General features: G+C 39.6%; 2 long non-coding RNA genes across 6 annotated transcripts; one reads left to right on the forward strand and one right to left on the reverse strand.

Annotated features, from left to right (window-relative positions):
• Positions 1-9,550: 9,550 nt before the first annotated feature.
• On the reverse strand, positions 9,551-73,282 carry LOC112669535 (uncharacterized). 5 transcript variants are annotated; one of them, XR_004818320.2, is made up of 11 exons: positions 70,817-71,150; positions 68,410-70,306; positions 66,315-66,363; positions 65,240-65,438; positions 59,300-59,576; positions 58,384-58,551; positions 55,277-55,360; positions 41,168-41,219; positions 21,347-21,433; positions 10,836-10,940; positions 9,551-9,926 (listed from the first exon to the last, which is right to left on the reverse strand). It is a non-coding gene; the product is annotated as an uncharacterized LOC112669535 (long non-coding RNA). The 5 variants fall into 5 exon arrangements; XR_004818325.2 differs by lacking the exon at positions 41,168-41,219; XR_007405897.1 differs by lacking the exons at positions 9,551-9,926; positions 10,836-10,940; positions 21,347-21,433; positions 41,168-41,219 and adding an exon at positions 72,230-73,282 and having other exon boundaries at positions 55,039-55,360; positions 70,817-70,942.
• On the forward strand, positions 71,163-87,536 carry LOC112669534 (uncharacterized). The gene is made up of 2 exons (XR_003142332.3): positions 71,163-71,300; positions 87,074-87,536. It is a non-coding gene; the product is annotated as an uncharacterized LOC112669534 (long non-coding RNA).
• Positions 87,537-144,179: the final 56,643 nt, after the last annotated feature.

The raw sequence follows: 144,179 nt of genomic DNA on the forward strand, positions 1-144,179 counted from the left end.
GGAGAAGAAATGTGTGGGAAATATCAGAAAGGGAGACAGAACGTAAAGACTGCTAACTCTGGGAAACGAACTAGGGGTGGTAGAAGGGGAGGAGGGCGGGGGGTGGGAGTGAATGGGTGACGGGCACTGGGTATTATTCTGTATGTTAGTAAATTGAACACCAATAAAAAAAAAAAAAAAAAAGTCACACTTGACTGTCCCAATGTGCCCTGTTGTGACAATTAAAGAATGGAAGAAATAAATATTATAAATGCCTTAAAAAAAAAAACAAAAAAAAAAAACAAAATACAGAAACGAATTTTGGGAAAATGTCTGAATTATTAAGAATCCTTTGTAAATTCCATTATTTAATACCTCAAGTATTTTCTTTTGTTAATATTTGTTTGAACAAGCATCAAAGTGATCAATGCAATTCAGTAGTTAAATTTCTGTAGTTGATTTTTGTCCTTTGCAATCTGGCACTTATTGAAAATCTGATTCATTAAGAGGTCTTCTACACAGAACCATGATTTGATGTCTACAAGGCCAGCTCCTCACTGGACTGCAGGAATCAGTAAATCCAATATCATTTACTGAAAAGAAGCTAAAGTCAATGTTACAAAATAGTACTTAAACAGAATTCCTCATAGACCCGGTAGGTGTTGCAAATGTCTAAAACTTTTCTCTATTTGTATGGGTATATGACATACTTTCCCCAAGCAAGGATTTACTTCATGCCAATTTTATAAGGCCGTGTAATATATCATTTCTAACATATTTAATGAAAACAATTACATCTGCATAGAAGGCATTCAAAAAACAATAGAGTGAAGTATCCTAGCAATAAAAAGCCTGCACCAATATCTAAAATCAATCGGAAATTTAAAAAATATATATGTATTAGCATCCTAGATTTTAAGACTTGTTATACTGGCAGAAAATTCTCAAATCTAATTTAACACGGATGCATGGCCACATTGTAAATATCCCAGAGAAAGGTGAATGTGATCATACTCATGGCCTTAGGAACACTCAGTGAAATGCACATTTGTGGAAGTAGTCCTGTTTCTCTGCATATGGAAACCCTGTCTATCCACATAAAGTGACTAAACATACAAGCCACAAAGCAATACTGATCTCATGGTCCGGGTAAGAAATGTGTTTTTTATGCACCTTGGTTATGTCTCCATGAGATGGAATTGGGAACTTTTATTTGATTTCTATTGTGTAAAAAGCTAAAGTCACTGAAGGTTTGAACCTACAAAAGGCTTTACATCAAGGCAATGCAAACCACTTACGTATTTGCATATTAGACCTACTTATTTCTAAAAATGCACTTAGGTTCTTTCAACTTTTATTTCATCTTTCTACAAGGCTTTCATGTCCCCTCTTTCTGTAGACTGCTCAAGAGCATGACTAGTCTCTCTAAATGACTAAATTAGATATTTTTCTTAAAAGGCCACCTCTTTCAGACACATGGATATATGAATATATAAATGTTTTAGCATTATACATATGATTTCAGCTATGTATATGTAAAATGTTTAGATTTATATAATTCTTAAATATCTGTATAGCATACAGTTTTTAAATAAGCCATTAACAGCCTAATTCTCCTCACTAAATATAGTCAGAAAAATGCTTGTGCTCCCAGGAACTTATCCAAAACATAATTCAGACCTGGGAATTATTGGGTTTTCTTCCCAAAGATATGAATTTTTATGAGAGTTCTCAGCAAAGAAAAATTAGAAATAGAGACTCAGCCAACCCTACCATATTGTGGCTCCTGTAATGTACAGGATCTAACTTAAACCAACAAAGATTTTACTCTGATAATGGAAGTGCCTGTGGAACCTTGATCCACGGGTTCATTAATGCTCCCTGGTGGACATCAGCTTCAATTAGGTATTTAGCTGAAACGGGTTAGAGAGAAATTGTGCAGGTACAGAAGACCGTAGCGAGTCAGAAAAAGCTTAAAAAAAGAAAACTTACATTAAAACACCTTTATGGAAACTTATTTTAACCTCAGGCAATGAACAACATATTTACCTTTTATAAAAATATGTGAATAACTAACCCACTTGGTAGAGATTAGGTGAGTTCCTGGTAAAATCTATTCCTTTTGGTACCACTTACAGATCAAAGGTGATCCAAAATGGGCTCTATTTTATATGTATCATTATGTAAAGTAAATGTTTAAACTGTATCTCTCAAACCAACAGGCAGTAACCCAATATCCACTGCTCTTGTAAGAACAGAGATATTTTGATGCTTACAGCAGCTTTTACCCATGTTTTAAGAGACTACACTGTGTCCAATAAATGTGTGCTGTATGTAATACATTCCTTGACACATACTACATCCTATGAGGGTTAACAATGCAGCCTGTCAGGCAGCATAAAATAATTCTACATGATCTTATCCAGAGAGAAATACAAATGTATCAGGTTGCTTTTTAGAAAAATGAAAGAATAAAATCAAAGAAACATGGCGGTATGTTATCAATATTCCAAATGCCTAAGAAGAACCTTCTTGGAAAATGCATCTCAAGCTCACAGGATGAGGATTCAAGATTTGCTGGACCTCTTAACTCCCTTCAGATAAGTAACTAGTCTGTTTGAAAAAGGAAAACTGCAGAAAGAAGGGTCCACTCAGCCTCGCGCTTGCTAGTGAACTGCTGAAATTTCCCCATCTCAGCAGACTTCTTTCTATAAAGGTCAGTAATCAGACTGCTGGCTGTGAATGCAGACTGAGGAAGTGTCGACACTGAGGAACAAGCTAGAATTTGCAGACACATACTCACACCCAGATCACTTTACCAAATATAGCTTACCATCATCTCAGCCTCTACTTTTTCTACTCCTTTGCTTTTTGTTTGGCCTTTCAAGACAAAAAGCAACCAGCTATGTTCCTGGATTTTCTGGCACTCTTTTGGACTGAACACCTGTAAAGAAGCGAATAAGCATTTTATTCTTGTCTGAAAGGTTTTCGTTAGCACTCCCCTACCCTCCCCCAAAACCCGCACACGCGCGCACACACATACACACACACACACACACACACACACAGACTTGCTTTTCTTCGCCTCACCATGTAAGTAGCTATAATCAATATGCAGCGCTGTTCCATCTCCTGTTTTCCTGTTCAGGCTCCGTGTTCTGGTGCGCCACCGCTCCTAGCCACTTTCCTGTCTCTTCCATTCTCTCCGACAGCTGGGCAGACATCCAAGATCTTTGCCATTTTAGTGGCTCAAGGAGTCTACCAGATAGTGTTCAGACGAGAGGGATGACCTCACAAGGAATTTATTTTTCCTTTTGGGTCTAAGTTTTGTGAGTTGGACACAGGACTGATGTATTTTCTAACTCAAGCCAATGGAAATGGAGTGACTGAACTGGAGTTGAAGTCTCTGACAGCTTTCTGTAGCTCCAGAGAACCTGTTAGGGGGAAAAAAAGTTTAAAGTGGAATCGGTCTTCGTCTGAAAATGCGACATGAATTCTACTCTGCATACCTGCACTGAACATGCTAGCACAACAAGTAAAACTTAAAGACACCAAAGTCAATAAATTCAAAGTTATGGCTTTCACAGCAACCATAACTCATGTGTCAGTAGCATTTTCCATTCCTGCAATAGGCGTTAAGTTTACCAGTCCAATGCAAATGCACAGTGTAGCCAAGTTAGCTACTGAGTTCCCTGACTTTTCTTGACATTGAACCAGTCAGACCCATCATTATATTCCGTTTAAATGGCACTTGTCAAGTTCCTGGCCGAAAAACCTCCTCCATTCGTATTACCTTGACTGCAAAGAAGTCCGAACTTACAAGGCTAACCTCTCCCTGGGTAAACCAGGGACCCAAAGATTCTACATCCCCGTGAGAAGCTCAGAATTCCCCAACTCACATACCCACACGGCTTCAAACCCCCGAGTGTGGTTTGAGTTTTATTTCTCAGTAAACATGTGGAAAAGCTGAAGTACAAGCGGCATGTCGGGATATTTGAGGTAGTTAAATTGACTTGTTTATAGATCTTTGAAGTTTTATGGACTTTCCAGGTATCATCTCAAGCACTGAATTGAGTTTCACCAGAAACATCAAATATCAGTATTAGGAAAGTTCACAGTTTGTAGCCTGATACTTTAACTGCTTAGTAAATATTATAGTCTTTTTTTATCAGTAGCAAGTTGGTAACTGATAATATTTTCAATGAGCTCTGAAGTTTCTTTATAAAAGTGCACAATCTCAGACCTACATATTGCACTCTACCTGGCTGCAGTGAAGAGATAACACTATCTCCAGTGAATATAGCTTTTGTCTCCCCCTCCCACCCCATGAAGTAGCTGCAGAGTTATAAACTGACTTTGGAATGCCTCCCTCCTAAGCTCTGGCTATAACCCAGGCCCATTCTACAGGTGGGTTGGCTAAGACAGCAAAAGTAATGATCCCAAGGTACTAATGTATGTGAGTGATCCTGGCAGGCTTGCAGCAGGGACATATGGCACCTTTGAATGGAGCCGAAAAGGCACCCCTCCAACAAACCGAGAAGAAAAAACGTGTCCCCCGTTGGACATTACAATTTAAGATATTCCTCCCTGATGATGCTGCCTCTTGCCATGGTGCAAGCCTGCATCAGTGCAGCCAGTAAGCCTGGAGCTGATCCCAAAAGTCAGGCACTTTTGCGCAGGGCATTGCCTGAACAGCCCAATACAGTGACACCACCTGCTCTGGCCAAGCTGCATAGGTGTTACAACATAGCTCAAAGTTTGGAATCAATCATGTCCAGGTATAAACTTGTTCTACAGTACCTGGAGAATATCGCCTTATCTCTTTAAGCCTTGATCCCCTCAATATGTAAAACTGATGTCATGGTAACACCTCACAATTATACATTAATATATGAAAAGTCCTTAGCACACGTTGTGTCCAATCGTCTGCAATCCTGGAGCAATTCTGGTTTAGGGTCAGGGAGCTGAGGTTCCACCTTTCACTGTAGCCCTAACAAATGTGTGACCTTAAAAATGGGTCTTATTAGAGGGGCACCTGGATGGCTCAGTCAGTTAAGCATCTGCCTTCAGCACAGGTCAGGATCTCTTGGGGTCCTAGGATCAAGCCTTACATCGGCTCCCTGCTTCTCCCTTTCCCTCTGCCCCTCCCCACTACTCATGCTCTCACTCTCTCTCAAATAAATAAATAAATAAATAAATAAATAAATAAACAAATAAAATCTTTAAAAATTTTGTCTTATTATACTTTAATTATCTACCTCATGGGAATATTGAAATAATTATAAGTGAGAATACTTGCAAAATAATTTTTTATAACACTGTGTTATCTTCAAAAGTAATTACATATATCTGAAGTTTTAAGGCAAGGAAAACAATAAGTAGGATTGGAAAATGGGTTTACTAAATGATAATTATAATTTTTCAAGAAGGAATAGTCTAGTTCACTCAGACCAGGGTAGTGGTTTCTTAAAACAAAAATAACACTGCTCAGGCAATTCATTGCAATTAGCTGATGGGTTTTCATGTCTGGTCCACTACACTAGAGAGAAAGTTCTCACTAAAGTAGCTGATAAGTATTACTGATACCCCGGGTGTGTTTTGTGCTTTGTAAGGGTTTTCGTAGGATTCCTTCAGGCTGCTGTAAAGCATTCCCAATGAAAACAACAAGATCTCAAAGGATCTTTTTTTTTAAAAAAAAAAAAGATTTTATTTATTTATTCACGAGACACACACACACACACAGAAAGAGAGGGGCAGAGACACAGGTAGAGGGAGAAGCAGACTCCAGGCAGGGAGCCTGATGTGGGACTCCATCCCGGGTCTCCAGGATCAGGCCCTGGGCTGACGGCAGCGCTAAATCGCTGAGCCACCCGGGCTGCCCCAAAAGATCTTATATACAGTGAAGAATGTTCTAGAAACATGGCCATGATCCTTGGTTGGGATATAAATTTTACAATGGGCATCTTTATTTGAGAGTTGAAATGGTTAAGGGTCTCTAAAATTTCTGACTCACAATAAAGGAGACTAAAAGAGTCCTCAAATCTCCCTTTCAGTTATGATTTCATAGAAACTTCAAAAAAGAGATTCCTTTTGTCCGTTCCCCCTACCCTGATTCATTCCACAGGCTTGAGATGGTGCAACTTATTTTAGGCCTTTCCAATCAATAACAATTATACAAAATGCCTTCTTCTGTTTTCTCCTCCACCCTGAGATAGAAGAAGACAGATTAAAAATGGGATGAGTGAGGCTGGCCGCAGAGCCAAGTCAGGGTCACTGAAGCAACCTGAATGTCTGGTGTAATGTCAGCACGTTTACAGAGCAATATACACACCTAGCTCATATCTCGGGTGGCCCAGACGAGTGATAAAGTCTCAGTGCCACCTTCTCTGCTCTTCCCAGCCCTGGGGGGTTCAAAGGTCAGAAATCTGTAGCTGCCTTACTGATAAAGTCTGCCAGGTTATTCATTTAAAATGTCACTGAAAATAAATGGGATTCTTTTCTATATGTCACCATCAGCATTAGGTTTATACCATTAAAATATTTCAGCATTTTACTGACTGGCTTTGGAGCATGTTTTACGTCTGGAACTTAATTTTTTTTTTCTTTCAATGAACTTTTGAGTATTCACATGTGTCTGGCAGAGCATAAGTATTAGAAAAGGGAAGAATAATAAGGATAATTACTGTTAAATAGCAACGCTCTGGGGCTACAGGTACAAAGGGAAAGAGTTTTCAGTAAAAGCAGTTCTGTTCTCAGATGCTCACAGTATTGTTACAGAACTTAAAATGTATAAAAACAATGTAGTATGTTAAGTACTGTAATAAAGGTAGAAGCCAGGTTCTGTGTGAGTCCCAAAGTAGAAAGCAATCAACTCCCTAGGGGTTCAGGCAGGACTTTACATCAGAAGTGGCATGTGACTGTATTCATTTGTACAGACAGAAAAAGAATTATTGCAATATTATGATTTATTACAGAAGTACATATATTTGGTCTTTTAGATGATTAAAATGTATTTCTCACATGTATTCGGTCTTCATCCATGGTTCCTCAAGAACAGCTCCCCAAACACTTGGAGTTTCCTAAGTGCTGACAGTGACAAAAGTGTCTCTTGTTCTGAGGTGACTTTTGTCCCCCACCTAAGAATGGAGGTGGGTTGCCAGGAAAATGAACCATATGATTAGTGAGTGAGAACTTTCAGGCCCATCCCCCAACCTCCAGGAAGGGGCTGAATACATCACCAATGGTCAATGATTTAATCCATCAAGACTATGTAATAAAGCTTCCATTAAAACCCAAGAGGTCAGGCTTTGGAAAACTTCCAGGTTGGTGATCATGTGGGTGTTCCAGGAGAGTGGTGTGCCCATAGAAGGCATGGAAGCTCCACACCTTTTCCCTACACCTTGCCCTATGCAGCTCTCCCATCTGGCTGTTTCTGAGTTATATATTTTTATAAAAACAGGTGGTCTAGTAAGTAAAATGTTTCTCCAAGTCCTGTCAGCTGCTTTTGCAAATTAACCAAATTTAAGGAGAAGGTCATGGGAGCTTCTGATTTACGGACAATGGGTCACAAGTGCAGGCAACAACTAGGTTTTGCGACTGGTGTCTAGAAGTCCAAGGAAGAGGATCGTGGGAACCTCCAACGTATAGCCGATTGGTCAGAAGCACAGACTGTCAACCTAAAAAAAAGGAGGTAAACTGAGGCAAAATCAAATTACCAAAAACTGACTTTATTTGAGAATAGCAATGGAATTGCAATTTTAGAAATACATGCTGCCACATGCTGCAGGCAAATCCTTTCAGCATTTGGGGTGGGCTGTATTTATGGGCAAAGAGAGCAAAGAGGGGGAAATCCAGCCTGATCCCAAGCAGTAAGCTCATCAGCTGAAGGAGATGGAGAAATTCTTGGCAGATGTTCATTGGTCAGAAGATAAGCCTTGGTCTATAATTCTGGCATTTATGGAAAATCGGTCTCTCACTTCTTAAGTTCTATTCTTCTGAGGGTACATGCCTGACATTCTCCATTTCATATCTTCTGGTTCCCTTTTAAATTTTTTTTTAAATTTATTTATGATAGTCACAAAGAGAGAGAGAGAGAGAGAGGCAGAGACACAGGCAGAGGGAGAAGCAGGCTCCATGCACCGGGAGCCCGATGTGGGATTCGATCCCGGGTCTCCAGGATCGCGCCCTGGGCCAAAGGCAGGCACCAAACCGCTGCGCCACCCAGGGATCCCTGGTTCCCTTTTAGATTGAAATCTTTTCATAAGGTAATACCTGGGCTTGCAACTGGCATCTGAAGGAGGCATGAGGCAGTTTTATGTATGGGACCCTGTCCTCAGCCTGGGGGATCTCACACTGTCTCTAGACAGATAGCTTCAGAATTGAGTTGAATGGTAGGACACCTAGCTGGTGTCACAAAGAATTGCTTGTTGTGGGGGAAGACCTCCACATGTTTGGTGACCAGGGCATCAGAAGTGAAATGTCCTATATGAACAGCACAGGAGACTCACTAGTGAGAAACACAGTAGGGAAGAGCAGGGTTTCTCCCTACTTAGAAAAGAAAATGCCCAGGTATAATTGTTCCAGTTTTGCTCATTAGAACCTCTTACTGTTGGCTCTCCTGTGCCTCTTTGACATACCTCCAACACTGTGGGGGTTTTTTTATTTTTCTGTTTCTGATCACTTACTTTCCCACACAATAAGATATATCAGGCTCTTTGTGATTTCATGCCCCAGTTCCAGAATCAGCCATTTTTCTAAGGAGCCCCGTTTTCTTTTAAGTAAAAAATGATAGTAGAAACCAAGATTTGGGTAGTAGGTATGCTTGTTGCTATTGGGGTGGCATTTCTTTTAGGCCATCTCATCTGATGGAGCAAAGACATAGATGTATTTATGATAATACACACAGCTTCTTTGCCCCAGTCTTATGGGTTCCATTCATTTTCAGAGTCACTTAGATCAGCACCATTTCCCATTTGCTTCCCTGAGATTATTTCCTACATCTGTAATATAGTCAGATTCTCTTGTCAATTTCAGTCTTTCCTTGAATCCCCTGACCTCCTAAATGACTTTTAGGTCTGCAGACATTCAGGTTCACTCTTTGTGTTGTAAAGTTCTACAGATTTTTATAAATGCCTAATGTCATATGTCCACCATAACAGTATCATAAAGAACGGTTTCACTGTCCTAAAATATCCTGCACTTCACTTATTCCTCCCTCTGCAGTCTCCTAAGCAGTCCCTGACCTCCTTAACTGTCTACAATCTTGCCTCTTCTCAGAATGTTATAGAACTGGAATCACACAATCTTGCATGCCTACCAATTCAACCAACAAAATAAATAAATTAGTATCAGATCATAACCCAAAGAATAGAATAAATATCCCTCAGTCCATGCTCATATAAGTAAATTAAAGAATAAATTAATAAATGAAGAAGAGACAGATCTCCTTTGTAGAAGAATTCCAAATCAATCATGCATCTACTCCACTGTAAAAGGGGGAGGAGTATAACTTCCTGCTCTTACAGGGTATGCTGTGCATAATGACTTCTTTCCAATGAATATAGTACAGACGGGAAATAAAAGAGTAACTTTTATTTGATTATATATATATATATCAGTGGAGAAAACTGACAGACACTACTTCAACCAGATGATCGAGGTCAACATTAACTTTCATAAATCATGTTGACAGTATGTACTCTTGATATGATGTGATGGCAATGGCTCTTTATCCCTGTGATCTTCCTCCTAAAAACACAGAGCCCTAGTCTAAACATGAGAAAAATATCAAACAAGTTCCAGTAGATGGATATCCTATAATATGTCTAACATTACTTCTCAAAACTGTCAAGGTCCTCAAAAACAAAGAAAGTCTGAGGAATGTGACACCCAAGCAGAGCTTAAGGAGACAACATAACTAAATGCTTTGTAGTTTTCTGGATGAGATCCTGAAACAGAAAGAGGGTATCAGTTAAAATCTAAATAAACTACGGACTTCAGTTAATAAGAACATACATCATTATTATATTATTATACAAATATTGCTTCTTTAATCATAATAATTGCACCATACTAGCGTAAGATGTTAGTAATGGGATAAACTGCATATATATGGTGAGTATATGGGAACTCTGTCAATCTAAAACTGTTTAATTTTCTGTCAATCTAAAACTGTTATAAGAATAAAGCCTAAGATAAAAAGCAATATTATTAAGAGTCAAATTTTTAATAATCTTATATTTGTAGAAAAATATTTATATAGAAAAATATGAAATGTGTAGGAGTAAATCAAACAATGTGCAAGACTTGCTCACTGAAAACTATACAACATTGATAAGAGAAATTAAAGAACTAAATAAAGAAAAAAAATACCATTTTCAAAGTTCATAAGACCCAATTATTAAAACTCAATCTCCCATAAATTAACCCATAGGGGAAAGGCTTTTCCAATCAAAATTTCAGCAGGATTTTGTAGAAATTGGCAAGCTGATTCAAAAACTTATGTGAAAATGTAAATAACTTATAGTAGTCAAATTGATTTTGAAAAAGAATACTGTTGGAACACTTATAGTACATGATAAGAAGATTTATTTTATATCTACTTATTATCAAGACAACATGGTCTTGCCACATGGGTGGGCAGATATGTAAATGACAATATACACAGAGTCCAGAAGTAGACTCCCATATTTATGACCAATTAATTTTCAAAAAAGTTCTCAAAGGAAGGAAATATATTCAATAAGGAAGGAAATTCAATAAGGAAGGAAAAATATTTTCAACAAATTCTGTTAGAAAGTGGACAGCCATATGTAAAAAACAAAACAAAACAAAACAAAACCCAACTTACCACTTACCTCATAACATATACAAATGAATCCTAGACCATGTGGAAGGCTAAAACAGCAAACCTTCTAGAACATATCAGAGAAAAATCATAGTATCTTTGGGTTTAAGATTTCCTAAATAGGACAAAAAAAATCACAACAATAAAATAAAAATCCATAAATTAGAAAATTAGACTTCCTCCAAATTGTACACTTTTATTCTTCCAAAGACATTGTGAAGAATATGAAGAACAAAATCACAGACTGGGTGATATGTTTGCAAACATATATCTGACAAAGGACTTGTATAAAGAATAATTCTAAAACTCTTATACTTAATAAGACAAACAACTCAACAAAAAAAATGACAAAAAATATTTGGCCACCTATCCAAAAAGATATATGAATAGCAAAAAAAAAAAAATATGAAAAGATGCTCAATATTATCTGGGACCAAGGGAATGCTAATTTAAACCAAGAGATGCCATTGTACAGCAATTAGAACTGATGAAATTAAAGATTATCCATACCAAGTGTCAGTGAAGATGTACAGCAACTGGAACTCACATACACTGCTGGTGAGAAAGTGAAATGGTCCAACCCACTCTGACTTTGAAAGTCAATTCAGTAGTCTCTTAATTAGTGAAGTGTGCGCCTACCATATGACTCAGCAATTCAACTCCTTGGTATTTATCCAAGAGAAAGGAAAACATATGTCCACACAAAGACTTATATATAGATATTTATAGCAACTCTATAATAATCAAAATGATCAGTTGTTTGGAATACTACCCAACAACAAAAAAGAATTAAAACCATTGACACTTTCAACAATACAAGTAACCTTTACAATAATTATACTGTGGGATCCCTGGGTGGTTCAATGGTTGAGCGTCTGCCTTTGGCTCAAGGCATGATCCTGGAGTCCTAGGATCAAGTCCCACATGGGCTCCCTGCATGGAGCCTGCTTCTCCCCTCTGCCTGTGACTCTGCCTTTCTCTCTGTCTCTCATGAATAAATAAATAAAATCTTTAAGAACATAATCATAATTATGCTGAGTCAAAGAAACCAAACAGCAATAACAAAAGAATATTTGTGGGTACCTGAGTGGCTCGGTCGATTGAGTGACCGACTCCTGATTTTGGCTCAGATCATGATCTCAGGGTTGTGAGATCAAGCTCCTAGTGAGTGGTGCACTCAGTGGAAAGCCTCCTTGAGAATTCTCTCTCTCCCACTCCCTCTTCTCCTCACCCAACTCTCTCTGTTTCTCTAAAATAAATATTTTTTTTAAAAAGAATACACATTGTATGATTCCATTTATGCAAAATTCTAGAACATATAAACTAACCTGTAGTGCCAGAAGCAGGCCAAGGGTTGTTTAGGAATGGGGTGGGCAGAGTGGAGTAGGAAAGAGTAAGGGATTGCAAAAAGGCATCCAGAAACTTTTGAGGATAATATGTTCATTATCTTGATTGTGGTGATCGTTACAAGGTCAAAAGTCATCCAATTTCACATTTTAATATTTGCATTTTATAGTATATCAGTTATATCTCAATAAAGTTAAAAACTGAGTGATCAATCCATCCAACATATTCATTCGAGTGTAGTTTCATCTGCCTGCCTCCACTTCACTTCAGCAGCTGCATCAATGGCTATACCTTAAAGCTGGCCATTACCCAGAACCCATCCTGTTCTGAAATTTCAAACTTAATACCTTGCTTTACTCACACAACCTGTCATTCCAATTCATTCACTTCCTTATTCTCAAGATTTCTAATCTTCAACCAGTTCAAAGCCTATATTCCTTGACCCAGGCATTTTGCAATTTTTCTTCACCACACTTAAAACTCCGCCCCCCCCCACAACCTCATGTGGGGACACAGATACTCTATGAAAATGCCCATCATAGACCCTTGTGTATCTGGTGACACTACTATCATCTTTGAGGTTTAATTTACTTTTCTTTGAAAATTAGAATCCACAGTCTATTGCTTCCATCACTTGTATTACTTCCATATTTCTTGAGTCTTATTTTACTCTAGAATCTCTTAGCCTTGGTCTTTCCTTCGAGCTTACTTTGTAAATCCCTAATATTTGATCTGTCAAACTCTCCCATTCTACTCTTCTATCTATAAGGCATGCTGAATGCTGAGGAAGAAAACTTACACAATTGGGAATATTGTCACAACTGATCCTCCCCTAAACCTACAGCTGCTCTTCCACATTTCAGTTACATCAACTCCGTTTATAATTATGCAAGCCAAAAACTCTCAAGATTTATCTTTGTGTATCTCTCCTTTACTACACTCTACCTACAGTACATCAGGAAATTCTGTTGGATTTTCTCTTAAATTTATCCATAGTCCAACCACTTCTCGCTATTTCTAATACCACTAATTCGTTCCCAGCTACTATCTCCAATCACCTTCATGACAGCCACGGTCTCCTTTCTGGTCTCCCTGCTTCTTCATTCACCCTGCTTCTATCTATTCACAACACATCAACAGAGTTATTTTTTAATGCCTAAGAATGTTCATATGTCACTTCTCTGCTCAAAACCTACAATGCTCCAATTTTATTCAGAGTAAAAGCCAAAGCTCCTGCATGATCTGCCTCCCCCGTAGCATCTTCTTTGACCTCTCCTCCTACTCCTCCCCATCTCCACCTTGCTAAGAAACACTTGCCATACTATCCTCCTTGTTTCTCGAGTATGTCAACTGCAGTCATGCCTTGGGGATTGAAATGTTCTCTCCACTAGCTACATGGCTAACCCCTTCCCCACTCCAAGTCTTTGCTCAAATGTTATCATCTCAAGTGGGTTCTTCCCCTACCTGTATTCACAACATACCTCTCCAGCCCCTCGCCCTGTTATATGCTTTCCTTTTTTTCTACTCATCATCTACTATAAGCTATAGTTTTTCTGTTTTATTTCTTGCCAGTCTCTCATCATTAAATACGAACGTAAGCATCTTGACTACTTTGTTTATCAATGTATCTTATATGACTCAAACAAATCTGGGCACATAGAAATTATTTGGTTAATATTTGCTGAGTGAATAAATGAAATATTAGTATTCTCTATATACATTAGTTTGTAAAACAATGGTCTGCAGAGTTAAAATGTTGAGTTAAAGCTCTTCTCTATCAAGATAATTGTCAAAGCATTTAAAAAAATATGTGTCTCAGTTTCTCCATCTCTAAAATAAAGATAATTATTGTATCTGCCATAGAGGTGATAATAAAAAAACTGAATATATTTACAACAATTAAAGTTATAACTAGAATACAGTAAACATCCAACAAAATTAGGCATTTCCCAATTCCATCCCTCCCAAAAGCTACTTACAGTGCTATATCTAACTTTAAGCCTACCTCCTCTGTATTCTCAATGGATGAACTCACCCCTGATTAACAGAAACAAATATAGTGTATCAAGCAAGGACTCTTTCCTTCCACTGTTAAAATGAATTTATATGTGCACTGGTCTTTCCTCGTTTTCTCTTGTTCTAAGTGGAGAAATTAACCCTTCTTTCCAGAACCTGTGCCATCCATCACTCATGCTCTGCAACCCATCCTTTCCCATTGCTTCAAGGGTAGTGCTCTATTACTCATCCATTCTCTGTCTTCTATCTTTCTGTTTCTATTGGCTTTCTTCTCAACACACACACACACACACACACACACACACACACACACACGTACACAGTGTTCTACATTTGCTCCAAAAATAAATAGAACCCTGCTTTCTTCAGACTCAAATCCCTTTCTAAACTCCATTATCTCCTCTTTTCCTTTTTTCATGATAAATCTTCTTAACTCAGTAGAATATATTGGAGATCTACCCTTTCTCACTTCCTTCCTTCAACTCACCGTTCTTTTCAACTGAATTGTATTAAGACATTCCTTTCACAACTCCCATGAAATTGCTCTCCCCAAGTTCATTAATGACCTCCACATTTCCCAATCAAGAGTTTAGTTTCCTCTTGCCTAACTTGATGTGTTTGTGTCTGTGACCATATGAATCACTCCCTCATCCACCCTACTGATGCTAACGTTTCCTGATTCTCTCTTCTGAGCTCCATGACTTGTCCATCTAACTACATCACTGATTTGTCATCTTCCTTCCTAAATGTCCTTTTTTCTGCTTGGTCTTTGCCTTTGGCTCTTTTCACTTGACATCTGATTCTTCACCTGAACACACTGAACAACTTACCATCCCCTGGAATTTGGCTCCTTACGTCTGGAAGAAAATCCCAGACTTCCATTAGCATCAATTCTTAAATTAATCTAATCAAAAAAATCATTAGGTCTCAAACTGGATCCAATATCAAAATGTTTTCCTCTTTCAAGCTTCCATCATCTTATTGAATGATGCTACCATCCATCCACTTGCCCACAGCAGAAGTTTGGCAGGCATCCCAGATCTTTTTTTTCTAATTTAGACTTCACATTGAGCTACCAAGTCCTACAGATTCTACCTCCTTAATATCGACTCATCTCCATGCCATTCTCTCTATCCCCAAAGCCATTACCTTAATCCAGGCCCTCATCACTTCTTGCCTGGATTACCACAACTGCCTCCTAACTAGTCTCCTTGCCTCAAGCCTGGCACGGTTCCAATCCCTACTTCACACAGTTGCCAATGTGTTCTCTCTGAAATACAAATCCAATCATGTCATTTTCCTGTTGAAATTCTTTCAATTCCTCCATAGCTTTCAGGATAAAGTTGAGATTCTTTAGCTTAACACACAAGACACTTCATAATATGATGCCTGCACACATTCTACCTTCATCTCTCTTCATTAATCCCCACAAATTCCTTGCTCTTGGTACACACTGCTTAAGATTCAACAAATGTCACATGCTATTTCACTCTCCATGCCTTCACAAATGGGGGAATGGAAAACCACTCCCCTCTCCCACCCTGCTTGTCAGCTTTGAGGGATGATCTCAACCCCTCTACCACTATGAAGTCATCCCTGATCCACTAAGGAATTGTTAGCTGTCCCTATACTTTTTTTTTTTAACATCTCTTTCCTAACCACTAATATTTACTGATCTCAGCTACATACCATGCATTGCTTATGTACCTTTCAAACATTATCACATTTAATTCTTGCAATGGCCCTTCAAGATGGTAACATTATTATCCCCTTTTTACAATGAATAAATTGAGATTGAGATCCTGAGAAGTTCTATAACTCACCTAAGTTCATACAGTTTTAAAAGTGAAAAAAAAAAAAAAAACATTTAAAAAGTGACAAAACCCAGCCTTTCCCTCTCCAAAGCCCATACCTCTAAAAATGATCCTAAAGCTGCTTTATCATTGAGTATGTTATTGGTTGGCTTGGCTATTGATTTCTAGCACAGGATCTGGCATGTGGCAGCTTGTTAATAAGCACATCAGTGAATATGTTTGATTTGGGAAATATTGGTTCAGGGGTACATACAAGGCTTCCAGGTTGGCATATTTTTCATCAAGCCTTGGAGTTCTAGCAGAAAATCTAAGCTAAAGGTGGGGAACTGAGACCCTTTGGCAGCAGCTGAGGCTATAGAAGCAAGGACATCATCACCATGGAGCACAGGACTGATGGGGGAGCAGCAAGAGCCAGGAAGTGAGGGAACGAGGTCAGCGAAGAATGACACCAAGGGAATTCTACTGAAGTCAAGCTGAAACAGAGACAGATGTGAGGATGGAGTGGGAAACTCCAAAGACATAACCCTAAAAATGTCTCTATGGTCAAGAGTGTGAAATCATTACAGGAAGGCTGAAGGGGGAACAGGCTTGTTTCCACTCTGCCCTTGGCTCTTGACCACTGACCCTGGTTATCTCACGGAGACTGAATGGCCTCAGTCCACATCAGACTAATCCAGTTTCCTCCCCACAGAGAACCCCTCACCACTCCTCCGTGAGAGGGTGCCTTCGAAACCCTCTGTGGTAGATGGAGGACAGAACTGTAGCCTTAGCTTCTTAATTGTCACAGAGCCCCCTGAGGTGGAGAGATAAGTCATAAAATTGTTTACACATAAATATGGAGAAAATAAAATGTAAAACATTCAGGTAATAGAACTACATGAAAAATCAGGATTCCAGTTTTTTGTCCACATATATTTTTAAGCCTTATTTCTTGAAAGGGGAAGGGCCCATTTGGCTTAACATAATAAAAATCCACATAAATACTTTTGCTTCAGGTAGGATGACCACGGAAGACTTTTGCCACATTCTGAAAAATCTGTGGGTTTCTTCAGTCCTCTCAATAGTCTTCTCTGTATCGTTCTCACCCTTTCCGACATGTGAGTTGTTTATGCCCAAATGTCCAGGCCTCACGTGTGCTCTCTGGCAGGAAGCTGTACTTTTGTGGAAAATTCTCCCCCTTCTTGCACGTCCTTTCTTTGACACACTAAATGTTGTTCCCTCTGAAGTGCTTGGGAGTGGTATTTCTGAGGGTGTGAGTCACCCTCCAGGGGAACATCTTACAAGGTTTGGAAGTCCAACTTGCCCAAGAGGAGAGTGACTTTCTTCTTATATGTTAACAGTTTTCTCACACGCTGTTCTTATTTTAATTAGGTAATGGAAGGCCAATAGCAAAGGAATCTTTCCAGCCTTTAAAAAAAACTTAAAAAGTGCATGAGTTTTAGAAAAGAAGAATAGGAGATTAGAAAGCCTTTTCCAGGACCATGTGGCTCTCTGCCAGTGCTCCATCAGTTGTCCTTGAGGGCTGCATAAGGCTCTGTGTGGACAGATCCTACCCAGCAACGGACTCAGCCAGCCGCAGGATTACAAGATTTCTTGCTAAATTTAGTGCCAGGTTTCCCCGCACTGCTTCAATTTGTCCTGAATCACCTCCTTCTGTCTTTGCCAGACCCAGCAATGCAGCAGAGCCACGGACACCCAAGGCTTTCAGAGAGGCAGGCATTGCGGAGGATGCAGGCTTGTTCCAAATTTGAATTCATGTGACTTTTGCTTTTTTTGCAGAGGGAAAGAGAGAGAGAGAGAGGTCCAGCAGTGTGGCCTATTTTCTTTCTCAGCTCTGGCTACCGCATATTGGTTTGATGTGAGTGTTTTGTTTCTTTTTTCCTTTTCAAATCTAAGACTCATCAAATGTGACAGCCTGACAGTCCCGGAGACAAGGATTCTGTATTCACGTGCGGCTGCAGGCTTCTGCAGGAATGCACACACGGACACGCAGCAGTTTGGAAAGAGCCACCCTAGGGATTAGAGCGACCATGCGCAGTGCCCCCGGCAAGCTGAGGTCACACCAGGGAAGGGCCTGCCAGCCAAGACTGATTCAGGGTTATTTCTTATTCTTTCAAGGACAATTATTTTAACCATCTTCTCACTGGTCAGTTTTTATCTATTCTTCTTGTCTGACTCTACCACACTGTTCTTCCAACCATAAGATCCAGAGTTGTTTAGCAAAGCTCCTGCTTAGACTGTGATGGTCCATCTGAGCTTCTATGCAACATCTACCTTGGTCACATTCTGGTCAATTCCCGGCCAACCAGGACTTCATTGGGAAGCTCCCCTCCAATATTCCAGTTGCTACTTTATGATAAAAAAAAATAACCACAGGACTTCGTTGTTCTATTATGTGACCTAGAACCACACACTTGTTGGTTCCAGTGACCTGAGCATCTTGCTAATGGGAATAAGGTCACACATCCAATCGCTGTGTCCCCAGAAAATGCACAGGCCCAGAAGAGCTTTGGTGTAAGATTCTTACTCATTGTAGTATTCCTCTAAATTTCTCAGGAAATGCTTGTTGACTTGAACAAAACCAGCTGAGAGCAAGGATGACTCATCATAGACACATCTTCAGTTCTGGAAAAAATAACTCAAACCCCACTCCCTACTGAAAATGGATCAAGTCACCATTTAGGCATCAGACACAGTGGCTCAGATGCTTTTCTCTTCTTTCCATTGTCACTACTAAAGCAACAATTTAGGGCTGATATTCCTAGGACCATGGCAATTGCTGCAAAAGGGCTCATAACCATTATTACCATCTCTTCTCTGAATAAAACAACTTCTAAGGGCCTCTGTAGGCAGTTAACTCTAACAGTGTCATACATGAATCTGTTAAATTGCCTACCAAAGAAGGGCTTATGTTTCTGTCAGGATAGTTCATAACACAAGATTGGGTTATTTTCTGGTAGCAAAAGCAAATGGGATGGATGGGCAGGAGGAGACAAATGGCTTCATGTAATCCCATCAGTTTGAATGAATAGCATCTCTTTTCAATATGATCTCAAAACCACCAAACAAGTTCAGGGAAACAGCTCATAATGAACTATAGACGGTAACCATGAATCCAGGCTCCACCATGAAAACCGACCAGTGCTCTTCCCTGCCAACTGATGTGAAAAACTGTCAACAGACTAAATGCCTGTGAGACAGAAAACTAACTTTCCTTAGGCAAAAGCAGCAGGGATAGTGAAGAACAGGTTTATAGAAAACAAAAACGGTAAATAGTACTGTTTTACAATAAAGTACTCTCAATTTCTCTCCTGGATGTCACAGCTCAGCATTGTCCTGTGTGTTCGGCTCTGAGGTCTTTAGAGCTTGTGGTGAGGTGGGAGAGGAGAAGGCATTTTAATTGTAAATTCTTGGGTGCCTGGGTGGTTCAGTGGTTTGGCTTAGGTAGTGATTCCAGGGTCCTGGGATGGAGTCCCAAATCAGGCTCCCTGCAGGGAGCCTGCTTCTCCCTCTGCCTCTCTCAGTGTGTCTCATGAATAAGTAAATACAAACTTTAAAAAAAAATCATAAATTCTCACATCACTGACGAGCAAACCAGGTATAATTATAGGCAAAGCTACGTCTGGCCTTTCCTCTTTATCATCTTTCCTCACTATTAACACTTCTTCCCCTTTTAGGCTCACTCTGTCCCCAAATCAGGCAAATCTGACCATGGTTTTTTGTTCCCTTTAGGTGGACCATTGGAGTGATATGGGGGGAGAGCTTCTCCAAGAACTCTAAAAGTATTGCCACAGGAAAGAAGTTTTGCAACACTGTGAAGATATACAGCTCTTAAAAATATTCAAAAGCTTTCCAATTCCTAAATTGTCACAGCTCCCTCATAGATACACACAGTGATGATTTCTGGAAACTTTAAAAGTAAATCTGATATCAATATACCCGAGCACTTTTAAATCCACAAGTATAACAATCATCTAGTGAATATTTTTGGAAAATGTGCTCAGAACTGTGCCAAGATACTGATGATAAAGCCATGAACCAGGGACATGTCCCCACCCCAAGTCCTGTAGGAAAGGCAGACAGTAAACAAATAGTTCTTAAATAGAGGGAGGACCATTGCAAAAGGGGAGTGCATAGTGCCATGCAGGCTTTTAACAGAGGAAATGAACCTGGTGGGCAAAGGCTTCCCTGGAAGAAGGAAACATTTAGATGGAGATGTACAGAATTAACTGAGAAAGAGTGAAGGGAGGGGATTCTAGGCTGAAAGACAAGCATGTGTGATGACTGTGAGCTAAAAAGAAAAGTCTAGAAGCAGCAGAAAGGCAGCCCATCGGAGAATGAGGAGGAGAGTTTGACTGGAGAAGGGTAGAGATTGTTAGAGGTTGCTTCTCCGGTGTCCTTGTAGGCCATGTTCAAGTCTGGACATCAGGACATCTTTAAGTGTGCTATTGTGACTATGGTAAACAGAGCTGACTCTATGTCAATGGAATTTTCATATCCAAGAATCAAAGAATCTTAGAGTTGGAAGGTACCTTTAAAGCTATCTAATCCACGTGTCCATGAATTAATTGGGGCAGAAATTCTTTCTGTGAACACACTCTGCGGTGTTTTAGAACTCATCCCTTGTTTGTATAACTCAAACTGTTCAAAATTTCTTTTCAATCCCAACCTGCTTCCTTGAAACATCCACCATATTTATGCCCTCTGGAGTTTCACAGAACCAGTCTAATCCTTTCCCATCTGACAGCTTCTCAAATGTTTAAAGACAACTATCTTGTCCTCATTATGTCTTCTCTTCCCCAGGCTAAAAATGCCTAATTCTTCCAACTGCTCTTCATATTATGTGATCCTAGACCAGCTCATCATGCTACTGATACTTCTCAGGACAGGCCTCAGTCTGTCAAGAGAAAATAAATCTGAATGCAGAAACAAAGTTATTAACCTATTTTGCTTATATCTAGTTTCTTTGCCCTAGAACACTAAATCTGGCGTGCTGGCTCTCAGAAACCACAAATTCTCTTTGTCGTTATACAAGGAATCTTGTATTTGGCAGTGCCCTGCCAAATAAGCATTTGATAAGTATCATTAGTTAACTGAATGGTCTTTCTATATTTATTCCTGAGCAAATGATATGGTTTATCAGAGTTTATAAAATCTGGAAAAATGTGTGCAATGACACACAAATTTCAAGAAAACGAGTGTGAATATACCTACTAATTTCTGAGATCAGCAGAAGTCAGCCGAGTCTTCCACAATAGGGTAAACCACAACATTAGGCAGAATATATTCTTGCAGAAATAATCAGTGTGGTCCATTCACCTCCATTACAAAATTTTATTCTTACTATTAAATCCTGCCAGCTTCATGTTCCAGGAACCACGAAGTGCTGAGATTTTTCCGGCCATCTGTGTAACCCCGCGATCATAGTGCTCTGTTAAGAGGTGGGAATGGGAGAGGCTTTTGAGATTGTTTTGTTTTGTCTTATCGTTATATTACACACTAACCTTAAAATTTGACTTAAAATTGCTGCCAGGCAACATATTTATCATGATAAAGAGATAATGTGCGATTAATTTTTCAGTCTTAAGGAAAAGGCATGTACTGTAAGTATGATAACTGTGATATACCACATTGATGCGCACCCATGCAAGGTGACACAGGCTGAAAAGTAAGTCCAAAATCCTTTCATGTCCCTGTGATGAACAATACTGACCACAAGCAAAAATGGCAAAGTTACTTGGTCCAGGAAAATAAGACAGGAACCAAGTAAAATGGCTCATCCATCATGACGACTAGCTTGCTCGTGAAGATTTGCTTCAAGCCTCTCACCTCACTTGTGCATCCTTCCCAAGGCTCATAGATCAACAGTTCCCAATTCCTCACCTGTGTGACCCCCTGCAAAATTGCCCATCCAGACCCACACCCCCCTCTTGTGAAACACTCTCAGAGCTGTAGGTCAGTGACTATTCTGACTCCAGGGCAGAGGAGATGAGGTCATGAAAGTTCCCCAACACCTATTCCTCCTTAGCTCTGGATCCTGGCTCTGGGCTTGCTTTGCCTTTGTGAAACCACTTCATAAATCCTATTGTTCCACAATTCATAACAATTGCCAGATTCTCTGATGAAATAGAAAACATTGTTCTTTTTTAAAGCACAATTTCAGCATCTTTCTCTTGTTCACATTCAACTTATATTAGAATTTAGGGTTGATCTCTAAAAGTAATGAATTCATACATGTAACACAAATGCTTTGGGAAAGGGGTCAGTGGACCTGTAGATGGGAGAAACAGGCTACACTCCAAAATGTGAGAGGAGAAAAGATAGCGAAAGAAAAGAAAGGAAAAGAAAAGAAAATGTAAAAAAGAAACAAAAGAGAGCTAAGACAAAGGAGAAAGGGAAACAGCTAGAGAGAAGAAGATTTTCCTCTAGTACCCATTCCTCCACCACTTGTCACGAGTCCCCATTCCATTTTGACTCTTTATTGAAACTCACTTATCACTTCATAAAAGTTCTAAGAAGAGACCTCAAGAGCTCCTTTAGGATCTTCAATTTTCCAGCAAAATTGCTCCAAAGTGAACCTACGAAGCTTGGAGAAACATGCATTCCACAAACTACCTCAGTAATCTCTGGCACCTCATGGTGCACACAAATCGAAAATGCATCCTTATGCCACGTTAGAGCAAAGGAAAAAGTCACACTATGGTGTGCTTAGAAACAACTATTTGAAGATAAGGAACAAAGTTCCCCTGGTTTTAATTGGATTAAATAATCTACTCTCACTTGTTTTCCTTCCCCCTATAAATTTTCATTAAAGCGATCTTAGTTTCTGACTGGAATATTTCGTGTGTTCATTGTATCACAAACTGAGCAACTGCAAAATCCTCTCCATGTAGCTGCCCAGGTGCCCACAGCTGTGCACATTCCTGAGCACAGATCCCACTGAGGCTTCTGGGGCCAGCCTCTGGCTTCCATCTTGAACATCAACATGCAAAAAAAGAGGAAATTCACAAAGAAATTACAAAACAAAGAGAGAGAAAAAGGTTTCCAAGATGATGCAAACCCAAATAAAATGTTGACACCTCCTAGAGTAAGGTTAGGACTCCTATTCTTCTCTCAAAAGAAAAAGATAGAAGCTCTCAGAGAATGAACTGCAGTACACTCTACAAATCTGTTATTGCTGAGCCTGCCTATTACCCAGAATATTTAAAGTGACAACGAAATACATTTGCAATAGCTAGAAAGTTAGTATTGAAGCTGAGAATTATAGTTTCCAGTGAAATGATTCCCCCTTCTCAGTTAACACCATCAGAACTATTCAGCATGTAGCAGATGTTCATGGCACTCTGGCCAGCAAAATCTTTAAAGAGATATCAAAAGCCATGGTTTGCTTTAAGTAAAGTTTCTATTTCCCTCATACTGTGAAAAGGAAATGTAAAATATAAACATATGTGTTTGTATACACAGACATACACATCCTGTACATTTATACGTGTATGTTTGCATCTGTATAATTATCTCTTCACAAATTTTCTTAAAGATTTTATTTATTTATTCATGAGAGACACACACAGAGAGAGAGAGAGGCAGAGACATAGGCAGAGGGAGAAACAGGCTCCTCCCAGGAGCCCAATGCGGAACTTGATCCCAGGACCCCAGGATCACACCCTGAGCCGAAGGCTGGTGCTCAACCACTGAGCCACCAAAGTTCTCCAATTCATAAAATTTTGTGAACATTCCAAATGGCACAGAACTGAGTAGACAACTATCTATACATACCTGAAATGAGTTTTTATATTTTAATATTTTTGACTATAGTGAATATAATTTTTGTCAAGTTGCATAAAATGTTTCACACCACAGGATTCATTGAGACATACATGTGAAATGCATAACTGCCTCAGAAACATTCCTCCTTACATGAAACATTTGCTTCTCAAAAGAGTTAATGAATACAGAAGCTAAAGGCTATACAATGTGGCTTTTATCAAAATGTCTTTCCTCTAAAATGCTGACTAGGTTATGAAATTTTAACAAAATTATCAGGTTGTTTGTACACAGTGAGACTCTATATTATGTCAAATATTCAAAAATCACCTCTCATCTGCCAGCAAAACCTGTCTGACATTATTCTTTTACTTTTTCTATGCTTATTACTGTTACTATTTTCAGATTATAATCACCACATTTATTGTGGATCTAAGCAAGTTTTTAAGATCTAAATATATATCCAAATTGGTCGGGAAGAAAAAAAAACTAAATTTAGGAGTAAATTACAATTTATAGAAATTTTATAGAAAACACTCATGATTTTGATATATTAAAATATACAATAAACTTTATAATTAAAATCAGAATGGCCTTGGAAGCAAATTGTTCTTACTAAACAAAACACAAAATTGGATTCTTGCTCAATTAGCATTTTTAGGTCTCATTATAAAACCAAAGAGTTTGGGATCCCTGGGTGGTGCAGCGGTTTAGCGCCTGCCTTTGGCCCAGGGCACGATCCTGGAGACCCGGGATCGAATCCCATGGCGGGCTCCCGGTGCATGGAGCCTGCTTCTCCCTCTGCCTGTGTCTCTGCCACTCTCTCTCTCTCTCTCTCTCTCTCTCTCTCTGTGACTATCATAAATAAAAATAAAAAAAAGATTTAAAAAAAAAAAACAAAGAGTTTGACTCAGTGATCTATAAATTCCCCTCTCTGATGAGACTTTTAAAATTCATTTTCTATTAGGCCTAGATCAGGAACTGCTAATAAAATTTAAAAATAAAGCAGTTTACCTTGTGGAGAGCTATTAGCATTACATAGTAGAAATATATGTTTTGTTAATATTTCCCTTACTAAAAATTTAGGAAAAACTGAATATCCATTTTTGGTAGTCATTTCCAAAGAATTGGAAGTTCCAAGAAGTAGGTGTGTTTTACTAAAGACAATTATAATTTCATTTGTATGATATTACCTCCTCCTCTCAAGAAGCTTGCTGAGTTGGACATGTGCCCCAGGAAAGAAAAGCATTGCTTTGGAAAAGAAAAGCCTCATACTAAGTCATTACTTGTACTTTCCCAAGCTTCTAAGATACCTTGGTTGAGCTGTTCTAAAAGATATTTCATAATGGCATACAGCTCATACTATAAATTTATCCCAAACTGATTACTCATGGATATGAGGTTGTTTCCCACAATAATAATAATTTTAAATTTTCCTTTCTTTTTACAATGTGTAATGTCTTAAATAATGATCTTTTCTTCTGGAATTAATATAACTAATTATAAAAACAAACACACCGCTCACAATAGCCCTCAAAAACACCATATTTCTCTACTGTCCCCAGGAGGTTCCAGAATGCAGAGGAATGGCTTATCCACATTGGCTGTTTTAAAATTCTGATATATTTTCCAGATGCCCACTTATTATTCTATGGTTCATAGCGACAAAGTAGGAAAATTAGCGAATGAGTCATTTCTACCAAGACTTTACACAGTGATTTTGGCTAAGTTGTCTAAATATTGCTTTGAATTCTTCTTTATCAAGAGAAGAACAGAAGCAGCAAAGGAGGAGTTACATCACAAAAAAAAAAGAAAAAAAAGAAAAAAGAAAAAGCTTCCTGAATAAGAAGCTTCAGGAATTGGTCTTTCCATCAAAAAACTTTTGAGCTAGCAAGAACAATCTGGAACAACTGTGGAATGCTGTAGTCTAGACAAACACTTGTAATATCCAGGGGAGTGTTTGAGGTAGAAAGAAGCTGAAAATTTTCATTGTTGTGTGTGTGTGTGTGTGTGTGTGTGTGTGTCTGGGGGTGTATGTTTGTGTTTCACTTGGTGACAACATCCCCCATCCTCAAGCCCTATGGGAGGCAGGAATGCTACCCATGATCCTTGTGTGGTTAGCCAGTGCCAGTTTGGGCAATAAGCACTTTGTATTCCAAAAATAGAGATTAGCCATTCTGACCATTGCTTTTGATGGCTTGATATATCAAGCCATGCAGACTGAAGTGTATTCTCCAATCATACTGGTCAGAGAAAATTTAAAAACAGCATTTTTAAGATTTTCATTCTTATTGGACCTAGACACTTAGGGAAATCTCTGTGAGGTCATTGACTAACTGCGGTGATAACACAACAGACACTCAAGTGACCACATATGACAAAGAATATAGTTTTTGTAATAACAGATTGGAAAAGTCACTAAAAAAAGAGACATCTCCAGCTTTCATCAAATAACGACAGCAACGTCTACAGAGGAGATAAATCTGATTTCTAGAGTAACCACATCATAATATTCAGACTTCTGCATCTTAACAAAACAATTACAAAGCATACAGAGAAGCAGAAAAGTATGGCCCATTCATAGGAAAAAAGAGAAATTTACAAAATCATCACAAACATTAGACTTACTAGACAATGGCATGAAATCAACTGTCTTAGATATGCTCAAAGAACTGAAAGAAACTACGAACAAAGAATAAATTAAGTCAGGATAACAATATATAAATGAGTCAGTAAAAGACAAGAGATTTGTACAATCTGAAGACAAACATGAATGAATGAATCAGTAATATCAATACAAAGATAGGAATTATAAAAAAGAACAAAGTAAAAATTCTGTAGCTGAAAATAACAGCTAAAATATTTTTTAAATTACTAGAAGTGTTCAACAGCAGATTCAGACAGGCAGAAGAAAGAATGGGTGAACTTAAAGACAATTTGATTGAAAATGAAATTTCCCAATCTAAAGAGCAGAAATAAAAAAAAAAAAAAGACAACACTAGAAGGTTCCATGGCCTACTCTCAAACACATGCATGATGGAGGTCCCAGAAGGAAAAGAGAGACAGAAAGGCAAAATATTTGAAGAAATAATTTTAGAATATATAATATAGAAAAATACTTTCTAAATTCATTCTAGGAATGCAAAAGTGGATCATCTCAGCAGATACAAAAAAAAGCATTTGACAATATTCAATACATTCTCATGACAGAAACACTCACCACACTAGAAATAGAAAAGAACTCCTTCACATGATATTAGGACATTGAGGAAAAAGAATCAGCTAGCATCATACTGAATGGCAATAGACCTAAAATTTCTGCCCTAAGACAAGGATATCTGCTTTCGCCATTGGTATTCATGATGGTACCAGAAGCTCTGGCCAGAGAAATGAGGCAAGAAAAAAATGAAAGACATCTAAATTGGAAAATATAAAGTAAAACTAATCCTATTCACAGATGACACAATCTTGTATACAGAAAATTCCAGAGTCCACACACACACACAAAAAAAAAAGGCTAAAGAAAAGAAACGAAGTTAGCAAAATTGCAGAATATAAGATAAACACACAAACAGATTTATGGCTGTATACACCAGAAATAAACAATCCAGAAAGCAAATTAATAAAACAATTCCATTAACAATAGCATCCTAAGAATAAATTTAACCAAGCAGATGAAAGACTTGTTTACTGAAAATCAGAACATAGTGCTGACAGAAGCTAAAGAAAACCTAAACACACTGAAAGACTTATGTTTATGGACTAGAAGATCTAATATTGTTAATATGGCAATAGTTATTGCTAAAATAGTTATAGTGTCCAAGGCAATCTATAGATTCAATGCAATCCCTATTAAAATTCCAATGGCCTTCTTTGCAGGAATGGAAAACCTGATTCTCAAATCCATATAGAATCACAAATGGCCACAAATAGCCAAAACAATTTTGAAAAGGAAAATAAAGTAATATAACTCATACTTTCCAATTTCAAAACTTACTATAAAGCTATAGTAATCAGAATAATGTGGTACTGTTATTAGAACAGACATATGGAGAATAAATAGACCTAAGAGTTCAGAAAAACGTGCAAATACCCATAGCCACTGATTTTCAACAATGGTGCCAAGATCACTTAATGGGTAAAGCACCCTTCAACAGATGGTGCTAGGACAATTGAATAACTACATTCAGACTGTGAAGTGAGACCTCTGTCATATAGAAAATACCAGATACAAAAATTAACTCAAACATTTTGACTTAAATATAAGAGCTAAAACTATAAAACTCTTAGAAGAAAATGTAGGAGAATATCTTCATGACTTCACATTTGGCAACGAATTCTTAGTATGACTCCACAAGCATGAACAACAGAAAATAGAGAAACTGGACTTCATTAAATTAAGAATTCTGTGCTACAAATTATGTTATTAATAAAAATAAAAAGGAAATCTACAGAAAGGGGAAATATTGACAAACAAGATATCTGATGCAGGACTAGTATACAGAATACATAAAGAACACATACAGCACAGCAACAAATAACATAATTTAAAATGGAGCAAAAGGAAGTTGTCTGGATTTCTTGGTTGGTTACGTGTCTGCCTTGGGATCAAGCCCTGCATCAGGCTCTTTGCTCAATGGGGAGCCGGATTTTCCCTCTCCTTCTTCCTGTGCTGCTCCCCCTGTTGTGCTCTTTTCTATGTCAAATACATAAATAAAATATTTTTAATGGAGCAAAGGAATTGAATAAACATATCTAAAACTGAATCTTTACAAATAACCAAAAATCACACAAAAAGATATTCAGCATCATTTATTGTTAAGGAAACACAAATCAAAACCGCAATGAGATACCACTTTACATCCACTTGGTTGGTTTTATTTTTATTTTTAAAGATTTTATTTATGCATGTGAGAGAGAAAGAGTGCTAGAGAAAGCATGAGCAGGGGAGAAAGGCAGAGGGAAAGGGAGAAGCAGCCTCTTCGCTGAGCAGGGAGCTTGATGCAGGGCTCAATCCCAGGACCTCAGGATCATGACCTGAGCTGAAGGCAGATCTATATCTGCCCTAAGACAAGGATATCTGGCAGATGCTTAACCAACTGGGCCACAGGTGCCCCCCCACTAGGTTGACTTTAATGAAGAAAATGGAAAATCACAATTTTGGCAAAGATGTGGAGAAATAGGAACCCTCACACATTGCAGCTCACAATGTAAAATTGTGCAGCCACTGTGGAAAACATGTTAGTGATTATTCAAACATTTAAACATAAAATTAACATATGACCCAACAATTCCACTTTTAGGTATATACCCAAGGGAAATTAAACCTATGCCCATACTTAAAATTGTACACAAAAATAGCAGCATTATTCATAGTAGCCAAAAGTTTGAAACAACCCCAATATTCTTCAATGGATGAATGGATAAATAAATTGTGGTGAATACATACAATGGGATAATATTCAGCTATGAAAAGGAACAGACTACTGATACATATTACCCTTAGATGAACCTCAAACACATTATGCTAAGTAAAAAAAGTCAGACATTGGGATGCCTGCGTGGCTCAGCGGTGGAGTGTCTGCCTTTGGCTCAGGGTGTGATCCCGGAATACTGGGATCAAGTCCCACTTCCGGCTTCCTGCATGTTACCTGCTTCTCCTCTCTCTGCCTATGTCTCTGCCTCTCTCCCTCTCTCTCTCTCTGTCTCTCATGAATAAAAAAATCTTTAAAAAAATAAAAATTAAAAGCCAGATACAAAAGGCCTCACATTATATGATTCCCATTATATGTTATATTAATCAGGGTTCCCGAGAGAAATAGTTTCAATAGGAGATATACACAGAAAACAAGATTTATTATGAAAAAAAATGGCTCATGAGATTTTGGAGGCTGGCAAGATTTGCAGATGAATCAGGAAGCTGGACACTCAGGAGAGCCAAGTTTAATTTCAATCCAAAGTCTGTTAGGCTCCAGACCAAGAAGAGCTAATGTTTCAGTTCAAGTCCAAAAGGAGGAAAAATGTCAAGGTCCCAGTTCGAAGACCATCAGACAGGAAGAAGTCAGTTTTTGGTCTCTTTAGGCCTTCAACGAATCAGATGAGGCCAACCCACATTAGGAAGAGCAATCTGCTTTATACATTCTACTAATTTAAATGTTAACCTCATCCACTACCCTCACAGAAACACCTAAGATAATGCTTAAGTAAATAACTGGGTTCCTTGTGGCCCAGTGAAATTGACATATAAAATTATCTATCACACATGATATATCCAGACTAGGCAAATCCATAAGGACATAAACCAAAGGGTTGGGGGAAAGGAAGAGTTAAGTTATTGTTTAGTGTGCCCAGGGTGTATTAGAGAGAGCTGGTGGCTGCACATTGTAAATACACTAAGTGCCATTGAATTGTGCATTCAAATAATAATGAACCATACATTTTAAAATGATAAATTGAATTTTAACACAAAAGTAAGAAATAATTTTAAATAATAGAGTTGTGAATCTGACAGCAAGAACTTAGTGACCATCCTTAAGAGCTGCTAGAAATCCAACTAGGAATTGGAAATATCTAATATAAAATCTAATTAATTAATCTAATTATAAATATCTAATATAATATCTAATATAAAAATTTCTCAAAAAAAATCTCTCTTGAAGTAAACTTGCCCCTTCTTGAAATACTTGGGAGAAAAGCTGTATCCTTATCCTCAAAACACATATGCAGAAAGCATAAGTTAGAGAAGCTTTAAAGATCAGAAACTTAGCAACACGTAATTTATCTAATTGAACTACCTCATTAATGAAGGCCAGATGAAAGTAGTGAACAGTGACTCCTTAGCCACGTGGAAAAATAATGTAACAATTGTGTGTGTATGTGTGTGTGTGTGTTTAAAATAAAGATTGTATATTCACTGTAATGTCAAAATAAGAATTGGAGAAATAGGTTAGTCCTACCTCTTGCCAATGCAAGCTTATTGCCTAGGCTGGGACTCTGAGTGTTTTGTCTAGGGCAGTTTCGAATGACTCAAATGAGAAGGGCCCCACGTCATTCTGTGGAAATTGAGGCTACTGCCCAGAACAGTAAGGAAACATGTCCTTACACCTTCAACTTTCACTTTATTTGGCTTGGATTTCTCCCAGCTATGCTATGCTATATAAAAAGGCTCTTTAACGCACACACACACACACACACACACACACACACACATATACACACTCCTCAATCATCATTCTGGAGACTATTTCACCTGCCCTTAAGATGACCAAGATCTATTTATACATAAAATGCTAAAAGCTAACAGATTAGAGATCAATAGATGGAATGAGATTAAATAAAATCAGCCTTTATTCCCCGCCTTCTCCTGCAGAGCACTGTATCAGGAGGGGACTGCTGGTCTAGAATCTTCAGGTGCCATCCATTTGCCAAAGTATCTTTATCAACTCATTTTACAGACAGTCCTTCATTTATAATGGTTCAACTTACATTTTTTTTTTTACTGTACAATGATGTGAAAGCAATATGCATTCAGTAGAAACCATACCTGGAATTTCAAATTTGTATCTTTTTCAAGGCTAGCAATAGCCAGTACGATGCTCTCTCATAAAACTGGGTGGTGGCAGCAGCTCCTAATCAGCCATGCGACCATAAGGGTCAACAGCTGACACACTGACAACCATTCTGTCCCCAGATAGCCATTCTGTTTGTTGCTTCAGTACAGTATCCATACATTACATGAATTGTTCAACATTTTCTTATACAACAGGCTTTGTATTCCAATGATTTTTCCTAACAGTAGACAAATGTAACCTGAGCAAGCTTAAGGTAGACTCGGCTAATCCATGATGTTTGGTAGGTTAGGTGTATTATATGCACTTTTTGACTTACAATATCTTATGATGAGTTTATTGGGACAACACCCCATTGTAAGTGGACGAAGATCTGTATTTGAATCTTAGATCTCATGTATACAATAAGGAAAAGTACACCCTCTATGCTTCCAGTATTTTTAAAAAGATCAAATAAGATGGTGAATGTCATAATACTATGGATAAAAAAATTGATTACTGTATATATATCTATGTTTTTTAAAAAACTTTTTAATATTTTTTTGTTTCATTTTCTCATGTAATGACAACTTTGTGGAGTATTTCATAAAAGAGGTGTAAAAGCATGGAAAATACTGGAATCAAGACTTTTCAACTCTTTTCCTAAATTCTATTTCCAATTACGCAAAGTCATTCTTGTTTCTCATAGAAACATCTTCAAAGTGCTTCTTTGAACTCTGCTAAGATGCACCTTTATCTAGTTTCAAGTTATGTTGTTACCATTGTTTAAAATCGGAGAAATCCATGTATGTAATTCTTCATCATACTGCTAAACATTTTACAGCTGTCTATTTTGATTGATACTAGTCTTCTCTCCCAATACAGCAATATTTCCAAATGTAAACACACAATAAAAGGAAATTATTAAAATGTGGGTTATGAATGACATTAATCACATTCCATCATGGATTGCCCAGGTTATATTCAACACCTTGAATGTGAAACACACCAATAACTATTATACCAAATGTCATAACTATAAACAAATAAATTGGCTCCCCCATTTTTCAAGTTTAAAGATACTTTAAAATTTAGCATTTGTCAATAAATTATCATATATAAGATTTAAAAAAAGTCTTTAAGAAGGATGCTTATCAGTAGCAGAATTCCTCTATCTCCTATTTTAAATGCCCTCCCTCAGTCTAGCATCTACTAACTCTTAGGCCAGGAAATGCACTTCATTTTGGTTCCCTCTTTTTAGTTCATCTATTCAAACTGAGAATGTATAACAAATGGTCTGTCAAAGTGTGTCCAGTTTTTGCTTTTGACCTTTCATTTTTCATGAATCAAGATCCTTTGGAAGTTGCATTTTATTGATCTTTCAGGAAAAAAAATTCTGAGTTAAATTATCCTATCTGGAACTTTTTGTTGTGCATTTTTTTAAAGATTTTATTTACTTATTTGAGAGAGAGAGAACGAGCATGAGTGGGAAGCAGGGGCAGAGTGAGAAGGAGAAGCAGACCCCCTAGCTGACTGTAGAGCCCAGTTCGGGGCTCGATCCCAGGACCCAGGCTTCACGACCTGAGCCAAAGGCAGACATTTAACCAACTGAGCTGCTCAGGTGCCCCTTGTTGTGCATTTTTTATTCCATTAAATTCAGCTTTGATTTTTGATCATTCTCTCTTTCTAGTCTCTTTGGTTTTTTTTTCCCTTACTTCCTTTATTGTTAGTATTTATTCATTCCTTAATAACAAAATAATCTAAGCTATAAGATGTTTTGAGGTCAGCTGTGTCTGCCCTATCACATTTGGTATAAAGTTTTATTCTTATTGCTACCTAGATTTCCCTTTTTATTCTATTGAGCCAAAGATTTTATGGGAATGTTTTCTGAAATTCAAGGAGTGAGGTGTTTTTGGTAATTTCTCAAAAGACTTGTGGTCTGAAAATATCTATTTATTAAGTTTTTCTTCGTGGCTAAATAATGAACTCTTTTCTGTGTGAAAGTCATACCAAGAAACTGCAGCTTCTATTTGGAAGATGTAAGATTGTGTTCACATCTATTTTTTGTTTATTGATTATATTATTCAATGACTCCAAGCCTTGCTTATTGTTTGTCTGCTGGATCTGCCCATCTTTGAAAAACATATATCAAAATTTCCTTTCATAAATAAATAAATATATATATATATATATATATATATATATATATATTTAAAATCCTGCATGGTTTTGGTTTTGTGTACTTAGATGCTATGTTTTTGACCATAGAGGTATGAAATTATTATGCTTTCCTTTTATGATTACTAAATATTCCTCTGTTCTCATCAATACTTAATCTGATGCAAAATCATTATTTGAATATACAATACTATTAATTATATATTCATATATTGCCTTTCCCATTTTCTACTTTTCAGGGTGTTTTGGTAGGTGTTTTGTTAGTTTTATTTTGATTTCTTTTTTAAAGATCTATTTATCTATTCATGAGAGACACAGAGATAGAGAGGCAGAGACACAGGCAGAGGGAGAAGCAGGCTCCATGCAGGGAGCCTGATGTGGGACTTGATCCTGGGACTCTGGGATCATGCCCTGAGCCAAAGGCAAACGCTCAACCACTGAGCCACCCAGGCATCCCTTTATTTTGTTTTCTATTGCCTTTTTAAATTATTCTATTCTCACCCTTATTTTCAAGTTTTCTGTATTCATTTAAGTGTGATTATTATAAAGAGTGGTAAGTGTGTATATATTATAACTCAACAAACATCATCTTTAATGAGAGGATCCCGTTTATTTGCATATACAATACTGGCTAATATACTTGTATATGTATATATGTACATATATATACATATATACACACACATATAAATGTAAATGTTTCAAATTATGGTTACAGTTTTTAGAAGAAAATTTCCTTGGTTTTGTTAGTTTGATCATTGCTAATTCTTCTTTTTCCTTTAATTAATTTGTAAATCTTACCATAACTTTTTTATTCTGTTAATAGTTACCTGTCATAATTTTCTGTTTTTTTGAAAACAAGCTACCCAATATTTACCACACAAAGATGTAGTGTTTCATTCTTAAAGGCGGACAGTTTTCCCCACAAAAATTCTTTTTTTCCTCATTATTTCTGTCTCTTTATAATTATGTTCTGTTTTGAGATATTTTGTCCACTTGACCAGATTCTAGCTCTTAGAGTCTCAAGTGTAACCACCTCATCTGTAATTCCTCAGTTGTTTAGTTAGGAAATCATGTCTTCAGGTATAGTTAGTTAAGTAGTCTTTTTAATTTAATATTTTATCTTAAATATCTCTTCCATCACTTTTTTTCCCCTCTAGGCTTGGAATGTACTACTTCTGCCCAATCTTGCCCTCCCTGATATTCAGAGGGACTTCTGTGTGGACAGAAATGTGCTTCAGTGGAGGACAGAGGGTGGAGCAAAGGCCGTATCCTCACAGGGAATGAAAGGTAAAGGCCCCCTTTAAGTCACATATGTAAAAACAAAAAATCTGCCTGTCTTTGCTGAGGTCCCTCATCTGACTCAGGACAGTGAGGACCCATTCCCACCTGTGCAGCTCTCTCTTGGTCTCATGGAGAACAAGGGGACTCCATACAATCCAAGGAGCTGTGGTTGACACAAAGATCCTTGCAGTTCTCTGAGCCAAGGTCTTTCCAGGATCTGCTGCTTTCTGGCCCTCACCCCAGGCTCCTTGTTAGTTTTCTAGACATTTTCCCAGTGCAGAGAAAGGAAGACTTGCATTCATTTTCTCTACTGAAGCCAGGGTTTCCACTGTGTTCAGGTACTCATGGGCCTTGATACCCATTAGGAGAGGCACTAAATTAGGTTGTTAGTGCAGGTGATAGCTCTGCACTCAAAACAACAATCATTTTCTTGCTCTATTCGTTACCTTTATACTAAGTCAGGCTTTTGAATATCAATTTTAAATAATCTAGTGCCTTTAAACTAATTTCCCCAATTATAACCTCTGTCCTCTAATCCCACAATAGCCAACCTGGCTGCACATTGTAATCCTCTGGCAATTCCTCACACATATGGATTTCTGGGACCCACTCTGAGCTAGCAAATAAAAGCCTCCAGGAACTAGACAGTACTCTTGTTCAAGGGTGCTTCATACAGAGCTGGCTTAGCTCCTGAATTAAAATGTGAAGCTCCCTGGGCTGTAGAACAATACTCTAGAACATTTCAGAGAGTCCGTATAACACCTTAGAGAGCCTAGCACAATGACGAAAACAAAACATGAACTTTGGTAGGTAGCAGAGGTAGGAATATAAATAAATACTTTACTTCTGGGTAGCATGAGTAGTAGAAGTAGTAGAAGTATTACAATAAAGAATTGTAATAATACAGTTCAAAAACTAAGTCATTAGAGGCAGGGTGAAGTTGGACCTGTGGGAGGAAGTGGTTGGCTCTACCTGGTACAGGTATATCAGGAAAGGCTTCCAAAGAAGATGACACGGCAGGGCTAGGAGAAGGAAGGCAGCATTTTCTAAACAGACAGGACTTATATATCTGCACCAGCACAAAGCATCACCATGAGTGTTTAGATGTTAGAGGGGGGCTTTTTGTTTACAGAGACCATGATTTATAGTCACTATATTTTTTAAAACTAATATGCAAATTTGTAAATTTATAAATGCAAAGCCCCAATATTCCATAAGCTTTAAGTTCCATTTACAAACCTTTTTTTTTAGGTTTATTTATTTTTTTTAATTTCTTTAACAATTTCTACACCCAATGTGGGGCTCAAACTCAAAAGCAAGAGTCGCATACTTTTCCAACTGAGCCAGCCCAGTGTCCTTCAACTTAGAAATCTTATAAGCAATTTATAACCAGTGCTTTAGAACTTAGTTCTATTCTTTCATGCATTTCAATATCAAGTCTAGAATCCATTGTTAAACCACACTCTTAAAATTTTCAACATAAGATACATTGGTCAAATGCTCTGAATATCAAATTCTCTGAAGTATTACATACACTTTGGATACCAGAAACATAGATTCTCTCAATGGTGGCAAATCGTCCTTACACTCAAGATAAATATATGAATTTCTAAAGGTAGTTTTACTTATTCAATTCTTAATTTACTTATTCAATTCCTTCTAGGAATTGGAAATCTACTCACCTATGAAGAGAAAAGTTTTGCATCTCTAACAGATGAGGAGTAAAATGGAGAACCTGGAGCCCCATATGCACCCAAAATGATTTTCCCAGGACCATAGAACTGCATGTTGAGCCCTCTTATAATGAAAACAGTAGATTGTTTCTAGACCTTTGCAAACAAATTTTTTGATTTCAGTCTCCAGCTCTATCCTGGTCACCACCAACTTCCTTCAACTAATCTCTTTTACTGCCTGAAGGAAGTTATATTCTTTTTATATGTTTACTGTCTGGCAAGACCACACCTTGACTGAGGTCGCAGTACTAAATCATGCTGATGACAAAAAAGACAAACACAGCTTCTGTTTCAGAGAGCTGGGCCAGGTAGGGGAATCGTATGCTAGACTTCAGGACCCTAAACCCCAGTCTCCCTGGGAGGAAAGATGCTTAAAACAACTAACTTAGAATAATGAGGCATATCTCAGGGTAATCGGTCTTATTATTCCATACCTACCAAAGTGGTAAAGTTAATGCCATACCCACTAATCCAACGTACATGAAAAATTGTATTATTGCAATATTTTGAATAATACTAGATTTAGAACTCATATAAGAGAATATGTAGTCCCAAAGGATGCCTAAAATAGGAAAATTATTTTTAAAAACTCTATAAGATTAGTTCTCAGGGTGCCTGGGTGGCTCAGTCAGTTAAGCTCAGGTCATGATTCCCAGGGTCCTGCGATTGAGCCCTACATTGGGATTTCTGCTTGGCGGGGAGCCTGCTTGTCCCTCTCCCTCTGCCTGCTTGTGCCCTCTGTCTGTCTCTCTGTCTCCCTCTTTCTCTCTCTCTCATTCTCCGTAAAATAAATAAATAAATCTTAATTTAAAAAAGATTAGTTTTCCCACTTATATATGCAATAAAAAGAATATACTTCCTTCCTTGAAATCTGAAATTTAATGGGTTTTCGCAATGTCAATGATGGGATGTTAGCTTTGCCCATGAAAGATCTATTTTTCCAGGAGATCTAAATGAACTCAGCATTCACTTCTCAAAAAAGGAATTGATGCAGCTGCAGGGCTGTAGATAAAGAAAGTAGTCAAATTTCTCTTTTTTAAAAGGTTCATGGAAAATACTAATTAGAAATATCTTCAGATCCTAGATTAGTCATTACATAAGACTGCAAAGATTTTCAAATTATTATTGTCATGCCACAAGTTAATAAGTACTAGAGAAATGAGGATGATGATGATATGTGTGTGCTTACAAAATAATTACTCAAGGGCTGAATGGTGGAGTAGCTAAATATGATTACGAACTTTTCCACTGAGGGAAACTTCTCCAACCTCATAGATAGGTAGGGTATTAACCACACCTGGCAATGCAATTGGATTTTAACAACTATAACTTAACTTTATGCTACATTGAAATACCAACACAAGACATTGGAGGGTTCTTCTATGGTTATGGACTTGTTGAGTTTTTTTTTTTTTTTTCTTTTGTTCTATCTTATTTCCCCTACAGTCACTAAAGACTCCAGGAGGAGTTCTCCTTCTGAGTCAACTGACCTAATATCTTATTTGGGATTGAAACCCAAAGTCACGAGTTTTAACAATGAGGGGCCCTGTTGTAATAGTCAAAGTATCTGGAAAGGAATATCTTTAAAGTTGTAATAACAATTATGATATTGATAATTCAAAAAATAATTCCACTTGCCAGAGTTAAGGAATTCCTTGGTTACTGACCACCACCTAGGGAGGAAAAACTTGGAAACTAGAAATAAGTAGCAAGTGGAAAAATCCAGAAAATAAATAGAACCTCCAATGATCTGAGGGAAGTAATGAGAATGTACCTTTCCAATCCACCTGAAAAAGATTTTAATTCACCCAGTTTCCTGCTATCATACACTAGATAAAAGTGGTGCCAACCAGAACCTGGGCTCTCTAACTATTTTCATTGTGCACATTCTTATCCTTTCAAATAGGATAGCCTCCCCCGATTTCCTCACCTCACATAACCTGAAGCCAATATATTTCCTTTCTTATCTACTGGAAAAGAAACTGTATTTATTTAAAAAGAAAGAAGAGTTTTGTGACCTAGTGAAATCACCTCTTGGGGCCATTTTAAATTTAGCAAAGAGAAAAGTTACAGTGACATGTACCTTGCTGTATAAAACTGTGTCATAGCATGCATTCCAACTCATCCCTTTTTCTGAGTGCTTCATTGCAAATGCAGTACAATTATTTCAGTTGACTCTATGTTGAGTGCCACAAAACAGAGATTGGAAAGTCATAATGTTCTGGGAGCATTTATTGAGGTACTGTTAGCTCCATCACACTATATAATAAGTGCTAAGATGTTGTTTATAGTTTGAGATAGGGATTGTCTCTACATACAGAGTCCCAGTAATCCAGAGTGAGGCAAGATGGATGGATAAATATTAGCACTAACAAAGGCAGTCTATCTATATAAGTCCATTTCCATTTCTTGCCAAATCCTCATTTTTATACATATGTACATATAAACACACATTAGTAGGGAAACACATTTGCCACATGAGAGATAAGAATATTGGGACCAAAAGTGCTTAGTCAGGGAACGTTTCCAGGATATAAAGTGAGTTCTGGATGGTGTGCCACAGGACAAAAATGTTTGGCAGGATGGAAGATGTTCATGGCACCAGAGATGGTTTCTATCCAGCCAGCTGCCGCTATCTAGCAGATTATTTACTGTTGAAAGTTCAAATTCTTTTTACATCATTAGCCCCAAAGAGTTCATAGTATATAGCAAGTGCCCTGGACAAATGATGTGAGGGCTGACAGGTGGACAATTGGAAAGTAGTGTAATGAAATTATTTCAATCCTCTGAGTCTGTCAACATCTTTTAGAAACTGGTTGCTTATCAAAAATGTGCAAACATTAAAAATACGGGTTAAGACTAATAAGACTATCCTGTTCTAAGACTAATGGTAGTGGCCAAAGCTACATGAAAAGGTATAATGGCCACTGTTCATGACATGGACACAAAAAAATTGTACGGTCTCTGTAAATGTCCCTGACCTCACAGAGTCATTTGTCACCAACCCAGCCTCCATGGCTTTCATCCCTTCTTGGGCTTATTCACATTTTCATCTTGTTCACATTATTTCAGTTGACTCTGTTGAGTGCCACAAAACAGAGATTGGTTTGGTTTTGGTATAATGCCTTTTAGAAGATGACTAGTCATCCTGTAAAATATAAAATATCAGTTTCCCTAAATGTCCTGAAGCTTCTTCTTTCAAGCTTCTAGAGAATCTCTCACTTAGGGGACTTACGGCACACACTTACAGCCACGATGAGAGGCACACTGATTACCAGCACTGGCTTTGGATTTCAATGGGTTCAAATCTCACTCCTGTGCTAACAACTTGGGAACCTCTAAAAGCTTCAATAATCCATCTCACAGGACTGTAAAAGAAATGATGTGCCCAGTGCTTGTTAGGGTGCTTAGCACATGTAGGTTCCAAGAAATGGTACCATCTGTTGTCATGGCTTATTATACAAACCTATTCTATCCTCTCTAAGTTGGGAGACCACACATCCTGGTTTACCCTCAACAGTCCTATTGTCCCAACATACTATTAGTAGTGCCCCCAAACTTACTCTCAAAAATATCCAGGTTTGTTTGGGTTTTTTTTTAAGATTTTATTTATTTATGAGAGACACACACAGAGAGAGGCAGAGACACAGGCAGAGGAAGAAGCAGGCCACATGCAGGGAGCCTGATGTGGGACTTGATCCTGGGACTCCAGGATCACACCTTGGGCCAAAGGCAGACACTCAGCCTCTAAGCCACCCAGGCTTCCCCTCTGAGTTTGAACAATATATTCACTCTAAACTTCCTAGGCTTAGGAGACTTTCTTCCACCGTGTTGTCCCTGTCTGTGTACAAGGTAAGTGTCCTAAGAGCAGAGTTTTTTGTTTTTTGTTTTTTTGTTTTGTTTTGTTTTGTTTTTGTTCTCTACTGGATGGATGCCCAATGCCTTGTATATGCTGTTACACTACCATTGTCATTTCATATCTTTAAAAAGTTTAAACTTCAGCAATCTTATATGGGCTCATGCAATAAATGAAAGAAAATATCCCTTGGTTGGGAACACACAGGACAATGAGCGATGGGAATAGATGATCACATGTGCAGAGTAAGAACAATGTTTTATTAAACATAAAAAGTAAAAAAACAAAACAAAACAAAAAAAACATAAAAAGTTATTTTCTACTTGAACAGGTTAAATTTCCAAAATACATCTTGATCTTGTCCATTGGCTTTCTTGATCACTGAGCTTTCAGGATCAAGAAAGAAAAAAAATAGTTCCCAGATTTTCTTCCTATCATGATCATAACTAATTATCCAAAGGCATCATCATCTTAGGAGTCTAGTGTGATTAATTTTCAGTGACTCTCACCCGTGCTCCTAGCTTGCACCTTACTACCTGCCACAGAGATTTTCAATTGTGAAATTTAGAAGAATTGTAGAAAACATAAGGAAAGCCAGACTGGGGATGGGTAACAGTTGCAATGTTCAAAAAGAGAGATAGTCGGTACTACGAACTATAGAAGCTGATAAATTTGATGTTCAGCTTAGGAAATATTTTGAACAAATTAGTAAATAAATAATGCTCAATAATTTTAAAATAAAGAGATATTCATTGGGAGTCAGGAAGCATTCAAAATAACCATTTCCTAGAAATTCTCCTCACCTTTCTTCCTCTCCTTTTCTTGCTCCTCCTTCTCCTTTATTTTGAAAATTGCCTGGAACATAAAAGAGAATGCTATAGATAGCACAAATCTGTATTTAAGGGTCACTTGACAGAATGATACCAATGATGCCTTACTATGTCATAAGAAGAATTATTGCTTGAGTTGTTTTTTTTTAAGATTTTATTTATTTGTTCATAAGAGAGAGAGACAGAGACATAGGCGGAGGGAGAGGCAGGCTCCCTATAGGGAGCCCGATGTGAGACTCCATCCCAGAAGCCCAGGATCACAACGTGGGCCAAAGGCAGATGCTCAACTCCTGAGCCACCTAGGTACCCCTATTGCCTGAGTTTTAATGTTTTTGTGTCATGATGGAATACCTGCTCCAGGATTATCAATTAATAAATTGATTTAACAGAGGGAGGTCTTTGAAGTCTTATGACCCTTGGTCTTGGTTCAGTCCCCTTCAACATTGTCACCCATGACTTGAATGAAAACATGAGTATAGGCTGATTGAATGTGTTTTTATTATTCCTTATTTTCTGAGGAAAATGTATTTAAAGCTATAAATCTCCTTCTAAGAACTGCACTACCTGTGTCACAGCTGTGCTATTTGTTCTATCCTGAAATTTCCCTTATAATTTCTTCCTCAAGTATTCAGATTTTCTCAAGTTGCCAACATATGAGACTTCTCAGCTATTTTTGTTATTGATTCCTTATTCTCCTACTTGTGTAATCAGAGTTTATATTATGTGTGATCATGTTTCTCTAAAAATTGTTGAGGTTTGAGAAGGTATGTTCTCTATTTGACGAAAGTAATTTATACCGATTATGCATTCAACTCCACCACCTGTTAATTTTTTCCAATTGATATATCCATTCCTAATTGTTGATTCATCTATTTCTCCCCATAGTTCCTTCAGTTGTTTATTTCCCCAAGGTAATTTTTTAATGCACACATATACATATTTATTATCCTTTTTTTTTTTTTTTATGATAGGCACACAGTGAGAGAGAGAGAGGCAGAGACACAGGCAGAGGGAGAAGCAGGCTCCATGCACCGGGAGCCTGAAGTGGGATTCGATCCCGGATCTCCAGGATCGCGCCCTGGGCCAAAGGCAGGCGCTAAACCACTGCGCCACCCAGGGATCCCTTATTATCCTTTCTTAAAAATGATTGCTTTTTATTAATATATATTTCCTTTACTTTGTACTGATCTCATCATCTTTTTCTATCCCTCTAACTTTACTGTTTTTTGTATAAGTATTAAATTTTGTTTATCCAATCTGTACATTTTTACCTTTTGATTCCTAGCCATCTTCGTTCTTATTTCATTATTTGTCATATTTTGCTCATTTTCTCCTATCAGTTTCTTAGGCTTCTCCATAACTAAAGCTCCACCTTCCACCTCATTCCTTGATGAAGTGGTAACATAATAGCTCCAGTCCCCACTTGACTCTTCCACTCCTTCTACTCACCCAGCCATGTTGATATTGTTTCAAAAATCATTATAACTTTGGATTTTTAAAAAGATTTTATTTATTTATTCATGAGAGACACAGGCAGAGGGAGAAACAGGCTCCCTGTAGTGAGCCCGTTGTGGGAGTCGATCCCGGAACTCCAGGATCACCACCTGAGCCCAAGACAGATGCTCAACCATGAGTCACCCAGGTACCCGCCCCCTCCCTTTTTAAGATTGCGTTGGTTTTGGTTTTGGTTTTGGTTTTTGTTTTTGTTTTAATTTTAACAGTAATCTTAACTTTACTTCCCATCTAATAGTGCCTTCAGGGACCTACTTTTTTTTTTTTTTTAAGTGTTTCCTCAAGGAAGATTCTTAAAAAGGGTAGTTGGTAAAATTTCTGAAGCCTTGCTTATCTAAGACTGTGCATTTAAATTGATAGTTTATTTAATATAGAACTCTAATTAGATGTTAAAGTTTTTTAACATTTTAAACACTTTAACGTTGCCTTTCTCACAGAACTTTGATATGAATCTGATCCTTGTTTCCTTTCTACTACAAGTGTTGCTTTTTATCTCTGGAAGTTTTTAAAAACTACTTATTGTCTTTGATAGTCTCACACTTCATTACAATGTATCTAAGTGTGCGTTTTTTCTTAGTTTACGGCGTTCTAACAGTATTTACAACTTGAGGTCTTCCAGACTTCTGTTACAGTAGGAAATAATCTGTTTCTATAATTTCATTTTTTTCTCACTTTCATGACCTCTATTATATTATGGCATTTTTATGTCTATTCTTCATTTTTTTTAGCAATCCTTTTATGTTTTGCCTTTCTCTGTCCTGTCGTGATGCCTACTGAAAGGATTCCTTGACAAAATATCCCAGCCAATTAATTCATTTTTATGCCTTATTCACATTCTTCCATTTGATTCATCTACCATGTGCTTTATTTCAACCATTATATGTTTATACTCAGTGACTCTAAATGACTCATTTTCTAATTCTTTTTTTATTCTTGCTTCATGTTCCTCATATAATCTCTTATCTCTTTTAAGGTACTCATTATCCTTAGTTTCTGTTCTTGTTCTTTCTGATTTCTTAATTCTGCTTAATAACTAAGTTTGTTCTATTTGTTGTCTTTTTTTACAGAGATTTTAATCCTAAACTATTTCATTATTATCTCCTGTGAGCATGTATTTCCTGAGGGTGTTAGGCATCTCTTAAGGTAATGTGTACCTGGAGGAAGGAGATAAATTCCAGGCTCCAGCCGATGCACTTCTGATGACTTTGAGAAGGAAGGAATTCTCCAGGAAGGAGAGCCTCCTGTGTTTCAATCTAAATGTTCATGCTGACTCCACTCTATTTCAGCATCATCTCTTTAGCGTCCATAGTTGCCCAGCCCACAGGGAGTAGAGAGGTGAGGGTGGAGGAAATTGCATAGAATTATGAATTAGCCCGAGCCTGATAGCACTCCTGTACACTCTGACACCGGTCTTCTCCCCAGCTGTCCTTTCCATTTTACAGTGCTGATGGGTAGGCAGCTGTCTACCCAGAGAAATTTAAAATGTACCTGCTGAAACTATTTTGCCTCAGTGAAAACTACTTTGGGCTGATTTTTATCTCTCTCATACCAGGGCTTCGTTTTTGTCAAGTTTCTATTGTTACTTGGCAGAACCATTGGGCTCCCTCTCACCTGTACCTACTGCATGCTGGACTAGACTCAAAGAAGTGAGTCAGCAGCCTGTGATAGTTTGCTCTTCTGTAGGAAACACATAATCAAACTTGCAAATTATGGATAAGAATAACAAACAGAAAGGATATCAGAAACAGAATCCCAAATTATCTTAGCAGTATGGAGAAAGGAGTTAAATTGTACCAGATGGAATATAATAGAGATAAATCCTGACCAGCACTTAGCTTCAGCAAAAAAGAAATAGAAAAAAGGAAGGAAGGAAGGAAGGAAGGAAGGAAGGAAGGAAGGAAGGAAGGAAGGGAGGGAGGGAGGGAGGGAGGGAGGAAGGAAGGAAGGAAGGAAGGAAGGAAGGAAGGAAGGAAGGAAGGAAAGAAGGGAAGAGGGAGGGAGGAAAGAAAGAAAGAAGAAAGGAAGGATGTAGATGGGAATAAAACAAATTTTACAAATACAGGAGCATGGAGACAAGATTAATCATAAAAAAACTTAAGAGATTGAAATTACCAATAACTTTGACAAGGGTCAATATTTTCTAGTGGTCAAACAATCCTCAAAGTCTTAAGCAACATATTTTACAGTGACATCCATAGGTTGCTCTGACCTTATCAGTAGAGGTCATTCTGGAGAGTTGTATTCAGCTCTGAAAAAATAGGCTTTAAAAGGTATGCCAACAAGATGGAAAGTGAATAGTGGCCATTTTTTTTAAGGTTTCAAAACCAGATGACCTGTGAAGAAAGTTTTGAAAGAATAAGAATGATCAGTCTGAAGAAAAATTTTAGGGAACATATCATGGCCAAATCTGAAAGAGTCATTAGAAATTGAATGTGCCTTCGGTGGATTGAAAAAAGAAGGATAAATGAAGCTATTGAATATAGATTTTACTCAATCTAAGAAAGTATTTTTCTAGCCTTTAAGTCACCTGGAAGCTATAACTTTTCTGTGTGTAATGGTAAGTTTTCTACTGCTATAGAGCAAAGAGGTTTTTTGTTTGTTTGTGTGTGTGTGTTTGTGTTTTAAAGAAACCTCAAAATGAGGTCAGAAAAAAAAAAAACTAGGTAAAAGCACAGGTAGAGAGCTAAGCAAAAGATATTTAAGATTGCTTCTAACTCAAGAGTCTATTATGCTTGTGCCCCACAATTAATCGTCAATAATAGCTAATTTTGTTGAGTACTCACTCTGTGTTGGGAGCTGCTTTCAAGACCTTACACTTATTAACTCATTTGATCTTTGTGATAGCCTGATTAGGCATGGTCTATTATTATTCCCTTTTACAGATGAGGAAACTATGATGAAGAAGGGTTCAGAGACTCACTCATGTTTGTGTGGCTGCTATAGGTTGCAGCCACATGTCTACCCAGGCAACCCACACCCTCCAGCTTCATAAGCACCTCATACTTTGTCTTGGTAATGTGCATTATGTATTGACTGCTCATGGTAGGCCCTCAATTAACTAATTCTTTTTATAACCCTCAACTCCATCCCTTCCTTGGGATAATTGTCAATTAATTCTTTTAAAGATTTTATTTATTTATGAGAGAGAGAGAGAGAGAGAGCACAAACAGGGAGAGTGGGAGAGGGGAAAGCAGGCTCCGCTAAGCGGGGAGCCCAATGCTGGACTGATTCCAGGACCCTTGGATCATGACCTGAGCCAAAGGCAAACACTTAACTGACTGAGCCACTCAGGCGCCCAGTCAATTAATTTTTAAAAGTATATTTCAATGTAAACAAAATGGAGCTGTAATGCTTTCTTAATGTCATATTACCACACATTTCCCTGGAGCTCCCTCAAAGTGCTTTGTGCTTTGCAGTATCCACTTGACTAGCTTAGGACTTTGTCAGAATCCTTCTCAGCGCTTTGCCTTTTCTGAGCCTCTGCTTGCCAAGCATCTCAGAATGAAAATTTCCAGGTGTTTGGGTAATTTAATAGTCAAATTTCTTAATATTCTTAATCCAATTCTGGAGAGATGAAATGTTTCTATTCCATTTCCCTAGCATCAGCTCCCATGGCCTACTTGAAAATATGGCATTCCCTTAACTTTCTCCTTTCTCAATTAATGAGATGCAGTACATAATGGGACTGACATTGTGTCTAGGCACAAAGACACACATCTCAACCAAACTGGTCGTCCTGTTTATTACAATTCAGTGGCTTCCTCTGCAGTAAGAAAGCCATGCAATTCACAACTCAAGCCTGGTTCTCTTATAATTTTTGAATAGACTTTTCTAAGCATTAATAAAATTCTATTTAAATAATATTTAATATTATTAGATTCTTCTAGAGCATGCAAAAGAGATGCTGACAGGAAATCACTGATGAGATGACGATGCGTTAGTTTAAGATTTCAATTAACAAAAAGGCTGATGATTTTAGAAGAAAAAAAATTACCCAAGTGTAAACAGTGAAACCCACACAGGCTAAAATGCCGAATTCAAACTAGAAATTAGGTATGCCAAAGATTAATTCAAGGAGCACCTTACAAGGGACTCTGAAGCCAATAATAAAAGGTTCTTAAAGTAACGAAGGCAGAAGTCCAACAAGAGAATCATTGCAACTACTTTTGATCCTAAGTGCAAAGGATTTGCTCAAGGATTAAAAGGAAAGGACAGAGGTAATTAATTCTCAATTTTGGTTTATTTTGAGGAAGGTATTAACACATCTCCATATCTAAAAGGAGGAAGTATTGTTTTGAGGGAAGAGCAAGGATTTGGGATTCAGACCACCTGAGTTCCGATCTTTGCTCACTCGCTGTGATTTTAGGCATTTTATTTAACCTCTATACACCTCACTGTTTTCATTTGTACAGTGGATAGAATAATGCCTTTGTCATTGCTAAAGTTTGTTATATAAGTTGTTATAATTTGTAGAGTACACATAGGAAATATCTGGGATGCTGTAGGTGCTAAATGTCTGGTATGCTGTAGGAATGAGTAAATATTTCTGGAACTAAGATTTAAAAAAAATTGTTGAGTTCTGGAACATTTTTTATTTTGAATAATGTTAATTTTTCTATTCATGGTAGGGAGTGTGGGGGGGGGGATGTGCGGGGAAAATTTACATGATGGTATAAAAAGATCAAAGACCCGAAAGCAAGAATGAGAGAGCATATTTAGACAGAAGAAGGTAATCAGCCTGCTCCATGTATATTGGAGAAAAATGAACCTACTTTTGATATTTAAGATTGGCCTACACCATAGAGAACTTTGAAAGAAATTGAGATACATAGTATTCTGAGGCTGAAGCAGCATCTGTAACATGAGGAGTACATGTTGTACACCTTAAAGTAATGTAACATTCTGTTTCACTACACTCAAATAAAAATAACTAACTAATTTTAAAAAGAACTGCAGTCACTGGGATGTTAGAAAACTAAACCGTGCTAAAAAAGAAAGGTATCACATATCATTACAAAAATCTCACAACCAGAAGATGGTCAGAGTAACTTCTGCCTGTGAAAGGTGTCCTGAAGACTCAGAGACTTACACATACAGAAATCAAAATCTGAACATGGATGGTTGGCCTGAGAAGTAGACAACATGCCTATGAAACATTTAAAGAAGCATTTCTACTAGGTGATAGCAGCATAATCTGCATAAAAATTTATATGATGCCATATTAATCAAGAACCCTTGAAGAGATAACTATCTTTGAAGGCAGGGAGGGTTTGTGTACTTAATTTACTTCAGCTTTCAAGATACCCTCAATATGCTTCTCATCAAGAAGTTTGGGAGTTTTTTCCTTGTTGTTGTTAATATTATCACACATAGGTGTCACTGACGTGGCTAATTGATTGAACCAAGGTATTCATTATCTAGTGCAAAGTAGCACTTCAGCTTAGGAGGTAGCCACTTAAAATGGTAAACAGCTTTTGTATGCAGGCATCAAATGTGGCTGACCTGAGTGTCTGGATCACATCTTTTCAGGAGGAGGCAGTCAAGCTGTCGGCCAGCACTGCAGTCATCCTGGGGCTCCACTGGGGTTGGAAGGTCCTGTCCTGGCCCCTCACATGTTCTAGCTCCATGCCCGTGCTCACTCCTGTGGGCCTTGTCCAAGCTTCCCTCACCATGTGGCAACTGGTCACTCCAAGTCAAGCAATCCAAATGGAGAGCAAGAGAACGCAAGAGAAGCAAGACAGAAGTCAGCTCCATGAAACCTAATCTTGGAAGTGACATGTCATTCCTCGTGCTATAGTCTTCCCATTAGAGGTGAGGCTCTAGGTATAACACACCCTAAAAGAAAAGACCTGCACATAGGTATGAGCAGGAGGAGGTGGGATCATGGGGGCCTAGGGAGACGCCCGTCACACCCAACTTCCATTCACAGCTCCCTTCCTTCAAAGCTACATCCTAACTGCGATGGGTTCTGGGTTAAAATTCCGGCTGTTGAGGGATCCCTGGGTGGCGCAGCGGTTTGGCGCCTGCCTTTGGCCCGGGGCGTGATCCTGGAGACCCGGGATCGAATCCCACGTCGGGCTCCCGGTGCATGGAGCCTGCTTCTCCCTCTGCCTATGTCTCTGCTTCTCTCTCTCTCTGTGTGACTATCATAAATAAATAGAAATTTAAAAAAAAAAATTAAAAAAAAAAATTCCGGCTGTTGAGACATTAGCAGTAGCCTCCCTGTGTCCCTGAGAAGCTTTTGCTTTGCTGATTAAATCCCTTGCTCTTTCCCTTACTCTAGCTCCTCTTTCTGCTGACATGGTGGCTGAATATGCAGCAGCGACCTGGCAACCGTGAGAAAAAAAGACCAGAAAAATGAAATCATCATTGGCCTTGATGTCACTAAGCTGCTGAACAAACGCCAGCAGCCACTTACCTCTGGTCTGCTTGTTTGGTGAGAAAAGCTTCTATTTATTGAAGTCACTCTAATTCGATTTTCTGTTATTGAAGCAGAAAAGCCCTGCTGATTTATATGCTAGGAAACTGTCTTATGTTAGAAAACAACACTTAGGTATACAAGGGACTTTGCAGAGAAGTGAAGCACATGGGTTATAACTTTTATACAACCAGGAAATTTAAGTTCTAATTATTTATTGCAATAAATGTTTATATGGGCATTCTCTGCCCTTTTCTTCCTTGCTGGGCTCATAGGGTTATAATGCTCCCTTCACCTCTGAATGAATCTTCAGTCCACCCCTCTGTCTGACAAATGGATCCCACCCAACCTCCCAGAGCTGATGAACAGAAAAGAAAAGAAATATGGAATAAAACTGACTTAGCTGTCATGCTGGACAGATGTTTCCAATTCTTTGCTGCTTCCCATCCACAGGTGGAATCTTTGACCCAGCCCCTTGAATCCGGGCTAGTCTCGTGCCTTCTCCTGACCAAAGGGATGGGTGGAGGGCACAGTGTACCAACCTAAGGCAAACAGCAATCGTACAGGCCTGGTTGGATGCTGCACAAACCACATGCTTAAGGTAGTTCACAGTTTCGGCATTAAACAATACCACATGTCTTTCAATAATGTCACAGCTCTGTAGAGCTGGATTTCTACTGTTGGTGTGATGAAAAAACAAGCACAGTATGAAAATCAGTGTATAGAATGGCAGAGTCCAATATGAGTCTGAGGTCTGAATGGTTGTGGCAGTGCCCAGCAGGCAAGCCCATCCCATTAGCAACTGGCCATGGCTATTTAAGAGTGAAGTAAAAATGTTATTATTTCTTTTGATTTATGGGCAGCATTTGGCAAATGGCTACTTTCAGGACATAAATATTTATTACATTATTTGGACTGAACTACTTAACAAACAGAACTGTTGGGTATTTCTTTTGGTTCAGGAATGTGTTCTGAAAAAAAAAAACAAAACTACTAAGACACTAAGGTGCTGCAAATCAAGAAAGTTTATAAACCTCTACATTAATGAATGAGGATATAAGGATGGCAGCCTTTTATTCGTGAGATCAAGTCATTACATATGGCAAAAAGGAATCTCAAAGAAATGTTTTTAAAATCATCTAATCAACTTCCTCTTCTATCAATACCCAAACAGAATCTTGTACAGCCCAGGTGCTTGATAAGTGTTTCTTAAAGAAATGCTTTAGTTGAACAGATCATTAGAAATCTATAATTATCAAAGACAGCCAAATACTCATTTTTCTGACAACACAGTGCTTGAGTATTTAAGTGCTTAGGGCTATGTTCTCCCTTACTCCTTCTCTGTAAAACCCACATCGACTCAACTTGCTTGAATTCAATTCCTAGTGTCAAATCTCAGCCAAAGATGTTGAAAGCTGTGAATCGTGCCGTAAAGCTCTTGGGAAGACATCTTCGCATATTGTTTCTGAAATGCCCAAGGTTTACGAGTCGTATGTAAAATGCCCTGACCCTCAAGCCCTTCTGTCTTCTGGTTCTGTTGTTCAATATTACCCATCAGGGACACCTGGGTGGCTCAGTCAGCATTTGCCTTCTGGCCGGGTCATGATCTCAGGGTCCTGGGATCAAGCCACACATCCACACATTGGGCTCTCTGCTCATCAGGGAGCCTGCTTCTTCCTCTCCCTCTGCCTACCACTCTGTCTACTTGTGTTATCTCTCTCTCTCTCTCTCTCTCTGTCTCTCTCTCTCTGTCAAATAAATAAATAAAATCTTTAAAATAAAAAGATATCCATCAAAGCTTATCAGAATTTCAAACCCAAATGATTTTGTTCCATAGGTAAAAGGAAACACATACTTGGGTGAAACTGATTCCACTCTATATCTAAAAATTTTACCTAAATTGATTACCCAGGAGTTCATTCTATCACACGTGTCTCTATTTACTATCATTATGATATTGCACGTATTACACAACTGCTGTCCATTTTCCATCTTGATTGTTCCTTGTGACATGGAGAAAGTGAAAGAACTCTGACCTAACAATCAGTAAGGGCAGCATGGCACATATTTTTTGGATGAGTCAAAAAAGTACATACAGTTTCTGAATCTGACACTTAATCCTGTTCACAGGCTTTCCTCACTCATCCATCGAAACCTGTCCCAAGGAATCGAAAACACCCTCGAGGAAACAGGTAAGTCCAATGCTATTTACTCCCACAGTTAAGCTCCTATAGAGGACTTGAGATGTCTAATTTTTCAGGGATGCTCCTAACCCATCACCCATCACCTAGGCACACCTTCTCTGTGACATTTTGTGGGACTTTCTATGGCATCTATCTGGTGGCTTTGACATCGAATTCAGAACCCAACACTAGGTTATCCCAACAAACTTCAGTTCTCCCATTCCATTCATCCAGCCAGTCCAGTTCTATCTGGTCATCACTCATGGAGAAGCTAAATGCTACATCTTTACTTCCTTACTTCTATCATGCAAGCTCCTAAAAGCCCATTTCCTTTGGCTTTCTCCCCAGACTGTTTGAAAGATGTCAATTATTTTAACTCTACCACATTTACTCGTGAAGCATTTAACCCACTCTGAAAGCGTTCTGAATTTGGCCTCGGCCTGCGCACACATTAAATATGTAATTCATGTAGTCTTAGTAATCTGGTGTTTATTATCCAATTGTAGGTGCATCTTCTACCACTTAACCTATCAATTTTTGATTCCCTTTTCCACAGAAAAGGGAGGTGAAAAACTGATTTTTTTATTGGCTTAATGAATACTTTTCAGAAAATAAATAAATAAATAAATAAATAAATAAATAAATAAATACTTTTCAGTACTGTTAACCACAATGACAAGACAGTATAAATTCTGGTTGAGCTCTCTACATTAAAAAAGGGGGAGAGGGATGGCAATTGGGGAAACTATCCAGATAACTGAGGATGAAAATTCTGCACCATGGAGTGCACAAATTTGCCATCCAAACACATTTTAACAAAACACTTTGATCCAACTATCTGACTATTCACAGGTGGTGCTGGCATCCATAAACTACCAGTAAAATAATTTAAATATTTTACTTTTGACCCTTTCTCTTGGCATTCTGACTTTTCTTCCCATTTGAAACGAGTGGATTTTTGTGGCCCCTTCTGCTTTCCGTTCCTCATTCCGCCTCCCTCTCTTTCCCATAATGAGATGGAGAGTGAGCTGGGAGTTCTACACACTTCTCCAAATGGCTCAGTCTTAACTCCAGCAGGTCCTGGACTTCACCTGTGTGGCTTTGATCTTGACCTGATTTCTCTGAAGTAGAGGAAAAAATTTTTGTTTCTGACAATGGAGATTTGAACTGCATGAAAATAATATGTCTCAGAAGTTCTTGCTCAAAAAAGTGCTATAAAGATGCTTTTTTTACATAAGTGGAGGTCTTACCCTATGTATTTTGTATGTACTCTTCACATACCTCCTATGCTGCCCTAATCTGTGTTCATACTCATCAAATTCTCTACCTCCTTGCTTTTGAAATCTAGCGGCCCTTGACAAAATTCTTTCTACTCAGATTATAAGGTTCCTTGAAAAAATATCAGCATCTATCCGAACCTTCTTGGCACCTGGGTGCCGGCTTAGGGAGGGTGGGGGCAGGTGGACATTTCCTTTGCTTCTCTCTCCTCTCCAGGCCCAGCCCCCAGGCCAGTTGTCCCTCTGAGAGTTGTACTTCCCAGTGGCCATGCATGCTGGGACAGCCATCCCGAAATACAAAGAGAAAAACCCATGTCTCTGGGCAGGGGAAACAGGAAAAGAGATCCCTATGGTTTGAAGAACTTGGGGAAAATGCTCATTACTTTTTTTTTCCTTTTTCCTTTCTTTCTTCACTGTGCTGAGGGCAGCCTGAGACAACTCAATCTGAGGAAGGACAAGGCAAAAGATTTGAAGGGAACTGGAATTTCTGGACATAAACTGACAAAACACCCTGAAAGTCCAAGAGTGTGGAGAAACCCCTGGGAGGGAAGGGCTATTAAAAGTGTCCCCAAAGAGAACCTGGGTGGCTCACTCTTGAGCATCTGCCTTTGGCTCAGGTCATGATGCCAGGGTCCTGGGATCGAGTCCCCCATCAAGCTCCCCAGGGGGAGCCTGCTTCTCCCTATGCTGTGTCTCTGCCTTTCTCTTTCTGTATCTCTCATGAATAAATAAATAAAATCTTTTAAAAATAATAAAAATAATAAAATAAATAAAAGCATCTCCAAATCCTGTGCATGATCCAACAGCTACCCCAGGCTCCTCCAAGCTTCATGCACACAGAGCAGACTCCTCAATGCATAGCAAATGCTTTAAAAGCCAAGTACAATACAAGCCACCACCCAGATCCCAGACTAACCCCTGAGGGGAGCCGGCATGGGGTAAACCCAAATACCACAGAAAAGGTTTTGCAAACTGAACCAGTGTTTGAACCAAAGCCCAAGGAAGGTGAGACAAAACTTGTGGTCTCAACTGAAAGGGGCTGATTGCCTGCTAAAATAAATAATCAACAATCTCCAAAAGATATAAGTAACCAGAGTCTCACAGCACAATATTCAAATGCCCAGGAAGTGCTCCAAAATCATTCAGCATCCAAAAAAACAGAAAAAGCTGACAAATTCCTAGCAGGGAAAAAAAAATCAGTGAAAACAAAAAACAATCAACAGATGCCCAGATGTTGGAATTATCAGACAAAGGTGTTAAAGCAGCTGTTATAATCATCTCCATGAGGTAAAAATGCATAGTCTTGAAATGAGGAAAAAAATAGAAAACCTCAGAAGGAAGTAGAAATTATATTTTTTTTTAAAAAAGGAAAATTCCAAACTAAAAAATAAAATATTTGAATAAACAACTCATAGGCTGGGTTTAATGGCAGAATGGAAATGACAGAGAAAAGGGTGAACTTGAGGATAGATTAATAGAAATAAAACAGAAAAAAGCTGGAAAAAAATAGACAGAGTATCAGGGTTCTGGGAGGGGCCTCCCAGATATTTTTTCCAAGTACATGAAAATCCCTGTTCACACAAAAACCTGTATGCCAATGTTTACAGCAGCTATATTCATAATCACCCCAAACCAGAAACAAACCATCTGTGCCTCCGCTGGGGAGTAGATAGGTGTGCCGTGGATCCTGCCTGCAACAGAATACTCAGCAATGAAAAGGAACAAATAGTGAAGTCACAACCACTTTGATGAATTTCAAATGCCTTTAGTCTAGGAGAAAAAAGCCAGACTGAAAGGCTAGATGCTCTATGACTCCATCTATATGACATTTGAGAAAATATAAAATTATAGGAATAAAGAATAAGTCAGAGATCGCTAGGGGTTTGGGATGGGAGAAATGGCTTCCTAAAAGCATATATAAAGGAATTTAAGGGGTGAGAGAATTGTCCTCTCTTTTGACTCATGGTGGTTACACACCTCTGTAAATTTGTCAAAACTAATAGAGTTGTTACATATATATTGCATGTATATGAAAATTTTCTTATAGGAATTGGTTCATGCAATTATGAAGGCTGAGAAGGCCCATGATCTACCACCCACAAGCTGGAGATCCAAAATGGCAGGGATTAATTCAGCCTGAGTCCAAAGATTTGAGAACCAGGAATGCTGAGAACAGGAAAAGATGGATATCTTAGCCCAAGTATTCAAGCATGAAGGACAGAATTCTTCCTTCCTCAATTTTTTTGTTCTACTTGTACCCTCAAGGGACTGGATGATGCCCACTCACATTGAGGAAGGTAATCTGCTTTACCAAATTCACCAATTTAAAGGTTAATTTCATTTGGAAATACCTTCACAGAACACCCAGAAATTAATGGTTAGCCAAATTCTGGGCACCCTATGATCCAGTTAGGTTGACACATAAAATTAATCATCACAACTATACACCAAAAAAAAATGAACTTTACTATATATCAATTTTAAAAATAAATTGGAAGTCAATGGCCATGAGCTCATCACCCTGGAGTGGTTTCTTCTCTTGGCTGATGAAATCATTTAATGTCTTTTGTTCAAGATACGCTGATGAGCTGGCCATCATCTTCAGCATCTGCAATGCTAACACTGCACAAAGATCTGTAACAGATGAATTTCATCGTCATAGGAAAAATAGCTTGTGAAGTCGAGTACTTACCACAAGCCTCAAAGAGGCAAACCTCACGTGTCTGAATGAGGTTTGAAGAGCAAGTGGTTTATCTTCCCTGATTCCATTTTCTTGCTACAAAACAAGGATCAAAACCACAAGGTCATTGTGAAAATGAAATGCATGCAGAAAACCTAGCATAATATTTGACATGATTCGACTTAACTGAGTTTCATTGTTATTTTTGGTGAGATACCTTTCAACTCACTTCTCCCTATAGGCCCACTGAGGCCTTGCTCATTCCTAAAGGCCAAAGCATGAACTCATGGGTGTCTATTGATTATTTTGTATCGCTGAATGGTCCCAGAAACAGTATAGTCATCTCAGGACATCCTAGAGATCCCACAAGAGGCTAAAATAATTCTAAAGACCTTACTTCCTAGATCAGGTCAACAAAAATAATCAGATCCATCAGAACAGAAAACTTTTTTCTTTTTAGTTTATTTATGTGTTTATTTATTTATTTGAGAGAGAGAGAGAGAGAGAGAGAAAGCGCAGGAGAGCCTGAGAGGGGGGAGGAGCAGAGGAAGACGAAAAGGTACAAGCAGACTATGCTGAGCACAGAGCCTAAGAGGTGGGGCTGGATCTCAGGAGCCTGAGATCACAACCTGAGCTAAAACCAAGAGTCAGCCACTTAACTGACTGAGCCACCCAGGTGCCCTAGAACAGAAAACTCTTGAAGTCAAGGAGAGCTTCCATACTTTCTAGCATTCTTCATTTAGGTAGAATTAATGTATGAGAAGTTGCACATATTTAAGTGTCTGACTAGATGAATTTTGCATGTATAACATCGTCATCACACTCAAGATAACATCCCTTATGCCTTTACAAGTTCCCTCATGCCCTCTGTTATCCACCCCCACTCCTGTCCCCAGGAAATTACTGATCTCCTTTCTATTCTCTAGATCCATATTTGTTTGCATTTTCTAGAGTTTTATATATGGAATCATACATGATGCACATTTCTTTTCGGTCTGGCATTTTAGGATGTAATCCTTATGGTGGCACATGTCAGTTGACTTGGATGGCTACATGGTAGCTGTCTGCAGATTTAGCTGCTACAAATAAGGCTGCTGTGAACACTCCCATACAAATCTTAGTGTGGACATTTCCTTTCATTTCTCTTGGAGAACTCCCTGGAGTGCATAACTGGGTCATATGGTGGGTATATGTTTAACTTTTCACAGAACTGTCAAATCATTTTCCAAAATTGGACATACAGTTTTACACTCCTACCAGCTGTTTATGAGAGTTCTGGTTGCTCCACATCCCCAGCCATCGATATGGTCAATGTCTTTCCTTTTTAGCCATTCTAGTTCGTATAAGTTGGTATCTCATTGTGATTTTCATGTATATTCCCTTAATGGCTAATGATATAAAGCATCACTTCTTTGGCAAAGAATTTGCTCCAACCTTTTGTTCATTTCCCCCCTAGATTCTTCATATTCTTTTTATTTTTATGTTTTTCAAAACAAGTCCTTTGTCAGAAAAGCTTTATGATATTTTCTCCCAGTCTCTAGCCTCATTTGTTATGTTCTTAATAGGGTTTTTGAAGAGCAAAAGCTTTTGTTTTGTCTTTTAATTTTTATGAAGTTCAATTTATAGATATTTTTTCTTTTGTTTTTGGCTTTTTGAACTTCTTCAAGAAATCTTTGTATAACCCACCATCACAACCATTTTCTCCTTCATTCTCTCCTGGAAATTATATACTTCTACCTCTTAGACTTAGGTTCATAATATTTTGGGGGCCCCCACATTTATACACAGTCAAACATACTCAACAAAAGGTTGTTCAACTAAAAAGCTTGTAAGAGTTTTGGGGATAATGACCTAAAAAGAGATGAAAGACAGGATGGAAAAGTTAAGGGAAATGAAGGAAGGGGGAGAAGACAAATGTCTGCTGTTACTAATACATTTCCAGCCAGAACAAGAATGATCCCCTGGGAGACTCCTAGACCAGGACCCCAGGAGGGCTGTGACCAAGAGGAGGAACAAGACACAGGCAGCCATGAGCCCAGGGAACGACCCTGTGGCATAAGCCTGCTCATTTACATACCCATACTGAAAGGACCAGAACTGCGCTTTTGAAGAGGTGGATGAGAAGTCTGAGTGCGTGGAATGATTGAAGGCTTCAGGACACCAAAGCTCCCTTCAGCTCCACCCTTCCTCTGCTGGGCAAACTTCCAGAAGGACACACTTGCCCTGCATTACAGCTCTGCCACTGGCAGGATGTTTTCCAGGAAGGACATGTTGTCTGGTATTCTTTTTTTTTTTTTTTTTTTTAATTTTTTTTATTTATTTATGATAGTCACAGAGAGAGAGAGGCACAGAGACACAGGCAGAGGGAAAAGCAGGCTCCATGCACCGGGAGCCCGATGTGGGATTCGATCCCGGGTCTCCAGGATCGCGCCCTGGGCCAAAGGCAGGCGCCAAACCGCTGCGCCACCCAGGGATCCCGTTGTCTGGTATTCTTTTATTGAGCACCTGAGGCCCCAACATGAAGGTCTCAGGAGACCAGGGGAAGGCTTCTTTTTGCCTTCAGGATGAAGTTTAAAATCCTTCCAGAGGTCATCAGGGTTCTAAACAATCTGGTTTACTGTGGCTGCTCCTTTCTTTCCTCAGCCCTCCACCCACCAGCCTGTCCTCTAGGTCCCAAGTTGGCCATACTTTCCTTCACCCCCAGTCCTTTCTCCTGTTCTTCCCTGAACCTGAAATGTCCTCCCCCACCCAAGAACTCTCAGGTTCCCTTCAGATCTCAGCTTGGTGTCATTTCTTCAGGATGATCTCTCTAGACATGTCCTCTTAGATTCTATCCACCCCAGCAACATGCCCTTGTAGCACCTTTTGTGTCTCCTTCATAGCACTTGTGACCATGCTTCATGCGAGGAGCTATTTGGTCACCATTAGACTGTAAGCTCCATGTGGGAAGAAAAACAATCCCCACTATCCTGCCTCCAACACACTTCTGGAGCCAATTTGTGCTCAATTATTTGTTGAATGAATATGTTGAATACAGAACCTAAAATAGTCAGACATAGTTAACAGGAAATAGTCAAAGTATTGCCACAATAATCTGTATTATTTTTTAAGATACTTACTATATTGTTATAAGTCTGAAACTCAAAGTACTTGAAAATCACTGGCTGCAAATATGGATGTCATAGAATCCTTGGATCAGCCAACTGTGCTGCAAAGCTTAGTCGTTACAAATTAGCATCGTGGGCACTGGTTCAAGGTCAACCATACATGACAGCTCGAGAGGTCCCCTAGGAACATAAAAGAGTGGATAAAAAAGGCTAAAAACCACAGAGAAATGTTGGCACAGACAGTGGGTCCAGAAGTAACATCACGGTGATGCCAGGATTCAGAAACGCAGTAAATTTAACTATTCAATTCTTAAATGAAATCAGTTTGGGGGAGGGGGGTGTACTTCACAGAAAGATTGTGTTCTCTGAATCACCCCCCCCCTTTTAAAATTATGAAGCCGCTTTTCTTTACTATAGAACATTCTGAAAATAGTCATGTTTGCACAGGCTTTCAGTAGGTAATTTCTTCACCATTGAGTCCAAGGGAAAAGAATTTTACCTGCATAAATCTCTACCAAAATCTAAGCCTTGAGTTGCAAACATGAGAGAGAGAAAGAAGAGTAAATGCTTTCTTTGTCGTTCTCCAGTTATTTAGGGAGAGGAAGGCAGCTCTTCTTGGCCTTTTATGTGAGAGAGGTAAATGTATGATGCCTCGTATAATGCTTAGCATTTTCTCTTGGGCAAGTGTTGAGTTTTGCTGCCTCTGAACTGAAAGTAAAGCCAACTGTCACAATATGGAGCTGAGAGGTGCAATCTGAAAGAGAAACGGGCTTATCATGAGCAACGGGAGTGGGCAGTGGCCACAGTCCACATCACAAAGGGAAGATAGCCTCTGGAGGATGAAAGAGAAACAGCGGAGCTTTTAAACAGAAGGAAGGAGGAAGGAATTTAACTGGAGTGTAATAACCTCACATGTGTGGTCTGATACCTCTTGGGGAGATTATCCTCAAAGCAGTGTCAGGGCACATTACTGCTCTTCCAGGGTAACTTCCAGCTGCCATCCGATGTCACAGGAAAATCATAAGCCTTTTTTATTCTTTCACAAATTGTACAGCAATGTGTTGAAAATGACATTCTCTCCTCCAGAGAAAGGAGAGTGTTCTCTCACGGCTGTCCAACTTCACAGCTTTCGAGACACGGATCCAACGTTTGGTGCCCGAGGGAGGCCACTTAGAAACATGACTCTCTACAGCCGATGGCAGATCCTGGGCAGAATAACAGAGGGCAATCATGTGGTTTAAATCAATCCAAGAGCAGTAATGTTTTCATTGTACACAGAATGGGTGAGTAAGGTGGCTGATAGGTGGGTTTTCCAGATAAATGAAGATCCCTCCTCTCTCCAACACCAACGCAGTTTTGTTCCATGCATCTTTGAGAGAAAACTCTCCAACATGCATCAGATACTTCTGGAAGTCTTAAAGAAAGGCAGGCAGAGACACATAAGAGAAAATTACGGGATTGGGGGTTTGGAGAATTTGCATTTCAGTATGAGCTCCACCACTCCCTGGCTGGAGGTACATGGGTATAGCGTTGCCACTATAAGAGGATGATAACATCTAATGTGTTTAATAATTAGCGATAGTGCACTTTTATTGAGCACCTCACTCCATGTTAAACATTCTTCTGTGTGCTATGCATGTGTATGACCCCATTACTGCTGAGAAGGTGCAGTTAGCAACTGAGGCTGAGAGGAGGGGCATAAGACCCAAAGAACACCAAGAGGTTTGCAGCTTAACCAGGCAGTAGGATCCCAGAGCCTGTGACTTTAGCCAGAACACCATCTTCAGCTACCTTAAGTGACCACAGTTTACATAATATATGGAAGGTCAGAATCTTTTCATCTGTAAAATGGGGATGGCAGTAGAATCTAAGCTACTTAGGGAATTAAGTAAGTGGGTCATGCTTAATATCAATCACACCCTAGAGGGCACCCAGCACATACTAGCTAGTTCTGTTCCCTTTCCTTGGGAGTTAGACAAAGCTGCTCTTGAGCCCCAAACCTTACATGTCACTTAACCCAAGCACCTGTTACACCCCGTGTGCTATGAGTTGTCACAAGATAAATAAAATAATGCATGTGAAACACATGCCATGAGCATTCGATGACCGTAAGTCTTTCCCACTGCTGACTGATATCCCTGAATGACACATGTGTAAATTTCAGATTTCAAGAAGTCTCAAAAGTTTTCAAGAACTTTTCAAAATTTTTCAAAAAAATTTAAAAAATAAAAAGTCAGAGAAGTGAAACTCTCTTTTCTCCAAAGTTTCATCATTTCTCTGTATTTCTTGTCTTAATTAATAGCACCACCCTTCTCCATTATCAAAACTAGGAGGACTGTTCCATGAATTTCTAGTGGTGTCCATGCCTCATATTCAGCTCATCACCAGGTCCGGTCCTACCCACCACAGCTTCTTCAGGTCCTTCATCCTCCCTAACCTGCATCATTGCACATTCTAAAGTGCCTGCCTACCTAAAATGTTTTCCAGCTCCATTCATCCTTCAGATGGCTTCTTTTGCTCTTTCTAGAACCCAGATTATTTTTGAGACTTCTGTGGCTCCCCACTGCCCATGAGATAAAATCCAAGAGATTTAGCATCTCAATCCAGAATTTCAGAACCTCTAATCATCTGTCCCAAACCCAGTCCTTGCATCTAAATTTCCACCAATCTCTTACCAACAGCTGCAGATGTCCTGCTCTTTCCCACCTTCTTGCCCTGGTTCACACAGCCTCTTAATCTGGACGCTCCTCTTTCCCTGCTAACCTCCTAAGAAGGTGTTACTTATCCTCAACAGTCAGCTAGACTTGAGACTTTTCTCTCATACCCTTTTTTATACAGGCCAATACATAGGCAATTTTAATTTATAATACAGGTCCTTTGTTTCAAATAAGATGAGAAAATGGCATAAAACATGCTCTGCCCTCCATCCACTTTTAACAGTTAACACTTATAAAAGTTAATGCTTTTTAACACAATTTATCATGTTGGTATTAGATCTCTTTAAAGAAAAATATTACAGATTCAGCACAAAGATCCCCCCTCTACCTTTTCCTTCCCTCCTTACAGATACAAACTGTTCTGAAGTGTGTATGTATCATCCCTATGCATGCTTCTGTACATTTTTTATTTGAATATACCCATTTACATGAATTAAATAATTATTTACCACTTTGGGGAACAGATCATGCCTCAGAAAATTAGAGATGCTCATTTTGGAGACTTAATTCTATTGGCTGATTTTATCCAGAATAACTCTCCTTGTGAACACAAAAAAAATCTGTAAAAGCATTTATTGAATTATTGCTTGTAACAGTGAAAAAAACTTTAAAGCATAACTGCCTCTAAGTGAGGGCAATGAATGGATAAAATGTTATTTTCTCATACAATGTATTCCTTAGAGCAATTAATTTCAGTAACCCAATTTTTATTATTATCAATCAACAAAGACATAAGCTGAAAACGTAATATCAAATGAAGTAAAACAAGTCATAAAAGATATATGATACAGGATGCCTTGTTCTTTTTAATGGACTTGCTCAAATTTAGATGATTAACTATATGCTAGCACCTTTCTGCCACAGTCTTGGGAGGTTAAGGATATTATTTTCTATCTACCATGTTTCCTTGTTATTTTTTTCCTTGACTTTTTATTTTTTTAATTATTTTTTAAAGATTTTCTTTTAATTTATTCGTGAAAAACACAGAGAGAATGGCAGAGACATAGAAGGAGAAGCAGGCTCGCCACAGCGAGTCCAATGCAGGACTCCATCCCATGACCCCAGAATCACAAAATGAGCCAAAGGCAGATGCTCAACCATTGACCCACCCAGGTGCTCCTCCTTGTCTTGTTAAATGTTGTTGAACTGATCAATTTTACCCTCAATTTACCAACAAATATTTAAGTTCAACTGGAACTTAGACTGATTTCTTGGTGTGCCACCTTTTTTTTTTTTACAGCCTACATCATATTTTTCATATCACATTTGCAAATCTCCTGAAATAATTATTTTATAAAATATCTGTAGTTGGTAAGTTTTGTAAGGCTTTTTATTACCTAAAATTGTTTTTATTTAGCCTTCACACTCAGATGACAAAGTAGGTATGTGATAGATATGTGATAATTCTGTATTTTGAATTGTTTTACCAAATTACTTTGAAGATATTGCTTCATTGTTAGCATCACTATTCTCTGGTATCAGTGATGAGAAGTCTGATGTTCATCTGATTCTCTTTAGTTTTCAGTTATCTAACTTTTCTTGGTGGAAAAATCTTAAAATTACTTCTTTGTAATTTCACTAGACTGTCTAGCTGTGCATCTTGCTTTGTTGATCTTGTTGGTTTCAAGTCCCCTTGCATCTCAAGAACCATGACCTTCTTCAGCTTCTAGAAATTTTCCAGTTCATTCTGTTTGTTCTCTTCTGGAACCCACAGCTGGATGTTTCACTTCTAGATCATCTACCATATCTTTTAACTGCCCCCCCATTTGTGACAACTCTCCAACTTCTTGTGAGAGTGAATGTGTCTTCAGAGGATTTCAGTCCATTCTTTGAACTACCCACATTGATACCAGGTGGAACAGAGATGACCATTGCTACTCTGCCCTGTCCAAACTGTAGATCCATGAGCAAAATAAATGTTGTGATTGTTTTAAGCCACTTACTTGTGGAATAATTTCTTAGGCAGACATAGTAAAAGAAGCAGTCTTCCTGGGTCTCCTCTCCTTAATTTCCAGATACTCAATGCACTCATGCTTTTCAAATATTTTCCAAATACCTGTCACACCAGTTGTTTCTTCATACGCCCCATGAGTAAACAATGCCCTTGCTTTTAAAATCAAAATGTGCATTACAAAAATCTTTGGCAAAATTTGAAGTCAAGATATCCTCAGGCAGAGTTTTGTCAGCTCCAAGTCACCACCTACCCCTTCCTTCCATCCTTCCTTATCTCATCCACAAACCAGGAAGCAGAAATCAAAAGCTTCACTCTCAGCATCTGAAAAGTCGATGACCTTTGACTTCAGCAGCCCATAGCCACTAGAAAGCCACAACTACAAAACCCTTCCAGAGCAAGGGCAAGTTACCGTTTTTTTCTTTTCAAATTGTAAAGTAAACTGTTTATGATACCTAATGAAATACCCACTGCAGTGTTAAGGAAACAGAATGTTTTTTGTGAGAGATAAATCCTGATGAAAATGTTTCTTTTAAGCATTTGGTAATTCAATCATGCTAAAAATTAAGTTCCTTTCATGACAAACACATTTTGTAGGGAAAAGGAGATGGGAACACAAGGGTCCACTTTCATAATTAAATCACCATTCTTTATGATATTGAGATGCCTATCTGAAAGAGCCAAACAATCAAACTAGCCCTCTGTGATCATGTAAATAAAAATAAGCACTTGATGGAATTCAACTGTCCTGTTCATCTTTAGGAGTTATTTTCCTTTATTTTTACTGAATTCAGTCAAATAGTTTGTGTATGTCATCACAACCAGAGAATGTGTCTTCACAAGACCAAAGTAAATCATGAATCACTAATTCAGAGGGAGAAAGAAAAAACCAGCTGTTCATCAGCATGATCATTGATCCACTGAATCAATTATACACTGAGGTAAAATCTCATAGGGCAGAGAGCATAAAAATTTTCTGCTATAGACATCCACAAGTCACTAGTAAGTCTTTCCCCTTACAAATACTTCCTATCGATGGGAGAATGATCTCAATGATAAAACTCTGAAGAATTGCTATCTCTGAAGCCTTAGATTGAGCATGCTCCAACTTTGAAACAGCTAGATTTTACGGCAGAATCAAAAGCAAGAAGCTTAGAATTCAATAGGTCATTATCATGTAATTATTTTATAAAACAATAAATGACCTGGTAAGATATTTGTTCTAATTTTCTAAAATTATGTAGAATTTGGGAACTTGAGAGTCTCCCCCAAAAAAGTATAACTTAACTCTAAGAGAAGCAGCAAATTCTCCTGGAAACCACCACTAGATTAGAAATAGAGGTCTTGGCACAGTAGTCAACCACAGGACAAGAGGAAGCCATCATTATCTGGGCAAGTTTCCCCAACTGTGAAATAAAAATGATAGTATTTGTTCTACTAACCTTACAGTGATATGAGAAATAATGAAATTATTTTGAATTTGTTGGGAAAAAAAGATATTTTAAGATTTAAAAATAAAACCTTTTGCCCATTGTATGCAATATACTACAAATTATAGTCATTCACATTTTAAAATCAGCCCATGACCTGAGATCTCTCCTTGCCTGGGAAAAACCTTGGGATTTTCAGTATATCAGCTTATTTGTGTATGTGTGTGTGTGTGTGTGTGTGTGTGTGTGTGTGTGTGTGTGTTTGGCAGAGGTGGGAGGGTGCCCTATAAGAGTTTCAGTTTTCTTGGCTTGTAGAAGCTGCAGCAGCTGAAAACTGTCAAAATTGTTTAGATATGTGGATCATCACCAGAATTCAAAGAAAACATAGCTTTTCCTAATGAGCAGAGGTAACAAGAGCCTGAGATATGGAAAATGCTCTTTGATTTGGCCTACAGAGGAAGAAGAAAATTTTAAAAGCCTTTAATGCACTGGAAAAACTATTACTCACATGAAGTGCTCACTCTCAAAAACTGAAGGGATTCCCTATGCCTGGGTGGCTCAGTTGGTTGAGCATCCAACCGTTGGTTTCAGCTCAGGTTATGATCTCTGGATCATGAGATTAAGCCCCATGTTGTGCTCTGTGCTCAGCGGGGAGTCTACTTAAGCTTCTCTCTGTCTGCCCCTCCCTCTGCTCTCTCTTTCTCTTGTTCTCTCAAATAAATAAATAAGATTTTTAAAAAGCAAAAAACAAAAAAACTGAAGGAACTCACAAATACTCATCACTTTGCAGAAGGTTCCTCAAGGGCTCTCCAGAGTTTAGAAAGAAATGTGTCATCTTTCCTAAGACCCATCCTGAGGAGTTGAGCTAAGGAGTTGACTTGAAGAATGAAGCTTCTTCATTTCTCCCATCTGGGAAGACCCATAGTTTTCCAGCAATTGAGCACGCTTAGTTTTCCAAAGTTTAGGGTTCTGTAATCAATAAAAACGCAAAATATTTCTGCAGCGGAACAAAGGTAATTAAGCTGAGTGGGGGAGTGCCTGCCAGAATCAGGGATAAAGGAGAGTTGAAAGAGAGAGAAATAGAGAGAGAAAGAGAGAGCATAGTTTATCAAGCTAGCTCTACCATAGAAATGATGTTAACCTTGAACATCTTTGACCTAGAATCATTCCTCTCCTTCCTATTAATTAAAAAGATACCTCACTGAGGTGCTCAAAGTGCGTTGAAAGTGAAAATTGCTTTGTGAGATGTTAATAATGGTCACCACCAGCAGCAATTTTATAAATGAAGGGGTGCTTTGCTGTGTATCTGAAACTGACGGTTTCTGTTTGTATGACATTTTGACCTCATCAAATATCCAAATTTTACTTACTTTTCATTGAGTAAAGTGTTAGGTTCTGCTTCAAAGGGAAAATTCTGGGAACATATCAAATGTTGAGATGGATCCAAAACCCTTCAGAAATATTTTAAATCATGGAAATCCCATTAGAAAGCCTTCACTAAATACCATATTTTAATAGATTTCCCTTTCATTCTCTCAAATGTAGAACACTTTTGTTTTTCTTTACTGTTCTACTTTTTAAAAACTTGAATTATCTTCTTCATTGTTGTTTACCAATAATTATCAGTCTTTCCTGACAAATAACAGACTCCTGAGAGGCTGGTTGAATGCCTGCTTTGTTCATCATTTAACAGTGCCTCTCACAGGCATTGTGCATAGTAGATGCTTGATTAATTCCCATGGAATAAATATATGAAAGAATTCCTGATCAAGTCTTTGAATAGCAAAACTGGTCACTGGGGTCCAAAGCAAGTACTGAGGGGTTTCTTTCTTTTCTTTCCTTTACCTTGAAGAACCACTCTGGCTTGGGCAGTTACTGGAACCAGTGCTGGCTTCTGTGAATGAAACAGAATCCCCAGTTGGTCACATTTTCCCAGACATGACTGTTGAAAACCCACTACGCACAGAAGAGCAGCAAAAGAAAATGTGAAGTCCTTTGGCCTCAGATATCTAACCCCATCAAATCAAGAGTTTCTAGACATATGGAGAAAGGCGATATGCTAGACTTCTAGATGTAGAAGTTTGTGTGTTATGTTTTGAAACTTTACAGATTGGTGATTCTTTTCCCAGAAACTGTAACATGGGAACACCAATTACATTTGTGATATGATACTGAATATTAAAAGCTTGAAGCTAAAAATCATTATTTGTTCTAAGTCAGCCTCCTTCTCTCAATTTTATTTTTTTAAAGATTTATTTATTTATTTATTTATTTATTTATTCATTCATTCATTCATTCATGATAGACATAGGGAGAGAGAGAGGCAGAGATATAGGCATAGAGAGAAGCAGGCATGCCGGGAGCCCCATGCGGGACTCGATTCCAGGACTCCAGGATCAAGCCCTGGGCCAAAGGCAGGTGCTAAACCACTGAGCCACCCAGGGATCCCCATCTTTCTTTCAATTTTAATAAAATGTTCTTTATTCTAGGTTTTTCCCTCAACCTGTCAGTAGGATCTTTTGTAGGACCCTAATGATGGTGGTATTCCAGATTCCTATTCCATAGGCCTTCAAGAGGGCCTGCCTATGTTCAAATGCTCTATTGTCCACTGGCCATAAAATGTTTAACCACTATCGCCCTGCCAGACTACAGAGCTACCCAAGCAAGCACATTAAAGAATATTTTTCTTTCAGAGACCCAATTATTTGCTATTTTTACTGATGTGTTAAATCTTCTGTGAGTAGTAATGACATTTGTACCGAACACATCAAGAGAAATGCCTAATTGAATAATCATGCCCTTGGGGCAAATATTGTTGCAAATATCTTCTAACAAAAATTTTTAGTAAACATGTCTTGGACCTTTTCCATCTTGCAGTATTTCCTGGGCCAACCAGTTGTTACTTGAAATTATAAAAGAGATATGAAAAATTAAAAATGATAATTATAAAGCCACATAATCATATCCATCACAAAAGCTGTAAATCCTCCATTTTTCAAAGAGCATGGTGTGAACTAGACTCATTTTCTACCTCTTATGTGGTCATTTTGTCTCAGGTTTCTAAGATGTCTATCCCTGGATATCTGGAGCAAGGATTCTGAAATAAAAATAGCCTGAATTTTAACCCCAACTCTGCAACATGAACTACTCTCATCAATGAGACTGTGAGGTTTGAGTATTTCATTCAAACCTTGTGGAAGCCAGTCATTTATGGCCTCCACAACTCCTGCCTGGTTCTAAACTGTTTAGTTACAAATAAGATAAAATCACTTAAAGGAAAATAATGCAGACTCCCTAGAGTATAGTGGAATATAAAATACCATGGTTCAGCTTGCAGGTCGATACTGATGCACACCCCATTCACTGCCTGACCCCAGGTTTCCATGCTACAACGTTCTATATGTTGAGTGGCATGCCTTCCTAAAATATGTCAATGACTCCAAAACTAACCATTGCTTCTTCTAATCTGGCTGGAATTTCCATATTTAGCAAATAAAAATCCAATTGGATTTGAATTTCAGATAAACAACAGATAGGTTTTTAGTAATATCTTGTGCAATCTTTGTGACATATATTAGACAACTTTCTGTTATCTATCCAAAAGTCAAAATAAGTACATATCCTGTATTTTACCAGCAACCCTCAACTTGACACTTATACTTGGTTATTATACATTCAATGCTCAAAATAAGCTCGGTACATCTCAAACACGGAGGTTTTATCAACATAGAAATAGAAAAATTAATTGGAAAGTGAAACATTTAGTTACTATGTTCTAGTCTAAAGGATGCAGAATAGTATCAGAGTATCAGCTGCTATTTACTAAGCACTCAGGGTTGGACATTATTCTATTATTTTATTTTACTAACAGTGACTAATTTTATCAATAGTGACTCCTTGATCAATCCTGACTCTAAAGAGACTATCTAAAATACTGCACCTTTAAATCGAGTACTCAGGCAGTAGTACAACTCTGTGGACTGATTTAGCAGCAACACAGATGCCCCACTGATACCTGCTGGTGTCATCATACTAGACTCTATCATAGTTGGTTATGCCATCATGCCATTAAAATGTTTAATGTCACTCCTTGGGAAGTATCTATATGCGTAACACCCCACACATTCTTAAAACCATATTTAGAACCTCAAGCAACTGAATGAATTTTTACTTTTTTTATTATCTGACTCTAAATAATTATCACCTTTTGTGCTCAAAATCATTAGTTTCAAGGAAATATGAGATATCACTCTACACTCACGAGGGCCAATATAATTAAAAAAAAAAAAAAAAACACAGATGAAACTGACCATGATGTGAAGAGATTGGGACTGATAAACATTGCTAGTGGGAATGTAAAATGGTGCCAATTTGAAAAACATTTTACCAGTTCCAAGAAATGTTAGTTATAAAGTTACTTTCTAAGCCAGTAATTCCATTCCTAGGTATACACAGAAGTAGAACAAAAATGTATGTCCCTAGAAAAATGTGTACACAAAGTTTCACAGAAATATTATCCAAAAGGTAGAAACTCGAATGTCCACCAAAAGGCGAATGGATAAATAATATGTGGTATTTTCATACAATGGAATATTATTTAGCCCATAAATTGGAATGAAGAACTAACATATCTTACAACACAGATGAACTTTGAAGCTATAATGTTAAGTGAAAATATATGATCACAGAGGAGCATGTATCATTTCATTTATATGAAATCATGAGAATAGGCAAACCCATACAGAGGAAAGGTAGACTTGTATTTCCACAGAATATGGGGCAAAAGGATAAAGACAGTAATTTCTAGTGAGTTTGAGGGGGGAGTTGTGCAAATGATAGAAATGTTTTTAAATTGGTTATGCATACAGTTGTGTTATGGATACCTAAAATTGGTGAAATTTCTGTTATGTGAATTATATCTCAGCAAAAATGGAGTTTATTTATTTATTTTTTTAAATGGAGTTTAAAAAAAAAGGAAGAAGAAGGCCTTGGATATTTGTAAATATTCTCAAATACAGATTCAAGTGGTATGCATATTTTTTAAAGCCATAATGTAAAAGGGACATGACAAAGCAATATATATGATTATTCAATCTCAAAAAAAATATATATCATCTTTCCCCTAGGGAAGTCTAGTGTTGAATTCCACACAGGTTGTGTTGGGACCACCCGCAGAGGAGACACAACATAACGTCATCTGTTAGAGGCTATGATTCCCACCACTCCACACATTCTCTCTCCTAGTATGACATCAAAAGGCAAACCACCAAGGTAAGGAACTGCCTCCTTCACCAGAGGAAAAGCTTCCCTTGGGTTACTCAGGTGCCTTACAAAAGACTGGGATGAATTTATTTGTGTATTTATTTGTTAAAGATTTTACTTATTTATTTACTTATTTATTTTTGAGAGAGAGAGAAAGCATGAGCAAGGGGAGAGGGTGGGGCAGAGGGAGAAGCTGACTGAGTGGGGAGCCAGCTGGGGACTTGAACCCAGGCCCCTGAGATCATGACTGAGCCATAGGCAGACACTTAACTGACTGAGCCACCCAGGTGCCCGGACTTGGATGAATTTAGAACTGAGCTGTGTCCTGTCTTGCAGAGTTCTCTACCATCAGAAGAAACAGCAGGTGGTGGATCCATCCAGCCCGTTAACAGCACACCGTATGCCAGTTCCGTCTTGCCCCAACTACGGCTGTGTCAGACAGCTTGGCCTCTTTCACACAGGGGACGTTTGTGGGATGAGTTGACATCGTTTCAAAACACTAGGAGGCTTCTGACAGGCCAGCGTGCAGGTCAGCCTTGCCTGGCCAGCAGGGCTTCCGTTGGGTGCACCGCTGTCTAAATGGAGAAGGGGAAAATTATAGGGGAGAGGTAAACAACCGGCTAAAAAAGAAAAAGAGGCCAATCCTTTCTCCCTGTTTATAGCACAGCCACCCTCCTTCAGTCCCAGGTAAGAGAAAGTACAGCTTAAAATTTTGTCATTTGCCAATGAGCAGGCAGTGTGGAAGGAAGTGCTTCTTTACCCCCTGCCACAGAATTGTTGACAGCTAAGTGCACTGTGAATTCATAATGGGGGAGGGCAGCATGCAGCCTGTCAGCTTAACTCTTTCTTGGAACATGCTTAATGGGGTTTTATGTTCAGCAACGTGAACTTCGGAATATTCGAGTTCAAGTTTAACCTGCAGAGTTCCCATCTGTTCTTACTTGACTCTCAGAATTTCCATCTGCTCTCCTTCAGACCTGTCTAATGGGATGCCCAGTTGGCCTCTATGGCTTTCCCAGGTGCTGAAGTCATGGAAATTTTATGACATTAAAAAAAAAAAAAAAAACTTTGGTTCTACAAGTTACCTGTGTAAAATAATTCCATAGTGCAGCGGTGTTTCTGGAACAGTATTTCCCAGACTGTCTGTTAAGAGCTACTAAGGGCATGCACAGCGACTGTTGATTGCTGTCTCCACATTGTGATGTCAGGGACTGTAAGTAGCAGGATAGAATGAGACAGGGGGTCATGCCCCAGGCCTTCCTTCCCAGCTGACCAGCTCAGACCTTTACTAGTTCTGAGCCCAGATCTGTGGATCTCATCCCGATCTCGATTCTGGGCCCAATAAGAGCAGAGTGAACTTCTCTCTAATTCCAGTTGTTTGACAAGGCCTGACTCCAGAGCTCAGAGGAGCTGAACTTTGTGTTGGGGTCAGACAGTGACAGCACAGCCACTGAAGGCATGGGGTCCGAAGGTGGCCCGAGCCATAACACCAGTGTTTGAGACATGTTCATGTCAGTGAGTCATTCTCATTTCAGAGCCTCCAAAAAGAAGTCCACACTGGAAAAGCAGGTATGTTCCATATAAAGTCTGAGATGATTACTGGTGGGGACCAAGGGACAGAGGAACAAAGGAAGGAGCTAAATAAGGCCATAGGAGAGGATGTGAGGATTTGCAGAAAACATTTAGTGTACCAAACGGGATTTACTGACGACTCAGAAAGGTCTCTGGGTTAGACCTCTGGTTTATCCAACATATTTCTGAGATGCCGATTCATCTAACATATGATGTTTTACTATCAAGGGAGGCTTTGTACAGACCACAGGGTCTGGGTCACTTAGGTAGAGATAGCAAAGAAGGCTGTGCTATGGTGTGATTTGGATGGACCCAAAAGGGACTCAGCCTCCTCTGATGATATGCCATCTGCAGACTCACTATCTGGGAGCAACAGGTGTGATGAAACTGCAAATTTCACTCATTATGCATTTAAACTCAACTGTGCCTGAAAATGTGAAGCCCGGCCTTTAAATCAGATCATTGAAACATTCCTTTTAAAGCAATACCCAGCTTTTCTCAGATTAAAATGCCCCATTCCTATCAGCTGCTCCCTCTTACTCAACCCCCTAATTTGGTACCCAAGTGTGAGGGATGGGAGATGACTGGCATATCTTCATTTTGGAAGGCCAGTTGCACTCGGACCGTGTGTTGGTCCTCAGATGTGTGTTGGTGACATCTACTGGTCTTCAGGGTCTCTTGTCCTGGCTTGGACTCTCCATGCCTAATGAACTCATGGTGAGTCTTAAGTTCCAGTCCTGTTCCTGGAAGCTTGGGCCCCCATTCTCCTCAGTAACTGGCTTCTTCTGCCCTCATTCTTGGGGAGCCCTGATCACACCTCAAGAGGACCCCCATCACCACTCAATTTTAAGTGCCTGAGGAGATGTGCTATTCTTTGGTTTCCTTTCATCACACCTTCCTCCTACCATTTGAAGGTACCTTTGTACCTTTCTCTACCGTTTTGTGTACCATTGAAGATCCTGCCTCCTGCTCTCCCTTCCATCAGCAGAAGAAACACAGTAGAAAGAAACACAGTAGAAAGCTCTCTGATATGAAATGTCTGTGCTGGGCCTTGAAATGCTAAAGAAAGGGAGAAAAGAAGTTAGACAAATCCTTTGGGTCACAACAGAAATTGAAGTTTGGGAAGCTATATAAGCAGCCAGTGTGTGCAACAAAGGAAAAAACACTTTTTATGACTACGAACATAAAGTGTATCACTTTATTGAGTTTTTGTACCTTAGTCACTTATTAAATAACTTTATCCTATGTTACTGTCACCCTAAAACTTTAGCCATCTCAGATTATGTCTTTTCTCTCTATCTCTGATAAGAGATATTCTGGAGAATATGTTCTTTTTGTGGAACAAGAGATAGAATGAGATCATGGCAAAGCTATGCGCTGTTTCGAGAGGTCCATTCATTTTTGGACTTGTGGGTTCTCTTCTGCCAGAACAGTCCAAATGCTTTAGTGAAGCGTACTCTTGAAGGTTTATCTCTCTTAACCTCAGTGTTTGGAGGGAAAGTAACAGCACAGCAGCAACAGCAAGAAAATCAAAACAGAACATCTGATGGAATTGCAGCTGAGCGAACAGGGTTTTTCCAAAGTCTGAAACATGCCTTCACTTAAGAGAGTACAGCACCACGGCAAGTGTACACGTGGACTCTAAGAATTTCATCAGTTTGTCCCTTTGATGATAGGGTTAAAATGAAAAAAAAAATTTCTGGAGCCAGTCACAGTGACCCACAGGGCCTTAGGGAGCAGGGCTGTAAACAGCTGAGGCAGTGAGGGAAGAAGCAAGGTGTCGCCTCCTGATAAGATGCAAATATGATCTCTAGAACATTCTAGGTTTATATTAGGCTTCTGTGGTACACATAAAAAGAGAATTGTGAAATATTTATAAAAGTATCAAACCTGAAGAATGATTAGAAATGTTAATATCTTCATTACTCACTGTGCCTTTACTTCATCATTCCAAGAAAGAAAATATGTCCTCCAAGAGAGTTCCAAGAAGCTAAATATAGATCTGGTAAAAGATGACAAAGTATAGCTCAGGATTGACCATCACCTCCTAGCTTTGTGACCTAAGGTTTATCATCTCAATCAGTACCCACTTCATAGTGTTACTCTAAGGGTTAAGTAGGATGATAGTTGGAAGGTGCTTGATGTACATCATATAGGTTAAGTGCCTGGCATATAGAAAGCACTCAAAACAGAGCATCACTTATTTTATTATCTTATAAAAATATATCTTACATCTTAACTTATTCTTCATAAGTCTAGTTTATGCAGAAGGAAGCAAGAAGTTGGTGGCGTTAGCACTAAATGACATAATGTTTGTAAAAGTGCCAGCACCGTGCCGGGTACCACCCAGGACGCACCCAGGGTCCAGCAGATTAAGCAATCTTCTGTGGGCCGCAGAATCACTTGGTATTGCCTCCCAAAACTGAGACTCGGGTCTAGTGCTTCTGATTATAGGCCTAGGACCATTTCCAATTCACTATTCTGTAATTTAGGGGTAGGAAACAGAATTGAAACTTTTTTTCTTGTTCCTTTACTGAGAAAATGAATCCTTTAAGAAGGCCTCTGTTTATGATACATCAGGCCCACATGGGTTTTTTGTACTTGTCCATTCAATTTAATACACTTAAGTGAGAAATGAGCCTGAGCTACAGGAACCATCTAGAATACTGGAGACTGGAGTCAATTCAGTCACTATGTGTACATGGTCTTGGGATTGATGCTGTCAATTAGGATGGAATCATGTTACCAATTACTTCCAAATACAGGGAAAATTTTGGTGAGATGTCCATCTTACATGTTCATTAAGAGCTCAAATCAGTGACATGTACCCACATGCTCAAATTTCAAATTTGTCACAGAAAAACCATCCCAGCTGACACTGTTGAGCTCCTATAGTCCAAGAGGGATGAAATTTTCAGATCTCCATCCACAGCTTTCATCTCCAACAATTCACTGGCCACATACCTTTATACTTAGGACCACATGCCCTTGAAAAGCTGTTAAGAGAGAAGCTAGTTTGTTCAACAACCTGTTCTTAAACCACTGTTTACCCTGAATCACCACTTCTAGATACTGTTTTGTAGTTTATTCTGCACAGATGAGGGACATTGCAATCTTCATGGTGAAAGCAAATAGATGATAGATAGATGATGATGATGATGATAGATAGATAGATAGATAGATAGATAGATAGATAGATGATAGATAGATAGAAAGATTGCCTTCCAATATTTAAAAGTATATTATTAGAACTTTGATATTAAATAATATATTGAAACTAGAAAAATAGAGAGATTCTTAATATATTAACTCTAAGAAGTATTTGAGCCCCAGGAATTAGATTTCAAAGGATTTAGAAAGAATTCTTCATAAAAGGCTTTAATACTGCATTTTTTGTTAAACTGAATTTGGGCCACTTTTGGTTTCATTTTGTTCCTGAATTATTCCCATAATAAAAGTGCACTCCAAAGCTTTCCCCAACTCACTGGAGGGGGTGATGTAGGAAATGGTAAGGGAGGGATGAGTTCCTGCACTATCACCCCCACTCCTGCCAGCAGCCTTATTCTATCACTAAAGAGCCAAACTGTGCCCAATTTCTAACATAAGTGCACTGCCTTAAAATCAGTTGGTGATTCTCTTTGTAACTGCACACTGGAGTCTTTGCAGGCACTCCCTGTCCCTTTTCAGAATTAGCTTATTTATAGTCCTTGTTCTCACTTCCACCCATAACTTTCTGGAGCCTTCCAAGCCTGGTGGGCAACTGCTTCTGCTCCCCATTATGTCTTCTTCCCACTCAAATCCTCGTCCATTTCCCAGGATTAGATAGAGGCCAAATGTCTCCTATTCTGAACAAATGCCTCCCATCTGAGAAGACCCAATCAAAGAGAAGACCCAATTCTCAAGTGTGCACTAATGTAATTGCTCACCCTCGCCCATAACCCATGATGTAAGCCATTTTTACTATTATACCTTCAAAATGAGAATAAGGGAACTGGTGTTCTGATTTCTTTTATGTGATCAATACGTACAGGGCTTGAGATGTAAGACCTGGTTGGGAAAACTTACTCTACTAGGTACAGAAGTTAAATGTCACTGATACAGAGATTGCCAGTGAAGTCACCAGAAAGAAAATGCCAGACACTAAAATGATGTGGGTGTTGAAAGCTCGTCATTGTTAACATTTTCTGGTGACCTTCATTGTTTACCAACTTACTGAGAAATGTAGCCTGATTATTTTCAGCAACAATGCAGTCATTTCTTTGGAAGCAATAATAATTGCCATTGCAAATGATTCACCTCTGTCAGAGAGGGAATAGCTTTTAAATCTATTTGAATAAGAATATTATAGCACAGTGTCTTGTAGGCAGCCACGAATTATTGAATTTCCATGACCCAAATCATAAGGAATCTTTATTTTAAGTATTCCATTTACAAAACACCTCAACTATGTTAAAAATCATAGGACTCTCGGTTTACACTTTAAAAGCAGGGAGAGCTCAGTGTCTCCCTTTTGTTCCTGGATAAAAATAGTCAAATGAGTTATGGTGAAGGGCAAAGAAAAAGGTATGCGTAACACCAGTAGCATTACTACTGTGGTAACAAAGTCAATGCAGTAGTGTCTACTGTTGCCAGTGCTCTGGCTGCGAGCATTAGAGCATCAGCATCACCGCTCCACTCACTGACTGCCCACAACCCATCAGGTGCTGTTTCAGGGGCTACACACACACTCTTTAAACCCGTAATGATTTTGCTCAATCGAAATTATTCTTCCCACTTCATCGATGAAGGAAAGAGCATCAGGAAGGCTAGCCAACCTGCCCTGCTAATAACGAGAGAAACAGATTTGATTCCAAAGTCCCTGTACTTTACACTAACATTTTCCAAATGAATAAATGCCTCAGTACAAAAACCTCAGGGAAAAAGTTTAACATCGATGAGAAACATCATAGCTCTCCATGATGTAGAACCAGAAAAAAAAGAAAATTAGTCATAATAACACTTTCTTATACATCTCTCCAATGAAACTTTTTTTTTTCACTGAAAAAATGAGAAAGAGGAAAGAAATACCACAAAGAAAATGAGTGTAAAGTGGAAATAGATTGGTGACCATGGCTCATCTTTCATAATGGACATACAACAGTAGCTCTATCCAGATAAAGAAGGGGTGTCCTGAGTTTATTTCCATCACCCCAAAGAATCAGCCAAAGATACTAATTCATTCATTTGAGGAAAATAAATCCCCTTCACACCCTCTCTCACCTATTAGAAAACACAGCTCCAGTTGTTGAACTGTTTTTCACTTTCTTTATTTTTTTTTTTAAGGTTTTATTTATTTCTTCATGAGAGACAGGGAGAGAGAGAAAGGCAGAGACATAGAAGCAAGACTGCTTCTCCCTCTGGGGGCCCCGATGTGGAACTCAGTCCCAGGACCCCGGGATCATGACCTGAGCCAAAGGCAGACGCTCAACCACTGAGCCACCCAGGCATCTCAGTTTTTCACTTTCCATCCACTGTCACCATCTCATGAAAGTCAGATGACGCTTAACCTAACAAACAAACAAATCAGAGTCAGCATCCTTCTTCTAAAACCAAAGCTGTTCACAGTGTCCTGATGCAGAGGTACTTTGGTGATGACACTGGGGAAGGTCAGCACTCACTCGCACAGAATGATGACCTACTAAAATAATAGGAAGTGAAAACACACCCCCAGCTTCTGTGGAGAGAGTACATTCACAAAGGGGAACCAGAGGCCCCACCCAGGCTCAGATTTTCTATTCGCCCCCACTTCGACTGTGATTTCACCACCTTACCATCTGATCCTCTTGGTTGATTTTGATTGATTCCCAGTGATGGGAAAGCTCACACTTAATTCTGATGGCTGAGGACACTCCAGTGGTACGACTGATTTATGGGGGTTGTTGTTAGAAAGACAAACAACTCCTTGAAAACCTCCAGAGAGCTAGTGATTTGCACAATAGCTCTTGGTGACCTTACAAAGTGGAAGAGGGTTTCAGTTCTTACACTTAGGTTTGAATTACCACCCCAAAAATAGGCAGGGAGATTTCCTCCCATGATGTCAGTTGGATGGATGAGCAGTGTTTCTAAAGGAAGCAAGCCATTTTGGTCTTTGCTGCCTCTCCCTTCACTTCACCAAGAACAGAAAAAAAAAAAAAAAAAAAGAAGAAGAAGAAGAAGAAGAAGAAGAAGAAGAAGAAGAGGAAGAGGGAGGAGGAAAGAAATATTAGAACTGGGGGGTATTCTCCCCATCTTTCCAGAACTTACCACCTGGTTTCTCTGTCTTCTACAGGCTTTTTTGTTGTTGTTGTTAGAACAAGTCTGGTTTTGTTAAACCTGGCTCACTCAGCCCCTTCTCAAATTTAAGAAAATGTTCATCACTTGCAACTTCTACTTAAGAAAATGTTCATCACTTGCAACTTCTACTTAAGAAAATGTTCATCACTTGCAACTTCTACTTTTGAATTCACCACCTTTATACCCAAATACTCACCTACCCACCCATAAAATGAAGAAAAGTAACAAGACGCTCTATGACATTTAGACTGATGACCTGAAAGTTAAGAATATGTATAACACCTATCAAAGCGATTTACAAATTACATAAAGAATCTATATCTATAAAAACACATTGAGGGAATTTAAAATTATGTTTTCTTTCATTGGAGATCTTCAGTTTTAAGCTCCAAAAAAAGAGAATTCCAAGAACCCACATTTAGACTGTGATCTCAGGGAGGCGATTGGAGTCTGGCTCTCACGTCATCAGAACCTCAAAGAATCTGGGGATTTACAGTGAGTGAAGACACACACACACACCAATTCAAACCTCACAGAAACGCAATGAAGAAAAATATTTCTAAAGCCTGGGCAATCTTCAAAAAATAAAAACTTCTTAAAAAAACAAACCAGGAATCACCAAAATACATTTCGTCTAAGGAATGACTAGCTTCGTCAGTCATCTTTAGACCTGACTATTCTGAAACAACAGAAATGATTCTGAGCGCGGAGGAGTGAGAATGAACTTCTTATTTGAGCAGCTCATTATTCTGTGTGAATTCCTGCTGACTGAGCCTTTTCCGCGACTACCATGACTGCAGGGCCCAGTGAGAGCCAAGGCTTATACTATAGGCCAAGTCTCATGCTAAATACTTTGCTTGAATTCACTGTGATAACCAGGAGAGTCCATGAGGTGGTAGAAGGATTCCAAAGGATAAGGAAGGAAGTGAAAGAGCATTGTGAGCCTGGGGAGTGAAGTGGCCAAAGGTTCAGAGCTGGAAGGGAAAGGGGAGCGGATGAAGGAGGCTCTTATAGAAAGTTAATGGAAGCTGAGTCCCGAAAAGTGGTTGGAAGTCTAATTCTAGGGATCCTTTAGTGCTCATCCAGGAGCAGCTGTGTCCGAGGAGAGGCAGGACCTACAAACCAGAGCTTTCATAAAATCCCTGGGATAAACGAGGGTACTTGGTTCTTTCTCTTTCCTTACTATGGCTCCTGAAGAACTCCTGTTATCATTATGGTCATGCCTACCATTATAAGAACAGCAATTTTTAGCACACACACCCCCACATGCCTCTCCTGCAAGAGGGATGCAGAAAGAGAAAGTTTTTCATCTTTTTATTGAGTCAGTCAGTCAACCCATTACTGAGCCTGGTTTGTGGTCAGGGGTGGTCCTGTGAGAGGTGCTGAGTCATGGCTGAGAGCCCAGCCCAGCTCAGCTCCTGCCCCAGGCCACAGCTCACAGCAGGAAACCAGGCCCAGAGCTTGGGGACAGGCCTGCCTGGGTGCCAGCACACACAGGTCTTCAGCTTAGCCCAGGTCAAGAGAGATTGCCTCCCTGCCACAGATCCATCATCATCCATGCCAGCCATGCCAGCAGCTCCCTCAGCCTCCCTTCCCAGCCAGTCCAACCCAGAAAAATGATATATACTCATACAACAAAGCTGAAGAAGGGAAATCCTATAAAACTCACACAAAAAGAGATCAAGTGTTCCTATCCAAGAAACGAAACAAATTCTTTTATTTCTTTTCTTTTTTCTTTTTCCAGGGGGTTGGGGGTGGGGAATTGTGGTACTTGTTGTTTAGTAATTAGTAAGTATAAAGAGTCCTGAATATTAAAAAAAAAAAAATACTGCATAAGTGCTTACTGTACTTGTGCTGACTGTGGAAAAAAAATATTTCTGGAAGAGACCATTGAGGTGGGTTGGTTGAACAGAAGATACTACTATTGCAACCTTTTTTTTTTCCTGCCTTGACTAAGGTTGGTGTATTAAAAATGACTCAAAGAGAGAAGGTCTTAAAAGACACTATCACTAACCATTAATACCTAGGATATAAAGAAATGTCTTGCCTCAATTTTAAGTAATTATCCTGCTTTTACTTCATATGTCTACTATCTTATTAAGCCTGCGTGAAATGCATAATTACCATTCAAGGGAGCTTGCTTTGCCCACATTGGCAGGAATGTCTCCCAGCAAGCCCCTGTGAGCCCCTTGAGGGCAGAACCAGGGCCTGAGCAGCACCAGTTCTCACCAGCACAGCACAGCACCTGCAATGTGGGCATTTCACAAACAATCACCAAATGGCAGAGGAAGATCCCAATCACAACAACTTCAGTCACTTTGCACAGGAAGCATAGGCAGTTGCCAGGTACCCCTGCTTCCAGCCTGCGCTTTAGGTCAGGCCCTGGGCATCCCTCCCAGGGATTACTGTATCACACTTCCTAATTGATCCCCCCACCCAAGTTCCAGTCTCATCCCCCTCTAATCACACCCCACTAGCATACCAGAGCAATAATCCTGTTATGCCATCTGCTGAGGTCTTCACATCACCTTCAGAATAAAATCCAGATTTCTTTACACACTGTTGAGAATCGTCTCTTTCCATGGAGGACAGGCTTACAGTATTAATGCTCCCAGGTGAGAAAACATGTTGAGTAAGGTGTTAGAGAAGGTGTGTAAAAATTCCCTCCTGTACTCACATCTTCATAGATCAGGAAAGGCGTGAACCCCGGGAACATACTGGGCAGGCACCCAGTAACTGCCAGACCTGAGGACCCCGGTAATGGTGGCAGGAAAGGGGCAACAGGGGGAGAAGACAGATGATGCAGTGCACCGAGGACCATGTTCCCATGTGGGCTTGCAGGTCACAGACAAGAGGCTATAAACTCCGGGGCTTCGCTGCCTTCCTCAGTTGTTCTTCCTGAGATGGCTTCACAGACTGACACAGGGCAGTAGTCAGATGGCTGGGTGGAAAACCCAAGCCTTGGCTCCCATCAGACCTCTCAGTGCCCTGGCCTCTTGGGCTACCACACAAACCACACAAACATGAACACATTCTATTGTTTGTGAGGACTTTCAAAATAGCCGCCCTTGTCTCAAAATACCCATCTTCTCTCCACTCTGCTGTCCTTTCTGACAGAGAGAAGCAGAAAAGCCATTCAGACACTACAGATGCATTTCGCTCAGCAAAGCCCGCAGTTGCTTCTGCTTCCTCCACCTCGTGACTCATGCAGGTCCTATCTCTTTTCATTTGCATCTGTCCATTCCCCAAATTTGATGAGAGCACAGCACCTCTAAATACCCATCGGTTGAACGCAGGTACACATTGGTTGAAGGTCAACACAAAGCTCATGTTGTCAAGTGTGGCGAGGGCTGTTCTGTCATAGCAGTTGTGCTCACAGGTTGGCCTACTCTGAGCAACAAGGGAGTGGTTGCTTGTATCCTTCTTCTCATGTATAACAATAGCAGGCCGAGAGGGGAATCCATTGCCCTGTGACAAATTTCCCCCAAGTAGCAGCTTAAAACAATGACATTCATTTATCCCAGTGCTGTGGGCCAGGAATCCAGAAACAACTTAGCCAGGTGGCTCTGGCTCAGTGTCCCTCATGAAACCGCAGCTAAGATACCAGTCAGAGCTGGGATCACATGAAGACACAAAAGGAAAAGGTAGCAAGTTCAGGAAATCACGAGTCTTGCATGGCTTGGTCACATGGTGTTGAGGAGGGAGTTGAAGATCAGGACAGGAGTCTAGAAAAGTAGGTCCTCCCTAGACTGCAGTGCTTCTCGAATGGCAGGGGCTGACTTCTGGTGTCCACTCTGTGGTCAGTGGGGAGCCCTTCTGGAACTGGACTACCTTGCCACCTGTGTAGAAATAAGTCTCTGGCACTGGATCAGGTGGGATTAAATAAAAAAAGAAATCAGGAGTCTCTACTAATGGCCCAGGGAGAAGTGCTGTTCTTCCCAATCAGGGCTGGGGAAGACAAGACAAAGCATCAGAACTCAGAGAAGGATCCGATGTTGCAAGGAAGGAAAGAGGATCACCTTAACAAAGCAGACACAATTTGACACACCCATAACAGTCCAGCACTTTCTTCAGTGTTGATCAAGGATAGTGTTTCCAGGGCCCAGGACTTTGTCCATCCACCAGGGAGGGATGCTACAGGCATGTCTTTTGCTCATGTCCATGAAATCTCACATAGTAAGAGTAGCATCCTCATGATTGAGCAAAAACATTTCTTCAAAATGACCTTAGGAAAGCACATTTGTCTATGGGCAAAATGACTTAAAATTAGTAAAGTCAATATTTAATTTGGACCTATTTAGGAAAGTGGAATTCTCCATGGAGAATCAGAACTGTCACCAGGATATGGTGAATTAGAACAACAGCCCTGACGCCTGCTTTTGAGAAGACAAGACTGCTGGTCCCAGGGAGTGATTCAGGGCAAGGAAAGGAATGGATTCACCAGCAAGAGCTGTGAGCCAAGAGTTTGGTTAGACAATCATTCTCTAAAGGTCATCCCACCACCATCGGTTCCTCCTGATTTTACTAAACCCTCCACCCTCCAGCCCAGCTCCAGATTTCTCTCTTCCACTGTAAGATTGCCTTCGATGTTTATGATTCCCTTTTTGTTCATAGAAGAATAACTGAGGTGTGATACATACTGTCTTATCTGACCTGTATTATGCAGCCTTGCGGGAATGACGTTGGACCCTCCACCACCCCCCATCTTCTAAGAGAATCCTACAAAGGCTCTCAGTTCCAGATGAATCAAGAGACCAGCCTGGTACCATCCAGTGCCTAAGAATGAAACAAGTCCCTGCCACTCTTATTTGCTCTCTCTCTCTCTCTCTCTTTATTGCTCTCTCTTTTTACTCACCTAGCTAAAGTTTCTCAACTTTATTGATCTTTCCAAAGAATCACCTAATAACCTAAAAACTAGGTTATTCATTTGAGATCTTTCTTCTTTTTTCATGAATGTGTGTACAGCTGTAATTTCCTGTGAGACTGCCCTCACTGCCTCTCTTTTGCTATGGGTTTTACTATGTAGTGTTCATCCCTCTCTTTTAGCCATAAAAATAATCACACTAAACTGGGAAAACAAAGGCATGAGGGAATACAAGTGGTCAGGAGTGTGGCTTCTCCCTAAATTAAACCTATCTGGAAAAGATTAATCCACTTGTAAATTGAGTTCTTGTTCTGCCTAAAGGAGAAGCTATTTTTGCTAATGAAATTGTGATCCAAAAAGAGGCTCTTCTAGATCTTCTTTGACATACTACGGCACATTGGTACACTGAAGCACAGAGTAGACTCAATGTTGATGAGTTTGTGGTAAATATCTCTGAAGTCAGAGAACATATTTTATAGTGACCAGGAAGAACTGGTCACAGCTTTCTCTTCTATCACCCTGGGCCATTAACAGTTCCAAATATTGTTGCAGGGGTCAGGTCACCATGATCCTCATCCAAGGCCACCTCTCCACACTGCCCAGCCTCTTCCATCAGCCAGTGTGGAAAACTGGCCACACTTCAGAGGAATGTCCATCATTTTGCGGTCTGGGATCTGGATGATTTAGCAGGTGACCATGAGCCAGCACTAAACAGAATGGAGCTGAATTTCCTAGGGAGACATAAAACTAATGTCCTGGCCTCTTGTGGTTACAAAAGATCCTTCCCAACACAGCACAACTCAGCCCAGGAAATTTCCCAGGTGATTTTAGTTGGATGCAAGTTTGCCCCTCATTTCCAAGCCTCGACTGTTTTGGAATGTTGCTATGCATTATTAAACAGCTGCCACATTTTGTCCAAGAGGTGGCCACATTTCAGTGGCTGGTGAAGTAATTCCTGTTTATATGCACAGTTGCAAAACATTTCGGAACCCTCTGGCATGAAAAGCATCTTATAATACATCATTACTTATTTTTAACAATAGTCGGAGAGGGATGAGGACTTTTTCCCACATACACATACTTTGAAAGGTGATAGTCAACCAGGAACAACTTCTGATGGCTTCTCTGCTTTTATCCAGTTGATTGGAGCACAGCTGGGAATGTCGCTTTAATGGTGAAACAAATCTTAAGGTAATTTCTTGGAATGCGTATCTGATGAGACAAGACCGAAAACAAAAGAAAAAAAAATAGTGAAGCTGAACACAGTCATCTACATATTTAGTTGCTTCGAACAATAAGAACCATCACACTGGAGAAGAATTTGTGTTCTGTTGAGTCACATAGCCATTGTGCTCATTCATCATGGGCTGGGCAGCCGATGTAATTGTGAAAATCAAATTATTTCTTTCAGAAAGCTGGCCAAAAAAATATTGCAAGAAACTTGGCATATTAGTATAAATCAAAAGCTATGTATTACTTAATCATGTCATAGTTTGATAGCTCTTTTTTTTTTCCTGAGGGGATAAAATTATTTCACAGCCCACAGTCCCAGGTATTATTAAAATTGTTTCACAAATGGGAAAACTATGGCAAAGAGAAAGTGAGTAACTCACTCATTCTCTTGGCTGAGTCATGGCCCAAGAAGCCTAAGGAAAGAAGCCCTCTCTCCTCACTTCTTTCCTCCTTGCCCCCTAGAAGGATTAGAGTGCCAGGCAACATTTCTCCTTAGCTTCATGTTTAGTAATTTCTTAGGTTTAGATCAACTCAAAATTCCATCCTGAAGTAGAAAAGAACGGAAAGGATACAAGCCAACAAAACAAGGAGCAGGCTAAGCCTTTGATACACTGCTGCAAGTCAAATTATCTGCTAGAAATAAATAGAAAGCAGTGTTCCAAAAAGAGGCATTTCTTTCCATGTTAATGTAAGTCACTTAACCTCCCAATCAGTCTTAACTCTGTGCCAATGCCTGGCTTCTGATTGTCATGAGTTCCATAAATCTGCAGTCATTTTCTTCAAAGCAGAAAAGCACGCAGTCTTTCTTTAATAAGGAAGCACACTTCTGAAGTTCTTCCAACCAAGAATAGACACCTATTTTAAAGACTGCTCCATTATGGGGTTTCTGTTTACAGCCTCTTTACAAATGCCGTGGAAGGCATTAACCAAAACACATCAGGGCAAAAGCATTTTTCGATGCAATTAAAACACAGTTCGTTGTGCATACGTCTGATATACCCTTTCTTATCGCAGCTGTCTATCTCTTAACCTCATCCACGACTCCAAAAACTGCAACTGGAAAGTTCTCAAACTGAAAACTGGGTGCAGGCCAACATGCAAACTTTATATTTGCTTAGCAAACATCAAAGAGTGAATAATGTCTTGTCATTCCCTGACCTTACAAGAAGGTTGGATATAAAGTAACAGCCTGAGTCACTATGCACAATGACAGCCCCGAAGCAATTTATCCCTCGGCCTGGATTCTTTCCTTCTTTGTCCAGAAGGGAACAGCCAGCTACTTTGCAGGGGCTAGGTGCTTCGTGTGTGCCTATTATTTCATTACCTACACAAAGCCACCAACTGAGGAAGAAGGTTGGGAGCTAGGAGGCAGAAAACCAGGTTCAAGTGCTGGCCTCCCTCCTAACCAGCTGTGTGGCCTTGGGTTTGGCACTCCACCTCTCCAACCTTTTCCATCTGTGAGAGGAAGAACAGATGACTTGCAAGGTCCACAAGTCTGGGATTCAAATGCAGCAAGCCAAGGTTTCTTTGGTCCCTGACAGGGAGATGCCAGGTCCCTTCAGGACAGCACTGCTTCCTGCCTGCTTCCTTTACTCCTTCAGGACCACGTACTCCACTCCATGAACCCACCAGTCTTCACTTGCTGCCGGGTTCATGGGAGCCAGCATCCTCCCTCTCTGAACCGTGTTTCCCATGCTCTCGAGGACTTAGCTCAGCCATCGCCCCCCCTGCTTCCTGGTAGCCTGTGTTCCCCTGCCATGACTCGGGGCACCTACAGGCTGGTCCTGAGTCCCCCTGGTCACAAGGCTACTGGTCCCACTGGGCCAAAACAGAGTGATGACACCAGTGATCACTTCCTTGGGCCTCATCACACTCTCACTCACGACCACTCCCAGAGGCAGGCGCATCTGGGAGCATCCTAGATAAGGAAAGGAAAGTAAAGAGAAGATAACATGTCCAAGATTCATATGATCAGTAAATACAGAGCTGGAATTTGGATTCAGGAGTCCTCCTCCATAGGTGGGCTCATACTGTCTGCTGCCCCTCTGCCAGATGCCCAGTATATGTGCCTCAGTGCCCCGACACCACCGACCACAGCCAAGTGGACCATCCCATCCTGAGCACCAACACCGTAGGGATGGGCACCACTGATCCCATACTGCCTAGACCGGCAGCTGCCTGCCCCCAGAGCTGTCTGCAACCCCCTCGGGTGACAAAGAGGCTCATACACCTCACTGCCTCCACTGGCATCTTACACGTGATAGACAATAAATGACTATTTATTGAATGAATAAAGGTATTAGTGAGACTTTAGTGTTCATCGAATTATGGATATGTTTCAAGACATATCCTGAAGACAGAGTAAAAATGCCCAAGAGAATGCAATTTCTTCTACGTTAAGAAAAGGTTTTTTTTTTTTTTCTGAAAATATCAACATCACACCAACTAAAATAAAAACCAATTCCACAACAACAAAATCAGAAATATTCGAACCAAATACCCAATGGGATGTCACATAGAAAAGAGACCAATTGGCTTGGGGACACATTTCTCCCTGGAGATTATGGTCATGGCCAGCCTCCAGGAGAAAAAAAACAGTCAGTGTTTACAGATTTCAGCCCATGGGACTAAAATTTATTGTTCCCTGAGAATTTATCTTTACCTGCTGGCTTCTAGCTGGATGTTATGCGTTACACTCAAACATATCCACGTCCATATCCATCAGCGGCTATGTATGTCTTTTTAATTCCACCCTCTTTTTGTTTGTACCATTGTGGATGTTTTGTCTGTTTTGTTTTGTTTTTTTTAATAACATTTTATTTTTCCAGAGTCAGCTGTGTTCTTCCTTCTTATTTTCCCCTCATGCTCTTACTCAACCCAATGACATTGTTTGAAAGTTCTTGTTATTTGAATATTAAAATCTTCATTAACCCACAATTTGTTCTTTTTGTGGTCCTCAAATGCACATGTTCTTGGCCTCCTTCACATGACAGCCTCACTCAACGACACACCTTTATGGATTCTCACTATGATAGATTCACTCCACCAAATCATCCCTAGATCAAATCAGTTCTTTTGAAAATATCCTCATTTTGAGTATTTGCCTAGGTGAGGAATATTATGCAAAACAAGACTGGCCCTAGTTCATTGACAACAAGAGCTAGGTGATGGGCACACAGGGGTCCATTAGTCTATTCTCTCTAGCTTTGTTATGTTTGACGTTTAAAGTTCCCCAAAGTGGGAAGTTTAAATGATATTATTAAGCAACACTAAGAAAAATCTGTGCTAGGAAGCAAAAGGCATAGATATTCTCTAAACACATCTCACATGAGACTCAAATGTTTCCTCTCTTCCCCTGAAGGTCTGATCTAGGTGCTGCCCTGAATGCCCTGTCTGGCTGTGCCTGAGGATCTCCTTCCCCTGCCCTGCTGCACAAGCTTGGGATGGATGTTATAGGTAAACGAAGTGACAGTGGCCACTTTCCAAGCCAAGCAGCCAGGAGACAGAGCGCAGGCCAGAAAGTCTCAGCTGCTGCTGTGGGAGAGCCCTGCTCAGCTTGTAACTACAACAAGGCTGATGAGAGAGGGTTAGCAGAGCCAGCAGGGCTGTCCTCACCCGCGCTGGGGCTGTACTGGTGGCCCGACTCCGGGAAGGATGAGTGATCCTATGGCCAGACCGGTCCCTTCAGGCACCGGGTCTAAGTACTGATTCATACATAGGACCTCTTCAGAAGAATTGCTTCCATTTTTGCAAGTCTCCTTTCAGTAAAAGAAGTCCGCAATTCACCAGAAAAAAAAAAATATTCTGATAAGATCCACCATGACTTCATTTCAATAATGAGATAACTGAGACTCAAAAAAGTAGAAGAAAGTGGATTTTTCTTGTTAACCCAGAATCAATATCACATCAGTGAGACCTTTGTTAAAGGGCAGGTCAAAGATTTCAATGTTTTCTTTGGTTGTCCATCCCTCCCACTTAAGCCTGGACGCTGCTGAGAAAAATAACAATCATATCAGTCTATGTCATTTGGGAGGAAACCTAAAAACTAATCCCGGAATCAGAATTGGCTTAACATATCTCCCAGCAGTGGTGTTTAGCATTTAGCATACTTAGGCATGAAAAATGTCCTTGCCTGTATTGATGCCAGAAACAAAGCAGTGATTGCAACGGGCTTGATCCAAGTGGATCCATGCAGCTGGTAGGTGGTAGGAAGGCCGTACCAGGAGTGCACACCAGAGTACTGAAATGCTCCCATACTGACTAGTAACCAGCCACCGAGTCTGGATCAGAGTTTCCCAGTCCCTCTTCTCCTCTTGGAAATCCACATCCCCATTAGGGGCCTCCAGAGATGTGCCCCAACACTCAGGTCTGCATTTATAGCAAACAGTTGGTGCCATGCCGATCAACAAGTATTTTTGTCTTTTGGCCCTGGGCTCGACCTGAATGACTCTCTTCATAGTCACACGGCTTCACAAACACAGGCAACCACAGCAGCCACATCTCTGGGCAAAGGTGACTTCAGGGTAAAATTTTCAGAAGAAAATGCTGCCCAAGGGAGCATGAGCCTAATGAAGCAGGGCCCCCAGGGACTCGGCTGATAACCCCACAGACTGTAAGAGGATCCCCATGTGCTGTGAAGTGGACAGCAGAGATGAAGATGCCACAGATGTGACATCAAGCCAAAGTGTAAAATATAAAAAATCAAACCATAAAAAGAGTTTTGTCTGTTTGTGCTGGCATTAATCAAAATAAAAACTGGTGGTAGTGTTGGGTGGCTTGAAAATGTAAGATGAACCAAAATGGACTTGGGAATTTTATTCATTATAAACTTTTGGGCTACAGAGGCATTCAAAGTCATTTATTTCATCTTTGATTAGACTGAATTTCTATAATAGAGAGACAATCAATGTAAGTTATTGAAGATGATGATGGTGGTGATGATGGTGGTGATGACAATAATGATGGTCCTTGTTCTAACAAGCATGAAAGTTAACCCAATGTTTTCCCCCTTTATCATTCCATTACCTCTTACCTGCCTCCTACAATCAAAAACTATACACATTCTTGCAGATGATCATATACAACAACCAAAAAATGGTCCCTGAGAGCAAGAATGCTGCTTTGACATTGCTGATGGCTATCAATCTCATACTTCATCAGTAATATAGGAAAACATACTCAGTTGAGCTCTTACAGGAGCCCTAAGTAAAGCTTACAACAGTATTACTTATTGCTCATGCTTATTTTCTTGGCAGAAATGATAGGACAAATACCTATTAACTGTACAACTTCCCAGTATTGGCAGCTGGGTCACTGCTTGTCCTTTGGGAGCAGAGATGACCAGCAATGCTAGCCGGTGGGTGCTGGGGACCATGTGGGGCCCAAGCAGCAGCTGGAGTTGGAGCAACAACAGGTGAAGTGAACCATGGCTAGTAGCGAGGGCCTCTTTATCATCATCAAACCTGATGAAAGTCAGTGCGGACTCATGGTAAACATCATCTAGGATTTTCAGCATAAGGGATCCCACCACGTGGGTTTGAAATTCATGCAGACTTCTGAAGACTTTCTCAAAGAACACTGCATTGACCCGAAGGACCATCCTTTCCTTGCCATCTAGTAAAACACATGCACACGGGGCCAGTGGTTGTCATGGTGTAAGAGAGACTCCACATCGTGAAAACAAGTCTCTGTATGGGAGACTCACCTGCAGTTGCCAAAGCATCCATGGGCATGTTTGCATCCATGTTGGCAGGAAGACTATTAATGATAGCAATTCTTGGAGAAAGCATAGAACACTGGCTTGTGGCCCCTGTGCAGTGCTATGTGTTATCATCAGAGTAAAATGTTTTATCCCAATGCTAAATAAAAATTAAACAATGGCCTAAGAAATTAATGTTGGCATAATTCCAAAAATTCAGTGATGGAGCAGACAGGGTCACATAAAGCAACATAAAATTCTCTGAGGCCAAGTGTGGGTAATCAGAGAAAATGTCGGAGGTCCACTCATTCCAGAGGTCAATTCCAGCTAGCTAAAGTGCAGGGCAAAGGGCAGGTAGCAAGGAAACTGCAAACAATTAGACCAAAATTAAAAAAAAAAAAGACCAAAATTCAAGTTTTCAGTGGAGATGGCAGCAGAGTATGGAGTTGAGACTTTCTACTGCTCCATATTAGTGTATGGACAGACTCGGGGCAAGAACATGACCATGCAAAGGTTGTAACTCACTTCTGCAGGCAGAGAACATTTCTCATTTGGAGAAGTAGCATGGCCAAGGTAACTGTCTCATAAATGCACATGGCACTCGTGGGCTCCCCTGGAGAGCAGCTATCTCCTGCTGCTCATCATCAAAGGTTGCGCAGAGACACTTTCTTGAGTATAAAGGGGGCAGCAGGGCTTTAATGTCTCTTACTACGAGTCCAAGTGCATAACTGTGGTTGAACTCACAGAGAAGCAGCCCATGTTGACCAGTCTCTGCTACTCATGCCCCTACACAGTCTCTAGGGCTACTTGGTTAAACCAAGAGTTTCAACCCAAGCCATCAATACAGAGTGTAGAGTCAGGAAAAGAACATCTTTTGGAGGGTTCAAATTATGTATCATGGACTATTAGTAGGCTATGAAATCAAGTTAGTGCCTCATGGCAACGTCTCTTCAGTGCATTTGAAGAGAGTAAAATAGAAAATAGAATAATACTTAGTTAAGTGTATTAAGTGTAAGTTTTTTGTAGGTAAAACTTGGTGTTTGGTTATGATGTTAGATGTACTTCTTTGAGCTTTCCTTTGAGAACTGCTGCTTTGGAGCTTCCTTCACACAGGTGTATTAGGGGATCTGTCCAAAATTAGGGGTAAAGTTGTTTCATCAAAATTGAACAGATGTAATTTGCACTAATAATCCAAATATGGAAAAGAGAGGCACTTAATTTTACTACCTCCGAAGTGTAATCATTTTATAACCAAGGAAATAGAGCTGGTCTCCTCTGTGATAATGCAAATGACCATAAAAAGCACATGAGCATAAATCACATCTGCCCCACTCATGTTGAACTCCAGTGTCTGCAATCTTCGCACAGCCCCACATCATCTCCAAATTTATAGGTTCCAATCCCTCATTCCCTAATTCTATGCAGAAAAAAATGGTTGTAGTCTTTTAAACTCATATCCTAAAATAATTTTTTGCCATGTTTCTGAATAGAAAAAAGGCAATGATTTCCTGCATTGGGAAATGCATCTTAAATGTGCCCAGTAGCTAAATTCAAGTTGCTCTCTTCCTAGTTTCTAAAAGTCCCTTCTAAGTTACCTGTGCTCTGAGCAGCAGTTAATGTTAATTTTGAGCACAAAGGGAAGCCAAGCCAGAGTCCAGAGACCACTGATGTGGAAGAGGAAGCTGCTGTGGCTGCCACTCAGACCTCTCTTCAACCTTCCACCCTACCCCTGGATATTAAACTCTCACTTACTCTTCCTACGAAGTCCCTGTAGGGTCTAAGTGCTCTGGGTCTATGGCTAATGCTGCCCCATACTTTGATGTGGAAAGATGTCTCTAGAATTCAAAACTAAGGATTTGATGTAAGAAACTATTTATGGATGTCTGGAGTTTCTACTGCTCAGAGGAAAGACACACTACAATTAAGGACACTGTTTTGAAAAAACAAAGTTCAGCTGACCCATCAGACCCCATGGATCTGAGTTTAGCACAGGAACTCAGATTAAATGTGTTTCAACGGCTAACACCTTCCACCGGTGTCCTGATGTGGGTCACTGCAAAGCCAGAGGCCACCACACACGACTCACAGGTGCTGACAACTCAAGCGACATGTGCCCTGAAAATTGAGATCCACTGGCCATTGTACCACCTGGACTTGGAAGAGGTGAAATTAACTTCTGTCGATTTGCATTCATTTAAAATTATCTTCACTGAAGGTTAGATTGTAGATTATAGAATGCAGGTCTAAGTTTAATTTATTTAATTTTAATTTAAAAAATAATTTTTATTTTTATTTTTAATAAATTTTATTAATTTATTTTATTTTTATTTTATTTTATTAAATTTTTATTTAATGATCATGATTTCACTCTCCCACATTAGATGTGAGAATATAATACAATTCAACATCAAATCTAAAAGAGTCAATGACAGGTCAAGTCTTGGAAACCAGGAGGACAGTACTGTGCACAATATTGTATAGAGTACTGTTTTATAGAACAATTTTTATAAAATAGCAATGTTACTGGGTGGAATTGTCATCCTGGGTAGAGTGACAGTAAAATTTACGCAAGAACAAAACAGTTTATCATGAGCAGTAGTCGGTGGCTCCAAAAGCATTGGAGAATGCACTAACTTGGCTATGAAATCTAATATACTACATCCAAAATATTACGTTTTGTGTCAGGGTTTATATCAGTAGTTCTTCTGTTCCCTGACCACATTAAAACTTAGCTCATGAGGGCCACATTGGGTGCCTCAGTGGTTGAGCGTCGGCTTCAGCTCAGGATGTGCTCCTGGGGTCCTGGGATCACATCCTACATCAGGGTCCCGGCATGGAGCCTGCTTCTCCCTCTGCCTATGTCTCTGCCTCTCTCTGTGTCTCTCATGAATAAATAAATAAAATATTTAAAAATAAAAAACAAGGGCAGCCCCAGAGGCTCAGCAGTTTCAGCCTGGGGCGTGATCCTGGGGACCTGGGATCAAGTCCCAGGTCAGGCTCCCTGCATGGGGCCTGCTTCTCCCTCTGCCTGTGTCTCTGCCTCTGTGTGTGTGTGTGTGTCTCTCATGAACGGATGAATAAAATCTTAAAAAAAAAAAAAAAACTTAGCTCATGAAAGAAGCCATAACATGTGAGAGTCCTGGATATGGATAGGTAGACCCTGTACATATGCAGAGTAAGGAATAAATTGTTCAGTGGATTTCAGGAAATGCACTGGAAGGGCCAGAAATATTCTTTACTCCACCCCACCTCCACTATGTTTCAAAACACCTCCATCATACCAATGTAATAGACAAAGACACAATCTTAGACATTTTTTTCTCCCTATTAGTTGGATGTTTTTTAATGTTTTGGCAAATATGTAATTTCATATAACTTCATGTAAATAACATGTAATCCAAGTACATGATAGCGATATTTCCGAAAGCAGAAATTGACAGGAGGCAGGGAAGCACAGACAAGCATGACTACATCAGGCTCTTCCAGAAGGTGAGCGTGAGCCACTGGCAGGGAAGGAAAAGCACATGGTCTATGCTTCAAAATTTTGTATAAACTTGACTGTAATCTCAGATGTCATTGGTAGGAAGCACTGCCACTGGCCATACCGCAGGAGCTTACCAAAGACTTGCTGGCAGCGTGCTAAATGAATTGAGTAAATTTATTGAAAGGATAAGTCTTAGGGGCACCTGGGTGGCTCAGTCTGTTAAGCATCTGCCTTTGGCTCAGGTCATGATCTCAGGGTTCTAATCTGGAGCCTCAAGTCTGGGAGTCTGCTCAGTGGGGAGTCTGCTTCTTCCTCTCCCTCTGCTCCTCCCCCCAACTCATGCTCTCCCTCTCAAGTATATATATATATACTTGGCGGTGTGTGTTTGGCTCTCGGTGGTATCCAAAGAATGGTCTTCAGAGCCCCATGGTGTTGTTGGAAGAGCAGTGGCACCAAGACGGAGAAACAGTAAAGAGCATTATTTAAAAGCAAATGGTGATTAAAAAAAAAAAAAAAAGTTGCATTGTGCCTGCACCTAGCAGTTAAGCTAGAACCCGCACTCTCACAGAACACGTGGAGGGGATGTCCCCTTCTTTATTCCAAACAAACCCTGGGGAGCATATGTTATCCTTTTGTTATGACTTTTCACTTCCAAAGTTGCCTTTAGTGTTCATTTTCTTTTCTTTTCTTTTCCTTTTTTTTTTTTTAAAGATTTTATTTATTTATTCATGAGAGACACAGAGAGAGGCAGAGACACAGGCAGAGGGGGAAGCAGGCTCCATGCAGGGAGCCTGACGTAGGACTCAATCCTGGGACTCCAGGATGACGTCCTGGGCCGACAGCAGGTGCTAAACTATTGAGCCACCCAGGGATTCCCTTCTTTTCTTTTTTTTTTTTTAAGATTTTATTTATCCATCAGAGACGGAGAGAGAGGTAAGGGGAGGCAGAGAAAGAGGGAGAAGCAGACTCCTCATTGAACTGAGCAGGGAGCCTGAGGCCAAGCTTGAGGCCAGGCTTGATCCCAGAGTCCTGGGATCATGACCTGAGCTGAAGACAGCCGCTTAATCGACTGAGCCACTCAGGTGCCCAAATGTTCATTTTCAGTGCATTTTTATTTGATGAAAATCTTATGGAAGAGGGAGGTAGCATGATTTCTCCTGGTCCTTTAATCCCTCTGTCTGGCCTAGATCCTGAACACCCAGGGACCGGCAGTGGCTCAACTCGACAAGCATTTGTGGGTCACTTCTTATAAGTACTGTGTGTACCTTGGGACCATAGGAGACCTACGGAGGAGGCTGACCCACTGCCTTCCTGCAATCTGTCCATCCCTGTACCATTAGGTAGAGAAAGGTAGGTCCAGTAAGTAAAAAAGTGTCAAAGATGAAAAAATATCCTGTGACTGGGATCAAGGAAGGCTCTATGAAGGAGAAGTTTAGAAGCTCTCTAATTGAAAGCAGAATCATTGGGCAAATCAAAATAATACTTGCCAGAGACAGGGCACCTTTCCTCCAGGGCTCCATGTTGTGGGGCACGTCGCTGTCCTGATGTCCTGATGCACCTCTCATCATGCCACGGGTCACATGCCCGCCAGCACCACCCTCTCTGCACCACCGCTGCCAGAAGGTCACATCTCACTCCTGCGGCCCATCTTCCAAGGAAGAGAGGCAAGAGGCAAACCTACTATTCTTTTGCACAGCCCACATCCCAAGTTAATATCCCTGCCACATCATTTCTTTTGAAGTGTCTCCCTGACCTAGGAACTCACTTGTACTCAGATATGAAGTTCTCAATGGCCTGAGTAATGGTTGGGGGGCAGGGGGACAGTCTCAGGAGGACTACCTTCCCTGAATTAGCAGCACTCTCTTTGTCTAAGCAAGCTACGCGGAGGAAGTTTTACTCATAAGTTCCCGGTCACCACTCTTCTTTCTCATCCATCGTAACAAGAGACCCTGTCACAGCTAAAGAATCCAAAATATCAACTGGTGAAGAGTAGTAAGTCCTAGAAAGGCTAAGGAATAAGCCGTTTAAGTTGTTGCACATTTTCTAGGTCTACTGAGAACGTTCCCGAAATAATCTGACCTTCAAGAATCTCGAAGGTGCAGAAAATGGGCATTTTAAGTCACAGGCAACCAAAAGTAAGCTTCAGCAAAATTTGCTTCCAGGAACTCTTTCAAATCAGAGGAATCTTACATTTTGGATTGAACGACCAATTTTGGAAGTCTTCCACTTTCAGGGAACAAGAGGAACAAAGCAGTTGTGAATTCTGCAACAGAAAAAGATCTTGTCCATTACAAGTGTGAGCAGAATGAGGCAGGAGGTGCCCATGTTGTGAGGACCCAGGGTAGAGTCATCCAGGCTGCTCCACCTGCCCCCATATTATTGAGTTCCCGCAAGGCCATGCACAGAAGTGGGATCAACACGTGTGGGTTGACCATGGGAATGGTGTAATGCAGGAAAATATATCACCCCAAATGCCATAATGACTTAGAGCACCTTGTGCATAGCCTGGCTTAATGTTTGCCATCATATACTGAAAACATCATAATCCAAAGTCTGCCCTCCACTGGACCGTGAGCCCTCAAGGATGTGGCTTGCCTTTTATCCCTCAGCATGTCCTAGGTCTAGCTCAAAAAGGAACTTTGTTTTTTTTTTTTTAATTTTTATTTATTTATGATAGTCACACACAGATAGAGAGAGAGAGGCAGAGACACAGGCAGAGGGAGAAGCAGGCTCCATGCACCGGGAGCCCGACGTGGGACTCGATCCCAGGGTCTCCAGGATCGCGCCCTGGGCCAAAGGCAGGCGCCAAACCGCTGCGCCACCCAGGGATCCCTCAAAAAGGAACTTTGAAATGACCCAATAGATACAGCTTTTCCAACAAAACAGGCCTAAGTCCCACACCTTGCGAAGTGTCTGCTATGTTTCTAACTCTGTGTTACAAAAAAAGAAACTGAGGCATAGAAAGAGATCACGCACGTCCGTGAGGAACAGAGCTAAATCCAGGCTCCAGTTCCAGATCAGCCTAATCAAACAGCTACCAAAATAACATGATAGAATCCAGTCTTGGGAGAACTTTTTTAAGTTGGAAGAGTTGGTTGGTATCCAAAAGCAAGATAATTGGTTAATTCACATCTATTTCGTTATAATACATTGCCTCTGGAGATGCATCCCAATTATGGACGGCCTTCTCTTCCTGGAAGAGCTGAAAGTAAACAACAACAATAACAATAATGGAATGTGAAGAGTTTCTCTAGCTGTGCTGGAGAAATTCAGGGCCAGATTAGACGCTTATTAGTCAAAGAGGCATTTGAACTCTGGGAAATCAGGAGCGGAGTCCTCTGAAGAAAAATCGCCTTTCCTCTCAGCCTCCTCTCACTGATTCTACAAGTCTTTCCCAGTTGACAATGGCTCTGCCCCGAGGACATCTCTGGGAGGCGTGACTCTCCAAGGTCTTTATTGAAAGCCCCACCTGGAAGGAATGATTACCTAACAATTTGCCAAAGGGAGGGCTGCAGAACCTTTGGCATTTTTGAATTGCAACTGTTTTCTGTCATCGTAAAGAAAAAGCTAATCATTTTTTCCAACAAACCACCCCCTCTGTCTCCTGCACAGACTATTACGAAACTGCCAAAGACCACACACTTGGCTTTCTCTGTTTTCACAGTTTTTAAAGCCATCATCAAAAGGCAAGAGGAGCCCGAGACGAGGATTTCTTTCCAGCACAGCATCTGAAGTGGAATTCCATTGGTAGAATGCTATTCTCTTCTGGCTACCTTCCATAAGTTCCATCTTCTTATTAAGTGTTTATCATCTCGCTTAAAGAAAAAGGAGAAGAAAAAATCTCAAACTGTGTCCAATTGGGAAAATGCCATACAGCCCTTACAGTCATGCTATCGAATATTCTGGAAATGAACTTTAAAGACCAAAAAATTTAGCTCATAATATAAAAGTTCAATTTATGATAACATTTATCTCCACGTTAATAAGGAATTTGCAAACAAAGATGATTATCCAGGTCTTTGAAGATGTATGCCATGAATCAATCCAGCTACATATTAGTGATACAAGGCAGTTGGTTTTAACAGAGTTGGCCCGATGTAAGATGTTTCTTTTTTATGTGAAATTATGTTGAGAGAATTTTGAAATGCACACCATCTGAGTCATAGGCACTGGCTTAGAAGCAGGAATTTAGCACAAACATTTTTTAGCGGCAGATCAATGATGTAAAGTTTGTTTTCAAGGGAGAATAAAATAAATGTTTCACTTCCAAAACCAACCTGACCTACAGGGCAGAGAAGAACATGTCATCGGGCCCAAAGTTTAGGAAAATCATCAGAACCATCGATTCATCAGGAACAGGCTTCCTGGGGCATGTCCTCTGTGAACCCTGATGCCCTAACAGGGAGCTTTCCTCTACCTGCCCCTCTCACCCTATCTCTGCAGACACGTATTCCAGAAACTGACATCCAGTTCCTCTGGGGTCTTAAAGTGTGATCCCCCTTCCCTGGTAACCCTGTGACAATGCTTCTTACCACCTCCCAAGATGAACCTGGCCTTAGCCTCACATACACACTTTTAGATTGATAAACGTGAGATATTCTCGAAGTTTCTGTTTATATTCCAATTTATATTTTTAATGGTCCAGGGAATTAGTATTATCTATTATAAATAACAGCATCTTTAACACCACAGGTTGCTTTATGACAGGGTGTACTTTTGCTTATTCTACTCCTGCTATGTGGATTTTCCATCCTACCTCTGACTTTCCAAACCTAACTCAATCTTGCAGACTTAATTCAAGCATTATCCCTATTATGAAACCTCTCCTACTTCTCCTACTGCCTGGAATTTTTCACTTCTTACTGTTTCTATTCTACCTCTTTAGAGTGTCAGCCATTTCAGTCCTGACCCTCCTAGAAAAAGAAGAGCTGAGACCAGAAGTGAAATCTTCATCTTTATCTTAGACAGGAAGATAATTTCAAACTCTCTCTTGGGCTTCATAGTCTAGATGTGTTCTGAGGTGCTCCTGGGTGGGAGGGCAGGAGAGGTGAGTGGGTGTCTGCCACAAAAGATAGGCTTAGAACTCTACCATAAGACTGCCTGCAAGGGACCCTATAAGATGGGTTGATACCTGAGGGTTTGAGAAGAACCACATTTGGCAGTAAGTTGCACATAATTTATCATGTAAGTTACTCCTTTCTATTGTTCTGGGAGTTTAGCAAAATCTTATGGATCTGATTTCATAGTAGGAAATGAAGGGGAAGGTCTGTATATATGCCTGGACCAACATGATAAAAGATAGACCAGAATGATGTTACTAACCTCCCACAGAAAAGGTAAGTCATGGGAAGAAAAAGAAAGAGTTGAAATCATTGGTTTTAGATTATCTAAAGAGTCTTTTTCCTCGTTCCACTAAAGTAAGTTGACAATTTTCCATATAAAAACATATTAGTTGAAAATGCCTACTGATGGAGCTTAATAATGCACGAGCCCACTGGTAGCAATTAAATATGTTAGTGAGGCTGCTATAACAAAGTCACTCAAAATTCAATGGCTTCAACAAGATGGTAAAAACCCACAAGTGAGTTGTCCATGGCTGACAGCCCCAAGTTATTAGTAAAAAGACAGAATCTGGATCCCTAGCATCATCATTCCTATCTCAGTTCAAGTCTTTATCAGCCATCTCTTCACTGGATTATTGCCATAGGTAGTATAGAAACATAGACTATTTCTTAGTGCTCTATGTATTCTCAATGTTAGGCTTCAGCATCCTGATCAAAGATGGTACTCCACTTCCCACCATGACAGTCCATGAAAAGATGAAACTAGGGAAGAGAAGACATGCTCCTCTTATTTAGAATTTGCCCACATTATGTCTGTTCCCATTGCCTATAATCTAGAGCCAATGGGCAGACTAACATGTAAGAGGGACTGGAAAATGCAGTATTTAGCTGGGAAGCCACATACCCAGCTGGTACTCCTAATGCAATAGCCTGGAGGAGGCCAGATATTGGGGGTCAGGTGGTTGTTTTTCCAGACCATCAAAGAGAAGTTGATCAGTAAAATGTCTTTCACCCTCCTCTAGAGAGCCTCTATGTAATCTACTGTGGAACAATGTATGCAAGGGGTATCCAACACATGAGCAATTGAGATCTTGGAGTAAATTAAAGAACAAATCCTAAGGGTTCTACCTGGATGATGGTTCCTTCATATACCAATATACCTTGGTGCATATACCTTGGTCAATGAAGGACATGCTTTTTTCCCCCCCAAGCATCTATGTGTTTTTCGCCAAAAGCAGCTATATACAAGATATCAGGCTTGGAAAGAAACAGACGAATAACATTCACTCCCTATCCCTTGGAGGGTTTACGTCAGTGAAAGGAATAGTCATGGGAACAAGGAGGTAAGAGCTAAAGCCACAGCATGAATGCAACAATGAGACATTACTATGGTAGAGATGACTCATCTGGACTAAGGCGATAGGGCGGTTGGAAAAGTCTTCGCCAAAAAGGAGAGACTCTGCTTTCCTCTTAATGGATGAAAAGGGCAAGACTCATTCAGGAGGGCAAAAGATGGAGGACATTCAGTGTGACTATAGTGGAGGTTTATGAGGGAGTGGCGACAGAGTCATGTGAGGTACCAGAGAAGTAGGCCTGGGCCAGATGGCAAAGGTCTTATGCACTCCACTAAGAAGTTGACCCCTTTTTTTCTGATCAGTAGAGAGCTGATGTGGGGTACCAGCAAAGCAAAGCACATTTTAGGAGGATCAGGGTGATGACAATCTGAAGTTGGTGGAATTGTGGAAAAACAATAGTAAGGAGATGGGTTTGGAGGCTCTTGCAGCCATTGCAGTAATCCACTGAAGAGATGATGGACCAAGGCAGCAGTGCTAATGCCAGAGAAGAAAAGGACTGGATGTCCTTTCAATGTGGATCCCCAAAAATGAATAAGGGGCAAAGGCAGGGAGGTACACAGAAGGATGAATCAGAGCTCTCTAGCTTAAAATATTGAGCACAGAGTGATAAACTAGTTAAGTATGAAAAATGGATCAGAGTATATTCTTGGTTCATGACAGGGGCTCCTATTTACAGGATTCACAGGAAGACGAAGGACAACTTCTAGTCACTATTACCAGATTCAGAAAGTTATTCCTCTACCCTCACATAAAAACCCTTTACTTGACACCCATTTCATTCAGCTCTACCACCTTTTTAGCCTTCCATATCACTATAGCTGATCAATCCTCCCAATTTTCCCATTAGAATTTTCACCTGCTTCCCAGTCTCCCTCTCTGCAATCATATTAATATAATTTAAGTCCACTGGACCATCCATATTAGCCTCTAGCCTCATGTTTTCATGACCTTTTCAAATTCACTGACCACCTCAGTTTCACTTGAACTCACACCTTTCTAGCAGAAAGAAGATGTCTATAAACTTCAGTCAGCCAGGAAACAATCAGTTATATAGTTATGCAAGACCATAAGATTAAAACAATTTCTAAGGAAAATCCTTCCATAAACCTTCCCATGTCTTCATATAAAAAAAGACACAAGGTAAAAAAAAAAAAAAAAGGTTTTTAACTACATTTTTAATGTTTGTACAACAAACATCTATGAGGTTCATGAGTCTCTTTTATAAGCTTCTGTTAGCATGTGTCAAGAGCAAGCAAGCTCCTTCCTTCCTATCTTCTTTCCTACCTTCCTTCCTACCTTCCTTCCCCTTCTGTCATTCCTTTCTTCCTCCTCCTCTTCTTTCCTTCCTTCCCTCTTCCTCCCTTCCTCCCTTCCTTTCCTCCATAACGTTTGGAGAGCATCTATAATGTGTTAGCCACCATGCTCAGCACTGAGAACAGAAATAAGAAAAGGTATTATCTCTACCCTCAAAGAGGTTACAGTCTAATAGTGAGCTCAAGATAATCAATAGCTCTGGTTATTAGTTGTATGTGTCTTTGCTAAAAGCAGAAATTAGGGAGGTGAATTAATTATTACTTAATGCATTCTATTCAGGAAGCAAACATCTTTCTAATTTGATATTAATAGGACAAACTCTAATAAAGTGGATTTTACTGGCAAAAATATCAGAAAATAGTGTGATTCCTAGGAAATCAAATACATACATAGTCATTAAATATCCATTTAGCAATTATTTGTTTAAATTTTTGTAGAAATCACTTCCTATTCTATTCATAAGAAAATTCGGATTCAAGTTATTTGTACTCTTAAAATATGTACACATAAATGCACATTTTTCTAAATAGGCTACATTAGTGTAATATACTTTAATATATAAATAATAAAATACATCCTTACATATTAAAAAAAAAAAGAAATGTTTGCTAGTAGCTCTTGGTGAACATCCAAAGCTGCTTCTCCATGATCTTTAGTTCAGTTGATCTTTCCAAGAGAGATTGTGTGAAATCTGTCTGACAAGCCAGGGAAGAAGATATCAAAAAGTTTCCTCAGAACTTCTTCACTCCTCATTCAGAGACAGGACCCAGAGAGAGTCCTCTAACTGGATATCCTCTGTAGGGTGAGCTCATGCAAGGACAAGCCATCCAAGCAAATTACAGGGAGAAAGGTCAACACCTGCATTTTTATATATTTGAGGTCTTTGTCAAGAAAGGGACCACATGGAGATTCACGACAGATTCACAACAAGCACACCATTGCAGCTCAGAAGTTTTTAGAAGTGCTTTGAAATTATCCTCAACTCCTGTGTGAAAGAAGATGGCACATCTCTCTAACAAGCAAGCCACTTAGTGAAACCACATGGGACAGAAAGCAAGGAGAACATTGGCCAATATTACAAGAGTAATTTAAGAAGTCAGCAAGTCGTTACCCTAGTTGGAATCTGACCAGGAAACCAGGATTAACACCCCAAAGCCTTTAGGTAAAGTGCCAGGAACTCTTTAATGACCTAATCACTTAGGGTGTTAGAGAACTGATTACTAGGGGAGACTGAACAGCACTAGAACATCCTTTGGGATAAAAGCCACAACAAATTACTGTCACTACTTGTGAAAAATGTTGATATTTAATTCCTTAACTGTTTGTATGGAGTCCACATCAAGGAAAACATATTTTATCATCATTTATTTAATAATGAAGAAAAATTTAAAGTCAAGAGAGAAACACTTAAGTACAGGAAAAATAATTTTCTTCAGTCCAGCTTAGCTCTGAGTTGAACTCCAACTCATAGTTGAAAGCCAAGCTATGAGTGACAAAGGACACACTGGAAAATATTGATTAGCACACAACGTGCCGACTGGAAATAGTTATGGGTAAAAATTCCAAGAACTCTAAGAGGCTATTTGGCCTTATGTACACCAACACTTCTGAATCTCTAAAGCTGAATTTACTTGAGATTTCCACAAAATTGATTAAGAAGCCACATGACAACAGACAGGCAACATTGTATTATTTTTCAAATTATCTGTTCCCTTCCTTGTAAGATGATTTATCTCCTGCCTATTGTTCTGTGGTTCACGTGCCTCCGTGGAAACAGAATACATCTCCCCATGCCACTGTATGGCATGGCCATATGGCTTTTTTGAAGAAATGAAGTGGGAGCAAATGTGATTATGTGCAGAAGTATGGAAGATCTCCCCTAGCTTTCTTGTCTTTTTCTTCATCTATGAGGATGGCTGATCCCAAATGGATACTGTTCCTTCAGCTTAAATGCAAGAATAAAAAGATATTTGATGCAAACCCAAGCAGATCCAAGTAGTGCTATGGCAACCACAGCCAACTGTAATCACCCACATGAAATGACAAGAAGAAATAAACTTTATTGGAGACCATGGCAACTCGTGGACTACTAGTTACCACAGCAAGACTGCCTAATACATATTCTTCCCCAATATAGGATTGATAAAAATAATTTCATAGAAAATCATTGTTCAAGTAAAAATTGACCATAAAGACCTGATGAGAAAAATGAGTCTTGTTCTGTGTACAAGGTAATAGATATTCCTCACTTACAGGTGGGAAGATCTTCTCTACCTTCATTTCTTTCTGATTCATACATAGCTGTATGATAAACACTTTCCCCAGCAGCTTGTGCTCATGGAACACAGAACAGTTACATAAGTCAGTTTTCTCTGGTGATCCTTTACTTCCCCTTAGTTGTTCTCAAACATCTTTCTAGCACATTCTTTTCCCCAAGAATCCCAGATGCTTCAGGTATCTTGGGATCCTCACTGCAGTATATAGACTCCAAACAACATCCTCACTTCCCATGTCCTACAACCTTAGGATTCATGTGACAATGCATAGTAAACTTTAAGACTCTAAAAAGAATCCCTAAAGTATCAAGATAAAATTTAAAAATTAAGACAGGGTTAAGAAGGAGTTATCCTGAGAAGAAGGGGTGGGGGAGATAGATGATAAAGATTGTTCCACTATCCCTACAATCATACTGAGATCACAGATTATTGGCTACTAGTTTTAAACAGAATATAAACCTGTCTAAAAGACTCAAAATGCTGGGGCAGTTCCATAGAAAATAAGAAAACCGTAGAATGAATCCAAAAGTCATAGAAACCCAATAGCCAGGTGGAAAGCGCCTCCAATCCTTTGAAGAAGTTAGTGGGGAAAGAAAGGGAATGAAGACATTCTTCCCTTCCTCAAGTCATATAAACATTTGCGATGGCTTTCTGAACAAAGAGGAGCAGCTGCTTTCCAGCCAGTGGATCAAAGTGTGAGCAGGTGACGATGACTGCTTTTTAAGAGAACCCCATCAGGCACCAAAGTGCAAAGGTGAAAATTTGAATGTATGGAGTGAGTAGGTGTTGAAATAGCCACACAATATTTCCAAAAGTTCAGAGGAGATTACCTTAGGTTATGTCCCAGAGCCGGGAAAATGTTTGAATTGGGAGGGTTTTTTCATTTTTGCCTGAAGTGATTCTTCAACTTTAAATTTATACCTTTATAGCTATGACATTTTCATAAAACAAAAGATCTCATTGTTCCTCCCATCCTCTGTGAACTTTTATTTAATTCACATAGCACACTGGAGTCCTTTCATTTGTCTCTGGTTTCCAGCACAAAACGCTGTGGTATCTTCTTAATTGACAGCCAAATGTTTATAAGCCCACCTTTCCAGGACAGGTACTTTTTATTTGAAATGCCATTGATAGATTTAATTATGTTCAACTTTCTCAAAAAAACAATCCCACTGGCGCAGTAAAATATATTGAGTTTGATGTGTTTGGCTGCAAGAACTTTCATTTGGCCAAGGCCACGTAGTCTGAAGTCTCCAAGTGTAAATTATAATGTTATTTGAGATGAAGTATAGAGTCATTTGTGGTGCTCAGGACGACACATGATGTAATCTTACACTCTATCTGCAGGTGTGATATTGGATTCTGCTAGGACAGGCACCTGGTATCAATGTTCAGTCTGGCCTTGTTTCAACACAGTCAACCATAGCTGAAGATGACTCGAATAAAATAGCACCCACCTATGGTAGATTTTTTTTTTTAAGAAGAGGAATGATGAGCAACAATTACAATGAGCTAAATGGTGTCTGATTACTCTCTTTCCCTGAACAACACAAAATTCTTGCTCTTTACAGTAATACTCTCAGTGCTATGTGAAGAAAAGCAAAACCATAACTTATGAATAGTAAAAACAACAATAATACTATAGGGACTTTAACATATGAAAATGATACAGGTACTGATGTCTTATTTTTTCAAAAACAGTTGATGGATATATCCTGGGCCATTCATTTTCCCTTTATAATTTCATCACACTGGTGTCTACTTCAGGAATGTCAGTCGCTACCTCTTCTCTGTAAGTCAAAGGAGGGAAGGGACCTAGCAGAGTGCACAGCACTCTCTTGTGCTTAATGCATATTTGCTGAAGGAATGAACAAATTCACATGTTCCTCTTTCTCATGGACTGATCTTTGCAGAGGCATTTCACCTACACACTAGACAGGTAGCATAATTGGTCTTTGGGGTATAGACCCTAATCATAAGATAGAGGAAATCAACTCTCATATTTAAAAACTGCGGTCTTAATCCCTCTGAGATCTCTGCTCTGATGCACAAACACCCTCAAAATGTACTGTGATGACCAGATGTATCAGCAGACAGAGATGATCATTGGAGTATTTGCAGGGAAAAGGGAAATGAGACATGCCAAAATTATATCTAATATCCTAACCACTTTGAGATTTTTACAGATTAGGAAAGTTTATTAAGTTGACCCTTTTTAACGCTAATGGGAACTTGAATTACAGAGCTTGACTGACATTAATCTAGGTATATGATTAATTGGCCTGGCAAATGTCATGGTCAGTTATATAACAGATCAGTTGGAATGTGAGACTGGATGGAAGAAAGAGATGAAATCTCAAGCCATATTTTGAATAGTTCTAGGAAAATGAAAACCATTTATTATTTAATTCTCCCTAAAGGAGAAGGGGGAAAATTATTTCAGTTGTTTAAAATTCAAAGGTCTCAATTTGCTTCTCTAGTTATTATCTCATTTGATTCTCATGACATCCCCAAAAAGCAAGTAAGGATTCTGAGTCACCATGTATAGATTGGGAAACAGGGCCAGCCTGGGTGGTGCTATTGAGCTGGACTCTATGTCCTGTGTTTCCTCCTCCACATCAGACTGCCTCTCTTGAATGTTCAAAGTCACTCAATTTGTCACCTAGTCATATTTAATCAGGCTGTATACTTTCAGAAGTGAAGTGATTTAGAATCTGACATTCCTTACCCCCGCACCCGGCCCTTCTTGTCTTCCTCACTGCTCTGTATGTTAGATGGCTCAATCTTGTGAAACATGTGAACTCAAAGTAACTTAATTTTTTCCATAAGCTCTACACTTTTGAAGATCAAAGCTGGCATCCCATCCACTCTAGTTTATGTGTCAGTGGCAAACAGAAGAAATTCCAAGGTCTTCCCTTTGAACAGACTATTTTGGCACACAGGAGCCTCCTTATGGCAGCATTCACTCAGCCAATCTGACGGTCACAGAGTAGACTAAAGCCACTGCCTCTAATCAGACTTCCTCTGAAGTGATGGTGAGTATCATATAACATCTCAAAGCTCACTTTAAAAAGAAAAAAAATCAGGGACTGTTGTCTCTTCCCATGTTTGAATTCACACCTTATTCCTTAGCTAATTCAGCTCTAGGAAAGCTTTCAACAACTTTTGAGAAATAATCTCAAAGCCATGTTACATATGTTTATTGAGGCTCCCCCCACCCTTTGTAACTTCTCTGGTGGAATAAAAATGGTATAAATCATTGAAAAATATACTTATTTATTCATTCACTAGTTAAAACTTCTAATTTCATATAATGGAAAACAGCTATTGAAATTTAGGGGAAAGACAGTAAGGGAGAGATAGAGAAATTTCCATTTCTGTCTAGGCCCTTAAAAGAAACCCGGGCATGCTCAAGATGAAGACACACTCAGGGTTGCCTGAGCTTGTTGGTGTCCATGTGAGTAAGCTAGGTCTGCTGCACTGAAAGCCACTGGAAGAGGGGAAAAGGTTAAGGAACATGAGAAGAAGTAGTAGCAGGCTGCTTTCCTGGGTTTAGTTAATTCTCCAGACAAGGATAGCCATTTCCCAAAAGATTCAAGGGATATGAATGAAATAAGAGGTCAGTGGGAATCACAAAAATAGACACCAGAAAGACTTCAGAAAACTCATAAGTGTCCAAATTTTCAAATGAGGGAATGATGTCATCAACGCTCCTGATCTTTCATGAACAGAAATCTTACAGAGGAAGACATAGACATGGCCAACATGCACATGAGAAAATGCTCCGCATCACTTGCCATCAGGGAAATACAAATCAAAACCACAATGAGATACCACCTCACACCAGTGAGAATGGGGAAAATTAACAAGGCAGGAAACCACAAATGTTGGAGAGCATGCGGAGAAAAGGGAACCCTCTTACACTGTTGGTGGGAATGGGAACTGGTGCAGCCACTCTGGAGAACTGTGTGGAGGTTCCTCAAAGAGTTAAAAATAGACCTGCCCTACGACCCAGCAATTGCACTGTTGGGGATTTACCCCAAAGATACAGATGCAATGAAACGCCGGGACACCTGCACCCCGATGTTTATAGCAGCAATGGCCACAATAGCCAAACTGTGGAAGGAGCCTCGGTGTCCATCGAAAGATGAATGAATAAAGAAGATGTGGTTTATGTATACAATGGAATATTACTCAGCCATTAGAAATGACAAATACCCACCGTTTGCTTCAACGTGGATGGAACTGGAGGGTATTATGCTGAGTGAAGTAAGTCAATTGGAGAAGGACAAACATTATATGTTCTCATTCATTTGGGGAATATAAATAATAGTGAAAGGGAGTATAAGGGAAGGGAAAAGAAATGTGTGGGAAATATCAGAAAGGGAGACAGAACATAAAGACTCCTAACTCTGGGAAACGAACTAGGGTAGGTGGAAGGGGAGGAGGGCGGGGGGTGAGGGTGAGCGGGTGACGGGCACTGAGGGGGACACTTGATGGGATGAGCACTGGGTGTTATTCTGTATGTTGGTAAATTGAACACCAATAAAAAATAAATTTATTATAAAAAAAAAACGCTCCTGATCTTTGAAAAAAAAAATATGGAGCTGATGAATAAGTAGGTGGTAAAAACTTAGAAAAACACAGGTTTACAAAGAAGATACAATCATTGAAGAAGTGGTAAGATGATATTTACCAGTGGGAGTATGGTATTTACTGGTGGGTATTTAATGATGAGAGATATGGGTGAATTGGTTTTGGCTTTTTTTCTTTTTAGTTTAAATAAATTGAGTAATTTATAATAAAATAAATGGTATTTATTTTTATGAACTGGTTTTGGCTTTTTTTAGTTTAAATAAAGTGAATAATTTATAATACATTAAATGGTATTTATTTTTATAAATGTACATCTTAAATTAGGGAAATATTATGAACATATTTACCTCAATTTGTAAAAGATATCTGACAAGTCTCATGCTATTCTTGTATACAAGAGGGATAAAAACTGGTTTGATTGTGGTATTGGAGTAGTCTGCATCTATAACAACTCTCACATTGCAATGGCTGGATATAATGCATGCTTATTTCAGCGTGGGTCAGTGGAGGGACTTTGAATGATGATCTCAATTCTGCTCTCACTCCATCCACCTTGTAGCTATGCCTCCTTTGGGTCTCCAGAGTCTTCTCCATGAAGTCGGTGAACAAGGAAAGATAGGATTGAAGAGGAGAAGTTTGGGTGCAACATACCTGGAAGTGACTCACAGCACTGCCACTCATTCCATTGGCCAGAACTTAGTCTCAGTGCCACACCAAGTTGCAAAGAAGATTGGGAACGAGGTCTAGAAGCAGGCAGGAAAAGTCAAGGAAAGCATGGATTACATGAATACCAGTGAGCACCAGCAGTCTGCTACAATAGAAATACAGTGATAGTTGTATCTACAAAACTTTGATTAATAAATCTTATATTGGAATTCACTTGGCCCTGTCATAGCTAATTTTTTTAAACAACATAATAAAAAAACCTAAAAAGTACTCTTCTAATTTTCAGATGACATAGATTTGGGAAAGAAATATAATAAGTTAGGTCAATGGCTAACAAACTTGTTCTGTAAGAGACCATATAGCAAACATTTTAGGCTCTGGGGGCCACACAGTCTCTGTTCTGATTAATCAACTCCACCATTGTATTGCAAAAGCAGTCATAGATAATGTGTAAATAAAACAGGTGTAGCTCTGTTCCAAAATTTACAAAAAGAGGGGTCTGCTGAATTTGGTCCACAGGTTGTATTTTGGCAACCCCTGGGCTACTAGGAGATGGAATCAGAATTCTTAATAAATAGTATGATGCATCTGAAACAATTAAAATTATACTTAGCCTTGTCATATTTAAAATTCTTCATACAGGGTGGTTCAATCGGTTAAGCATCTGCCTTCAGCTCGGGTTATGATCCCAGGGTCCTGGGATCCAGGCCCCTGGTGGGCTCCTGCAGAGCAGGAGCTTGCTTCTTCCTCTTCCTCTGCCCCTCCCCCTGTTTGTGCACTCTCTCTCTCTCTCTTTCTCTCTGCCAAATAAATAAAATCTTTTCAAAAAATTAAAAATAATTTTAAAAATAAAATTCTTCATACAGAGTTAAAGAAAAGCCCTTCGTGTACAAGGTAATAATGTAATTCTTGCGTAAAATATCTTCGCACAAACTCTGCTTTACCAAAAGTACCGTGTCGTGTAGCTATGTAAAGGTCGTGACCAGGGGTGTGGTAATTGGGGAAGTTATACAAAGAAGCATTAATCTCAGTAGGTAATGTGGGCTGCTGTGTACTCCCCCCCGCCCCCCGGGGTGCACCAGCCAACAGTCTCCCAAGAGGCCATTAACTTGGTGAGTTTGCCAAGGTCTCAGAAACCTGATTTCTCCCCCAGGAATAGGAAAGCTCATGTATTTTTATTCAACCTATTAAAGAGTTTGCAGAAAGTTAGAGTTGTACAATACCATCATGGCCAACCTTGTTAAGTAAGAAGTGAGTTTCCCAGCCCTGTAAGGGACTAAATGGCCTCAGTGATCACTTTTCACAGCGGTACGAGGAAATTCCGGAACTGGGTGAAAGGTTGGATGTGATAGCTTTCGTGGACTTTACCAACTCTAAAGAATGTGTGAATCGAAACTGAAAATAAATCAACCTCAGCTACTCCTTTCTTTCTTCCCTATTCACCAGAACTGAGTGTTTGGGAAAAGAAAAAATATACTTCTGAGAAAGACTTTCTGACATTGGGCTCAGAGGTCTTCTCACCGCCCCAATCCATACCACTACATATGGATCCCTACCATACAGTCATAGAATCTTAGAGTCAGAAAAACCATTTTATAATTACCCATCTCTATTTGTACCCAAAGGGAAAATCCTGGTATTAGCTAATCAGTGACCTTTTAGCTTCTGCTTGGACACATTCAGACGGAGATCACAGGGCTTCATGAGGCAGACCCACACTCATCCTACAGTGCAGCTATTCATTGGAAAAACCATCCATGAACACAGGTGAAATGTATCCTCATATATGTTTGGTCTATTGGTCCCAGATTTTGCTTGCTTTTATTTCAGTAGCTCTCCAACTTCCATTTTTGCTTAATTTATAGTCCTTAAGGCAACACCTTGCCTACATGCTTGTATTAATCTACTCTCTGCAGGTGACAGCTCTGATGATAAGATATTTGGGTATATATGATGTCTATTTTTATTACTATTAAACATAAGAATAATGCCATTTATTAAAAGTGCCTAGTACTATACAGACAGGGATGAAGCATATCATTGATGTGTTCTACATTGCTAGTCCTCACCACCACCTTGATAGCAGTTATTACATCCATTTTATAGTTGAATAAACTGAGGCTTAGAACAGTTCAATGATCCACTTAAGGGCAAACAGATAATGGTACAATCAGGATTTGGAGTCAAGTGGGTCTGATCTTAAGTTCATTTCCTTTCCAGGTTACTTGTTTTTCCTGTCCAATTAAGCTGTATTTCTGCCCCATTTAGTAGTCTGTCATTATATTTTTTCTACTTTGTGACAACCACATTATACTGTAGGCTGGACCTCCAAAGAATCAGAGACCACTAAGCACCTACAAAGGTAAGTATAATACAAAGGTAAATATAATGAATGTACTATCCATGCTTCTGAGGTGTGAAAGGTTCTCTGGTTTGAATCAAAGAAAACAAGCAAAAGAACCAACTTCAAAAGAGAATGCGAACCACGGTATCTATTCAGAGAGTTCCAGTTTGGGGGATAGAGCATTACATGTCATAAACATTTAAACACTACAAATCTCACTAGTATGTGTGGATCCAAAGAATTAAGAGAAACACCTGTGGACAACATCATCCCAAATATATGTTCAGCAATGCTTAAAAACAGTTTTCCTAAAATTGAAAAAATGAGCCCGGGGACCAAAGGCTGATGACATGCAAAAGAGTCAAATCAAATGACTGATGATGTTCAAAGTGTTGAAAGAAACATTATTTTCTGAACTGTTATCCAGTGCCACCCACACAGGAAATTCAACAGACGTATTAATTATGCCTAGCATGTAATCCAAAAGATCCCGAGAATGTGCTGTATTTATTTTTTCTTTGGGGATGGGAGGAGAGTAAAATAAGACAATATCTGCCCATGATGCTAAGATCTGGGTGTGCTGTTTTCATCTACAAGATCTTAAGTCACACTAATTCTGCCCCAAATTGTTATCTCCTTCTGTAAATAAACCCAAACCTTCATTTCAAACGACTGGCCCAATGCAAATAATTACTAACCTCAGCTCTGATAGGGTCCTGATTGCTCAACTACAGAAAGGACATCCAAAATGACCCTGCTGAGCCAAGTTGCTTTTACTTTTTTTTTTTTTTTCCTGATTTCACCCTTACACACTGATGTCCACTTTTGTTTATTGCCTTTTCCACCTCCCAAAAGAAGATGTGCCTCTTTTCTGGACTCTTTCCAATCCTGCCTATAAAGGCTTGAGCAATCTCAAAATGCCTGGTTTGCTAAAAGAACCAAGGAGGGGCTGAAAGATGACTGAAATTTAGACTACCTTAAAAAGTTTGAAAACATTGGAACCCTGAGTCAGAAATGGGAGGCTCGGATTCCCTTAGCATCGATTTGATTTTGGAACGTGGTTGTAAAGCTAATGAAAAAGCTCTGAGGTGTGATACGAAGTCCCCCGCAATAATGAGTTACACAGAGATGTGCTGCTTTACCTGTGGGGTCTGTGGGTTTGTGTGCCCAGGGAGCACCTGCTCTGACAACTGATGGTGAAGCTGATTTGCAAACCAACTGTCCTGAGGAGCATTCAGGTAGCACAGTGCTTCTGGAGGGCTTTCCATCAGCCAGTGGGGCCACCCAGCCCCTCTGTCACCCTCACCTCACCAGGCATACCCAGCCCTTCCTATTTCCTGCTGACCCTCTTTCCCACCTCACCCCACTGCCCTGTCACCAGCAGTTTCCTCTGCCTGGAACAGTCTCTCCCTCTGACTATAACTCTCACTTCAAAAATCAGCTTAAACAATTCTTCTTTGATAAACCCCCATAAAAGGGAAGATTCCCTACAAACAAGCCTATTGGGACCAATGTGCTCTTTCTGTCTGATGTCCAGTATCCTCAACATGGGTTTTATGGCTGCTGCTGGGCTCTGAGGTTTGCTAGAGCAAAGCCCCACCTGGCTTATTCATGCTGTGTTCCCAAGAAGTAGTAGCTGATTGACACCAGAACCCATTTACCTCTGTTACTCCAGAGCAGGGACTATGTCCCATCCTAATTGCATTTCCCCAATACAACATAGCCTCCAACACACGGTAAGTATCTCACAAATATTTACTGAATAAGCGAATGAGTGACAGGGCATATACTTCTGATTTATAGATAAATCAAGGAAGGAGCTAGGTTTTGTGCTTTAAAAAAAAAAATTTCTTGTGTTTTTAAACAAGATGCCCACAATAAAAAAATGTTTTATCGAAGAACCATCTCATTGTATCCCCTTCTTCTTTTCTTTTTAGACCACCTACCCAAAACAATTAATTATGACCTGAAAATTTTTCATCAGGCAGTTGTTTGGTTTGGCAGGTTCTTGACAATCAGATTTGAAGAGCTTTTTTTTTTTTTTTTTAAGCGAATCCAAACTTTTATTTATTTTAAAGATTTTGTGGAACTTTTTTTTAAGATTTTATTTATTTATTTATTCATGAAAGACACACAGAGAGATATGGCAGAGACACAGGCAGAGGGAAAAGCAGGCTCCCTGCAGGGAGCTGAATGGAGGACTCATCCCAGGACCCCAGGATCACTCCCTGAGCCAAAGGCACTCAACCTCTGAGCCACCCAGGGGTCCCAACTGAACACAGACTTTTAAAAAATCTCATCTGAATCTGGAAGGCCTTCAAGAAATAAGTGTGGCATTGTATATTTTTACCTCTAAGTCTCATAGATTGTAGGATTGTGTTCTGATGATCAATTCAGATGCATTGAAACTAATACAAACCATTAAAGCAAAGAAATCTGGATGTAAAGATGAAAACTAATCTACAGAGACTATTATTTTTTGAAATCTGAAAGCAGACATCAAGCCTTTGATTCCTTACTCTAGAGTGAGCACAACCAATCAAAAGTGAGATTGGATCATGGGGGTGGGGTTAGTTTCTCCCGCTATATTTGTGTTCTTAAATGAATGAAATGCTGACAACTTGATTATAACCAGGTTGCTTTCTCACTGTTACCACAATGAGTAAAATTTACGTAGTCAATACTTATGAGTGAGACTTTTAAAAAATGTATTTAATTTAAGCTGTTTGTTAAAATGTATGATCTATATTGAAATGTTTAGATGTTAATGATACTAAAAAATCAGAGTATTCTGGGAAGGATAAAGGACATTTTCCCAAGCTGTTTGCAGTTGTGTCTGTTCATTGTGTGTGTGTGTGTGTGTGTGTGTGTGTGTGTGTGTTTCATCACGCTGTAAATCAGCAAATTATTGGCAACCTGAGTTCACCTTGGATAAATGTACATATTTTCCCTAGTTAGAAACTCAACCAGGTTTTAATTTGATAAATACATACCATGGCCCATCTATAAGGAAGTCCAAAAAGCCAACTGCTTAGGCTTACAGGTAAAAATTTTTTAATACCTGGAGAAAACAGTAACACAACTAAGAATTCTAATATTTTCCTGCATCCAATAAAATCTCTGTCAGCAATGATGTCAAATCTTCCCATGTGCTTAAACTACATACCTGCCTAGAGTTCATCAACTAGGAGAAAAAAAGGCCATTCAGACATTTAAAAAAATTCATTATGTGCTATCATTGCCACCTCTCTTGCCAATAAAAATACTGAATTCTCAGTGTTCATGGGAAAAGCAATGCATCCTGCTCCTGAGGGGATCTCAGGCTGTTCCAAGGAGAATCCGGGCAGGCAGGGAGACAGAATTTGTCAAGTGAACATTCCTATCACACTGAGCTGCCCTTTTTGCAAGAAAGAAAACCAGAAAGTGGAGAGGGGAAAAAATGAAATGAGAGGGAGGAAAAATCCTGTGCACAGTAATTATAGATTGGCAAGCTGATGTGGTCCTTCAACTCTGCTCAGGTGTCCCTGCCTCTTGGGGACCCTCTGTCCCTTCACCTATGTAATAAGGAGGTTGAATCAATCTTTAGAATTTATGATATTTTATCAAGACTTCATGATTTTAAACTTTTGAGATGCAGCTTTGTCACCAGAAACTGGAATCCTAAAGCCATCAACCTTGGGTTGAATTTTTTTTAGTTGAACTCACCAGCAGACTTAGTTTCCCTGTTTTGTCAAAGGCCTTCTCCCACTACTTTTATAGCGCCATCTTACTGAATACCCTTGAACTTCACTTTGGTGTAGTTTCTGTTTTTGTTTTTGTTTTTAAGATTTTATTTATTTATTCATGAGAGACACAGAGAGAGAGAGAGTGAGAGAGAGAGAGAAAGAGAGAGAGAGAGGCAGAGACACAGGCAGAGGGAGAAGCAGGTTCCATGCAGGGAGCCTGACGTGGGACTCGATCCTGGGTCTCCAGGATCAGGCCCTGGGCTGAAGGTGGCAATAAACCACTGATCCACCCAGGGTTCCCTGGTTTTGTTTTTAAGATTTTATTTATTTAGGGGCTCCCAGGCACTTCAGTCAGTTAAGTGCCTTCGGTTCAGATCATGATCCCAGGGTCCTGGGATCAAGTTCCACATCCAGCTCCCTGCTCTGTGGGAAGCCTGATTCTCCCTCTCCCTCTGCCCCTCCTCTGATTAGTGTTCTTTCTCATTCTCTCTCTCTCTCTCTGTGTGTCTCTCTCTCCCAAATAAATAAAAAAGACTTTATTTATTTATTTATTTATTTATTTATTTATTTATTTATTTAAAAGAGAGCATGCACAAGTAGGGGGAGGGACAAAGGCAGAGGGAAAAGCAGACTCCCCTGCCCTACTCGGGGCTCAAACCCAGGACCCTGAGATCATGACCTGAACAGATGCTTAACCCACTGAGCCACCCAGGTGCCCCTCACTTTGGTATAGTTTTGATGATCACATTTGAACTGTAGCAGGGATACGAGTGGAGAAACTGAATCCAAAAAAGTTCTTCTTGGCAGTTTGAGCAACTACCCATTCTCAATTGTAACATTGTCTTTATCACGTCAAGATAATGGCCAATTTGCTGCTCAAATGCATCCACTTAGTGAAACCAACTCAATATTTGTGACAAAAAAAAAGTCAAAATATGCTGAAGAAAGAAAATGAATGCCTCATTTCATCCTCCGTACCTCATTCCCATGGATCTCAATCTCAGAGGGACAGTTTCCATACTCAGTTCCAGCGAACATCCCAACTCCCCAGTAGAATGGCCAAGACAAATCTTTGGACTTTGCTATAAAATTATGGTAGAAATTCCTGAAACTTCATTTATTCCCTCAAAAGATATTATGGAAGGCTTACTATATTTCAAGAAGTTTGTACTTATTAGAAATATTGAGAGTAAAAATGCATTCCCTAAATTGTGTGCTCTCCTCCAAACCAAGTTAAAGATAGAGAAATGAGATTCCATGCTGGCTACTTTTTAGATTCATGAATGACTCAGATTCTTTGCTTAATTTTCTTATTAATAAATGAGCATAAAATAGCCATTTCATAGGATTGTGGAGAGAGTGAAGGGAGGCATATAATACACAATTCAGTGTCTAGTGCCTGACATTAAAAGCACTCGATAAATAATACCAAGGAATATTATTATCATCATCACCATAATCAAGGTTGTTATTCGGAACTGTTGGTTTTCATAAGAAAGAACAACAGAAGAGCACAATAAATTGCATTTGGTTTCTCACAAAGAATGGAGCCGTGATCATGAATGGAGCCGAAGCCCAACCTGTCAATTAACATACTCCGAGGCATTCTCTGAAGAAGTCAGTTGCTGGTTTCTCAATCAACTGCATTCAATATTTTCCAGAGCAAGAGATGTTAGGAAAGCTCATTGAAAATCTCCACACTGGGAGTCAGGTAGGCAGCTGAACACCTTTCCTCTCCAGCCAAGCTCCCCCAGTAATGACCTCACCACACAATGGAGCTGTAGGAGCAGAACATAGACAGATCAGACAAAATAGTTCACTGAAAGCATTAGGAGGCTGCGAGGTCTGTGGATTCTAGAGGTCCAGAAGGTGGCAACCTGGCAGCATGAGCTACAGTTAGAAGGCTTGGGGGGCCTGAGGTCGTGTTTTGTGTGTCCTTGAGCTTCTGACAAGCCCTGTTCCCTTCATATAACCAAGACGCTAAAGGAAGCAGAATTAAAGGGTACATGGTGATGCTGTGTGAGGAAGGTGGGGGGGAGACAAAATTTCTTCATAAGATCTCCAAATTTCACTGCTTGAACTCTAAAATAATGTATTCCAAAGAGCCAACCTCTATAAGCAAAAGTAAGACAAAAGCTAATGAGCGATGAACTAATGTTCGGGGATTAAAGAACAAATTTTTTGTGTAGAGCTGCATAGTTGCAGTCCACAGCTTGGTTTTTCTTTCTTTTTCCAATGTAAGAGTATTTTTTATTAAAATGGAAATATTATGTCTAAATATTGTGAACACCCTCCCTTGTCAGCGTCTCTCTCTTATAGCTTCTCTTTTCTTTACAATTGTTATTACTTTTTTATAATAATGGGAACATTGTATAAATCTGTTGTGAACATCTTTCCTTGTCAATCAATATTCATCTGCAATGTGATTTTAATGGTCTAGCTGAAGTCTGAACAAAATCCACTGTCTTCTCCCTGACTCTTGCTTTTCACAGAAGTTCTTTCACTGAGTGATCTGTGCTGTGACCAAAGTAATTTATCTCGCCAAAATTACTGAGTTTATTAATCCTGTGAGAGCTTCCCTCTGTTAAGCCCTTTACTGTCTACTAAGTCTTCTCAGCTATCCTCGGCCCCCTTCGGGTACAACATAGCTTATTCACCCCGCAGCCTGCCCTCAGGGAGTCCCCTCGGTAGGAACACATCTCACTACAGAGAGCCTCCAGGACCTGCAACATTCCCAGTGCTCACCTGACACTAAACTCTTCTTTCTCTGGGGACCCCTAAAATTCCCCCCTCCTTGGGGGACACAGGGCCCACCCTGGCACTTTTACCATGCTGTATTCCACTTATTTCGTGTGCATAATGAATGCGTCCCAATTTTAATTTGAGCCCTCCATATACAGTTTTCAAGTCTATGTATTTCACCAACTGTTCTTATGTGCTGATGGCTGCCAACTATTTTACTTTGTAAGCTGCTTAGAAGGTCAGCCATTTTATTAACAAACTCACAGTAGAGCTCTCTGGCTCCAGTAAATGCTATTGAGGAAATAAAAAGAAGCAATCAGTTAACCAAAAGTTTGCTTTTATTGCCAAAGACACATTTCTTCTTATTTTCAATTTAGAGTGACCTAGCAAATAAATCATGATTTTGCAATGATTAGAGGTTGTCTGCAGATTATTTTGCCAGGAAGTCCACACTCCACCTGAAACTCATATGATGCTAGCAGAAATTTGTCTTTATTCAGTTTTAACTCAAGATAAACAAAGGCCGTGAAGGTAAGGATGCGTCCATGGTTCTTTATGGAACAACCCAAGCCTATTGGAATTTGAGAGGTGTGGTGAAAAATCACATAAAAAAAAAAAAAAATCCCATCCCTGATACGTTCCTTTTGCTCCAAGGCAAAATTGTTTGTAAAAACTTTTCTTTTGATTTTTGTTATCCAAATAATTCCAGCTTAAATTGGAACTCAAATATTAATCTGATAATGACACCGTTGAGACACATTCTCTGACGATTGATCTCAAATGACTTACAAGGCTTTACTTTCTCCCATTTTCTGCATTCCTTTCTAGCCAGGGTTTGCCCGTCTTTAACACCAACCACCCCCTACCCACCACACCACCATCATCTGGGCGGAAAAAAGACCCTGAAGTGTATGTCTTAAGATGATTACTATGTGCTTGGGAATATCCTTTAATTTAAATTTTGTTTTATTTTATTTTTAGCTTCAAAGCTTTTGCAGGAATGAACACCTGTCTTTCAGGGCATTACAAGAAATTGTCAGGTACCTGACATACTTTGTTTTGTCAAGTCCTCCAACAGTGACACTGAGGATAGAAGTCACATTTTAATTAGTGATCAAAGCAAAGGACACCTGTAAGGCTGGGTTAGACTTCTAAATTCTTTGATATTAGGCTTACAAATCTGAAAGAGCCCTTTGATTCTCTCATGTGTCTGTCCTTTCTTGGAGATCAGCTTAAATCTTTTTTTCAAAAGCAACTTACTTAGCTAATCTGAGCACTGAAGTTATGGGCGACAGTGTCCGTTCACACAACAACTCTTAACACCTTATAAAAGTCATACTTCTTTCTATTAGGAAGGACACCAGGACACTGTCCAAAAGGCCCTATTGCACCGCCGATTTTGTTGTGGCACAAGCTGCTTAAAGTACATGAGCCCTCAAAGGGTCTCAGAAATCCTTGGATTTGACATCAGTGTAAGGAAACTGTAATTGTGGCCTGTGTCTATAAAGGGAAGGAGAATGTGGGATCCACTGTCATTTTACATAAGCTAAAATACATACATAGTTAATATGTTTATATTATATAACATAACAATGTCAACCTACTGATATATTAATATAATAACCAAATTAACAATAGATCAACATTAATATACTAACATGTTTATATTTTATAGTATACATATATTATTACATAGCATATATGCTATGTATGCTAATAATACATAGTCATTTTATTCACATGTATACTAACAATTTCCGTGGTGAAAACGGGACAACTCCTCAGGTTTGCACTCACATGTAAAAGTAGCTTGGTGTTGCTAATTGACTCTTAGAAATAGTACTTTAAAAACTTCACAATAGGGCAGCCGGAAGGTGCTCAGTGGTTTAGCGCCGCCTTCATTCAGCCCAGGGCGTGATCCTGGAGACCCGGGATCCAGTCTCATGTCGGGGCTCCCTGCATGGAGCCTGCTTCTCCCTCTGCCTGTGTCTCTGCCTCTCTCTCTCTCTCTCTCTCTCTCTCTCTCTGTGTCTCTCATGAATAAATAAATAAAATTAAAAAAAAAACCTTAACAATAGTGGAAACACAGAAAAGTATTGAGAATAAAATCCAGAAATAATCCACTTCATATTTTGGTCCTCTTTTATGCAATTTTTGTAATATGACCACAATTTTACAATTTGGGCATACTGAATGTGTAACTTTGTAGTCTTCTTTTTACAATTAACAATTGAGCATTTTCCTTTATTGCTAGAATTGTCAGTGACTAGATAGTTATATATCCTATAACCCACTTTCACTTGAATATGTGATTATTTCTAATTTTCTGCTAGCATAAAAACATCACAATGAAATGAAATAAAACCGTATGGAATGTTCCTAATGCACAGTGCTAAAATGTCTTTCAAATAGGCCATATCAGTTTACAATTCTAGCAGCAATATATTTTCCTGAAAAATGCCTGATTGCCAGTAATCCTGTTTAATTTTTTGATCCTAGTTTAAAGATTTCTGTACTTTTTTGATTACTAACATGATTGAATATTATTTTTGGTTTATCAGACTTTTCAATTTCCTTTTTTATTTGTATAGTCTTATTGACTGTTCATTCCAACTATTGATTTATGAGATATATTAAATATATATAATATATATATATTTAAAGACTATATTTTAAAATATATATATATTTTTTTAAAGACTTATTTATTCATTTGAGAGAGAAAACACGTGCACACACACACACACACATGTGAGCAGCGGGGAAGAGAGGGACAGACGGAGAGGGAGAGAGAGAATCTCAAACAGACTCAGTGCTGAGCATGGATCCAGACTCAGGGCTCCATCCCATGGCCCCAAGATCACAACCTGAGTAGAAACCAAGAGTCGGACGCTTAACTGACTGTGCCACACAATCACCCCATGAGTTCTTCATACATTAAGAAGAGCAACCCTTCCTTCATCATTAAGTTTATTGCAAATATCATTCTTTTTTTAGTTTTTAAAAATTTTATGAATGGAGAAAATGCAAGAAATCTACCAGCCTTTTCCTGTACAATTCCTCCCATTGCTTATTATTTTAGAAAAAAATTTTCCCATAGAGAGATTAGATGAAAAATCTGCTTATTTTCTTATTGTTTATTTTACATTAGTTCTACCTAAACTCATATTTCTTTAAATTAAATAATTATTTGCAACAGAGTTAAGCTTTTGTTCTTCATCACAGTGTATTTTGCAAATATTCCTATTATTTTTCAAAAACCTACCAAGAAAAAAAAAAAAAAAACTAGGTCATTTCCCAAGCTAAGAAATCATTGTGGAAGCATGAAGCTACCCTCAGTGAGCTGTTAAAGAGTTTCCAATTCCTTTCTGTCCTGAGTTCATTTAAAAAACAACAACAAAACCAAGGTGATGGTTTAAGTCACAATCTGTCTGAATTATAATTTCTCATGAGCAATTACCTGAGCACAATTTTTAACTTATAAAGGCTATAGTAATTGTGATGGGTTCTGTTTTTCTAATGGGGTGATCATCTGGTTTGGTGACAATTTGAATAAAGGAAAGTTTTGAAGAATTACATATGCTCCTTGAAGAGGAAATTTGATGAAAAGTAGCAGCTTAGTATTTGCTATGAGGTCACTCAACTTAAAGCAGCTTTCAACATCTTTTGAAGAAACCACCCTTTAAAGTTTAACTGATCAAAGTGGCACAATGTACAGAAGTCAGAATTCCTCACTGGCCAATCCATTACTGAGGAATGAGATGCAAAGATTTCAGAACTGAAGGTCAGTGGAGAATCCAAAAGTGAAATTGTCTGCCCAGGGCCTATCTATCAGAAAGAGAAGGATGCTAGCTAGCTGAGGCTTCAAACTTAATTCAAGAGCTCATGGAAATGAGGCCATGCCTGACTAAGCCTAATTCAAATTATCAGAAAACTATTTTCCTTCCAACACCAATCAGACCAGAAATGATTAGAGAATAGTTTTCCTCCTCCTTGTTCATGATTTCTGATTGCAAGGAGAGGAAGACTCATGGCAATAACATCCATTCAAACTTTTCACTCACATTAAGACTGAATATTAGAGTACAATCTGGTTTTTAGAAAAATGGGGGGAAAAACCAAACCGATTGATTCAAATCTACTAGGAGAAAGGAAATCTGGCTATAATAATTAAAATCAGGAGAGCTTAAAAATCTCAAAGTGGAACAATGGTTGAAAGAAATGTCATTATGAGAATAAATGAGCTTCACTTGGGAAAAAATGTAGGACACAGGGAGACAGACGAAAAAGAAGTGGGGATGCCAGAAAGTTCCTGGGGCACCTTGCTAGTTCCATCAATACAATAATCTCAATTCAATTTCCCATAAATGCAGAAAGAACAAATTTTTGATGGGTTACAAGTCACTCTATTGCAGAATGTTTGCCTAAGATGGTGCTGGCACAAATTATAATGTATCAGACCCTATGCAAGGCATATGTTATGCTAAAGAAAAGTCTAATTATCCAAAATGTTCTTAGGTGGGATTGTGAAACCTAGGTATATCGGAGTATAAATACTTCACAGTCTGGTCTATGTAGACTAGTATCATTTGTTTTCTATTATCTAGAAAATAATAAATTTGTGTCACAAAAAAATCTGGAGCATTACATAAAATTGCCTCACATTTAAAAAATAATATTAACATGAGTAAGGCAACTGAAAATTGGTAAGGATCTTTATTCTTAGGGGAACTGAGGAAGCGAACCCTAAATTACTAGGGGAATACTTTTCCTGGTTCTGCAACCAGATTAAATTGGTCATTTCTCTTCCCTCCAGCTTCCACTCCAAACCTGTAACCCCTTAGGCGCACAAGTAATTTCACTGTAATTTAAGCAGAGCTGGTTGGTTTTTTATGGAAAGTTAAGTGAAAGCACATATGTAGGCATGATCATCTTGCTCAGCTTCTGAGCCAAAAACCCAGCAGAAATATTTCACCTACACAAAAGGGGATTGTGGACGCAGATGGGACTGGCAGAGACAATGCAACGAAGTCAGGTCTTTTAAAGCCCTGTCACCCAGCATCAGCTCCTCAAGGAGAGCTCACACCTCGGGTTCCATCTCTATTCTTCACAGATCTTCAAAGAAGGAAGATCAAATCTGGCACTGTCCAAAGATTCGTGCCTATTTTTCTCTTGATCTTCCCCCTCAAAATCTCCCTTTGAACAAGATTTGCACATGCAGAATGAATAGAGATTAAGGGCAATTATGGTTTTTGTTTTGCTCTTAATGGCCCATGCAACCCTGAAATTTGCTCGTGAAGTCTATGGCTAACGCCGCCGTATTGCCTGTCTCATCTGTCAAGTGCCATATTTCATTGCTTCCAAATGCCATTTCTGGTATTCTCTTTCAACTTCAATCTGAAAGCTTTATTTCCCATGTGCTTTAAGTGCTGGGCAACAGGTATAAGAAGTAAAATATCCCAGGGCTTTGAGGAAGGGAATGCTAGAGAGATCCCCCAGTAAGATCCCTTGCCCACCCAAGATCCTGCTCATTTGAAAAAACAAAGGCAAGCGGCAGAGAGAGGAGGAGTTAGGAGCACATTCCTGGGATTTAGTAGTGACGCCTCCACAGTGAATGAAGTCCTGGCAGGCTGTTATCTTTGTCTGCCTTGTCAGACTCAGGAGGGGAAAGGTCCCCAAAGAATCCATCTCACTGACACAGAAATGGCAGCTGGTACTATTTCCCTTTAAATAAATGTTTGGTGCTAGTGCTGTCTATATAATCTTCCTCACAGCTAAAGCCTCACCAGAACAAAAGGCACGACAGAAAAATTAGGTGCGTGCCAAAGTGTTCTGAAGTGGGAAGGTGTGAGACATTTCCTGGTTCGGGCCCTCAGCCCCCAACACCCCACCCTGGCTCACACCATTCATTTCCCACAGGGGACCGTGGTCGGGTCAATTGCCCGCCTTGTTTCTCAACGAACAAATGAGGATTGTTCCTTCTGCTCACGGTCAGCATGTGAGATCAGGTTCTGAGCCTTCTTTGACAGGCAGATTTTGTGACACAGGAACAAATAAGTAGTTGGAGAGTAAGTAATAAATAACCTCTGTCGAGGTACATTGGTGTGACTATAGACATGCTTGCACTCAACACACGATGCCAGGGGCCCACAGGAATGAGCCTGGACCCGAATTAGGAGCCCTGGCTTTCTCTCTTAATTTACATAAAGACCTTACTCCACCTTTCTATCAACAAAACCCAAAACCATAATAATATTAGTCTTCAAATCATAAACCGGCTGGGGATGAGTGCATGATGAAAACCGCAGCTGAAATTTGAATTCCACAATGGATATTCCACTTCAGGATTGCACATATTTGAATTCTGTTAGAGCAAGGTGTCAAGTACGCACATAATATATGTATTTGGTTTTAATGCTGGCCGTATAGAAGATCCATGAGTATATGTGCACACATACGTTAGCATTTCTAATTTTAGGAACAGTTATCAAGTTGAAGATGACACAATGCAAGATAAATGTTCTCTGTTCTCTAGATGCATGTAACCTGTAGATACATGTATTTAATATGTTAAAATCTACCCGTTAATAATTGTGGGACGTCCCCTCTGTCAGACATCACACTACCATCTAACACAACATATGTCCACTCTTCATTCCAACTCTCCAAGCAATATTTTGCTTCCATTATCTGTGAAATGGAAGTAATGAAAGCAAGTTAGCATGAGCTAAACCAGCCCCTCCAGGCCACAAGGCTCCTGAGTGGGTTATCTAGTTTGCTTGGATGTGAAGTCTGCATTTCTTTTGATCACATCACTACAGGGCCATGGCTAGGGCACCAGCAGGGCATGAGGGCTGTGAGGACATAGCAAGCTAGAGCCATTATGCTAGGGCTAAGGAGGCATGACTTTCCACCAAGAGACTGGACTGGTGAAGCCTCACTGGCAAAGCAATATTTGGGGTGGACTTTAGTCATGTTGTTGACAATCTGCCATGATGACAGCACTGAAAGTTAGAAATCAGTCAAAAGTGAGCCTGGAGGTTGGTCATTAATTAAATGATCACACATGAAATAAGCTATTTCATCAAAACATTTGTTCCCACCCAGGGGCTTCCAGCTTCAGCAAACCAGGTCATTTCTTGGCAGAGTACTTCATCAATGGCCAAAGGAGACTTGGAGTGATACCAGAGGAACAAACGCCTTACGTTACAGAAAATCATGGCACATTGTAAGCACTGAGCAAGTATTATGAATATCGTTAACAGTCAGTGATGTTCCCCCACTCAATCATCGGGAGCTACCTTCCTACCTCTTCTCAGACCATCAGCTTTCCTTTACTTAACAACATGTTAGAACATGTGGAAAGAAGAATATTCCAAGGAAAAAATAAAGTTCTGTGTTTAGAACATTTGCTTCTTTGCAGTTTTTAAGTCACTGTCAAGACTTAAAATTTTCATGTATCTTCATGGACAAACATCTCCTCACTGACCCTGTACCATGGCCTGGCCAGTCCACAACTGCTATGAAAATGTGCCTGTTGCCTACAAGCCAAAAGGAATAATAATAGTGAAGCTAACAGACTCAGGTTATAGAAGCTTCAAGAAAATATGCCTCGGCTGTGTCTCTTGCAGAGAGCCTAATCAACCATACATAGCTCCCTGGGCCTGAAGTTCACCATTTATAAAATGATGCTAAATTAGAAGATGTCTATGGATCCTTTGAGGTCAAAATACCTACATTCATGTGACTTGACTACAGAAAAAAAAAAAAAAGAAAAAAAAAGAAAGATGCTGTGTCCTTCTTCCGATACAGAATGAAGAAGTGAGTACATGAGCTGTCAGTAGTCTAGACCATTGTGGCCATTTTAGAGGGAAGGAGAGAGAAACTGAGGCATGTGTGACTATCTTAACTGTGGTCATTTGGGGATGGCTAAATAATCCAGGAATTAAAGTATCCACTGCTTAGTGTCCCAATCCTGTTCTCTCTCCACTTCTTTTAAATGAGGAAGGTCTTATTTCAAAGCACAATTTGGTTCCATGTTGGCCGATTCTTCACAAACCATTGAGGTAATGTTTATTCAACCTCACACTTTAGCGACTATTTATGAGCAGTGTTTACAAGTTCCAGAGATTGCCCCAGTGGTTATTAATGCTATGCAAACCCAAAGCCGTCTAAATTTGTTAATCTAGACAAAACACAGGGGCAACTCCAAACCCATGTGTGATATTCTGTCTCTGGGTTTATTCAAGTGTAATGCACCTTTAATGTCAACTTAGATTTCTCAACCCTTGTCACAAGCCTCACAGTAATTATAGTCAACAGTGACGCTGAACTCAGCCAAAGAGGCAGCACAACAGGAAATTGTGGGGAAATTTTAAAAACAAAACCAAAACACAGACTAAAACCCTTGTCAATTTTAAGAAAGATTTAGAAAAAAACAAACTTGGCCCAGTGTAATAAAATACAGAGACCATGAGGCAGTGGATTAGGCACACTTGCCACTGAAAAGCATTGGTGCCCTCCCGGGCTGGACTCAGCACTTGCATTAGATGGGGGTCCCCCTCTCTCCTTCCCTCAGTGCATGCGGTCCAATCATCAGCCTATTTCTGGCTACACAGTTAATGATCTGTTGGTGCCCACACTTTTCACTTTGTCACAACAACCGGGGCCTGCAGCTGAAGCACAGCTGGTCTCTCCCTTCTCCCAGCCCTATAATTTAGTTTAACAGCTTTAGGGACAAGAGGAAATGGCGGCGTGCCCTGGAGCCCCCACACTTGCCTCAAAAATTAGTTCCGTACCGTGCTGTATATATACTCACAAGTATTTTAGGCAAACGGTGTAGGCAGGTCAGGCCCAGATGGGCGCACAGCACTGCTTACTCTGTGCATCTGGAGGGGCAGCCTGGTTTGGGGGGAGGGAGAAGCGTGTTAAGAGCACGTGTGTGTGTGTGTGTGTGTGTGTGTGTGTGTGTGTGTGAAAGAGAGAGAAGAGAGTGAGAAAAGCATGTCCTCGTGGGTGGGTGGGAGTGGATGGATGTGTGACACCTCAAAAAATATGGGAGGCTTTTTTTTTTACAAACACAAGTGACTTCCACCCTTAAACCAAAGGTGGGAGAACACCATCTCCCATTCAAATAGATGCCTTAAAAACAATTGTGGTTGCCTTGTAAAGGAGACCCAACCTTATAGGTGAGTTATTCGTCTCCCCAACTTCACTTTGGAACTCCGTGAATCCCCTTGGGCTTGTGTGAAATGATGCTAACATTTCCCAGAGCCTCTGATTCAGTCCCAGGAAATAAAGGCCTCTCTAGGGAAAGCATCTCAGCTGAAGCCCCATCCATGCATCCTGCACCGAGACTTGTTCCGGGCTTCAGGGCACTTTGCTGTCTTCCCACAGTGTAAGGGGTTGAACGAGGCCCATCCTCGCTCCCAAGGAAGACCAGGAAGCAAAAGGAGGTAAGAAGAGAGTTGAGAGCCTGAGTGGATGGTGGAACAGGAGGTAGGAGCCCCACATCTGGAAGGATGGAGGTTTGGGAGGTAGAGACAGGAGGCAGGAAGTAGCTGCCCTAGAGAGAGGAGATATTCAAAGGCCTTTGGAGAAGCTGGACTGTGTCAAATGCCATGTTGCTCTCTCCATTTCCCCTTCAGTCACGTCTGGGAGTTTTGGACTTGGACCTTGGGTGGAGGCAGTGGGCAGATGGCTGGGTCTGCGGACAGGAGGCCATGGAGCAAGACCTTCATGGGTCACACCGGATCAGGGAAGGTGGGGAGTGTGGGAGCACCAGTATTGCACTTATACCTTGTGAAAGATATCACTCATTCATTACCAGGCCATAAGTTGGGGCACACAGGGATGGTGGGATCCAGAAAAATAAGACCCTCTCACCTAGCACTTCAGGCTTCAGCACAGGACACAGAAATCAAACGACACAAATTATCATTCAGTTCCAAGTGTAGAATTAAAATTCTCCCCTCTCTGTGACAACATTCTTTTTTCTTTCTTGTCTGCCCTTTTATTCCCACCAGTCTACCTGTGTACCATTAATTTCTTCCACTAAGAACAATTAATTCCACTTTGACCCCACATCTCCCTGTAGTCGTCCTAACATTTCTTGCTTCCCTTTACAGCCAAGCTACTTCCAAGCGTCTTCTATGTGTTCTGTCTCTGCTATCTCTCCTCTGTTCCTAGAGACCCCACATCCTTCTATCTCTTCCACAGCTCACTTGAAGCTGCCCTTCCAAGCTCCCCAAGAACATCCACATTGTTTAATCCAATGGGCCATTCTTGGTCATGGGCTTACCCACATGTTGCATTTGGCTGAGCATGATGCTGTGGTAAAGGTCAGAAACTCTGAGGCCAGGTGGTCTGGGTTCAAATCCCAGCTCCAGTGCTCGTGAGCTATGTGACTGGGTAAGCCTGTTTACCCCTGGGCCTCATTCCCCATCTGTGAAATAGACATAATAAAATAACATACCTAATGGGAGGATTATAATGACGCATTGCACTAATGCTCGTAGAAGACTCAGAACAGTGGCAGGCACCCTGTAAACCCTATGTCAGTGGTAGGACCAGCAGCCATAATTATTAGTGCTGGTCACTCCTTCATCCTTCACTTGGCTCCTGGACATCACACCTGCCTGGTTTCCCTCATTGGCCTCCTCTGTCGATCCCCTCCCCTCTCCCTAATCTGGAGAACACCTGCGCTCCAGAAGCCAACCACTGCACATCTCTCTTCCTGGGACTTCAACTAATTTCAGGGCTTCAAATGTCATCTGAATGTTGACCCTCTCAATTTTTTCATCCTCTATGAACCCCAGGCCAGATATAAATTGTCTACTTGATTGATATCTAGACCTTAGGATTTAATAGACATTTTAAACTCAGCTGTCTTGCTGTTCTGGAACTCATCAGGCACGCTCTCACCTGGAGAGCTCTTCTCTTAGGTATCTGCATGGGGTTTCCCTTCACCTCCTTCAAATCTTTGCTGTGTGAGGTTTTCTCTGATCTCCCATATCACCTTAAAATTCTTCCTACCTCAGATTGACCTCTGCTTTATTTTTTTCTTCAAGGTATTTATGAGCTCCTGATACACCAGGTATCACACTTAATGTGTTCACTGCTCTGTCTTTCCCACATCTTGTTCACTGCTGTATCTCTAGCACCTCGAACACTTGCCTGGTGTTTAGTCAAATGCTGAATAACTATGCACTGAATGGATGAAAAAAAAAAAAGAATGAGGATTTTTTTTTTTTACAGATTTTATTTATTTAATTCATGAGACACACACAGAGAGAGGCAGAGACATAGGAAGAGGGAGAAGCAGGCTCCTCACCAGGAGCCTGACGTGGGACTCGATCCCAGGGCCTTGGGATCACAACCTGAGCCAAGGGCAGACGCTCAAATGCTGAGCCACCCAGTTGTCCCAAGAATGAGCAAATTAATGAGCAAATCAGGAGAATGGGCCCCATGGAAAGTACAGAGCACTGTGGGAACCCCTCAACTGTGGTGCAAACAAGTATCCCCAATGCAATGACATATAAGGGTAGCAGATGCTCCTCAAAACTATCAAGGTCATCAGAAACCGGGAAGCTGAAAAACTGGCACAACCCAGAGGAGCCTCAGGAGAAATTATGACTAAATGTAGTGTGGGATCCCGGAATAGAAAAGAGCCATTAGGGAAAAACCAATGAAGTCCATATAAAAGTGTGGACTTCAGTTAATAATAATGTCCTCACTGGTCAGTTGTGCCAAGTGTAGTCTAGTAATGGAGAAGGGGTCACATGGGAGTGCTCTGCACTGTCTTTGCAAATTTCCTCTAAACCTCAAATGATTCTAAAGTTGAAAGTTTATTTTAGAAAGAAACCTAGCTTCCATCTCATCTTCTCCAGTAAGGCCTCGCTCAGATAGTTCTGCTTCCTGGATCAATCTGTGCCTTCTCTTAGCTGCCGGGATAGCGATAGCACTGAGTCTACACAGCCTATTCTCACTTGCATTAATGTGATATTTGAGGTGCCCTCCACTGTTTTCAGCTCTATGGGTTCCATCTCTCATGAAAGCAATGGTGATACTGTCTCGGTCCTGAGTTTGCCTCCCTGATAGCAGGTTGTCATAGGCAATAGGCACTTCATAGTCAGCCTTGAACAAAGCACTGTCCCTCTTTTCTTCCCCTTCTCTAGAGGTCAAGATAATGACACTTAATTAGATTAGGAGTTTTCTAACAAGAATTTAACCACAGAATAGTTGCAATAAGTAAACAAATTATGGCACATAGGCCACTAAGCACAAAACCAAGGATGTGGGGAATCATAAATACCTTCTCTGCTTACTACACCGCACTTGGCATTTCATCTCCTCTCTTTCTCTTTAAACACACATGATTCTGTGATCCAACAAGCTTCTGTCCCTGCATCCGGTCAATTCCTAGTTTTGCCAATTGTGCATCTTAAATGTCCCTTGATTGCATCCACTCCCCCTGGCCAGTGCCACCAGTGCCACCACGCTCACCTAAGGCAATGTTATCTCTCACTGAAACATGGACATTTCAGGCTGTTGTTTGTCTTCTGTCAAACACTCTCATCTCGCCCGCACTGACACCTACATGGTCTTTGCAATGCGACTGTCTTATCATATCGTTCCCTGCTTAAAACTCTTCCGTGTCAGACTCAGGTTCAAAAGCTTTCCTGGGGCCACAGGACCTCATCTATCCAGCCCCATCACCACCCACTCACTCCCTTCAATCACTGTAAGCCAACCTTATTGGACTTTTCTGCACTTCTGCCTTTTTTTTTTTTTTTTTTTGTCTCCAGACCTTTGTAAATGCTGGTTTTTGTGCCTAGAAATACTTTCTTTCTTTTTTTCTTCCTTCTTGCCTTTGCCTGAGTAATTTCAACTCCTCTCCAGACACTAGAATACAAATTTTCTCCTCTGGAAGCCATTTCTTGAGGAAACAATTCACTCAAACTTGTGCTACATTCTAGTGTCCTGTAGGCCCATTTCAGCAAAGCAAGATGATTCATCCCAGTGTATTTAATATGAAATAGCTACTAAAAATATGAGATATGAAATAAAAATATCCAGCCATGTCCCTCGGACTCAGAACAGTGACAGCCACATGCCAGATAGTCTGTAAATATGAAATGACTGCTTGATTAATTGATCCATTCATTGATTGATTCCTCTATTTCCTCTAAGCACAATGCAATACTGTCGACACATCGCCTAGGTTATCTCTTTCATGACACTTCAGTTTCCTTCTCTGAAATGAATAACCAACAACACAAATGAGAAAAATCTTTTTCCAGAATACAGGGGGATTCCATAAGGATGTTTTATTCGTTCCCACTTGTCATTTATTGAATCTTTACCGGGTGTTAATATTGTCCATCTTTATCATCACAATTTGTTTGTTGTCAAACAAATTATAATGATAGTTAATCACACTAAACATGACCCAATAAGAAGAAATAAAATACATTCTGTACAGCTGGTTTGTCAGGATTGAAGTCAAACAATATTCATCGTACGTAAATGGCACAGAAAGCTGTAAGCTAAGTCCCTCTCAAGATGAAGATACAATTTCTAGAGCAATACAGATATTGGGAAAGAAGATCATATGACACTTTAATTAAAAATGTCCTTTTGTTTTTCCCTGAGCCTATCCAAGCTCCCATGATTCACTGAGGAAACTGCCTTATTAAGGGAATAATAGGTTCTGTGCTCCCATCAGCCAAGAAACAGTTCCTGCAGTTAATTAATCTTTCTGGGACTCTGACCTATTTGATTTTGGCCAAAATGCCTTGAGGGGGGATTTTCCTGACACATATGACTCAGATTCAATGGAGAAGAATGGGCATCTTCTCAAATCAGATGTCCTCATAACAATGTCTACGGCCTTTCCTTTGTGGTCTGTCATCTCAGGTAAAATTAGAAGATCTGTCAGGCTGAGTGTCTTTATATCCAAAAAGGTGAATGAAAGCCCTCTAAACTCACTCTAAACATTAGCCAGTCCAAGAAATGTGGCTTTTGGAGTGTATACAATACAAGCCTCTGTGTGTGTATGTATATGCATTCATGCGTGTATATGTGTGTGGGTACATGTATGAATTATACTCTTTACACATTTTGTTTTAAATAACAAGGCATAGGACCTCACCTTTCCTTCCAAACAGCTATAGATGGTTTCTAAGTTAATCCTACCATCAGCTCTCAATAAGAACAGTTTTTCTCTATATAGGTAAGTCTCTATCATTTTTATTATGGATATTTGACATACAGATATTTAAATAGTTCTTAGAAAGTCAGTGAATCCCTTGATATTTTCTGAAAATTGTGCATGCTTATGTGTTCACATGTTGTTGAGGACAAAGAGTATGAGCTTATGTCAGATTTTCAAAAAGGTCCAGGATCACTCCAAAATTAAGAACCACTGATTTAAATAAAGGAAGGGAGAAGTGATGGTGAAGAGCCCAACCTCTGCAGGTGCACTGATCAAGACATTTAGCCTCTCTAAACCTCTTAAAAGGGAATAGAAATACCAATCCCATAGGACATTGGTTGGAGTAAAGGACTGGATTAGTGTATAACACTGTGAAAAAACAGAGGTACTAGCAGAGTGTTTGACAAATAATCAATACTAGTTAATATTTTGTTTATACACTTTACTCCGCCCCCTAAAGGGGCACATCCTCCTTCTTCCCAGATTAGAGGAAAGCCAGTGACACATTTCTCCTGACCATAGTTCAAGTTCCTAGGGCTGCCTGTGGCCTATAGAGGTGTTATCTACCATAAATTGGAAGACCAGAAGCTGAATTCCTAGCACCTTTCAGTGGAGTTGGAAGCAGCAGGGGCATGGGGGTGGGCTTGGAACACAGGTGTATACAGTGTGCTGTAGTGGAAGTTTTGTATTACAGTAATCCTGTTTCCATTTTGGTATACTCTAGTCAGGATTGAATGTATTAGATGCAATGTAAGGATCTTGTTCAATCTGAAACCCCCATCGTCCCCTTTCCCTCCCTTTTTTTTTTTACTTAAACATTTTATGATAATTTAGATGGAAGTTGTTTGTCAGTTAATGTTGGCTCCAGTCCTTCAAACTGTTCATATCTGCTTTATAACATTCACTGTACTAACCCTTCAGGTTGGGGTGTGTGTGGGGTGGTGACAGTATAGTTATGTCCTCAAGATAAAGTCTTAGTGAAAAAAAAAATGAATAAATGTTCTTTAGTTATAAAAAAAAAAAAAGAGGTATGTGTATGAGAAGAATTTTCTCTAGGAACCAGAGTTCTGGAAGAAACTCCAGTTGAGAATATCTCTTTTCCACAATGCCAAGTATCTCCCAACCTCTCCTGGGGGTCTTATCATAAAGTCAACCACAGTGAGCACTCTGGCCTGTGGAAATTACAGTTTGTTTATGATTGCTCAGTTTACCACAGGCCTTTAGAGCCACATTTGGTAACAGTCTATTTCCAACAACCAAGTGGTAAAAGGTAGAGCCCTCAGATCTGCCCTAATTATAGCCCTTGTCATTTGTCTCCCTCACAAGAGCATGAGTACCTGGGTAGGAAGGGGCTGTTCTCTTCAGCATTTTATCCCATCTCCAGGTAAAGCAAGGGACCTGTTGCCAAAAAATAGGTGTTTAAAATGTTGAACATTTTGTAGTAGCTGATGAATTTGCCATGATTCTGATGAAAATCACCTATATCCACAGCGTGTCTGTCATTTGCAAAGTGACCACTGTGATTCTTTCCTTCAAGACACCTACAATCTAATCAAATCCTGAATAGTTATTGTTCATATTTGAAAGTAATCTGTGGTAGACAGATTTGTTTTCTCACAATTTTTGCTTCTTTTCAGCCCTTGCCATGGTTCACTGTGAGCATAGTAGGCCAAGTAGGTGAGCTTGGCCAGATGGCCTTCTTTGGCCAGTAGGAAAAGGGTGGCAGGGTCACTGAGCCACTTCCAAACCAAAGCCTTAAGAATCATCACTTGTCTTATTGCACTGCTAAGCATCATTGTAAGGAGAGCTTACTCCATTTTGGAGCTGATTCCTCCTTATCTCAAGATAAGACAAATACAGAACAGTCCTGACCTACAAGGTGAGTCTGCATGGCAGCCTAGGCCAGCTGAGTTATAACTGATCCATGAGCCCAACCATGAATGATAAATATCTATTGTTTTAAGCTATGGGATGCTGAGTCATTTGTTATATGCCAGTACTTGACAAAAATCTGTGGATGTAACCTCTCCTGCCTCCTGAAGAGATCCTTGCCTGATTAGAAGTGGTTTTGATCCCCATCTGACCCCCAAGCCACTCAGAAGGCATCCTATCACATGCTGTTTTCAACAGTTATCATTTTATGTACCATGCCTTCCCAACCAAAATGCCACCCCCTGAGTTCAGGAAATGTGTCCTTTACTTGTTTGTATCCAACCTGTCCCAGATTATTTTGTTGATCATAATATATTCTTATTTTAAAAGTTTATGTTAATAGTATTTCTCAAAGTTTCTATAATCATGGCCCATTACTGGTGATTGCAGCATGCCATCCCCACACAATCACAAACAATTAGAATTGGAAGGAGGTCTTGATAATAATTATGAACATTCACTGATGACTTATTAAGCACCAGAGACTGTTCTAGCACTTTACATTAACCCAATAACCCTCACAACAGCCAGTTGAGAGAGGGACTCTTATTTTCCCCATGTTCATAAGACCAGCAAATGGTACGGCCAAAATTAGAACTTAGGTCATCTGGCTGCAAATCACATGCCCTTAGCTAAAAAGAACATTAGACATCAGTTGGTATCCCCTCCCTAGTCACTGGGCCATTCAGGCTGGTCACTTTCTTAGGTGAGGAGCTCCCAATGTCATAAGGCATCTCATTCAGTCTGGAACAGATCCTCTTTTCAGAAAGATCTCTCTGATGAAAATCTGCTGCCTCTAGTCTTTGGAAGCAATGCAGAACATGTCTTCTTCTTCCAGCAGCCCATGCAATGACCAAAGGCTATCAGGACATCCCTGATAAAGAGTTTCTCCCTCAAACCTGGAGAAACAACCATCCCAGTCCTGGGGCAGCCCTTCCATTGGCTAGGGTCTGAGCCTTTCTCATAATCGGTTTCCCAGTACCTAGCCCCGCACACTCCCAACACGGCCTGGCCTACACTGTTTGTGAAAGTGCTTTAAAATCAGCAAAACTTGAACAGAAATACAGACATTGTGGTTATTACTAGAATGGACACTGCAACAAATGCAGTTTGAATTGAATTAAACATATCCACTGAAAAATATTTGAGGATTCTAAGGACAAAATTACTTGATTTTTTTATCTTTCTTGAATTTCAAGGGGGAGAAAATGACCAGACACATCCTCCTAGTAGCTCTGATTCCAAAGCATGCAGTAGAAGCTTTTAGCAGAGAGTTGGAAGCAGGTATTTAGAGCCTGAAACAGTAAGTGATAGAATTTTGGTAGGCTCTGGGAATAGTTATTCCAAGTGATCACCTATAAGAAGAATCTCTTCCATAGAATCCAGAAGGGGCTCTTACCAGAAACATCAGTAGTAGTCCCAGTTCAGATATCACCACTTTGGATCCATGTCCTTGCCCGAAGTAGGCCCTGATTTACATCTCTGTGAGTTTCACCTCAGGAGTATGCTCAGTTTTTAAGAGCTTAAAGGAGAGAGAAAAAAAAAGAAAAAGAAAGAAAGGAAAGAAAGGAAAGAAAGAAAAGAAAGAAAAGAAAGAAGAAGAAGAAGAAGAAGAAGAAGAAGAAGAAGAAGAAAGAAAGAAAGAAAGAAAAGAAAGAAAGAAAGAAAGAAAGAAAGAAAGAAAAGAAAGAAAGAAAGAAAGAAAGAAAGAAAGAAAGAAAGAAAGAAAGAAAGAAAGAAAGAGAGGGAAGTGATGAAAATCTCAAATTTAATCACTAGTACTCTAAACAGAAAAAGAAGGGACTTCTGGTCTTTTTTTTCCCCCTGCAGCTTGGAAAATCCAAGTGGTCTTGTCTCAGATACTTCCTCCTTTCAAAATAAAAGAGATAGTTAGGTGGTTAAAAGCATGCTCTTTGGGACAAGACAATAAGGATCCCAGTTTTAGAGCTTCCCTTTATGTCCATAGGACAAGCTATTAGAGTGTTCTAGGTCTCAGATTCCTCAGATTCCTCTCCTGCTAAAATGGAGATAATCAGTACTTTCATCATGTGATTGTGTTGAGCATCAACATAGCGCCTATCCCACAGATAATACCTATCAATATAGCCAATGCTTCCAAAATGGATCAATGGGTGATAAAATTGGATCTTTGTACCCTTGAAGTATTTTTGGCTACTAAGCGGCAGTTGATCATGCCACGTAGCTTGTATTCATGCTGTACGTATGGAAAGAGCACAGAGCTTTTCTTCTCCACACTATGAATAGACTCACAGGGTTTCAGTACTCTTGGGGCCTCAGCTTTTATTTAGAAAGCTAAGTTGTCTGCTGGCAAACTTTCAAGCTTCATTTCCTCATGTTCTATAGGCTACAAACCAGCTTCATGAGCTGGAGAGAAGCTATAATTAATAACAAAGACAAAATACTCTCTACTTAACATGCCATGCTCATATCTTACTGGAAAGAGAAGTGGCCCTTCAGAAAGAATGTGACTTACTGATTGAGTGTCACTATGTGGTAGGCACAGCAGGGCTTGAAGAAAATGTGGTAACACTCAGCGTGAATGCTCGGGAACTGGGTAAGTGGGTTGATTCATTTTCTTTTTCTGCCTTCTGTTCTTTTCTTCCTTCCTTCCTTGGACTTTCTTCTTTCCCCCCTTGCCTTTCTTTCTTATATCCTTTCAATATTTTTTAAGTGGATACCACATGCCTGAGTAAGGCAGTTACAAAGGTGCATGAGGCCCTAGCCCCTCCTGTAGGAAGGCCATATGTCAGTGGGGAAAATGAACACTGAGAGAGATCACAAAGCCGTGCAGACACCCAGCAAGAAAATCACACAGAGATCATTTAGAAGCACCACTCTTTGGGTTTGGAGAAAAACTGTCTTAAAAGAAAGGCATTCTTTGTTTCCATCTTTGTTGGATTAAAAATTTTTAAATATGCACCGAATTGCTCTCCTGAGTTCTCTCCCCCTAAAGTACAGCAAACATAATGCAAGCATGTGTTCATGAGCTGACCTACACTCATATAGTGTAAATAAAATCTTATTTTGTAGCAATAGAGAGGTAGATACTTGAAAAGACTATACTCCCTGAATGTGAATGTAAGAAACTTATTCTATCCAATACATTTCTGTTATTTGTTTTCCCTAAGCATAGGAGGAAAGAGGCAATTCAGTGAATTGAGAGGTTTGGTGAACCTAATTTTCGGTAGGACCCCTGCCCAAAGACTTGTACCACATCTGCTCTAGGCCCATGCGGGAATGGTGTGTGGACACTACAACTGGGCTCATCCATACCTGAAGTACTCCCTCCTCATCCTCTTCAACACTTTGGAGCCCCTACCACTTAGTGTGGTAAAAAGTTTCAGAAAGATCTCACCTCAGATTTCAACTCTGACATTTGTTGCCTCTATGAATCAGGGCAATTACCTTGCCTCCCAGGTCCTGATCTTCCAAATGCAGTCAGCACATGTTACAGCTGTAGTGTGCAGTTAGGCAGGCCAGCTACCACATCCTGAGGAGGAACATGCTGCATGTCTGGCTCTTCACATTCAGGAATTTGTACGTCTTCTCCCATTTCCATATGATGAGATGCACAGACACTGTTATTATTCCCATTTTATCTGTGAGAAAACGGAGTCTTAAGAGATTGAATAAGTCATCCATGATCACACACATAATGAGGGCAAAACTGAGACTCAGTCTCAGGTTTGTCTGACTCCAAAAACAGGAATTATGAGAACTCAAAAGAATCTCTGGGTTTTGCAATGGGTGATATCATTAAGAGCAAGCCTATAAAAGAATGTGATGGTTGATCTTATGTGTCAACTTGGCTCTAGGGTCTAGTTATTTGGCTACTCTTCTAAATGTTGTTGTGAGGGTATTTTTTAAATATAATTAATATTTACAACCAATAGACTTTGAGTAAAGCAGATGAGTCTCCATAAAGTTGGTGACCTGAAAAAACATTGACTGAGGTTTCCTGAGGAGGGAAACTTGCATAAAGACTGGAACACAGAGGGATCCCTGGGTGGCTCAGCAGTTTAGCGCCTGCCTTCAGCCCAGGGCGTGATCCTGGAGTCCCGGGATCAAGTCCTACATCAGGCTCCCTGCATGGAGCCTGCTTCTTCCTCTGCCTGTGTCTCTGCCTCTGTGTGTGTGTGTCTCATGAATAAATAAATAAAATATTTTTTAAAAAAAGAGGACTGGAACATAGAAACCTTGCCTGAGCTTCCAGCCTGCTGGCCTGCCCTAAGGATTCCAGGCTTGCCAACCCCCATAATCATGTAAATCAATTCCTTAAAAACCAATCTCTCTCTTTCTCTCACTCAGTGATAGGGAGATGATCAATGATGACTGATAGATGACAGATGTTAGATAGATAGATAGATAGATAGATAGATAGATAGATAGATAGATAGATAATAGAATATAGATGATATTGGTTCTGCTTCTCTGGAGAATTCTGAACCTTGACTGATGCACAGAAGTTCACTGGGGAAAAAAAAGGACAAGTATGAATTTGAAATGTTTGAGATTGCAATATTGGAGTAATTTCTAAATAGACTGAGTGGGTATTAATTAGAACTTCACTGGGGTCAAGAATAGGTATAGACCCAGATTCAGGATTCATCCTCACATATGTGACATTTGAAGCCAGGGACAAACAAAACCCTGGAGAAGAAAGTTTGGGGTTGGGATAGGGTAGCCTGAGGCAGATCTTGGGCAGTATGCCCACTTCTGGGGTGAGATGAGGAAGGAGAGACAGAGAACTTGTTCAGAGGAAGGACCAGAAGAGGTGGACACCAAGGGAGGGAGGGAAACAGAAAGGGGTGCACTTGAGCCTGAGAAGGTCCAGGACTGTGGAAAGGCTAGTAGGTGTTTGGGGGTGCTGGTCAGGGGTTGGGAGGTCAGAAAGATTGCAAAGGAAGGACATTTGGAAGAGGCAGCAAAAGGCCTGCAGGGGAATGTTCAATAGAGAGGAAAGGATGGGCTCTTTTGTCTTTATGCCTCAATAAGCTAATATAAGACTTATACCAACCTGAAACTCAGCTCTTTGGTCTCAAGCTAGTTACAAAACTGGGCTACAGTTCTTTATTGTAATACAATCATTATGACGCAGACCTTTGCCAGCTCCTCACCACAACCCCCATTGTTGCTGGCTTTCCCAGAATCACAGATGCTACAGGTTCTTCTCTCTGAAGAGAGAAGTCCTGGCCTCTCTGGCACACTTCAGCCTCTGGAGATCAGTGGACATTAGTTACTGATCTTCTATGCAATCCCTTCTTTGGCTTAAGGTGCCCTCCACCTCAGGCAGCACCTGCCTCCTGCAGTAGAATCCAGAATACTTCCCACACTTACCACTCACATCTCTAGCTTTGCACTTAGGCTATGGGCACATGGGACAAAGCAGAGTCCTTCCCTCCCCTGACCAGGAATGAGGAAGCAGGGGCTATGCAACAGCTACGGGAGGCCCTGGGCTGTGTTCCCACCAGCCTGCCCATGTCTGGGCTGGTGATATCTGCAGGGCCAGCCACAAGGTCTGCGCAAGATGTGTGGCACGACTGCACTCCTCGTTTTCAATTGTGTCACTTATTAGCCTACTTCTCTGGTGCTTCTAGAAAGACCTGTGAGCTACCCAATATATTTTTTAATTGTGGTAAGAACATTTAATATCTACCTTCAACAAATTATTCAGTGTAGAATACAGTATTGTTAACTATAGGCACAATGTTGTTCACAGATCTCCAGAATTCCTTCATCTTGCAAAATGGAAGCTTTATGCCTGTCGTTAACAACTGCCTGTTTTCCCTTCCCTCCAGCCCCTGGCAACTACCTCTCGATTCTCAGATGCTATGAGTTTTGACTATTTTCGACATCTCTACTAGGTACAATCATGCAGTGTTCACACTTCTGTGAATGGCTTATTTCACTTAGCATAAGGTCCATATTGCATACAGGAGGGTTTCTTTTGCTTTTTAAGGCTGAATAATATTTCATCATATGTATGTACCACATTTTCTTTATCCATTCATCCATCTGCACAGTTAGATTGTTTCCATATTTTGGCTGTTGTGCATGATGCTGCAATGAGCATGGTGTTGCAGATATCTCTTCAAGGTACTTATTTCATTTCCTTTGGATGTATACTCAGATATGGGATTGCTAGATTATATGGAAGTTCTACTTTTAATTTGAGGGGGAGCCTCCATACTATTTTCTATAGTGATTGCACTAATTTATATCCCACCAACAGTGTATAGGGGTTCTAATTTCTCTGCATCTTTGCCAACATTCCCTGCCTTTTGTTTACCAGCTAGCCAAATCAATTTTTTCCCTGCAGCTTTATTGAGCTTTAATTGACACATAACACTATGGACGTTTAAGGTGTACAATGTTCTATGATGATTGGATATATATATTGTATAATGATAACCACAATAAGGTTATTTAATACACTCAACTCACATAATTACCTTTTTTCTTTCTTTCTCTCTTTCTTTCTTTCTTAATCATTGTTGAGAAAGAAGAACAAAGATTCATACTTTCTGATTTCAAAATCTATTTCAAAGCTTCAGTAATTAAAATGATGTAGCACTGGCATAAAGACAGAAATATAGATCAAAGGAATAAAGATAGAAAGTCCAGGAATGAATTTAATATATTTAAGTAATTTTCTTGAACCAGGCAAAATTTATTTCTGTTGCTTGCAACTAAGACAATCGACTGGCCCAGCTACCACTATCCCTCAGCGAGCCTCTCAGGTCGGTGGGGCGGCCATCACTGCATGCATCACTACTTCCCATAGCCTCACTGCCACCTCAGGGTGGTCCTGCTCTTCTCTTGCTGAATGAGATCTCCCTAATACCCCTCTGCCCAACCAAGACTAGCCAATAATTTTTCATAAGTGTTTTTCAAGTTTGTTATCAAACAGAGAGAAAGCTATACAAAAACTGATGGAAGTGACTATGGTTAAACCCCTAGGCCAAGCCTGAGCCAACTAATTTTTTAAAAAATAATCAAGAGGACTCTTGCCTAGCTTTTGACTGTGTTCCACAATAACGCAGACACCAGTTTTCACCTTTCCAATGGAACTTTCCAAATATCTTCATGCCTCAAACAGGAAAAAAATACTAGTTTTTATACATTGAAGACCTGCCTTATTTTTTACCTGAAGATTAATCTTCAAACATTTGAACCTAAATCATGAGTAACTTTTACTCATTCTTTTGCTTCTTAAAAAATATATGTATACATATATATATTCAGTATTTTAAATTGTTGCTAAACAATGTAAATATAAATTTTTATCTCCTTTTTACTAATATCCTCTAGATCATTCACTGTCCCCAGCTTATCACTGTATCTTCAGGCTTTCCCAGAATTACTATCTCTTTCATTTATGGGCATAGTCCTTTGATTTCAGCCCAACTTCTTCCACTTGGACAGTTTCAGAGGATACTCATTAGTTCCTTGAAAAATTCAAATTCTTCTCCCTGACCTCCATCATGTCACCCCACTGTCTTTATTCAGATCTTCTACTGAGTCCATACTGCTCTCCAGCTTCTCTGAAAAGTTTCTGTTTAAATCATTTCACTCAGGCCCCTACCTTGGGTGGAACGAGCATTCTGATCTTAATGTATTCATCCAGAAATCAATCATTCAATAATTGAATAAGTCTAGTACTTGAAACAAAGCCAATGGTATATGTAATATACACATTTATCTCAAAGCACACTGGATGGCTGGCTCTGTTGTTTCCACATTTCCAGCAGCCCAGAATCATTTCTGTCTCTTCTTCTCATCACTTCTGTGTACAATGCAGTATAATACGTCCAAAAATCTCTCAAGTGAACCTGGATGCTTCATCATATTGTCTGCATCAAAGTCCCACTGCCATTGAAAATGTCAAGAACTTCATACTGATTGTTAGAAAATAGGACTTTGGGAAAGTCTCAAAAGGAGTCAGTCTGATAAGACAAGAACTCATTCCACAAGCCCTTCCCCTGAAAAGAAGAACAAAAAATCTTTTACACCCTTTTATTTTTATACTTTTCTAAGTACTAAAACAATCACATGACAGTAGGGATACCACAGGTGATAAGGGTGGAAAAGTCTATTTCTTAATAGATAAGATCTACCTTCTCTCTACAGTAGGCAGACTCTGAACAATAATTAGCAAAGAATGTGTTTTGACTGTATCTGAAAAATATGGTTTCAAACTAGAAAATATTTAATGGCTTGAAATGAAATTCAGAATTATTCCTATGCATTAGAGCCTAATGCCAAAGTTTATTTTCCTGAAGAACCATTAAATGTGTATAAAATAATAATAATAATAATAATAATAAATTTTTAAAAATCTGCTTCAAGAATGGACAGAATAGCAGTTTTCCAAAAAAGACATACAGAAGGCCAACAGGTACATCAAAAGGTTCTCAACACCACTAGTCATCAGGAAAATGCAAATCAAAACCACAATACTTCACCTCACACCTGTTAGAATGGCTATTCTTAAAGAGCAAGAAATAACAAGTATTGACAAGGATATACAGAACAAAGAACCCTTGTGCATTGGTGGGAATGTAAATTATGTAAATAGGTCCAGTCACTTTGGAAAGTAATATGAAGTTTCCTCAAAAAATTAAAACTAGAACTACTATATGAGCCAACTCTTCTACTTCTGAGTATTTATCCAAAAGAGACTAAAACACTAACGGAAAGAGATATGTCCACCCCCATGTTCATTGCAGCATTACTTATAATAAATAGCCAAGACATGGAACATCCATCAGTGGATAAATGAGTAAAGAAAATGTACACATAGTGGAATATTATTCAGTTGTAAAAAAAAGAATGAAATCTTGCCATTTGCAATAACATGGACCTAGAGCATACCCTCTAGTTCAAATTCTTCTTCCTGACCTCCATCATGTCACCCCACCTTTTATTCGGACCTAGAGCATACCCTCTAGGTGCACGTTATGCTAAGTTTTATGCTAAGTAAAATAAGTCAGAAATACAAATGCCATATGATATAATGTACCTGTGGTATCTAAAAAGTAATAAAAAATGAACTCATAGGGCAGCCTGGGTGGCTCAGCAGCTTAGCGCCGCCTTCAGTCCAGGGTGTGATACTGGAGGCCGGGGATCGAGTCCCGCATCGGGCTCCCTGCATGGAGCCTGCTTCTCCCTCTGCCTGTCTCTGCCTCTGTGTGTGTGTGTGTTTCTCATGAGTAAATAAATAAAATCTTAAAAAAAAAAAATGAACTCATACATTCAGAGAAATTATTGGTGGTTGCCAGAGAAGGGGGTTGGGGGAAGGGCAAAATGGATGAAAGGTCAAAATGTACAAACTTCCAGTTATAAAATTGAATCATGACTTGTAATGTACAGCATAGTGATTATACAGCATCATACTTCATTGTATATCTGGCAAGTGCGAACAGAGTAGATCTTAAAAGTTCTCATCACAAGAAAAGAATGTTGTAATTATGTATGGTCATGGATGTCAACTAGACATTATTTTGTTCATCTTACAACATATACAAATATAGAATCACTATGTGGTACACCTGAAACTAATATAATATTGTATGTCAATTAGATACCAATTTTCAAAAAGGCTTAGCATAAACAAAACAATTAAATTATGAATGAAAAATGGTAAGCAAAAAATCAAGTCACAGAATAACAGGATATAATGCCATGCATACAAAGTTTTTGACACCTTGAAGAACTAACAAATGTTCCATTTAAGGATACAAATATTTGTGGTAACACTATAAAGAAAAGCATGAGAATGCTATACTACTTTGCAGGGTAATTATTACCTGACATGGGGAAGGGATTAGAAACAGACTCATGAGGACCTTTAAAAAAAAAAAAATTTAAACCCAATTAGCCAACATACAGTACATCATTAGTTTCATAAGTAGTTTTCAATAATTCATCAGTTGTATAAAACTCAGTGCTTATGAGGACTTTCAAAGACAATTGTCATCTTTATATTTTAAATTAGGTACTAGGGTGATGGATATTTATCATGTCTATTCCTCATAACTTGCAATATTTACATTTTGCATCTATTGATATTTAATAAAAGCATTGTGGAAGAGATGTAAAGTGAGTCTAAGGCTATGAAATCCAATTTTCCTCACAAGATTTCTCAGTGTTGAGATTAGAAAGAAAATCACAAAGAAAAGATATTCAAAGACAATACGGCTAAAATATTTCCAGAACTGAAGAAACTCATAAATCCTCAATTTGAAAAGTCATGGAAGATCCAAATCAGGACACATAAATTTACCACTAGACATAATTACAGAATCACATCAAAGACAAAGAAGTGTTCTTAAAAGTAATCAAAAAGAAAATGGACTGTCTTCAAAAAAAAAAAATTGGAAATTTGTGATGACAGCCAACATTACCACAGCAGAAGGAAAAGACAGAGAATAAGAGAAAAATGTCTTTAATGTGCTGAGAGACACAACCAGAGCCTAGAATTCTGTACCCAGCCAAGCAATTTTTCTAGAATATGGACTGAATAGGACAATCTTAGATAAACAAAAACCTAAACCATTGCACTACTAACATACCTTAATTGAAAGACCTACTTAACATACTCATGAAAAAGAAAACTGAAACCGGAAGGAAAGACTGGCATTCAAGAAGAAATGAGACTATCAAATTTATGGTTAAAGGCAGCACATCACTATTTGGTGTGAATTAAAAAAAAAAACAAAACAAATCAAGTGGCCAAATACTGGGAGAAAAATCACATGAAAGACAGGAGATGATGCACCAAAGTTAATGTGTTGTTGGATCCTTGACTGTTCACATCTTCCTGAACAGTACAGCAATCGATGGACTTTAGGCTTTATTATTTCAAGCACACATGCTAAAGTTTAAAGGTAGCTGCTAGAAGAATAGAAATATAATACATGTGCAACTTCCAGTTAATAGAAAGAAGGTAGGGGTAATGGCAAAATGACAGAAGCAGGAAAAGGGTGGAGGAGAAAAACCCAGATTAGGTGGCAAAGATGTAACCAAAAACACAA

Source organism: Canis lupus, chromosome 25 (assembly GCF_003254725.2).
Source record: "Canis lupus dingo isolate Sandy chromosome 25, ASM325472v2, whole genome shotgun sequence".
Taxonomy (NCBI): Eukaryota; Metazoa; Chordata; class Mammalia; order Carnivora; family Canidae; genus Canis; species Canis lupus.